This window comes from Pinus tabuliformis, chromosome 9 (assembly GCF_031772625.1).
Source record: "Pinus tabuliformis cultivar Carrire ecotype Pingquan chromosome 9, CPIR1, whole genome shotgun sequence".
NCBI classification, from domain to species: Eukaryota; Viridiplantae; Streptophyta; class Pinopsida; order Pinales; family Pinaceae; genus Pinus; species Pinus tabuliformis.
This window is the reverse complement of record NC_142307.1, coordinates 1,966,069,311-1,966,213,489: the sequence shown is the minus strand read 5'-3', so window position 1 is coordinate 1,966,213,489 and position 144,179 is coordinate 1,966,069,311. Positions and strand designations below refer to the sequence as shown.

Here is a 144,179-nt window from a genome sequence, read left to right as displayed (position 1 = left end):
ACTGTAAAAAATATAAAAAATTTGCTTTTTTTTAATGTAAGCTCCAAATATCACTGTATATCTCCCACATGGTAGCACCTGTGCATAAAACGAAGGATGTTTTTGGTATTTGGTATGTGGTGAACAAAAACCTCTTTCACTTTTGAAAAATTCCTTACCATTCTTTCAGAAACTGATTTTGTACTAAACTTGTCATTGTGTGCAACAACTGACCTCAAAACATGCATAACCAAGAATCACTCATTCATTTCTTCTAATCCAGGAACCAGTTACGGGAGTGTGATATACCATTGGAAATATTTTTCTGAGCTTCTTCTGATGGACACACTTGTGACATGTTTTGTGCTGAACATCATGTGCAAAACATCTAACAAAACCAGGCATAGTAAGAGCTCATGTTGATCCCTGGTGACAGGCTGCGAAGACTGGAACTAACAGTAGGATCCCGCAAAATTATGCCTGATACCAAGCGTATTCTACCAGACCAAATATATGAGAAAGGTTTACCAGTATCACATGGTGATGTGAGAATGTAGAATACTTTGAGGAGAGTTGGGTTTATCTATTCAACCTAGTTGTTTCAAGAGGCAAAGTCTTCAACTGGGCCGATATCCTCTCTCATGAAATGCTACTTCAAATACAGTAGGCCAAAATATCTTTACAAGCCAAACAAGCACCAGTTTCTACATATTCTCTTATCTGTTGGCTGGAATTTGTGCCCGTTATGAGTCCACAGGAATGAAGTGGAACTAGACCCCTCATGAGAAGTTGCATGTCTACTTCCACTGTAGATTGTTATCATAAATTAGTTTTCGAGGAGTACATACACAGTTGGCTTAACATTTCTTTGCAGTTGTCTATAAGATGATTTTTGAGATTGAACCTCCCTACGTGAGAGATCAGGTGAAGGAATCACTTTATGAGATTTCATATTGGTTTGCTTCACCGCAGGGCAAATACATAAGATGTTTTAGGTGTCAGACAACCCCTCACCTTATGCTGAGGTATGTGACCAATAAGGTGGTCTTGCGGGAGTTAGCTTATCAGTTGAACAATGGACTGTTTGCATAGATCCAGAGGAGAAAGAAGGCTCCTTGGCCTGATTTTCCTTTACAGATTGGACTTTACGAGCTCAAGAGTCTTAAGGTGACTGAAGCTAGAATTCAAGAACTTAGGCACCTTCATTTTGGAGCAATGAGCTTTCTGTTGACATGGTGAATTTTCATTATACCAACAAGGGGAACTAACCTGATCACAGACCCCAATTAGGCCTGATTTCATTTGGAATGGCTAGTTCCAACGGGTTTTAAGGGACCCCGTGAACTGTAATAGGTGTTGAAGGATTGCTTCTAGGAAGAAGACATCAATTAAATCAACAAAATAAAACAGCTAACCACTATGTATGAAATCCTATCTACACTACTTCTAACTACTCTGATCTAGTCCTAATTATCCTAATCTATCCTACGGGAGCAAAACATAAGAAGGTTAAACATCATATATAAATCCCAAGTCCAAATGAATCAATTATTGGTCCACATAAGAACAAGGCTGTATTAAATCCTAATCATAATGCAATTACTTATACATGAATATACATTCCTTTCCATACAAAGAACACTTGCAACTGATGTTTAACAAAGTCTGGAATCAACAACCTTTCATGAATTATCAATGCTATTGAATTACATTCAAATAACTAAGAACAACCATGAACTGGTGGTTAACAATATGCATAAAGCAAATCACATTTGTCTTTATACCAGCAACAACACACTGATTCTAAGCATATCATAGAAAAGGGAACAGATTTGAAACAACAGGCTCTTTCTTGAACCAAATAGTCCTCTTTATTCACAATAAATCAAAGTTGTTTTCTCAAAAAAAAGCCCTTCTCTCCTATCTGAAGGTAATACTTATGTAGCCCTGAATGACCCTCAGTCTTCCATGACCTTTCATTTCCCCTCTTTTCATTACACAGATCAGCATATACAGATGAGAACGGTTGGTGAAACTGCTGACACGCCGAGGTTACCTTTGGTGGAGCATTCTACTTCCTGGGGGAATGAATGGATGCCTTTGGAACAGAGAAGGACTGCGTATCATTTCTTTGCACCTGTGTGGAGTGGCTATCATTCTCTGTCATTTCCTGAAGGAAACTGAAGATGTTGTGCTCATCATCCCATGGTTGGGCCATATGGTCGGACTTGAAACATTATAGATAGGAACCTATATCATATCGGGTCCGCCATATGGGTTTTTACATTAAAAATTGCAACCATGACCTCTCACAGATAAACCTCTCAGCAAGGAAGTGTGGGAGCCTAGACAAGATTCAAAAATGGACATGCAGGTCTTTAAATTTGGCGGGGCACCTTGTGCTCACACAAGTTGTACTGCAGGCCATTCCCATATTGATGTTCTCAACTCTTCCTGCTCCTAAAGGAGTCAAACAGCAAATCAGGAGAATACAAAGGGACTTTCTATGGGGCAAAGGAGAGGTAAAAAAGAAATGGGATTTAGTAGCATGGGACAAGATCTATAAACCCAAGAGCCACGGTGGCTTGGGGCTTCATGATCCAGAAACCATCAGCAAGGTCTCAGGAGCCAAACTTTGGTGGAGATGGATCAAGGAATCAACTACTCCCTGGGCTAAGCTATGGAAGGAAAAATATGCAAAGAATTGGCAGGAGAAAGATCACATCAGAATGTCCGGGCACATAAAGGGCTCCCACATTTGGAACCTTGCCTGGGACAATAAAAGTATTGTTCAACAACATAGTTTCTGGGAAATTCGAGCTATGAACCTTGCATGATTTTGGGAGGGTAACTGGCAGCAAGAACCCAACTTGTACAAGGATGAATTAGCAACTCTCAAGAATGACATAGATAAAAAAGGTCTACTTATGGTAAAAGACTTCTGGGACCAAGAAAGGAACAATGGAAAATGGAGAACTTGGAAGGATCTAGGCCACAATGAAGAGAGTCCTATGAGGGCCCAGGTAGACTCTCTTACCCAGGATCTAGAGCATAGGATAATTTTGGTATCCTCCTTGCCTGACCAACTAATATGGGGAAAGACCAACGAAGGAAACTTTAATCTCAAAGAAGCTAAACAGGTAGTAACAGGATTTAACTATCCTAATCTTGATCAAGTTTGGAAGAATCTTTGGCAGAGCCCCCACTGGATGAAAATAAAATTATTTATTTGGCTAGTTCATCATAGGAAAATCTTAACTTGGGAGAATCTCATGAAAAAATGATTCATTGGACCTTCCAAATGCTACCTTTGTGACTCAAAAGAGGAGACGATGGATCACCTTCTTAACCTCTGCCCGTTCACCTCCATCGTGTCGGAATGGGTGGCCTCAATCTTTAAGAAAATTGATAGGGACAGACTCAGCATCTCTAATACTTTGAATAATTGGATGAAAAACTTCTCAAGGAATGAAATTATTAATAGAGCCTGGACCTTGGTTTCAGGCTTTGTCATCTAGAATGTCTGGAAAGAGCGCAAGAGTTGAATCTTCAAGAACAAAGCAAGCAAGCCACAACACATAATTGACCAAATTTTAAGGTAGTTCAAAGACACAGTCAATAACCTGTTGAGGACACTTCCTAAGGACCCTCCTTTGCCCCAAGATGCGAGTATTCTTCTACATTTGGGTCTTCAACCCATAAGCCCACAGGGCATTATTGAGGGAGTGAGCCAAATAAATTCAGATATAAACATTTGGAAGCATCCTCCATATGGTTTCTTAAAGGTCAATATAGATGGAGCATCTAAGGGCAACCCAAGGTTAGCTGGTTTTGGGGGTGTTATAAGAGATGAACAGGGTCAAATTAAGAAAATCTTTCATGGCCACTTGGGAAACGCAACTAATAACATGGCGAAACTCATGGCCCTAGAGCAGTGCTTGGAAATATTGGTGGATTCATATTCTCATAATGTCATCATTGAAGCAGATTCAGAACTGATTATAAGAGCAGCCAAGAAAATATGTAATGGTACATCACCGGATTTTTAGGATAGTCCGACACATAGGATATAGTTAAGTTCAACTTGGTCTAGTATAGAGTTAGGTTAGAGTTAGGTAAAGTGTGTTTCTTTACCGTTGTACATTTTGTAACTTACAATCCGACGGTCACGATATGTAGTGATCCGACGGTTCACTCTCACCTCGGTATTACCGACACTTGATCCGTGGCTTGACACCCGATTGGTCCATGAGTTCTATTTAAAGCGCATGGAGGGTCATTGTTCGGGTAATCCGTGCATGAGAGAAGCTTATGTAAATTTTCATTCTTTGATTAATAAATTGCCTGTAGTACCCACGTTGGGACAGGCCGTGGACTGTTTCCCTCCTTGCACTTTGAGGGTTTTAACCACGTCAAAAATACTGGTGTATTGATTTGAGATCTGGTTGTGAGCGGTGTCCTTTTGGTATTCTTTCTGAGGAACTTACCCTGTAAATTCCTACATGGTATCAGAGCTATTTGAGGGCCACGTCCGTTGGTGATCCAAATCTGAAGCCGGTAGAACTGCATGCGGCTGTCGTTTCCTAGATCTGCTGTTTCTGACTGCTTTCGGGCCGAGAGGACTGCTCTGTTGCGTTCGGAGCATCTGTTCCAGTGAGGAACCCCTTTCGTTTCACGCGAAAAGGTTTCCGGTAGCCCTAGCTGCGTCATTTTTCAGATCGGGAGGTATACAGTGTTTTTTGCAGTTTACTGTTATTTTCTCTCTGATTATTTCGGTCTCAGTTTATTTAGCCTTTTTTTTAACCGGATCTATACCTTTCATTTCTGCGTATGCTCTTTGCCCTGCGACTCTGTGCGATCTGGGCAAATCAGAAACAGAAAGGAAGGATTTTTCTCATGCGTATGCTCTTTTCCCTGCACCTTAGTGTGATCTCGGAAAATCAGAAACATTGAGAAAAATATTTAGTTTTTCGGCTAAAGCTAACCTTGAGATTTTTTTTTAAATTTCTAGTTTTTTGGCTAAAGCTAACTTCGAGCCGCAAGGTTCGTTTTTCTTTGCATATTCGTGTTGGGTTTTGTGTTTTGTGTTTTGTAGGGAAAAAGAGCTTTCTCAAAGCAAGCACGCAAACCAAGGCCTCCCCCCCTCTCCCTCTCTCTCTCTCTCTCTCTCTCTCAAATTTTTTGTATAGATCAATTGGTTCAAAGCTATTTTAAGAGAGTGGAGGTCTTGGGTTCAAGTCTCCATTTTGTGGGGGCGGATTTTTTTCATTCCCGCACATTCGCGCACTTTGCCGGCAACGTCAACAATTTTTTTTCAAAAAGCCATAACTTCTTCATCCGGAAGCCTTTTTCAGAGCCGTTTTTTTTAAAACCGCCTATTTTTTCGATATCTATCCATTGGAACACTTACTTTCAGCATCTTCAGCTTCAGTTTTTTTTTAAAATGGAAATTCCATGCCAAGTCATTCTTGACAGCACTAACTACTTCCAATGGGTAGCCTACATGGAAGATTTACTTAGAAGTAAAGGTCTCTTCAGAATAGCCACAGACCAAGAGAAGAAACCAAAAGATGAAGACAAGGCGGCAAAATGGGAAAATAGACAAGATCAAGCACGTGGTTTGATAGGGATGTCTATTTCTCCTGATCTTAGATTCCACATTGCAGGACTTGAGACTCCTCATGAAGCATTAGAAAAACTTGCTAAAGTTTTTGGGATTAAAAATGAAATTAGAGCCCATCAACTTGAAAATGAGCTGCTTACTTTGGATCCTAATAATTTTTCTTGCATTGAAGATTTCTTGTCCAAATTCAAGACCCTTAGATATCTCTTGGAAGGTGTTAAAGTTAAGAAAGAAGATGGTAACCTTATTTATTCCATCCTTACTAAGTTGGGACCAGCCTACTCTGTATTTGTTTCCACTTTCCATTCTACAAGGGAAGCTTTCATTTGTCAAGGACAAGACTACAAGGCCCCTTCCTTTGACTCCTTTTGTGATTCCTTAATAAGAGAACAAGGAAAACTCTTACACCTTGGTCTTCTTAATCTTGGAAACTCTTCCACGAAAGCGTTAGCCGCCCAGCAGCAACCAAATTCAAAGAATCCTAAGAAGTCATATCCTCAAAAGAATGGTCCTAAACCATCTCAGCCTCAAAATGAAAGATCATTTCAGCAAAATGATAAGACCAATAAAAACAAATGGAAGAAGACTGATAGACATTGTAACTTTTGTAATCGAGATGGCCACTTAGAATCTAAATGCTTTAAGAAGATGGAAGCCTTGGAAGTCGCAATGAAGAAACATAACATCCATGTGGATCCTACTTCAACTTCAACTTCCGGAATGGCACTTTCTGCATGTCATTGTCAATCATCTCAGTCTGGTTATGCATTAAATGTATCTTCTTCTTCTTCTCATTCTCATGAGTGGCTCATTGATTCTGGAGCCTCTTGTCACATGGCCAAAAACCAAGCCATGTTTTCTTCTTTAAATGATTGTAACACCAAAAATATATATATTGGTGATGATAGATCTCTTAATGTTGTAGGGACTGGAACTGTTCATCTAGACAATGGTCAGTTTAATGATGTATTATGTGTTCCAACCTTATCCTGCAACCTTCTATCTGTCTATCAGATAACTCATTCAGGTGAAGGTAAAATTGTTGAATTTTCACCTCATGATGTTGTAATCAAGGATCTAAAAGATCCTAAACAGATTCTAGCTACTGGTCTTGCTGATGATTCCAAAAGGTTGTATAAGTTTCACAACTTTGGGTCATCAAATCTTCCCTCAGTATTTGTTGCTCATAATGATGAAGTGAGCAAACTTTGGCATGAGCGATTTGGTCACTTAAACTATCGCTCCCTTCAGCATCTATGTAAAGAAAATATGGTGACAGTTCTTCCTATGGTATCTTGCAGAGATGGTGTTTGTTCCGGATGTGTACTCGGAAAACATCATCGGGACAGTTTTGACAAACGTGCCTCTTGGCACGCCTCAGCCCCTTTACAGCTTGTGCACAGTGATTTATGTGGTCCTCTTCCTGTTGCTTCATTCTCTGGCTGCAAGTACTTCTTAACTTTCATTGATGATTTCTCCAGACGCACTTGGGTATACTTCTTAAAACTCAAGAGCGAAGTATTTAACACTTTTTTGGCCTTCAAAGCCTTTGTTGAAAAACAATCTGGACATCAAATTCTTAAGCTAAGAACTGATAATGGTGGAGAATATGTTAAAAACACATTCATCAACTTTTGCACCGAAAATGGAATTCAAATGCAACATACTGTTCCATACACTCCACAACAAAATGGTGTAGCTGAAAGGAAAAATCGCACCTTAAAGGAAATGGCTAATTGTATGCTGCAATCTAAAGGACTCAGTCTTAGTTTTTGGGCCAAAGCAATTAATTGTGCAAATTATATAATCAATCGCACTCCTACTAAGGTTCTAGAGAATATCACTCCAGAAGAAGCTTGGAGTTCCATTAAACCAGATGTAAGTCACTTTCGTGTGTTTGGAAGTGAAGCATGGGCCCATATTCCAGATGAAAAGCATAAAGCTCTAGAACCTAAGAGTGAGAAATGTACTTTTGTTGGATATTCTGAAGATGTAAAAGGTTATAGACTTATTCCATTTAAGTCCAAAAATGTTATCATTAGAAGAGATGTAAAATTTGATGAAAATAAATCGGCCTGCGAGCCTAGTCCGGCGGATGTGCCACCTCTTCCTATCTCTTCTACTTTTGAAAACATTTCTTCTTCAGATGATGAAAGCGAGGATGATAATCCTCCCCCACCTTCTCAGGATCCTCAACTTCCAAGATGGGTTCGTGCTACTCGGGATGCAGCAGGTGATCTTGCCAGTGATCCTACAGATCAGCGACGTACACGTTCTCAGTTTGAAAGAGCCTCTTCTTTACTGGCTCAAGCTCCAGTAAATCATGATCCTGACACTTTTGCAGAAGCTTCAGGCCATCCACATTGGGAAGCAGCTATGAATGAAGAATATCATTCATTGATGACAAATGATACATGGGATCTTGTTCCTCTACCAAAGGGACGCAAACTTGTTAGATGTAAATGGGTTTACAGAACCAAGTATGGACCAGATGGGAAAGTTGATAAACATAAAGCTCGTCTCGTTGCTAAGGGCTTTTCATAGGTTGAAGGCATTGACTACACTGAAACCTTCTCCCCTGTTGCCAAAATGAACTCTATCCGCCTTGTTCTTTCCCTTGTTGCCTCTTTAAAATGGGAAGTCCATCAGATGGATGTTAAATCTGCCTTCTTGCATGGGGACTTGCAGGAAGAAATCTATATGGAACAACCCATTGGCTTCATACAAACAGACTCCAGCCTTGTTTGTCGACTTAAGAAATCCCTTTATGGCCTCAAGCAAGCTCCTCGGGCTTGGTATGCCAAAATGGATAGCTTTCTTTTAGAATCTGGCTTTTCTAGGTGTCATTCTGACAATACTGTCTACACCAAGAAAGTGGGCAACTCTCTTATCATCCTTGTTCTTTATGTTGATGATCTTATTCTTACTGGTAGTGATCCCAACCTTATAAACCATGTGAAGTCCAGCCTTAAAAAGAAATTTGAAATGACAGACTTAGGACACTTACATTATTTTCTCGGTCTTCAAGTCTTGCAATCCCAAGAGGGTATTTTCCTTTCCCAGTCCAAGTATGCTTGTGATATTCTTCGTCATTTTCACATGGAAGACTGTAAGCCAACCCCTTCTCCCTTTCAGTCTGGAGTCAAACTTTCAGTCTCTTGTACTTCTCCTGAAGTTGATGCTACCTTATACCGTCAACTTGTCGGAAAACTCTTGTATTTAACCCATACTCGTCCTGATCTTTCCTTTGTTGTTGGCCTTGTTGCTCGTTTTATGCAAAACCCCCGTGAAAGTCATTGGAAAGCAGCTAAAAGAATACTTCGTTATGTTCGAGGTACAATACAGTTTGGGATTCATTACAGTGCCAAAGCAGCTCCTCTGTTAGTTGGTTTCACTGATTCTGATTGGGCTGGTAACCCTGATGATCGGAAGTCTACTGCCGGTTATGTCTTCACTCTTGGTTCAGGACCTATTACATGGGCTTGTAAGAAACAGGCTGCCATTTCTCTTTCGTCAGCAGAAGCAGAGTATCGTGGTGCCGTGGAAGCTAGTAAGGAAGCCTTGTGGCTTCGTCAGATCCTATCAGAGTTTGGCTTTGAGCAGCAGCATCCAACCACACTTTGGTGTGATAATCAAAGTGCCATTCAGCTATGCAAAGATCCGATCCAGCATCAGCGCAGCAAACACATTGAACTACACATGCACTTCATCAGAAAGCTCATTCATGACCATGTTCTTGAAGTGCAATATTGTCCAACAGATGATCAGGTTGCAGACATCTTCACAAAGGCTCTCACAGAGGCGAAGTTCACTAAACTTCGATATATGCTTGGAGTTCAGGAAGTTGTCACTAAGGGGGGATAGGCTCTAGTGCCTCCTTCCTTCTCCTATTGTGTCATATTTGTAAATCCTTCAATCCTATCCCAAGTTGTTCTTAAGGGGGGATGTTAGGATAGTCCGACACATAGGATATAGTTAAGTTCAACTTGGTCTAGTATAGAGTTAGGTTAGAGTTAGGTAAAGTGTGTTTCTTTACCGTTGTACATTTTGTAACTTACAATCCGACGGTCACGATATGTAGTGATCCGACGGTTCACTCTCACCTCGGTATTACCGACACTTGATCCGTGGCTTGACACCCGATTGGTCCATGAGTTCTATTTAAAGCGCATGGAGGGTCATTGTTCGGGTAATCCGTGCATGAGAGAAGCTTATGTAAATTTTCATTCTTTGATTAATAAATTGCCTGTAGTACCCACGTTGGGACAGGCCGTGGACTGTTTCCCTCCTTGCACTTTGAGGGTTTTAACCACGTCAAAAATACTGGTGTATTGATTTGAGATCTGGTTGTGAGCGGTGTCCTTTTGGTATTCTTTCTGAGGAACTTACCCTGTAAATTCCTACACGGATAAAGTGTCGAAACACTGGAGGCTCTCGCAAAATATTTCACCGTATCTACTCCCACCTGCAAATCCTAAAAATTGTAAGCTTTGTCCATGTGAAAAGAAAAGTTAACATGGTAGCAGATAATTTGGCAAACGAAGGTGTGATTCAAAAGGAAAGGGACACCCGGTACATCTGGGAGATGATACCCCTAGGAAAACTGTTAGAGGACTGTCTAGGTCAGGCTGCCAAAGATATGGAACAATGGGAAAGGTTGATATCAGAGGAGGAAAACGAAGGAAGCAGGGGCGTAAGGACAAATTCTGGAAGTGTGGCAAGTTCGTCACAGTAATTCAATGGATCAATGGATACACAGTGATTCAACGAAAAGTAGAGAAAATGGGGTTTAAGCATAAATTCATCCAAGGAGTGGAAAGCGTCCGAAGGGTAGATCGACGGTCATCGCTCGGAGGTAAAGCGCGAAATTCCTTTCACGAGGAAGTGGTTTCTTATACCACGAGTGGTATTTCAGAAGGGGCATAAGCGGGAATTGGTATTCAAAGGATGGCTTCCGATTCCACTCGGCAAGCGACACGTAGCAGCGGGAAGGAAGAGGATACCGCTTTTTGGGCGGGTATTCCTCGAGCTACATGTCCACCCGAAATATATGTAGACCGTTGGATCCACGAAGGGATGATCAATGGTGGAGGGTCGGATGCACCGAGAATGCGGACCCACCTTTTTATGGTCGCGAATGTAATTATTTTGAATTCCGAACTTTTAGGTAGTGGGGTCGAATGTTTTTTTATATTATTTTACCTGGGATAGCCATATATATCAGTTGTGGGGTTGGTTCCAAGTGTTAAAGGTTCAAGTCAATTCTGCTTCAGTTAGGTCATGTGGGCCATTTTTTGGTAAACGCAAGGAAGTTTGGTTTACCTTGTAAAATATGTAATGTAATTGTTTAGGTTAATAGAAAGATCCACTCTTATTTGACCAAAAAAAAGAATACACAGGAATATACGTGAAAACCCGCAGCTGGGCCGTACAACTGAACTTCAAAATTTATGTACCAAAGCCTATAATCTATCGGGCCCGCCATATCGCATCGCATCGTGCCATGTGTTTGGGCTTAAAGCTATGTCGATTGCACCTTTCGATTGGCCGGACCTAACATACATATATGTCGTGGTTCATAATCCTTTCGGGTCCACCGCATAAGACTCCTTCTTTGAAAAACCCCGACCCCAACATATTATCAAAGAACACGGGAAAACACTGGAAAACCCGAGTTTGGCGTTGGGATGGACTTGAAAATTTAGATGCCCAGTTCTACAATCATCGATGGGTCCAAGTGATTACGGTGCGCCATATATATAGACCCCGGACCCCACCGATAGCGATAAGCGATGGGTCCCGACCCGAAACATATATATATCGTGTTTAATAAAACCATCGGGTCCGATAAACAGTGGCGCGCCTTTATATATATAAGAGTTGGGCCTAGCCGATAGCGATATGCGATATAGCTCCGGACCCGATATATATAGAATACAGTTAATAATGTCGTCGGGTCCGGAGGATAGTGGTGCGCCATATATATATAAACCCCAGGACCCCGCCGATTATGATATGCGATATGGCTTTTGGACCTGAAATATATGAATTTGGGTTAATACTGTCGTCAGGTCCGGAAGGTGACGGTGAACACTAAGTCTTAGTGTTGATTGCGATAGGCGGAAAAGGGGATTTACACATGTTTTTGAGCATTTCCACTATAAAGAGCTATGACAAGAATAATGATGCGATGGAAGGTTTTGTGGGTTAAATAAATCCTGATGAGCATATGAATGAAGGGCTTAAACAAGGTTATATGCGAGGGATTTATTAAGGGGGCTTTAACCATTTGTGAATTGAAGATTTGACTCTCCAGAGAGCTAAATCCCTCGAGTAAAATGGATCATTCGGGGAGATGCAAGATTAACTTCTAGGGGACCCATCCAAAAGCTTGCCAAGGCAAGTTTTGATAGGGTGGTGGTTGTGGCCACAACACTTTCATAGATATGATTCCAAGAATATTTGTAGGCAACATTGTAATAAGATATAATATACCTATTCCAAAAGATGAAAAGATCAATAATTGGTACAATGCACTAAGGAAGAATTGATCAAGAGATGAGGCAGGGCCCTCCCAGGTTCCACAGGTACCATATGTACAGATCGAGGAAATTTAGCATGAAGTAACTACACGAGTTGACACTGTATCACCTAGAAAGAGGATAAAGCAAGATCCAGTGGTAGAAAGTAGTAGAAAGTTCAAGGAAAATCCAATGTGCAAAGGTGTAATTGAGGCAGAGTAGCAATGGAAACAAAGGGAGGAAGAGAACATAATGTTAGAAGCAGAGAAGCATCTAGAAGAAGAACATAAGAAAGAGGAGGAGCGTAGACATAAAGAAGAACAAGAAAAGAATAAGCAGGAAGACTTGTTGAGGAAGATAGAAGAAATTAAGAAAATAAAAGCGGAGGAAATACAAAGGAAACGACAAGAACACTTGTAGAAGCAAAAAGCAGAGGAAAGGAGAATAGCAGAAGAACAATAGAAGTGGTCGCAGGACGAGGAGTTGAAAAATAAACAGGAAGAGGAACCTATGAAGGCAATGGAGGAAGAACAAATGGCCTGCAATATAGAATGGAAGAGGATGAAGACATCAAACCAACTACAAAAGAGCCAAGCAAACAACTATATCATGTTGCAAATCTCTTTCCAGATCCATCGCATTTGTTGTATTGGATGATTGACACTTCGAACCCCCAACTGTGCTTCATCTACAGGATGTAGAGTGAATGTGGAAAACTAATCGTACCAAGGTTAATAATAAATAGGAATATAAGGTTGAAAAGTGGCTGACAGTGCAAACCCTAAGAAAAAAAGATTTTATCCTCCTCTCACTGGTGGCCATCTCCCATTCAACGGAATGGGAATTGTTCCTCCACCTGACGACGGGGTTATGGATATATATAGTTTTTACCTTCGACTAGTTGAAGAAGAGAATTGTATAAGAGAGGAGAAGGTACTTTCCCAATGACCCTAATCATCCACTCTCCATAGCCACAGAACAAGTGATAACATCCATTACCACGAGGAATCCTCAAGTATTAGATATCATTTTGGGATTCAACTGCGTTAAGTAAGTCATTCACGTATGACCATTTCCATGGGAGGTAGTTGTAACTGACTAATTTCTCATGATTTTTGAATAGTTCACTTAGCACTCATTGCATCGGGTGATGCTCACAGGGGTGAAGAAGTGGGATTGAAACTAGTGAAATGAATCACATAGCATCAATTATCACTTCCGGGGCTTGCACCCGGTAACCAGGACTTCCCAGGAGGTCACCCATCCCAGAACTCCTCTGGCTCAAGCGCGCTTAACTGTGGAGTTTTCCCCACAATCAAGCCCACTTAGCTTGCTACCCCATACTTAAATCCTCAAGTAGTCATGGTAGTAAATGTGGCTTTTGTGACATTAGCACAAGACAATACAGAGCATCTTTTGAATGAGGATGCACAATTGTGAAAGGAACTGACTGTCGCAAAATAGTAGGTTGATCATATTGCTACAAAAAACTAGAGGTTGTCTTCTACCAACATAGCACAACAAAGCTACAGATGGCCATATTTGAAGAATTTGTAGAAATTCCCACTGTAGATCACCTAATAATGCAATATACTAAAGCAAAATACTTGATCTACTTCTACAAACAAACTTGCCGAAGCTTAATCGATTATGAGAAAGATCAAATAGAACACATATAACAGAGAATGAGAAAGCAATCGCACATGAACACAGAAGAATACTCTGGGGAAAGCCTCAGCTAAAAACCCTGATCTTTGTATTATCATAAAAGTGGAAATATGTCCAGATTACCAAAGATTTAGCTCACAAGCTATCCATCTCTCAGTGCAATCCCTCTGCTGCTCATAGACAGTCAAAGGCTTCTCACAAACCTTCTCCTCTGCCCTCCAAGCCTCCTATTTCCTTGCACAGTTTCTCCTGGGGTCCAATTCTGCCACCTATGTGAATTCACCTCTCACACAACACATTAAACTCAAAAGTAACTGCGCAATCCTAAAGGAGATAATTCCTTCTGCATGGATGAGTTTCCTTTATAGGAAAACTCCTCCAACTAATAGTACATTGTCTCTTCCTCTGATCTCAACTGGGTCTCTGACTGAACTGACATGCATGAGTTATTTATGAGAGAATATTCAATTATCTGAAGTGCAGCAGTTACATGCATGCATGCATTAACTAATTGAACTCACAATCAATTCCACAAACTGTTGGAACTAATCTAACTAGACTTAACTCAGATAACTCAGCTAACTAATTACAACTCAAAGTACAACTCATCCTAATCTCCTTTAATCAAGGGATAACTTCCTCAATAAATGAAGAAATTGTTGCATGTCTTCACATAGACTTCATGTTTGATTTCCTACAACTAATTAACTCAAGACGAATTAATTAATTATTTTACAAACAGTTGTTAAGATCAAATTCAAATTTTACTTTTCAATTTTAGTTCAAGGACTAACTAAAATTGGAATCTATCCAGAAATACTATTTTTAGCAATGCTATTTTTAGCATTTCCATTTTTTCATTCCTTGTTGCTATATCCAACACTGGTACCTGAGATGGTATTTATAGCAATGTTATTTATAGTATTTCTATTTTTAGCATTTCTTGTTGCTATTTCCTGTTGGAAATACTGAGAGGGGGGTGAATAAGTATTTCTTTTTCTCACTATTGTTTTACTAGTTAAAACATATATGTTCAGAACACAAAATGAACAGCAGGAATAAATGCTTTTATTAATATAACTGTGTAGTAAAATAAATACAATAAATAGATTGTCACAATTGGTTGCCAAGCTCCAACTTGGACTTTGGTGAGGCTCCAACCTCCTGAGCACCAACTCTATTTTGCCAAGACACCAATCTTGGACTTAGGAGCACCAACTCCCAAGGACTTCAATCTTGTTCAATTCTGAGGCTCCAACCTCTTTGGTATACACTGGTGTGCTGTTGCGCTCTTTTCAGCTTCCACTGCTTCTGCTGCCCCCTTTTCTTCTGCTGCTTTCACTATCTCATGCTCAGGTTATACCGTTCACGAACAACCACTACAGTTCTCTGTTTTTGCTGCTTTTATATGCTCCATGCCCCTGTCCATTCGTTTCCTCTTACATGCTGGCTCTTTGGCTTCCTCCTCACTTGATCGCTTGACACTTCGGCTTCCATTCCTTTGCTTCTTCTGTCTATACAAGTGTTCCAAAATCTGATTAGAAAAATCCAAACTCCCCTTTCTTAAATAAAACTCGGCCCTTGACATGTGGTTAATACCTTACAGGCTTTATCGGAGGTATTTAATCACCCATCGGAAGCCACCACCCGAGCGTTTTATCAACCATCGGAAGCCACCAACCGAGCCTTTAATCAACCATTACCGAGCGCTTTAATCAACCATCACCGAGCGCTTTAATCGACCATCGGAAGCCACCACCCGAGCCATTAATCAACCATCACACAGGCTTTATAAACCATCGCACAGGTTTTAATATATACCTTAACCCCGCGGCCATGTATCATAATATACATGGAAAACATTATAAACCCCCGCTCTAAGTCAAATGTCGGACTCCAATTATTATGCACCCGCCTTTACAATTATCGGCGGGTCTGGATTTCGGCGGTCGCAATAACTCTTAAGCCTAGACCTCCGACGAGGTGCGGACCCGATATGGCTTTAGACTCCCTTTAATATTGTTTCGGGTCCGATGAACATCGGCGTTCGCTGTAACCAATAGACCCATTCCTCCGATGTAACGCGGACCCGATGCATCCTTACATTTCTTCCTAAACTGAATTCGGATCCGTCATATCGGCGAGTCTTGATGGGTTGCGGACCCGATCTCCTTTAGGCTGCTCCAAATATAATTTCAGCTCCGGATGATTTCGGCGATCGCTACCTCCGCTGCTCCGATGCGATACAAGAGTTCTGCGGACCCGATATGATTTTACACTTCACTTGATAATAGTTTCAGCTCCGGATTTCGCTGATGCGATAAGGATTCTCTGCTCCGCGGACCTGATATGCTTTCTATTTTGCTTGATAAGAGTTTCGGCTCCGGATTTCGGAGCTTGCACCTTGAACAGTTCCGACATTCTGGATGCGACATATTATAGACTGTTTTTAATAAGTCCATCAGGTCCATGCCGCTATCGCAATCGGCAGATTATAGCGCCATCCCTTATGACTTGCGATCACTGCGGATGCGATATGATATTAAGCCACAGTCTATATTCCCGTCGGGTCCGCAGCCTTATCGCAATCGGCGATCGGGAGAGTGTCATGCCTTTGTGTGTTGTTGCGATGGGCGGATGCGATATAGCATTCAACCATAACATAATTCTGCATCGGGTCCACATTATTATCGCAATCGGAGGTTTCAGTGGTGGCACATAGCTGAACCGCCGATTAGCGATGTCGCCGATATATATATATATATATATATATATATATATATATATATATGCCTTTATATATAAACTTCTCCGCCGATAGTGTGTTTGTAATATGTGCCCGCCGATAGTTGTGAATGCATATATATATATATATATATATATATATGATTTTTAACCGTCGATAATGTTAAAGCATGCATACATGGGTTTTACAAGCCCGATAACATATCTATATGAGTTCTGCTCCCGATGGCTCCCGATAGGCTGTTATGTGCATGTTTATATGATTTCTGGCCGCCGATAGTGTTATCTGTGGCATATATGGCTCTGTTTGCTGCATTTGCTCCTCCGATGGCTCCTCTTGCTCCTCTTGTTCTGATAGCTCCTCTTCTTTGGCATATATATGGCATATATATATGTGGCTCCTCCTATAGCTCCTCTTTGCTCCAATGTGGCTCCTCTCGCTTGGTCTGCTCCTCTTGGCTCCATTTGCTCCTCTTGGCTCCGATATGCTCTGTCTCCTCCTCTTGAATATTGCCATATTGACATCAATGACAATCTGTGTCCAACAATCTCCCCCTTTGTTATTGATGGCAATATTCTTCTGCTCTCTCCCCCTTTGACATCAATGGCAAAGGAATGCATACGAACTCCCCCTGTCAAACTGCTCCCCCTGTCCTGCTGCGTCTTTATGAATGAACTTGAGTGATGATAGCGAAATAACCCCCATCTTTTGACGCAGATGTTCGAATGCTTCCTGAGGAAGAGGTTTTGTGAAAATATCAACTATCTGCTCCTTAGTACTAATATATTCCAGAGCGATGTTTTGTTCAGCTACTTGCTCACGGAGGAAATGATACTTGATTGGTATGTGTTTGGTTCTTGAGTGCATCACTGGATTTTTGCTGAGACTGATAGCACTAGTGTTGTCACAATAAACGGTAATTGGTTGATATGTACATATGTTGACATCTTTTAGCGCTTCCTTCATCCATAGTATCTGAGTACAACAGTCTGCTGCAGCAATATACTCGGCTTCGGTTGTTGATAATGATATGGATGACTGTTTTTTGCTGAGCCAGGATACCAAACAGTCTCCTAGGAAGAATGCATTTCCACTAGTACTTTTCCGATCATCTATATTTCCAGCCCAATCAGCATCGGTGTATGCAGTTACAGTCAGTGTTGAGCTCCTTGGGTACCAAAGACCGAAATCTGAAGTTCCCTTCAGATATCTGAGGATTCTTTTTATGGCTAATAAATGGGATTGTTTGGGAGCCGATTGAAATCTTCCCACCATTCCTACTGCTTGCATTATATCCGGTCGTGTAGCTGTTAAGTATAGGAGGGCTCCAATCATTGACCTGTAATGAGTTGCATCTACTAGAGTGGAGTCATCATCTTTGCTCAGTTTGCAGTTTGTGGTCATGGGAGTGCTCATGGGTGCACAGTCCTCCATTCCATATTTTTTGAGCATGTCTTTTAGATATTTGGCTTGAGATATACACAATCCTGCTCTGGTTTGAGATACTTGAAGTCCAAGGAAGTGGGACAGTTCTCCTATCATTTACATCTCAAATTCTTTTGCCATGTTTTGAGAAAATTCATGGCTCATTTCATCATTATTACTAGCAAAAATCAGATCATCAACATAAACAAGAGCAACTAGTAACTTACCTTGATCTGTCTTTATGAATAGATTGCTTCCAACCACTCCCTTTTTGAAGCCTTGTTGTTGGAGATAGTTATCCAGTCTTGCATACCAAGCTCTAGGAGCATGTTTCAACCCATACAAAGCCTTTTTCAACTTACAGACTAGGTCCTTTCCTGTTGTCAGATCAAAACCTTCTGGCTGCTCCATGTAGACTTCCTCCTTGAGTTCCCCATTTAGAAATGTTGATTTCACGTCCATTTGATAGATTTTGAATCCTTTCAAGCAAACAAATGCTAAAAACATCCTGATAGCTTCCATACGAGCCACTGGTGCAAACGTCTCTTCAAAGTCAACTCCTTCAATTTGTGAATAGCCTTTGCAGACAAGTCTTGCCTTGTTTCTGATAACCTGTCCTTCCTCATTCATTTTATTTTTGAACACCCATTTGGTTCCTATTATGTTTTTGTCCTTTGGACGAGGTACCAGCTCCCATGTCTTGTTCTTCTCAATTTGGGACATTTCTTCTTCCATTGCTTTTACCCAATGAGGATCCTTACTTTCTTCTATGAATGTTTCTGGTTCTATCATAGATAGGAGGGCAATGGCTTTTCTCTTGGGTGAGGTTGTTATCCTTCTTCTGGTCTGCACACCTTCATCTTTATTGCCAATGATCTGTTCTTCTGGATGATATCTTTCTACATACTTCATCTTTGAAGGGGTATGAGGTGGTTCTCTTTCATCTTCTTCTTCTTCATCATCGATCTCTTCTTCTTTAGATTCTTCTTCTTCAATGAGAAAGTCATCTTCTTGTTCTTCAATTTCCTTTTCTGGAAGATCTTCATCAACCTTTACATCGATGCTTTCCACTATTTTCTTCAGTCGAAAATTGTAGCACTTGTAAGCCTTGCTCCGTGGAGAATATCCAATAAATATCCCCTCATCAACCCGAGAATCAAATTTTCCAGGTGAACCATCGTTTATTTTTATGAAGCGCTTGCTTCCAAATATTTTGAAATACTTCACTGAAGCAGGTCTCCCTTTCCATAGCTCATAAAAAGTTTTGTCACAATTTGGTCTCAATTGAGTCTGATTCAATGTATAGACAGCTATCCCTACTGCTTCCCTTCAGAATTTAGGTTGTAGGTTTGCTGCTAACAGCATGGTTCTTGCCATTTCTTGGACAGTTCGGTTTCGTCTTTCAACTACCCCATTTTGCTGAGGTGTTCTGGCAACCGAGTATTCCCTTCTAATTCCATGAATATTGCAGAACTCTCTGAACTCGTTTGATGTGAATTCTCCTCCTCGGTCTGTTCTGAGACACTTAATTTTTGAATCTTTTTCATTTTCTACAAGGGCTTTTAGATTCTTAAAACACTCAAAAGTTTCAGATTTATACTTTATGAAATATATCCACATCATTCTAGTATAATCATCAACAAATAATACAAAGTACCTTTCTCCTTGGAGTGCTTGATTTCTAGTTGGCCCACACACATCAGCATGTATGATCTTCAAGGGCTTTGATGTATAGTGTTCCTTTGTCTTGTGGCTGGTTCTGGTCTGTTTTCCATGTTGACATGGACCACACACTGCTTGATTTGGTTTGGACAACCTTGGGATGTCTTGTACAACTTTGATCTTGCTGATATTGACCAGATTTTCGAAGCTGGTATGTCCAAGTCTCTTTTGCCACAACCAACTCTTATCTGCCTGACTCAAGTAGCATTTGTTTTCCTGAATCTTGTTCAGAACGTAAATGTTGTTTGGTGTTCTCACTCCTTTTGACACAAGTTTCCCTGAGGCAGAGTTCCTTATTTCACAGTCTTTGGTGCTGAAAACAACCTTATGTCCTTGATCACAAATTTGGTTGACACTCAGAAGGTTGTGTTTGAGTCCGTCAACCAGCAGAGCATCTTGAGCTTTTCCTTTTCCATTGATCAGAGTAATTGTTCCTCTTCCTGTAATTTTTCCAGTTCTGCTTCCAAAGGACACATTCCCTTCCTTTTTACTCAATGAGATAAATTTCCTTCTGTCTCCTGTCATGTGTCTGGAGCACCCACTATCCACAAACCACTGGTTTCCATTATTTTGTGCAAATAGAGCCAGGCCGCATTTGTCCATTGTAGAGATCTTGCTGCTCGTCTTTCTTCCTTTGAGTGGGCAGTTTTGTTCATAGTGTCCATTATTGTAGCAAAAAGAGCAAGTCAGATCAAATTTAGTCAAGGGATCGAATGAATTGAAGGTTTTGATTTGTCCCTGTCTTTTGGGAGCATATGAGTTGATTACTCGGTCCTTTTCCGTTGTCTTCTCACTTCTGTGAGCCATACAGTGTCTAGCTTGGTGACCGAAGTTTTTACAGTGAAAACAGTGTCCAAGAAATATGGTTTTGAAGTAACCACGGTTTAATTCGCTTTCCTTTCTAAGAATTACTCCTCCCTCGTCCTTTGGATTTTTGATGGGCCCTTGGTGGGGTACATATTTGTATTTGCTGTAGTGTCCATGATTCGACTCCACATTCTTCTTTGGAGTAACTCTTTCTTTATTCTTGGAATCTGGGATGCACTTTTGATAAGATACTTTTTCATCTTTTGGGTTGCAGGAAAGTGCATCGGCATAGCTTTTCGCACTATTCTTAGTGCTTGAGGATTCTCCCTTGAAACCTATTCCAGACTTATCATGTTGAGGTTTTTGATTTTTCATAATAGTATCAAGTATTTGAGAGCTTTTACAACCCTTTTTAATTTGCTCCAACTCCTTTCTCAGAGATACTACTTCGGCCTCACGTTCTTCACAAGTCTCTTCTTTTTCCTTAAGCTTTGTTTCCAAGAGATCTTCTCTCCTTCTTATTTCCTCGTTTTCCACTTTGAGAGAGATAATTTTGTTTCGCAGTTTCTCGTTCTCTTCAATGGCACTTATTAACAGTTCATCCACATTTCCTTCTGGCCCCGAGTCATCATCATCTGTGAGTGCCATGAATAATGCTTCATGATTTCTCATCATGGTTGCTGATCCTTCTTCAAGCTGTTAGGCTAGAATGAAGAAGCCGACTCTGATACCAATTGTTGGAAATACTGAGAGGGGGGTGAATCAATATTTCTTTTTCTCACTATTGTTTTACTAGTTAAAACATATATGTTCAGAACACAAAATGAACAGCAGGAATAAATGCTTTTATTATTATAACTGTGCAGTGAAATAAATACAATAAATAGATTGTCACAATTGGTTGCCAAGCTCCAACTTGGACTTTGGTGAGGCTCCAACAACCTGAGCACCAACTCTATTTTGCCAAGACACCAATCTTGGACTTAGGAGCACCAAATCCCAAGGACTTCAATCCTGTTCAATTCTGAGGCTCCAACCTCTTTGGTATACACTAGTGTGCTGCTGCGCTCTTTTCAGCTTCCACTGCTTCTGCTGCCCCCTTTTCTTCTGCTACTTTCACTATCTCATGGTCAGGTTATACCGTTCACGAACAACCACTACAGTTCTCTGTTTTTGCTGCTTTTATATGCTCCATGCCCCTGTCCATTCGTTTCCTCTTACATGCTGGCTCTTTGGCTTCTTCCTCACTTGATCGCTTGACACTTCGACTTCCATTCCTTTGCTTCTTCTGTCTATACAAGTGTTCCAAAATCTGAGTAGAAAAACCCAAACTGCCCTTTCTTAAATAAAACTCTGCCCTTGACCTGTGGTTAATACCTTACAGGCTTTATCGGAGGCGTTTATTCACCCATCGGAAGCCACCACCCGAGTGTTTTATCAACCATGGGAAGCCACCAACTGAGCCTTTAATCAACCATCACTAAGCGCTTTAATCAACCATCACCGAGCACTTTAATCGACCATCGGAAGCCACCTTTTATTCGGCGCTTTCTATCAATAATCAACCATCGGAAGCCACCACCCGAGCCATTAATCAACCACCACACAGGCTTTATCAACCATCGCACAGGTTTTAATATATACCTTAACCCCGCGGCCATGTATCATATAATACACGGAAAACATTATAAACCCCCGCTCTAATTCAAATGCCGGACTTCAATTATTATGCACCCGCCTTTACAATTATCGGCGGGTCTGGATTTCGGCGGTCGCAATAACTCTTAAGCCCAGACCTCCGACGAGGTGCGGACCCGATATGGCTTTAGACTCCCTTTAATATTGTTTCGGGTCCGATGAACATCGACGTTCGCTGTAACCAATAGACCCATTCCTCCGATGTAAGGCGGACCCGATGCCTCCTTACATTTCTTCCTAAACTGAATTCGGATCCGTCATATCGACAGATTCCTTATCGGAGAGTCTTGATGGGTTGCGGACCCGATCTCCTTTAGGCTGCTCCAAATATAATTTCAGCTCCGGATGATTTCGGCGATCGCTACCTCTGCTGCTCTGATGCGATACAAGAGTTCTGCGGACTCGATATGATTTTACACTTCACTTGATAATAGTTTCGGCTCCGGATTTCGCTGATGCGATAAGGATTCTCTTCTCCGCGGACCCGATATGCTTTCTATTTTGCTTGATAAGAGTTTCGGCTCCGGATTTCGGAGCTTGCACCTTGAACAGTTCCGACATTCTGGATGCGATATATTATAGACTATTTTTAATAAGTCCATCGGGTCCATGCCTCTATCGCAATCGGCAGATTATAGCGCCATCCCTTATGACTTGCGATCACTGCGGATGCGATATGATATTAAGCCACAGTCTATATTCCCGTCGGGTCCGCAGCCTTATCGCAATCGGCGATCGGGAGAGTGTCATGCCTTTGTGTGTTGTTGCGATGGACGGATGCGATATAGCATTCAACCATAACATAATTCTGCATCGGGTCCGCATTATTATCGCAATTGGAGGTTTCAGTGGTGGCACATAGCTGAACCGCCGATTAGCGATGTCGCCGATATATATATATATGCCTTTATATATAAACTTCTCCGCCGATAGTGTGTTTGTAATATGTGCCCGCCGATAGTTGTGAATGCATATATATATGATTTTTAACCGCCGATAATGTTAAAGCATGCATACATGGGTTTTACAAGCCCGATAACATATCTATATGAGTTCTGCTCCCGATGGCTCCCGATAGGCTGTTATGTGCATGTTTATATGATTTCTGGCCGCCGATAGTGTTATCTGTGGCATATATGGCTCTGTTTGTTGCATTTGCTCCTCCGATGGCTCCTCTTGCTCCTCTTGTTCCGATAGATCCTCTTCTTTGGCATATATATGGCATATATATATGTGGCTCCTCCTATAGCTCATCTTTGCTCCAATGTGGCTCCTCTGGCTTGGTCTGCTCCTCTTGGCTCCATTTGCTCCTCTTGGCTCCGATATGCTCTGTCTCCTCCTCTTGAATATTGCCATATTGACATCAATGACAATCTGTGTCCAACATTTCCAACACTCCCTCTCAAAAAGAAAGGTATTCAACTCGAACCCGATCCTGAACCTTTGGAATGTTCTGCATGCAACACTTCTCCCAAGTGTTGTTGCTCCAACAATTCTAGAAATAAAAAAATCTCCCAACTGACCTCCCTTTTGGGCTAGAAACATCCTCTGATGCTGAAGCTTCCTCTGTCGCTGACAAGTGCTCCCTCTGTGACCTCTGAGCTGCTGCAACACTCTATGCATATCGCACCGTTGCACACCTCTTTGTGCCATCCTGCACTGGTGCAACACTCATGTGCATCTCACATTGTTGCAGCCTGCTAGCTCTGCGTTGTCTTGGGATTCCTGCAATGTAGGTCTCTCTGCCACTCCATCCGCATCTGCCTCTACCCACTCAACTAGCCCTGCTACTCCTCGTCGGGCCTCCCATAGCAAGGTCTAACCAAAGAGGTTGGGTACCTCAATGATCATGCCCCTATTCCAGCCTTCCTGGGACTGTCACTCCACATTGCCCCACCTCCGACCTGGAGGTATGGATGCATGTGATCCCTCTGCCCACTTGGCTTGAAATTTCCCCCTACTGGAGGTCTCTACATGAGTGGATTCCTCCACTTGATCTCCTCTCGGCTTCTCAATTTGCGGCTGCTCCACAACCTCCAGAAGCTGCTTCACCAATTGTGGCTCCTCCACAATTGTCTGAGACTTCTTTTGGCGCTACATGTTGAGAGGTAATGTACTTTCCCTCTCAACCACCAAGTCTCCATCAGTTGCCTTCCTCCTCAAGGATTTGCATGCATCTTGAACCTCAAGAGCATACTGGTTCTTGACTCGTGAACTGATCTGCTTCACCTGTCTCACGGTGACGTGTCTAAGGAAAACCTTTCCCTTACTGAAGACTACATCATGGCCTTTATCTTCTAGCATAGCAATGGACACAAGATTCTTCTTCAGACCTAGTACATACTTTACATCAGTCAGGGTGAAGTGAGCTTCATGCTCCCTCTGAAACATAACCGTACCTTCACTTGAAACACGGTACTTTCCATCATCACCCGTCTCGATCCGCATCTGGAGATCCTTCTCCTCCAAGGTACTGAAAAGATTCTTGTCACCTGACATGTGGAATGAAGCTCCACTGTTCAGGTACCAAACACATCCCACCATGGATGAAACCATGCATGCGATAAGAGAGAAATCTAACTCAAACTGTGAGGCCAGTGCCTCACCATTAGATCCCTTCGAGGATCCCTTCTTGGATTTCTTCTTTGGACAATTCGTAGCATAATGGCCCACTTCATGACAATGAAAGCATTGCACTTTCGATTTGTGAAACTTCTTCCCACCATGGAAAGAACTGGATTTGGGATGAGACACCTTCCCTTTCCCTTTCCTTTCCTTACTCGCTAAGGCTAGATTTTCTTCATCATCTTGTTTTGATGAATATCCATCTCTGGTGCTTCTTCTTATCTCCTCCTGCATTAGGTCTGACCAAAGCCGTTCCCAATCTGGCAGTTTCTCTCTTTCATTTACCGAGTCTTGGTAGCTATGCCAGCTCTTACGAACACCGAGGAGAGCAAGACTCACCATGTCATCATCGATTGTTGTGATCCCCACACTTCCGAGCTCATCCCTGCAGGTGCTGAGCTTATTCACATATGTAGAGATCGTGTTGCCCTTTTGACACTTTATTTTCGGAAGCTTGTCTTTCAGCGCCAACTTCCTTTGATCGTTTTTGTTCTGATATATATCTTTCAATGTTTTCCACATCATAAATGGTGTCTCCTTCCCATGGAGACTCGAGACAATGTGGTCTCGAACTCCCTCCAAGAGGATTCTCCTCGCTCTAGCCATACATTTCTTCCTTTCCGCTAATTATGTAGCATTAGCTATTGCTAGCTTTAGAACTTCTTGATCAATGAAGTCTTTTAGACCATTTTCCTCTAATACTACTTCCATGCGATCCTTCCAGGCTATATAATTCGAGCTGCCATCAAGGGCATACTCGAGTCTTAAACCGTTGAACACCATTGGTGAAATTTGATATGTGATAAGAATTCAAATTCTATAATCAGGAACTTGAAACTTCGAACTTCTCCCTTCTTTGTATATTGTTCTTCGCTTTGATCACCTTTGCTATGATACCATGTAGAAATTCCCACTGTAGATCACCTGATAATGCAATATACTAAAGAAAAATACTTGATCTACTTCTACAAAAAAACTTGCGGAAGCTTAATCGATTATGAGCAAGATCAAATAGAACACATATAACAGAGAATGAGAAAGCAATCACACATGAACACAGAAGAATACTTTGGGGAAAGCCTCAACTAAAAACCTCGATCTCTGTATTATCATACAAGTGGAAATATGTTCGGATTACACAAAGGTTTAGCTCACAGGCTATCCAGCACTCAGTACAATCCCTCTGCTACTCATAGCCAGTCAAAGGCTTCTCACAAACCTTCTCCTCTGCCCTCCAAGCCTCCTATTTCCTTGCGCAGTTTCTCATGGGGTCCAATGTTGTCACCTATGTGGATTCACCTCTCACACAACACATTAAACTCAAAAGTAACTGCGCAATCCTAAAGGAGATAATTCCTTCTGCATGGATGAGTTTCCTTTATAGGAAAAATCCTCCAACTGATAGTATATTGTCCCTTCCTCTGATCTCAACTGGGTCTCTGACTAAACTGACATGCATGAGTTATGTATGAGATAATATTCAGTTATCTGAAGTGCAGCAGTTACATGCATGCATGCATTAACTAACTAAACTCACAATCAGTTCCACACACTGTTGGAAATAATCTAACTAGACTTAACTCGGATAACTGAGCTAACTAATTACAACTCAAAATACAACTCATCATGATCTCCTTTAATCAAGGGATAACTTCCTCAATCAATGGAGAAACTGTTGCAAGTCTTCACATAGACTTCATGTTTGATTTCCTACAATTAATTAACTCAAGATGAATTTATTAATTATTTTACAAACAGCTGCTAAGATCAAATTCGAATTTTACTTCTCAATTTCAGTTCAGTTTCTAACTAAAATTGGAATCTATCCCGAAATACTATTTATATCAATGCTATTTTTAGCATTTCCATTTTTTCATTCCTTGTTGTTATATCCAACACTGGTACCTGAGATGTTATTTATAGCATTTTTATTTTAAGCATTTCTTGTTGTTATTTCCAACACTCCCTCTCAACAAGAAAGGCATTCAACTCGAACCCAATCCTGAACCTTTTGAATGTTCTACATGCAACACTCCTCCCGAGTGTTGTTGCTCCAACAACTCTAGAAACAAAAGAATCTCCCAACTGACCTCCCTGTTGGGCTAGAAACATCCTCTAATGCTGAAGCTTCCTCTGCCGCTGACAAGTGCTCCCTCTGTGACCTCTGAGCTGCTGCAACACTCTATGCATCTCTCACTGTTGCACACCTCTTTGTGCCATCCTGCACTAATGCAACACTGTGCCTCTCGCATTGTTCCAGTCTACTAGCTCTGCACTGTCTTGGGATTCCTGCACTCTAGCTCTCTCTGCCGCTCCATCCGCATCTGCCTCTACCCACTCAGCTAGTCCTGCTACTCCTCCTCAGGGTTTTCGTAGCAAGGTCTAATCAAAGAGGTTGGGTACCTCAATGATCATGCCCCTATTCCAACCTTCTTGGGACTGTCACTCCACATCGCCCCACCTCCGAACTAGAGGTATGGATGCATGTGATCCCTCTGCCCACTTGGCTCGAAATTCCCCCCTACTAGAGTTCTCTGCATGAGTGGATGCCTCCACTCAATCTCCTCTCGACTTCACTAGTTGTGGCTGCTCCACAACTCCGGAAGCTGATTCACCAATTGTAGCTCCTCCACAATTGTCTGAGACTTCTTCTGGCACTGAATATTGAGAGGTAATGTACTTTCCCTCTCAACCACCAAGTCTCCATTAGTTTCCTTGCTCCTCATGGCTTTGCATGCATCTTCAACCTTAAGAGCATATAGGTTCTTGACTCGTGAATCGATCTACTTCACCTATCTCGCGGTGACGTGTCTAAGGAAAACCTTTCCCTTACTGAAGACTACATCATAGCCTTTATCTTCTAGCATAGCAATGGACACAATATTCTTCTTGAGACCTGGTACATACTTTAAATCAGTCGGGGTGAGGGGAGCTCCATGCTCCCTCTAAAACACAACCGTACCTTTACCTGAAACACGGTACTTTCCATCATCACCCATCTTGATCCACATCTGGAGATCCTTCTCCTCCAAGGTACTGAAAATATTCTTGTCACCTGACATGTGGAATGAAGCTCCACTATTCAGGTACTAAACACATCCCACCATGGATGAAACCATGCATGCGATAAGAGAGAAATCCAACTCAAACTGTGAGGCCAGTGCCTCACCATCAGATCCCTTCGAGGATCCCTTCTTGGATTTCTTCTGTGGACAATTCGTAGCATAATGGCCCACTTCATGACAATGAAAGCATCGCACTTTCGATTTGTGAAACTTCTTCCCACCATGGGAAGAATTGGATTTGGCATGGGACGCCTTCCCTTTCCCTTTCCTCGCCTTAGTCGCTAAGGCTAGATTTTCTTCATCATCTTGTTTTGATGAATATCCATCTTTGGTGCTTCTTCTTATCTCCTCCTGCATCAAGTCCGACCAAAGTTGTTCCCAATCTAGCAACTTCTCTCTTCCATTTACCAAGTCTTGGTAGCTACGCCAGCTCTTAGAAAGACCGAGGATAGCAAGACTCACCATATCATCATCGGTTGTCGTGATCCCCACACTTCCAAGCTCATCCCTGCAGGTAGTGAGCTTGTTCAGATATGTAGAGATCGTGTCGCCCTTTTCACACTTGATTTTCTGAATCTTGTCTTTCAGTGCCAGCTTACTCTTATCGTTGTTGTTCTAATATAGATCTTTCAATGTTTTCCACATCGAAAACGGTGTCTCCTTCCCATGAAGGCTCGAGACAATGTGGTCTCGAACTCCCTCCAGGAGGATTCTCCTCAGTCTAGCCACACATTTCTTCCATTCCTCTAATTCTGTAGCATTAGCTGTTGCTGGCTTGGGGACTTCTTGATCAATGAAGTCCTTTAGACCATTGTCCTCTAATACTGCTCCCATGTAATCCTTCCAGGCTATATAATTCGAGCTGCCATCAAGGGCATACTCGAGTCTTAAACCGTTGAACGCCATTAGTGAAATTTGAGATGTGATAAGAATTGGAATTCTATAATCAGGAACTTGAAACTTCGAACTTCTCCCTTCTTTGTATATTGTTCTTCGCTTTGATCATCTTTGCTCTCATACCATGTAGAAATTCCCACTGTACATCACCTGATGATGCAATATACTAAAGCAAAATACTTGATCTACTTCTACAAACAAACTTGTGGAAGCTTAATTGATTATGAGCAAGATCAAATAGAACACATATAACAGAGAATGAGAAAACAATCACACATGAACATAGAAGACTACAATAGGGAAAGCCTCAGCTAAAAACCTCGATCTCTGTATTATCATACAAGTGGAAATATGTCTGGATTACACAAAGCTTTAGCTCACAAGCTATCCAGCTGTCAGTACAATCCTTCTGTTGCTCATAGACAATCAAAGTCTTCTCACAAACCTTCTCCTCTGCCCTCCAAGCCTCCTATTTCCCTGTGCAGTTTCTCCTGGGGTCCAATGCTGCCACCTGTGTGAATTCACCTCTCACACAACACATTAAACTCAAAATTAACTACGCAATCCTAAAGGAGATAATTCCTTCTGCATGGATGAGTTTCCTTTATAGGAAAAATCATCCAATTGATAGTACACTGTCGCTTCCTCTGATCTCAACTGGGTCTCTGACTGAACTGACATGCATGAGTTATTTATGAGAGAATATCCAGTTATCTGAAGTGCAGCAGTTACATGCATGCATGCATTAACTAACTGAACTCACAATCAGTTCCACAAACTGTTGGAACTAATCTAACTAGACTTAACTCAGATAACTGAGCTAACTAATTACAACTCAAAGTACAACTCATCCTAATCTCCTTTAATCAAGGGATAACTTCCTCAATCAATGGAGAAACTGTTTCATGTCTTCACATAGACTTCATGTTTGATTTCCTACAACTAATTAACTCAAGGTGAATTAATTAATTATTTTACAAACAGCTGCTAAGATTAATTTCAAATTTTACTTCTCAATTTTAGTTCAGTTTCTAACTAAAATTGGAATCTATCCCGAAATACTATTTATAGAAATGTTATTTTAGCATTTCCATTTTTTCATTCCTTGTTGCTATATCCAACCCTGGTACTTGAGATGTTATTTATATCATTTCTATTTTTAGCATTTCTTGTTGTTATTTCCAACACTCCCTCTCAACAAGAAAGGCATTCAACTCAAACCTGATCTTGAACCTTTGGAATGTTTTGCATGCAACACTTCTCCCAAGTGTTGTTGCTTTAGCAACTCTAGAAACAAAAAACTCTCCCAGGTGACCTCCCTGTTGGGCTAGAAACATCCTCTATTGTTGAAGCTTCCTCTGTCGCTGACAAGTGCTCCCTCTGTAACCTCTAAGCTGCTGCAACACTATGCATCTCGCACAGTTTCACACCTCTCTGTGCCATCCTGCACTGGTGCAACACTCCTGTGCTTCACGCATTTTTGCAGCCTGTTAGATCTATGCTATCTTGGGATTCCTGCACTATAGCTCTCTCTGCCACTCCATCCGCATCTGCCTCTACCTACTCAGCCAGTCTTGCTACTCCTCGTCGGGGCTCCCGTAGCAAGGTCTAATCAAAGAGGTTGGGTACCTCAATGATCCTGCCCATATTGCAACCTTCTTGGGACTGTCACTCCACATTGCCCCACCTCCAACCTGGAGGTATGGATGCATGTGATCCCTCTGCCCACTTGGCTCGGAATTTCCCCTACTGAAGGTATCTGCATGAGAGGATGCCTCCACTCGATCTCCTCTCAGCTTCTCCAATTGTGGCCGCTCCACAACCTCTGGAAGCTGCTTCACCAATTGTGACTCCTCCACAATTGTCTAAGACTTCTTTTGGCGCTGCATGTTGAGAGGTAACGTACTCTCCCTCTCAACCACCAAGTCTCCATCAGTTGCCTTGCTCCTCAAGGATTTGCATGCATCTTGAACCTCAAGAGCATACAAATTCTTGACTTGTGAACCAATCTGCTTCACCTGTCTCACAGTGATGTGTCTAAGGAAAACCTTTCCCTTACTGAAGACTACATCATAGCCTTTATCCTCTAGCATAGCAACGGAAACAAGATTATTCTTCAGACCTGGTACATACTTTACATCAGTCAGGGTGAGGGGAGCTCCATGCTCCCTCTGAAACACAACTGTACCTTCACTTGAAACACGGTACTTTCCATCATCGCCCATCTCGATCCGCATTTGGAGATCCTTCTCCTCCAAGGTACTGAAAAGATTCTTGTCACCTGACATGTGGAATGAAGCTCCACTATTCAGGTACCAAACACATCCCACCATGGATGAAACCATGCATGCGATAAGAGAGAACTATGAGGCCAGTGCCTCACCATCAGATCCCTTCGAGGATCCCTTCTTGGATTTCTTTTGTGGACAATTCGTAGCATAATGGCTCACTTCATGATAATGAAAGCATCACACTTTCGATTTGTCAAACTTCTTCCCACCATGGGAAGAACTAGATTTGGGATGGGATGTCTTCCCTTTCCCTTTCCTCGCCTTACTTTCTAAGGTTAGATTTTATTCATCATCTTGTTTTGATGAAGATCCATCTCTGGTGCTTCTTCTTATCTCCTCCTGCATCAGATCCAACCAAAGTCGTTCCAAATCCAGCAGTTTCTCTCTTCCATTTACCGAGTCTTGGTAGCTGCCAACTCTTAGGAAGATCAAGGAGAGCAAGACTCGCCACGTCATCATCGGCTGTAATGATCCCCACACTTCCAAGCTCATCCCTGCAGGTGGTGAGCTTGTTCAGATATGTGGAGATCGTGTCGCCCTTTTCATACTTGATTTTCCGAAGCTTGTATTTCAACGCCAACTTCCTCTGATTACTGTTGTTCTGATATAGATATTTCAATGTTTTCCACATCGAAAACAGAGTCTCCTTCCCATGGAGGTTCGAGACAATGTGGTCTTGAACTCCCTCTAGGAGGATTCTCCTCGCTCTAGCCACACATTTCTTCCATTCCATTAATTTTGTAGCATTAGTTGTTGCTGGCTTGGGGAATTCTTGATCAATGAATTCCTTTAGACTGTTGTCCTCTAACACTACTTCCATGCGATCCTTCCAGGCTATATAATTCAAGCTGCCATCAAGGGCACACTCGAGTCTTAAACCTTTGAACGCCATTAGTGAAATTTGAGATGTGATAAGAATTCAAATTCTATAATCAGGAACTTGAAACTTCGAACTTCTCCCTTTTTTGTATATTGTTCTTCGCTTTGATCACCTTTTCTCTGATACCATGTAGAAATTCCCACTCTAGATCACCTGATAATGCAATATACTAAAGCAAAATACTTGATCTACTTCTACAAACGAACTTGCAGAAGCTTAATCGATTATGAGCAAGATCAAATAGAACACATATAACAGAGAATGAGAAAGCAATCACACATGAACACAGAAGAATACTCTGGGGAAAGCCTCTGCTAAAAACCCCGATCTATGTATTACCATACAAGTGTAAATATGTCCGGATTACACAAAGCTTTAGCTCACAAGATATCCAGCTCTCAATACACTCCTTTTGTTGCTCATAGATAGTCAAAGGCTTCTCACAAACCTTCTCCTCTACCCTCCAAGCCTCCTATTTCCTTGCGCGGTTTCTCCTGGGGTCCAATGCTGCCACCTGTGTGAATTCACCTCTGACACAACACATTAAACTCAAAAGTAATTGTGCAATCCTGAAGGAGATAATTCCTTCTGCATGGATGAGTTTCCTTTATATGAAAAATCGTCCAGCTGATAGTACATTGTCCTTTCCTCTGATCTCAACTGGGTCTCTGACTGAACTGACATGCATGAGTTATTTATGAGATAATATTCAGTTATCTGAAGTGCAACAGTTACATGCATGCATGCATTAACTAATTGAACTCACAATCAGTTCCACAAACTATTGGAACTAATCTAACTGGATTTAACTCAGATAACTAAGCTAACTAATTACAACTCAAAGTACAACTCATCATGATCTCCTTTAATCAAGGGATAACTTCCTCAATCAATGGAGAAACTATTGCATGTCTTCACATAGAATTCATGTTTGATTTCTTACAACTAATTAAATCAAGATGAATTAATTAATTATTTTACAAACAATTGCTAAGATCAAATTCGAATTTTACTTCTCAATTTTAGTTCAATTTCTAACTAAAATTGGAATCTATCCCGAAATACTATTTATAGCAATGTTATTTTTAGCATTTCCATTTTTTCATTCCTTGTTGCTATATCCAACACTAATAGTTGAGATGCTATTTAGAGCAATGCTATTTATAGCATTTCTATTTTTAGCATTTCTTGTTGCTATTTCCAACACTCCCTCTGAACAAGAAAGGCATTCAACTCGAACCCGATCCTGAACCTTTGGAATGTTTTGCATGCAACACTTCTCCCAAGTGTTGTTGCTCCAACAACTCTAGAAACAAAAAACTCTCCCAACTGACCTCCTTGTTGGGTTAGAAACATCCTCTGATGTTGAAGCTTTCTCTACCGCTGACAAGTTCTCCCTCTGTAACCTCTGAGCTGCTTCAACACTCTATGCATCTCGCAACATTGCACACCTCTCTATGCCATCCTGCATTGGTGCAACACTCCTGTGCCTCTCGCATTGTTGCAGCGTGCTAGCTTTGCGTTGTCTTGGGATTCCTACATTGTAGCTCTCTCTGGCGCTCCATCCACATCTGCCTCTACCCACTCAGCCAGTCCTGCTACTCCTCATTGGGGCTCCTGTAGCAAGGTCTAATCAAAGAGGTTGGGTACCTCAATGATCCTACCCCTATTCTAGCCTTTTTAGGACTGTCACTCCACATCACCCCACCTCCGACCTAGAGGTATGGATGCATGTGATCCCTCTACCCACTTGGCTCGAAATTTCCCACTACTAGAGGTCTCTGCATGAGTGGATGCCTCCACTTGATCTCCTCTCAACTTCTCCATTTGTGGCTGCTCCACAACCTCCGGAAGCTACTTCACCAATTGTGGCTCCTCCACAATTGTTTGAGACTTCTTCTGGCGCTGCATGTTGAGAGGTAATGTACTCTCCCTCTCAACCACCAAGTCTCCATCAGTTGCCTTTCTCCTCAAGGATTTGCATGCATCTTGAACATCAAGAGCACACAGGTTCTTGAATCGTGAACCGATCTGCTTCACCTGTCTCACGGTGACGTGTCTAAGGAAAACCTTTCCCTTACTGAAGACTACATCATAGCCTTTATCTTCTAGCATAGCAACAGACACAAGATTCTTCTTCAGACCTGGTACATACTTTACATCAGTCAAGGTGATGGGAGCTCCATGCTCCCTCTGAAACACAACCGTACCTTCACCTGAAACACGGTACTTTCCATCATCGCCCATCTCGATCCACATTTGGAGATCCTTCTCCTCCAAGGTACTGAAAAGATTCTTGTCACTTGACATGTGGAATGAAGCTCCACTATTCAGATACCAAACACATCCCACCATGGATAAAATCATGCATGCGATAAGAGAGATCCAACTCAAACTGTGAGGCCAGTGCCTCACCATTAGATCCCTTCGAGGATCCCTTCTTGGATTTCTTCTGTGGACAATTCGTAGCATAATGGCCCACTTCATGACAATAAAAGCATTGCACTTTCGATTTGTCAAACTTCTTCCCACCATGGGAAGAATTGGATTTGGGATGGGACGCCTTCCCTTTCTCTTTCCTCGCCTTACTCTCTAAGGCTAGATTTTCTTCATCATCTTGTTTTGATGAAGATCCATCTCTGGTGCTTCTTCTTATCTCCTCCTGCATCAGATCCGACCAAAGTCGTTCCCAATCTGGGAGTTTCTCTCTTCCATTCACCGAGTCTTGGTAGCTATGCCAACTCTTAGGAAGATCGAGGAGAGCAAGACTCGCCATGTCATCATCGACTGTCATGATCCCCACACTTCCAAGCTCATCCCTGCAGGTGCTGAGCTTGTTCAGATATGTAGAGATCGTATCGCCCTTTTCACACTTGATTTTCTGAAGCTTGTCTTTCAGCGCCAGCTTCCTCTGATCGCTGCTGTTCTGATATAGATCTTTCAATGTTTTCCACATCGAAAACGGTGTCTCCTTCCCATGGAGGTTCGAGACAATGTGGTCTCGAACTCCCTCCAGGAAGATTCTCCTCGCTCTAGCCACACATTTCTTCCATTCCACTAATTTTGTAGCATTAGTTGCTGTTGGCTTGGGGACTTCTTGATCAATGAAGTCCTTTAGACCATTTTCCTCTAATACTGCTTCCATGTGATCCTTCCAGGCTATATAATTCAAGCTGCCATCAAGGGCATACTCGAGTCTTAAACCGTTGAACGCCATTGGTGAAATTTGAGATGTGATAAGAATTCGAATTCTATAATCAGGAACTTGAAACTTGAAACTTCGAACTTCTCCCTTATTTGTATATTGTTCTTCGCTTTGATCACCTTTGCTTTGATACCATGTAGAAATTCCCACTGTAGATCACCTGATAATGCAATATACTAAAGCAAATACTTGATATACTTCTACAAACAAACTTGCAGAATTTTAATCGATTATGAGCAAAGATCAAATAGAACACATATAATAGAGAATTAGAAAGCAATCACACATGAACACAAAAGAATACTCTAGGGAAAGCCTCATCTAAAAACCCTGATCTTTGTATTATCATACAAGTGGAAATATCTCTGGATTACACAAAGGTTTAGCTCACAAGCTATCCAGCTCTCAATATGATCCCTCTGCTGCTCATAGACAGTCAAAGGCTTCTCACAAACCTTCTCCTCTGCCTTCCAAGCCTCATATTTCCTTGCGCAGTTTCTCCTGGGGTCCAATGCTGCCACCTGTGTGAATTCACCTCTCATACAACACATTAAACTCAAAAGTAATTGCGCAGTCCTAAAGGAGATAATTCATTTTGCATGGATGAGTTTCCTTTATAGGAAAAATCCTCCAACTGATAGCACATTGTCCCTTTATCTGATCTCAATTGGGTCTCTGACTGAACTGACATGCATGAGTTATTTATGAGAGAATATTCAGTTATCTGAAGTGCAGCAGTTACATGCATGCATGCATTAACTAACTGAACTCACAATCAGTTCCACAAACTGTTGGAACTAATCTAACTGGACTTAACTCAGATAATTGAGCTAACTAATTACAACTCAAAATACAACTCATCATGATCTCCTTTAATCAAGGGATAACTTCCTCAATCAATGGAGAAAATGTTGCATGTCTTCACATAGACTTCATGTTTGATTTCCTACAACTAATTAACTCAAGATGAATTAATTAATTATTTTACAAACAACTGCTAAGATCAAATTCGAATTTTACTTCTCAATTTTAGTTCAGGGACTAAATAAAATTTGAATCTATCCCGAAATACTATTTATAGAAATGTTATTTTTAGCATTTCCATTTTTTCATTCCTTGTTGCTATATCCAACACTGGTACCTAAAATGATATTTATAGCAATGCTATTTTTAGCATTTCTTGTTGCTATTTCCAACAGAATTGAAGCCAATGGAAGACACCATAAAGTAGCTATACAATGAGATGGTTCTCCTGCATGAAGTAGTGGTGCCCCTGGTCCAAATTCAGAGGGAATATCAAAAGATCCTAAAGGTTATAAAGGTTACAATCACAATTGTTGATTTGATGCAAGATTGGGGAATCAAGTATCTTAACATTCCTGAGTGGTTGGTCAGGAAAGACATAATAGCAGTCTAGGTGGAGAGAGTGTAGTTAAGGCTACATATTCAGAACAACAGACACCTTGGTGAACAAACAACCAACACCATAGTTGCTTATGCTCGACTACATAATAGTTTGGAGTCCCGGACACGAAAACAATAAATACCTTTCGTGGGTTCACTTGGGGAAATAAGGGGAAAGGATGTCGTCATGAAGGGGTTAAAAGAGTTCATTGAACAAATCAGGCAAGCAGTAAATCAAGAAGGCTTGGAGGTGACCAAGAATGTTGTTCTACAATATGTAATTGAGCCAGCTAAGATTCACATGAAGTTATCAATGTTGTGGAGTAGTGTATTGTCAAACTCCAAATCTATATTATCAAATGCATTGGAGGTAAATATCTAGTACATTGCAGAGCTAACAGTCAGAGTTAAAATTATTGCAGCAGAGTTCAGAGCATGGTACTCCTACATCACAGATGAACTCCATTCTCAATCCATTGATTTGTCCTTTTCTCCATGAGGAGTTTTGTCCTATACAGCCACCATTTTGATGTAATTTTTCTTTTATCAATAAGGTGTTAGAAAGTGTATCAAGAAAGGCTCAATTTGACTTTAGCCTTAGTCAAATTGAGTAAATCCAATTTCCACATCAACGAGACAACTTGGAAGCAGTGAACTAGTGTGACATGGCTCTTGTGACTCAGTTAAATCGAGAAAATTGAGTTAGTGGGCTTGGATTTTAGTCATGCATGTGTTTATTGCTAAATGTTAGCAATTTGGTTCAATTATTTTCAGTTGTACTCAGTTAACTGACCTATAATAATTAATAGAGTTAGTTGAAGGTCATTTGTGCAGTGAGACAACAATCTAACTCAAAGATTTGTCAGTTAACTAATCAATCATCCCAAAATAACTCATACATGCATGGAATTCGAATTTCCCAGCTGGAGTGGAGGAGACAAAGCTAGCGTAACATTAATTGTATACTAGTTTAGTGTACAATTTTTGTGTGTAGTCAGGAGATGATTTCCTTGGGAATTTCACATGGAAATAAGGACTTCTATAATTTAGGAGATTGAATTAGCTCATAATTGCGTAAGGAAATAGAAGGTTGGAGGAGGCAGAAAGTGGCTAAGTGTTGGCCATAGTTACTCATTTAGCAGAGAGAGCATTTTTTCTTTTGCAGGTGGTGCTCAAAGTTAGAGCATGCAATTGTAATAGTTTCTGCATTCAATTGATTAATGCAAAAAAACGGAAGGGGTTTCTACCAGTGGGGTTTCCCTGTAAATCATTGAGTACTTGTAGTTTTGATTGTTGCATGTTTATGCATGTTCTTCTAAACTGTGATTTCCATTCTGCGGATTAGTAGAGTAGAATTTGTGTCTCCTAATTTCAGTTTGATTTCTTGAGTAGTTGCAATTTCTATCAAATTTCTACATGGCATCAGAACCCAAAAATCACATTAGAACCAATGTTTTGATTTTGTCCCTCAAGAATTTCAAATTTGCAGCTTCATTGTAGCAGTTTTTCTTTAGATTCGGGAGAATGTCTTTCAATGGACTGAGATTAGTGTATGCCTTGTAGGGTAGCTTGAATTTCATAGTCTGGAAGGACCAAATGGAAACAGTGCTTGATGATAAGTGTGTCTTAGAATATGTTAAAACTAACATTGTGATACCCCAACAGTCTGATGCACAACAATTAGCCCAATGGAAAAAGGATGTTGCAAAGGCCAAGAGAATTCTTTTGGAAGGTGTGAGAGACCATATGGTCTCAAATCTCCATGGCAAAGAAACACCATTTGCTATGTGGAAGACATTGATTGTCTTATTCGAAAATAGAAGTGACCATACAAAATTGGCCCTGAAAGACAAACTTCGAAACATTAGGATGCAAAAGAATGAATCTGTGGTTTAATACCTGACAAGATTCACTCAAGTTCGATATGAGCTTGGAGTGGTTAGGGAGAATGTCGCAAAAGCTTATTTGGTGAACCTAACTCTTCTAGGCCTTCCAAAATCCTGGCACAACTACCAGGACTCTGTGAATGGAAGGGAAAAAATACCAAATTGGGAAAGGTTGTGGTCTGATTTGGTACAAGAAGAGATAAGGAGAAATACCAGAGATGGAGTGTCATCTAGAGTAGAGGAAGAAGAGAATTTTGCCTTAGTTGGGAAGGGGAAGAAAGGAAAAGGAATGAAGACCCAAAGCAAACTTGAATCCAACCAAAATAATGGAAAGAAGAAATATTTGAACAAGGTAAAATGTTTCCACCGCCACGAATACATGCACACTGCAAAAAAATGTTTGCACTAGAAGCCTTCAGGAGGAGCAGGAGGTGAAGCATTGGCTTCACAATTCAAATTAGACTTCACCCTAATAACATGCATAGCCAACACTGTTGTGGGGAGTGCGTGGTGCCTTGATTCTGGTGCCTCATTCCATATGACAGGGTGCAAGGAATTTTCCAGTAGCTTGGAGGAGAAGGATCTCCAAATTCATATTGAATTAGGGGAAGATGGGAGGTACAGTGCTACAGGAATTGGCATTGTCACCTTTGAGAGGGAGAAATCCTACCCTCTTCGCCTCAAAGAGGTTATGTTTGTACCTGGGATGAAGAAGAACCTGATATCTACAGCAGTATTGGAGGATATAGTCCATGATGTTATTTTTAGTAAGGAGAAAGTCTTTCTGAGACACATAGTTACCGAGCAAGTGAAGCAGATTGGAGTTCGAGTGAAGAACCTATACAAACTTGAGGTGGGAGATTGTGTTGCACTTAGAAGCAAGGCAGAAAAAGTGCAAAGTCAAGATGTTAGAGAACTTTGGCACAAGAGATTGGGTCATCTACACCATGGTGCCTTAAAAATCATGCAACAAATTACCATCGGTCTCCCTAAAGGCTCCCTTGACCAATAGGATGTCTACAAGGGTTGCACATTGGGGAAATATATCAAGTCCACCTTCCATGGCCGAGATAGCAGAGCAAACACTCTAATGTTTGTGGACCCTTCTCTACAACCTCCACAACAAAACATAAGTACTATGTAATTTTTATTGATGATTTCTCTAGAAAATGTTGGATTTTCTTCATGAGGAAAAAGGATGAAGTGTTTTCCAAATTTGTAGAATTTAAGGCATTAGTTGAGAAGGAGACTGGGAAGAAGGTGAAGGCTCTCAGGAGTGACAATGGAGGTGAATTTGTTTCAAATTCCTTCAAGGATTTTTGTGCCAAAGAGGTATTTGAAGATAACCGGTAGCACCCCATAACCCATAGCAGAATGGGGTAGCTGAGAGGAAGAACAAGATCATAGTTGGAGTTTCAAGAGCTATGCTACATGATCAGGGGTTGTCATTGCATCTATGGGAAGAAGCATGTAACACAACAATTTACTTGCAGAACCATAGTCCTCATGAAATACTTGGTATGATCACACTGGAGGAAGATTTCTCTGGGAGAAAGTCTGATGTGTCTCATTTTAGAATTTTTGGAGTTTCAATTTATTGTGGTGTCTCCAAGGATTTGAAGAAGAAACTTGAGCCTACAATAAAGTTGGGTGTTTTTGTAGGATACACAGAAGCTCCACACAATTACTGGGTGTATTTACCTTCATTGAGGATGACAGTGGTGAGGAGATATGTCAAGTTTGATGAAGAGAAGGCTATGAGACGCCCTCTGGAACGAGAGTTGAGTATCCCACCGGAGCAAGAGCTTCTATCTCCAAAGAAGGAACCTCAAGATGAGCTTCAAGAAGTTGTGGAGTAGCCACAAATGGAGGAGAAAACAGGAGGTCGAGTGGAGACACCCACTCAACCAGAAACATCCAAAGAAGGGAGAAAGAAAACCAAAAAAGTTGATTGATTGTTGTAGGATGTTAGGGAGAATGTGGGAGCCCCTACATCAATACACAGGCAGAGGAGGTCACCATAGATATGCATTGGTCACATGTCTCTCATGATAGAGCTCATTGAGTTAAGGCCTTCTTCATTTGAGGAAGCAGTTTCTCAACCTGTTTGGGTTGATGCCATGGTGGAAGAATATGAATCATCATGAAGAATAGTGTATGGGAAGTGGTGCCAAGACCATAATGGAAATAAGTGGTTGGTTCCAGATGGATCCACAAAGTGAAGCATGCAACTGATGGGAGCATCAAGAAGTATAAGGCAAAATTTGTGGCCAAAGGATTTTCTCAGGTAGAGGGAGTTGACTATGAGGAAACATTTGCCCCTGTGGCAAAGTATTCCTCCATTAGAGCAATTCTTGCATTAGCTATGCAGATGGGGTGGAAGATCCAACATATGGATGTGAATATTGTCTTTCTCAATGGTGTTGTTGAGGAGGAAATTTGCATAGAGCAAGCAAAATGATTTGAGACATACGATCAGGAGTCACATGTGTGTAGACTCAAGAGAGCATTGTATGGTCTCAAACAAGCGCCCTAAGCATGGTACACTCAAATCGACAGTTATCTCAATGGATTGGGCTTCACCAAAAGTGAAGCAGATGCGAACCTCTATCACATTGTGGTAGATGGTAAGTTTCTTATTCTTGTTTTGTATGTTGATGATTTAATATTGACAGGTGATGAGCAGTTGATCTACTCTTGCAAAGAGGATCTTGTAAGAGAATTTGAGATGAAAGACATGGGCTTAATGCATTACTTCCTTGGGTTGGAATTATGGCGAGGTGATGGTGAATTGTTTGTGTCCGGGGGAAGTATGCCTTTGAAATACTTCAGAGACTTCACATGGAGAATTGTAAGCTTATGGACACACCTCTAGCTGCAAACTGGAGGACGGAAAATGCCACTTTAGTTGAAGAGGTTGATTCTACCATTTACAGGTAGTTTGTGGGTTCTTTGATGTATCTTGTGAACACAAGTCCCAACATGTGGTATGCAGTAAACTAGCTTAGTCAAGCTATGGTGAGGCTTACCAAGTTGTATTGGAAGGCAACAAAATATTTGTTAAGGTACCTCAGAGGCACTACCGATTATGGAATATGATACAGGAAGATAAAGGGAGTGAATCTCAAAGGCTTCACGAATGCAAATTGGGAAGGGAGTCCATTAGACATGAAAACTACTTCAGGTGCTATCTTTAGTGTTGAGTCGGCAAGTATTTCCTGGTACAATAGGAAGCAAAAGTTTGTGGCGCTCAGATCATTAAAGGTTGAATACATGGTTGCAAGTCAAGTAGCATGTGAGGCCATATGGATGAAGAAAATACTTGTGGAGCTTTTCAATCAGGAGATGGATCCGACAATGATATATTGTGATAATCAGAGTTGCATTAAACTCTCTGAGAATTTGGTATTTCATTACAAGTCCAAGCACATTGATATTCGGTATCATCATTTGCGTGTGCAAAGGAGAATTATGTTGCTACAGTACATTCCAACTGAGGAACAAGATGCTGACATCTTGACAAAGGCATCGTCAAGAGGTAAATTCGAATTCCATAGGTGCAAGATAGGGGTGGTGAAAAATCCCTTTCTTTCTAAGAGGAAATGTTAGAAAGTGTAGCAAGAAAGACTCAATTTGACTTTAGCCTTAGTCAAATTGAGTAAATCGAATTTCCACATCAGCAGTACAACTTGGAGGCAATTAACTAGTGCGACATGGCTCTTGTCACTCAGTTAGATCAATGAATTTGAGTTAGTGGGCTTGGAGTTCAGTCATGCATGTGTTGATTACTAAATTTTAGCAATTTAGTTGAGTTATTATCAATTGTACTCAGTTAAATGACCTCTAACAATTAATAGAGTCAGTTGAAGTTCAGTTGTGTAGTGAGACAATAGAATAACTCGATCAGTCAGTTAACTGATCAATCAACCCAAAATAGCCCATATATGCATGGAATTCGAATTGCCCAACTAGAGTGGAGGAGACAAGGCTAGTGTAACATTAATTGTATATTAGTTGACTATACAATTTTTGCATGCAGTCAAGAGAGAAATTCCTTGGGAATTGCGCAAGGAAATAGGGACTTCCCTATTGTTTAGGAGGTCGAATTAGCTCAGAATTGCGCAAGGAAATAGGAGGCTAGAGGAGGCAAAAAGTGGCTAAGTGTTGGTCAAAGGTAGTCATTCAGCAGAGAGAACAATTTTTATTTTGCAGGTGGTCCTCAGAGTTGGAGCATGCAATTGTAATAATTTATCTATTCAACTGATTAATGTAAAAGATCAGAAGGGGTTTTTCCCAGTTGGGTTCCCCTGTAAATCATTGAGTACTTGTGGTTTTGATTGTTGCATGTTTATGCATGTTGTTCTAAACTATGATTTCCATTCCACAGAATAGTAGAGTAAAATGTGTCTCCCTATTTCAATTTGATTTCTTAAGTAGTTGCAATTTCTATCAAATTTCTACAAAAGTTTAATGTAAAAGAAGTCCAAGAGACACATGTGGAATATGAAGAGTCACATAGAATTCCATTGGTTGTAGAAGTCAAAGAGTCATGAGGAAGCTCAAAGGTCATTAGCATTGTTTATAAATAAAACCTCATAACTCAAGCAAAGGACTTGGACTTTTAGAGATTTGGTCTTGGCTTCTCTAGTGGTGCATAAGGGAGAAGATCATTCTTTTGGAGAAGCAAGTTGTAGCTTCATGTTCCACTATTGGAGCTAGTGTTTCATTAGTGTAACAGTCTTCTGGGATCTTTCATTAGTTATCAAAAGCTCTCAGAGCCGACACTCTTTCATGCATGTATCGTAAATGTTGTAAGACTATTTTTTAGATGTTTGTTGTATATGTTTTGTTACACATACTAAAGGAAATGAACTATTTCGTTGCTTTAGATATGAATCTTGTTGAATGGGTGTTGTTATGTGTATATGTGATCATCATTATGTTGTGAACTAATTTGCAGATTAATCAACAATTATTTCCCGCTTGCTCTTACATGAGTCTCTTGTGTATGTTTTGCAGCCAAGGCATTCCTTTAAAATCACTTACAATGGTGGAACAAAGTTACCAATCAAACGAGAAATATTACCTCAAAACGAGAAATCTAACCAAAAAACATGAAAAATTACGCTGAAAATGGAAAGCGTTGATACTGGAATAACATTTTTTTTCAAAGTAAATTTTCAACATTTTTTAAAATGGCAGTAAAAACCAACAAAAACCAATTTTTTTTTGTACAGAGGACACCCTGAAAACGATAAGTGTTGATGTTGGAATAACATATTTTTTTTCGAGTAAATTTTCAATATTTTTTTATAATGACGTTAAAGATAAAATATCATAACTCCGAAAAACTTTAAAGTTCCAATAATTTTCCAGCATTGCATTAAAGATAAAATATCACGTCTTTGAAAAGCCTTAAAATTCCAACAATTTTTAGGCATGACATTAAATATAAAATATCATGTTTTTAAAAAACCTTAAAATTCCAACAGTTTTTAGTCATTGTGCTAAAGAAAAAATACTTATAATTGTTTTCAACCATAGCATTAAAGAAAAAATATCATGACTTAGAAAAACATTAAAATCTTGATAATTTTTCAACCATGGAATTAAAATCAAAGATTATGACTACAAAAAAACCTTAAGTTTTCAAAATATTTCAAACATGACATTATAGAAAAAATCTATAACTAATTTTTTTTTTTAAATGAAATGAAAGAGCCATTATACCAAGATTAATTTCTTTTTTATCTTAGTTTATGACAACTTGACACATTGCAACAAAAATTTTAAAATCAACCATCGAATTGACATGTAGTGTAAGTGAACTCGGCCCATTGTAATGAAAACTTAAAGACCAACTATGAAATTGACACATTGTGGGGGCAGACTTGATTCATTATAACGAAAAAATTAAAATCAACTATCAAATTGGACATAATGGGATCGAGTTGTTAGTCGAGCATCGATACAAACCCTGTAAATATATATATATATATATATGAAAAATACAAAACAAAATATTCAAACATTGAAAAAAAAAAACAAACAAACAAAACAAATACACAAATTTTTAAGAAAAAAAACAACAACAACATGACCCAAAAATATATATAAAAACAAAAAAAACAAACAAATATAAAAATGTAACAAAAAACCAAAATTAACTTGTAAAAACTTTATATATATATATATATATATATATATATATTTCAAAAAACACATAATTGAAGAAAAAATTAAAAAAAAAAAAAACAAAAACAAAAACAAACATTAAGAATTTTTTTTAAGATCATTAAAAAAAACTAAAAAAAAAATTAAGAAAATTGGGCCTCGGTCGATTCTCGGAATCGACCTCGCTGCTAAAGGTTGCAGGCCCGCCCTAGGTTGATTCTGGGAATTCTGGTTGCAGCCCCACCCTGGGCAGCCAAGTCAATTCTGCCGAATCGACTAGCCGCTTAAGGTCGCGGGGCCTCGAGCCTGGGCGGGCCGGCACCCGAGGCCCTGGGCGACAGGTTGATTCCCGACCGCCAAGGGCCGCAAGGCCTCGAGCCTAGGTGGGATGGCACTGCCACAGGCCTGGGCAGGGCGACGATGCATAGCGCCACCCTGCCCAGGGCCGAGGCCCAAGGCAGCAAGTCGATTTCAGGAATCGACCTAAGTCACTAGGGACCTTATTTTATTTTATTTTTAAATTGTGTGGTTTTTTTTTTTTTTTAATAACTTAAAAAAATATTTTTAATGTCTTTGTTTTTTGGGTTAATTTTTAATTTTTTCTTAAATTATGTGTTTTTTTTGTCCTTTTTATATATATTTTTTATATTTGATTTTTTTTTGTCGTGATTTTTTGTTTATTTTTATGTTTTATTACCAACATGAAAATCACCAACATTTAAAAAAAATATCCACACTTAATACATTAAAAAATTTAAAGTGTAAAAAATAAGTCCTCTAAACAAAAAAAAAAATTGTTGCATGAACACTTTTCAAAATCAACGTGAAAATCACTAACATTTAAAAAAAATGTTCGTACTTTATACATTAAAAAAATAAATAAATAAAAATGTCAAAAATAAGTCTTCTAAAAAAATGAGTTAATGCTACATCAACACTTCAAAATCAGCATGAAAATCACTAGCATTTAAAAAAATTGTTGCACATAAGAAAATTTAAAGTGTCAAAAATATGCTAAAAAGATTGTGTATTCTGAAAAACCAATTTTCAAAATTGAATGATTTTTTTTCTACCTCAAAAAAATGAGTAATCGATAGAGTTGTCGTTCGATCGGTAACTAATTTGTAGTTGGACCTTATATCTCGATGGGGCTCCTACACCAAACAATGTGAGATTTAATTGGGACTTCATATCCTGGAGACCCCTTGTATGTTGGTAGTATCTGGCACCGTCAAAGACATTACTAAAATCAACAACTCATCAAAATGTAACATCCTACACGAAAATCTCCTTGAACACAAAGTCCGTACTTAAAAAACTTGAAGCAATAACAATTATTTCTTGTGAGTTTCCATATTGAAGAGACTCGGCCATCTAATGTTGTTGGTAAGCTTCGCAAGCTTTTCTAAGCAGATTAATTATATAGCCAAGATGCCTTCTAAGGATTGGAAAAAGGCCTTTGCACGTCCTTGAGAAATTCAATTTAAGGACATATTCTTAAAGCCGGTCTTGAGAAATTCAATTAAGGACATATTCTTAAAGCTAGAAGGTGCCTTGAAGACAGTGGATAACATAGCAGGAAATTGCTTGCGAGGACAATCCATGTAGTTTGGTTTATAGAAAAAACCTCATATAAGGTACAAATGAATTCGCAGCTTAGTTGCAGAATCAACACATCAAGATTCTTTCGACTCCTGTGAAAGAGAAAGGATTGATAAACATGATAAAACTAGTGGCCTGAATTTGAATCTCTGCGTCTCCAACTATTCGGGGAACATTGTAATGTCTATCTATTCATGTTCATCAATATTCCTAGATTTTGCCTCCTCTCCTCTAGTTCCCACTTGTTTATCTGAACTTGCAAGAAAACCTCATCTCTAGTGAGAAGATTACTAACTTGGTCCCATCATTACATTTTTCAATGCATCCAAAATTGTTTGTTGCTTTAGGCTTCCACTAGGATTTATATCTTGGGAAAACTTTGAGCTTGTACTCTGACTTTTAGCCATCTCTAATGCACTGCCAAAACCCACGGCTTTTGATTTTCTGCCAATTTTGACTAGTGTGTTTTTTAACTAGTAACACTCACTTTTCTCGCAGGTCCAAAGCTGTCAACTTGTGGATGCCCATTGATTGAAAGACTCGCAAATGTAACTCCACTGCCAAGTCCAATTGAAGGAGAAGGTCATGTTGCTACTACTTTAAAAATGGATTATCTATTATGAATGGTGCTCAATCCAGTGAATCGTCGAACATGACCACCTGTGCCAATGCCAGTAGTAGTGAGGTACATTTGTCGACCATCTGAAGCAACAACAACAAGATGTAGCCATTTTGACACAGTTGTAGCCAAGTTGTTCAATTGAGATTATAGACATCTTAGACATCCTAGATGTTTCTCTACCCCTTGTTGATTGACTGCCATCATAGGTTCATCCCTCTAATCACTCAAATTTCTTTGTTTAGCAACACTTTTAAGTGAGCCATTTCCATTTTTCCCAAAATCAAATATGTGACTCTTAGAATCCTAAGTCCATGCATACAAAATATACCTCTCATTATCCATGACCAACTCTACAATTGGACCGACAACCCTAAACTTCATCACATTAGGCAGTACCCACCTTCAAATTAGGTTGTTGAGCCGCCCCCCTTGCCCACCCTCACCCCCCCCTTTGAGATAAACTTTCGAACAAGGTTTGTACCAGCCTCATCGTGTTGAGCACTACAATTCATATATGTGCCTATTTCATCCAACAAACATTTGCTTCCAACCTTGTCTTTGAACAATGGTAACAAGACCATCCAATTTTCCTTTGAATTTGGGTTCCATTTGTCATCAAAAACATCCAAAGAATAAGTGAAGGTTTGACCCACCACAGATCCACAAACAAGGTTTGTTCGCATAGAATGTTCATGCTTCTTTGGAACACGTCTCTTCAACTCCTAATAGACATAAAACTCCAGGCCAACATATGGAAACATTCCATACAGTAAAGACCCACTCTCCCTATAAAACTTTGCAAACACATCCAGTATACCCCTGTAAGTTGGTTGGATACGAACACGCCTTGCACCCTTATCTGATTTTGTGGTATATGAACTAGTCACCTAATAAGCAAGCATGGTTCAGACTAGGTCCAAAGGATAAGTGCATACAACTGTTGTCCCTCTTATGAAAGGGTCTGCCACAAGATCAACCATCGAACTAGTCCCAAAACCAGGATAATGGTCTAAAATCCACCATCAATTTTCCTCATATGTAATGTAATGCAAATCTGCATAAGGAACAAGTCTAGCAACACTAACTCGATTTCCAACAAGAAAAAGGTGACCATTGATTGTATATGCCACACAAGCCATGGTTACACCATTAGATGGTATGGTATTGTATACTCTGGTAATTGTTGCAAAGACAATTCAACATAGGAATCAATTCCATCACCACTACTACTGCAACATATGCCCAACAAGATCAACTAGACAAAAGTAGTTAGGACCAAAATATATTGTATGGCTTCCACAAAAATTCCAGGCTTAGCACAAATGGGTTGCTCCTTACCAGTATACACTAGGAACTGTTCATCCCTATTGGCGAATGTCAAACCAAGTAGCCCCAAGCGAGAAAACTCCCTAGAATCTATGTATCAAACTAATACTACGTGTAGAGAATTCTAAAATGAATGTCGGATCATAGCAGACGATATTTGAATTCCTTGAAGATGGCATCATTTTCTGTAATTTCCAATCTTCGCCTTCCATTCCAGGTGTATCTTTACTCAACTCAATAAAAAAAAGTAGTTGTCAAAAGTCTTATGTGCTTCCTCTGTGCTTCATTTGATTAAGTTGTTCAACCAAGAAATGAGAGACCTTCTAAAAACAACAAAAAAACCTCTTGTACCTTGATCACGGGGAACAATCATCATAAGAAGGCTAGATACATTTGCCCCTACTTCAACATCATTCCCCCTTAATGGTACTTCTGAAAATATGAAACATTGTTTCCATTACTGCTATGTTGCCTTGTGTAGCCACAAGCCTTTAACCACCTCAATAATACCCATGCTCTCACTTGCTCGATTACCTTTGTGAGGTTTTTGTTATAATCTTCAAATTTCTAAGAGAGTTTTGCTAAATCCTAAAAGAGTTCTGCAAATAGTTTTTTTTACTGCAATTAGTTCTGAAATATTTTTTTCAAATAAACCGTTAAAGGCTAACAGGAAAACAAGCATTGATACCATTATAATATTGTTGGGTCCCTATAATACTAGTGATTACCCCGTTACTATTGTAGTTGTACCCCTTATTAATATTGGTGTGCCCCTATTGTCCCCATATTGTTATTACTGTGCCCCATAGAATCCCTCTATTGTTATTTTTGTGGCTTTATATTATTATTGTTAGGTCGGTTGGGTTATATTGCGACTCTTTAGACTCCTATATATAGAAAGGAGGTTTTGTCATTTGAATCATCCAAGAATTGTTCATTTATGTAATGTAAAGGAGGTTACCCTCTCGAAGAGGCTGAATTTTAAGGCACTGATCTATCTTTTCTATCTTTTTTTTGAGCTGGTTTCATAACATTTGGTATCAGAGCTTTGGATTCTAGGGTTTCGCTGCTCCAAACAGGTCTTCGTGGCATTTTCGCTATAACTTTTTTTCTGCAACGTTTCAGAAACTAAAAAAAAACCCCATTTGAGAAGACATCGTGCTGAAGCTCGGGTCCGAATTTCAGAGTTTTTCGCGCTATATTTGCGGAGATATGATCTAAAGAAGTTGGTCTTTTTGCAGACTCCTGAATTACATTCCAAACAGGGGACCTGGGGAAAATCATCATAACTTTCTCTCTGAGCATCGGATTGAAATTTTGTAAGAAGGTACAGAAAGAGGACGGACTGTAGTTTCTTGTATATATTTTTCAAAGCCAAAGGTCAAAACAGGGACACGTGGCACCTCGTACAAGTTCGCTATACTGAATTAGTCTATAATCAGGTCACTGTGGGAGATTTGGCATAACTCTTCATTGGAGAATCCAATTGGGGTCAGACTGGTAGCATTGGAAAGAGGACATAGAGGGCTACCACAGGTCGCAATTTCATTATTGGATGATCCAAAATTACAAAGATACATCAGAGGCAATATCGAGCTCCTACAAAGTGAAAAAAAGTGTGTAGATTTTTTAAATTTTTGCTTAAACTTGGTTTGAAAAATTATTTTGAAGGAATTCAAAGGGCATAGTAGAGCATTAGTATCCATAACTGATGCCCTGAGAAAAGAAAATGCAAACACCTAGTAAGCAATCTGAAAGCTCTAGCATGACTCATGAAGAAGAGGAAGAAATGCTACATGATATATCAAAATTACAAGACCAAGTGCAACAAATTTCACTCTCACAAAAGCTAACAGAAGCTAAGATAAATGGAGTGGAATTTAAGATAAAGGGCGTGGAAGCCAAGATTGACGATTTGAAGATAGATTTGAAGGCAGATTTGACAAATTTTCTACAAGAAATACTTACTAATGGTGAAAGGGGAGGAAAGGAAACTCATGATGCAAACAAAGGAAATTTTAATCATGATTTCATAGACTCTAATGTTGGATCGAAGACGCACCATATTCCAAAAATCGATATGAGGAAGTTTGATGGCAAGGATTCCGCAACATGGATATTACAGATGGAGCAATTTTTCGATCTCAATAATGTGCAAAACACACAAAAGGTACGTATTGCAACTTTATATTTGGAACCAAATCAGTTTGTATGGTATCAATGGCTTTGCTCTCGTAAACAATTTATCACTTGGGCAATTTTCATGGAAGAATTGATATCACATTATGAGGATACAAAAAGAAACATTTTTTTTAGCCAATTGATAAGTCTCAAACAAAAGGGTTCAATAATGGAGCACATTGAGGAGTTCCAAAAATTGAACATAAGGGTAAAAAATATTCCAGAGGAGCATAGGATTGATGTGTTCATAGGGTCTTTAAAGGATAATATCCAACATGATGTTCGCCTTTGGGAACCTAATTCATTAGAGAAGGCATTCAGGTTAGCAAGAAAAATGGAAAGCAAAATTATGGCAACCAGGAAGCATACCACTCACAACTATAAAGACGGAAGTGTTGTTGCCGCTAGTCTTCCACAACCTATAAGGTTGACACCACAACAATTGGAAGAAAAAAGAGCAAAAGGGCTTTGTTACAGTTGTGATAGCAAATACACTAAAGGTCATAAGTGTGCTGAGAAGAAATTGTTCTACATAGGTTGTGAAGAGGAAGAAGAAAATGAGCAAGAAAGGTCAAAAGAAGAGGATATACTCCAGGAACAAAGCCTAGATGAAGAACAAATGAATCTGACCATATCTTGTAATGCATTGGTGGGAATTACCAATCCTCAAACCATCAAGATAGAAGGACAAATCAAGAAGAAAAAGGTAATAGTGTTGATTGATTCAAGAAGTACCCACAATTTTATTCATTATAAGGTAGCAAAAGAATTGAATTGCTTCTTATATCCAGCACCAGAGTGTCAAGTGATGGTTGCAAATGGAGGAACAATAAATTGCTCTGGAAAGTGCCATAATATCAAGCTATCCATGGGAGAATATGTATTGACTAGCCCAATGCTTTCCATTCCAATGGGAGGTGTTGATGTTGTATTAGGAGTCCAATGGCTACAATCCTAGGGTACAATAACTTTTAATTTTCAAAAACTTTTCATGAAATTTTCTGTGGAAGGAAAGAAATTTGAATTAAGGGGTATTGTAGGGAAACCGGGAAAGATAATCAGCTCTAACGGTATGACAAAGCTTCTAAAAAATGAACGAAAAGGTGTAATTGCACAATTATGTTCGCTAGATATTTCCACATTGGAATCATCTATTTCTCCAGATCTCCAAAAAGTCTTGGACAATCATTCCAAGGTATTTGAGACTCCCAAAGGTCTCCCACCTATTCGTGATCATGATCATGTTATTCATCTGATTCCAGGAAGTGTTCCTCCAAACATCAGGCTATACAGATATCCCTATGCCCAAAAGAGTGAAATTGAACGTATGGTTGCAGAAATGCTAGAGGCTGGTATAATTCAACCGAGTCAAAGTTCTTTCTCTGCTCCAATATTATTGGTGCACAAGAAGGATGGATCATGGCGCATGTGTCCGGATTATAGGGAGCTCAACAAGCTCACTATTAAAGATAAGTTTCCCATTCCTGTCATTGATGAATTATTGGATGAATTGCATAGATCAATTTACTTCACCAAGTTGGATCTTCGTTCAGGATATCATTAAATCAGAATGAAAACTGAAGACATTCCGAAAACAGCATTTAGAACTCATGAGGGTCATTATGAATTTTTGGTCATGCCTTTTGGCCTTACCAATGCACCCTCAACATTTCAAGGTTTGATGAATTCAATTTTCAAACCATTCATTAGAAAAATTGTGTTAGTATTTTTTGATGATATACTAATCTACAGCAAGTATTGGAAGGATCATGTTGAACATGTTGAGAGGGTGCTACAACTATTAAAGGAGAAACAATTATATGAAAAAAGATCCAAATGTTTCTTTGGAGTACAAGAGGTGGAATATCTGGGTCATATTGTATCTCATGGAGGAGTTAAGGTACACCCTAGCAAAATTAAAGCCATTAAGGAATGGAAAATCCCCACATCCATAAAGCATCTGCGAGGATTTCTCGGGTTGACAGGGTATTATCGCAAGTTTGTTAAGAATTATGGGAGAATAGCAGCACCTCTAACAACACTATTGAAGACAGATGCATTTTCATGGACTCCAGAAGCAACAAAGGCCTTTGAACATCTTAAAGAGGCAATGTGCCAAGCACCTGTCTTAGTTACATCGAACTTCACAAAAACCTTTATTGTGGAATGTGATGCTTCAGGAAATGGAATTGGTGTTGTTTTAATGCAAGATGAAAAACCCATTGCTTTTGAAAGTTGTCCAATCAAGGGAAAGTTTTTACATAAAGCTATTTATCAGAAGGAAATGTTGGCAATACTCCATGCACTTAAGAAATGGCGACCCTACCTAATGGGAAGACACTTCAAAGTAAAAACGGATCATGATAGCCTTAAATACTTTTTAGAACAAAGATCATCCTCTGAAGAGCAACAAAAGTGGGTCACAAAGATGTTGGGTTATGACTTTGAAATCATCTACAAAAAAGGGAAGCAAAATGTGGTGGCAAATGCACTCTCAAGAAAGAATGAGGATGTGGAAGCATTGTTGTGCGCCATTTCTATTATCCAACCAGATTGGATAAACGAAGCAAGGGAGGAACGGAAGAATGACGAAGAAGTGTGGGCACTTATTCGAAAGTTACAACAAGATTCTAGTACGTCGGATACATTTAGCTGGAAAAATGATTCGTTATGGTACAAAGGTCGCTTATACCTCTGTAAGAATTCCCAGCTAAAACAAAAGATTCTTATGGAATTGCACACTTCTCCCTTAGGAGGGCACTCGGGATTTTTAAAAACTTACCACAAGGTTAAGAAGGAATTTTTTTGGGATAGCCTTAAATCAGATATTCAAAAGTTTGTGGCGGAATGTTTGGTTTGCCAACAAAATAAAGTTGAAACAATTAAGACACCGGGTCTATTACAACCTTTATCCATTCCAAGCCAACGTTGGGAGGAGGTTTCAATGGATTTTATCACAGGTTTACCCAAGTCTGAGGGAAAGAGTGTCATCATGGTGGTAATTGACAGACTTACCAAGTATGCACACTTTTGTGCATTATCACATCCATTTTAAGCCAGTGCAGTTTCTACTGCATTTATGGAAACAATTCAAACGCTACATGGAAACCCAAAGATTATTGTAAGTGACAGAGATCCCATTTTCACTGGAAATTTTTGGACAGAATTATTTTCTTGTCTTGGTACTCAGTTAGCTCATAGCTCATCTTATCATCCTCAATCCGATGGGAAAACTGAGATAGTAAACAAATGTTTGGAAGGATATCTTCGTTGCTTTGTATCTGATAAACAGACACAATGGGTCAAATGGTTGCCTCTGGCTGAATGGTGGTATAACACTTCCTTCCATACAGCAACAAAAATGACCCCATTTATGGCACTTTATGGGTATCATCCACCATCCATCACATCATATTTAAAAGAAAATTCTAAGGTTCAAGCAGTGGAACATCACATCGAACATCAACAACAAGTCCTCCAACTCTTAAAGGATAACCTCGTGTTGGCACAGAATAGAATGAAACAACAGGCAGATCAACATCGCAGCGAAAGAAGTTTTGATGTAGGTGATTGGGTATTCCTACAGCTACAACCATATAAGAAAATGTCCCTCAAGCAAGCTAAGAAGGATAATAAATTATCACCAAAGTATTATGGTCCGTTCAAGGTGTTGTAAAAGATTGGTACTATGGCATACAAATTGGAGCCTCCTGCAGCTTCTCGATTGCACCCAGTTTTCCATGTTTCATGTTTAAAGAAGGTTATAGGCGATAAGCTCCTAGTTCAAACAATATTGCCAGAACTTGACGAGGAAGGAAAAATTATATTGGAACCAGAAGCAGTCACAGAAACAAGAACTCGACAGCGACGAAATCGATCAATTTCAGAGTATCTTATCAAGTGGAAGAACTTATCTGCTGAAGATTCCACATGGGAGGATGAGAATTTTATACAGAAGCATCCATAACTACTCAAGCGTTGAGGACAACACTTTTTTGAAGGAGAGGGGCATGTTGGGTCCCTATAATACTAGTGATTACCCCATTACTATTGTAGTTGTACCCCTTATTAATATTGTTGTGCCCCTATTGTCCCCATATTGTAATTACTGTGCCCCATAGAATCCCTCTATTGTTATTTTTGTGGCTTTATATTATTATTATTAGGTCGGTTGGGTTATATTGTGACTCCTTAGACTCCTATATATAGAAAGGAGGTTTTGTCATTTGAATCATCCAAGAATTGTTCATTTATGTAATGTAAAGGAGGTTGTCCCCTCGAAGAGGCTGAATTTTAAGGCATAATTTTAAGGCATTGGTCTATCTTTTCTATCTTTTTCTTGAGCTGGTTTCATAACAAATATCCCAGTTTTATTTATTTGGCTAAATTTTCCAAAAATTTACTTCAGAAAAATAGACCATTGAAATTTTCATTTGATTGCACAGTAAGAATTGTCAGCGCTTTAAATAAATTGCAAGACCCAAAAATTGGAGAGAAAACACTCCAAACCGGAAAACCTGGTAAATGAATTAATTGGAAATTCTCGACTTGTTATTTTTGCAACTTGACGACTCCAACGAATTTGTAATGGGTTTAAGCTCTTTTGAAACCAATTCAGCCCTCCTAGATTATTAAATTTGGTCTCCTTGAATAATCAATTTGACCTCTTGTGCAAAAGCAAATTATTAGCTAGGGTCTCTTTACAACAATTGAAACCAATCACCACCAGCTAGGGTGTATATTTCAACATAAAAGCTAGGAAATATCAAGAGTTTCTTCTTCACTTAGTAAGCTACTAGAGCTCCAATATCAATTTATCAAATATCCAATCATATCCCTAATGAATTTTCATCTTTCTTTTCCATAATTGTTCCTATCCAAATACCATAGGTCATTTTTAATAATAAAGTGACTTTATAACTTTTATTTTTTAATTAATTCAAAAGTCAATTATAATTCCCTTTGAAATATCAAGAGTTTTTTCTTCACTTAGTAAGCTACTAGAGCTCCAATATCAATTTATCAAATATCCAATCATATCTCTAATGAATTTTCATCTTTCTTTTCTATAATTGTTCCTATCCAAATACCATAGGTCACTTTTAATAATAAAGTGACTTTATAACTTTTATTTTTTAATTAAATCAAAAGTCAATTATAATTCCCTTTTTAATTTAATTACTCACTATCACCTTTAAGATGACATTAAATAATAAATTAATTGTCTCATGTTCTCGAAAAGGGACATTATAATATCATTCTATTAACATTATCCAAAGTCTTAAATGTCACTTAATATAAGCTTCCAATAGAATCTTGGACATCTTATCTTTTCAAACATCCACTTGAATTTTGGTGTTTGCGCACTTGTTTATCCTTATCAAAATTCAGTGTAAATGTGTGGTTCAATGACATTTTTGAAGATGACACAACAAACATGGTACTAAACCCAAGGAAATGAATTCATCTCTCTTGTTGCATGTTCATATAGTGCATTTACCTAAAAACATACAAGTGAACAAATCTAGAATGGTTATAGAAGTGGTATTTATTATTAATATTATTATTTGAAAACATTCCTCACTTTTTGAACCATTTAGTATATTGTTCAAAACATCCTTATTATACAAAGATACGTTCAAAACATCCTTATTATACAAAGATACTTAGAAGAAAAAACACATAATAAACACTTGATTCCAAATATCTCAACAATTCACTAATTTGTGTATGTTTTTCAAGCTTATTGAAAACATAACACATTTTTGCTTTGTTTCACAAACAATTATGTTAATATTTTTTGACATAAATAAATTAAATTATTAATTATTAAAAAACCAAACAAGTAAACAAACTCCATTAAGACTAATAATAACTTGTATGTACTTCATTAAGTTTATATATGAGCCCAAACAAATAGACATGTCAATATCTCAATATGTAAATCAATGTTGATAACTTGTATGTACTTCATTAAGTTTATATATGAGCCAAAACAAATAGACATGTCAATATCTCAATATGTAAATCATATTTAACAATGAGAATTGTGATCATGTTCTTTCAAATTTCTATATCATCAATTCTTTACTCCTCTAATCATTTCACTTTCTCCAATTTTATTATCATTATCCATAACGCTCCTTGTTTTTGGAAACATTGGCATTAATCTTTCCCTTTGCTTCGTAGCAAGCCTAAAATCAATGGGATTATTATACTTTATTTACAACCTTAATGTTTGGAGTAACATTTTTGATGCCTGGGTGGAATGCTTGAGTAACATAGGGAAAATGTATCATAATTCATGTTATTTTTAGATATGTAGGGAGTATGCTCTAACATCTTTGGAGCAACATTTTTTATGCCTAGGTGGGATGCTTAAGTAACATAGGGAAAATGTATCATAATTCATGTTATTTTTAGATATGTAGGGAGTATGCTCTAACATCCACTCTGTCAAATACTTTTTGTACGTGTTGAGAAGTAAAGTGAACAGTCTAAATTCTCAATAAAAATCACATTTTTGGTCGTATTGATGAAAAAATTCCTTAAGCTTTGTGTTTTATCAACCTTAGGACTCTCCAAATTATAAACATCTTAGCCTACCTAGTAAGCAATTGATCCAATTATGGTAGATTGTTAAAATTGGCAACTAGGGCCAAACTCCACATGGGTCATCTTATTTATGACAACTGATATTTTTCTTGGATTCCTCTCTCCGAGGTGTAGGATTGATCTAAAGATCATTCGATTCTGACATGTACAAATGAAGTTATGAATTTATTTAGATTATGGTCAAATTGTCAAGGTCGGCCAGCAAACTTATGTAGGCTCAGAAGCCCAACAGTCATGTCTATTCATCTTCAACGTTGCATATAAATAGAAGGTGACTTAGCCTCATTTGGACACACTCATCTTCACACCTCTCTCTCTCTCCTCATTGATTGGGTACAGATTTTTGGGCCTTTCTCTCTCCACATGTCTGAAATTTTAGGAGAGCGAAATTTCAGGAGACAATTTCTAGACAGTTTGACCAAGCATTGACCAGCGTGCATTGACCTCCTTTGACTGTGTTCTTGTGAGGGCTATCTCTGTTTGGGCAGGCCGCATTTCTAGGCACAGAAATCGAGGCTAAATGTTGATTGTTGACCAATGTTGATTGCAGCTGAGGCTAATCGCAGGTGGGTTGTTTGACCAGACTTTGACTAGCCTGAATTTGATTGTTTTGAGGGTTGTTTTATCTTGTTGTTTGGAGGCCGAAGTTGACTGAAGTTGACCGATTTGCTGAGGGTCAAATCTGCCTTGTTGACCAACGTTGACTTTTCTGGTTAGGGCTCTTTTGTTGTTGTTATAAATTATCAGATTTGTAAATTGTACTATCTCTCTCTGTTTAACTATTGAAGACTAAAGAAGATTTGATCAAGGGTTTCCCCACATTGGGGTTTGTCCCTGGTTGGTGCCACATCTTGTGTCCTCTTGTCTTAGCTTGTCTTCTACTGTTTATGTTTATGTTCTATCTGCGTTTTACTATCATGTTGATGTGATTGCTAATCTGAATATTGATACTGGGCTAATAAAGAAATTGAAGTAAAATTGCTCTAAAGCATAGAACATACCATTTTTGCTTAAAATTAACATGGTATCAGCGTTGAGGTGAAGACAAAGTCCAAGCAAGAGTGAAAGAACAATCACCAAAGACAGTTGGACAATGACAAAAGGTTCAATGGGTTCCTCATCCTACTTCCCCTCTGAAGACAAGCTCCATGATAAATATGACTATCATGGATAGAAGATGTCTCTTGATATGACCTTGGAAGAAAAAGAAGTGATGGACTATGTGCAAGGTAAAATCCCTGAACCTCCTTCAAATGCACCGGCTGCTGCGAAGACCAAGTACAATAGGGCTGAAGTCAAAGCAAAGAAGATTATCAAGGATTCCACTGACAAGCATTTGGTGGCCTACATCTCCGAATTAAAGACCTCCAAGGAGATCTATGATAGGTTGGTCAACATGTCCAAGGTTAGTAATGATAATCAAATTCTATTTCTCAAGAATAAGTTGAAGGATATTAAGAAGGGCAAGGACGAGGATATTCAATCCTATTTCTTGAGGATCACTGAGATCAAGAATGATATACTCTCGATTGGAGAAGTCATTCCTAACAGGGAACTTACTCTCACCACCCTTGGAGGACTCCCACCTGAGTGGTATGTATTTAGAACCACCGTCCTCTACAATGATCGAATTCCAGGGTTTGAAGAATTGATGTCGAGATGTATTCAAGAAGAAACAAGAATGGTGGAGCAAGAAATGCCTTCTAATAGAAGCAACCCCATTGCATTCTCCGCTCATGCTAAAAGGAGAAATAATGGAGGGTCTAAAGGTCACTTCAGTCGAAAGCCTGGATCTAAGGGAGGAAGGAAGGGCAAGTGCTTTGTTTGCAATAAGTTTGGCCACTATGCAAGGGAGTATCCAAATAGAAGGGAAACATCACATGATGATGATCACAATCATTCCAGGGGCAACTTCAACAACAACGATCAAAGGAATGGTGGGTCCAATGGCAAAGGAAAAAGGAATGTGGGACACCAAGGAAATGATCGACCCTTCAAGAAATCAAGGAACTTCAGGTATGAAGTATGAAATGTTGTTAACAATAAGCAAAAAGAGTAATATCTTATATCAGCCCTCTCCACTGCCTCTCCTCCAGACACTTTGGGAAATTGGTTGATTGATAGTGGTGCCTCAAGGCACTTCACCGGATACAAGGAAGCCCTCTCTAATCTGATAGAAAAGGAAACAAACTTGGAGATCATCCTTGGAGACGATGCCACCTATCCCGTGAAAGGAGTAGGGAATGTTACCCTTCAATTGAATCAAGATAACACTATTCATTTGCAAGAAGTACTATATGTACCTGATCTCAAGAAGAACTTGGTGTCCATTTCAGCCATGGAGGACAAAGGATTCAAGGTGGCATTCATCAATGGAAAGGTACGTGTTTGGAAAAGAAATTTTAAAGATGTTTTTACTCTTGGGTTCAAGGTTGACACTTTGTATCAAGTTGGAGGAAGTCCATTAGGAGCCATGTCTTGCGACACATCTCTACAATCTGAACTATGGCACCGGAGGTTTGCCCATCTTCATTATAAGGCCCTACCTGATGTGAGACAGATGGTGACAGGTATGTCCGAGTTCAAAATAGTATATGAAGGTGTATGTTCGGGATGTGCCGAAGGAAAACTTACAAGGGGACCATTCCCCTCAAGTAATAGCAATACCACAAATATATTGCAATTGATCCACTCTGACATATCTGGTATGATGCCCGTAAACTCGTTGGAAGGATACTTATATTATCTCACCTTTACGAATGATTATTCTCGCAAGACCTGGATCTACTTCTTGAAGAAGAAGGATGAAGTGTTCACCTGGTTCTGACACTTCAAAGCCTTGATCAAAAACCAATCTGAGAAGAAAATCAAGATATTGAGGACTGATAATGGGACCGAGTACGAATCCAATGAATTCCAAGATTATTGCAGAGAAGTTGGCATTAAGAGGGAGACTACAACACCATACACTCATAAGCATAATGGTGTGGCTGAAAGGAAGAATCGCTCTATTGTAGAAGCAGTTTGTGCCATGCTTCATGATCAAGGCCTTCTAAAGTTCCTATGGGTTGAAGTTGCAAATACTGCCATGTATGTTCAAAACCGATGCTCTCATCAAGCATTGGACTCCAAGACTCCCAAAGAAATGTTTACTGGTAAGAAACCTGATGTCTCTCATTTTAGAATTTTTGGAAGTCTCGTATATTTTCATGTGCCGAAAGAGAAAAGAAGCAAATTGGGTGCATCTAGAAAGAAAGAAATCTTTGTGGGCTATAGTGAAAATTCTAAGGGATATAGAATTTATGTGGTTGGTCAAAAGGAAGTTGAGATAAGTCATGATGTCACCTTCGACAAAAATATGGCCCTCGGGAAGATCAACAACCTTCCTATCCTAAGGAATGACAAAGAAGCTAACACCAAAAATCAGGGTGCAAAAGAAGACGAAACGATCCCTCATGTTGATGAACCTATGGATCCTATTAATCCTCCTCCTCATGAGCCCTCCTCCTCCAAAAGGAGGCCCTCGTGGCTTAGGGAGACTCTTGAAGATGCCGATAGACACATTGCACCAAGGGGGACTTTCCGTGAAAGCAAGAAGTCGAACAGGTATCAAGGATATTTGACCGCCATGAGCACTATCATTCAAAATGACACTTCATCATTCGAAGAAGACATGAAGCATCAAGTATGGAAGGATGCTATGAATGAAGAATACGAGTCAAATATGAAGAATGATGTCTGGGATGTGGTCCCTAGACCCCAGGACAAATTGGTTGTCACCTCTAAGTGGCTCTACAAAATCAAGCATGGAGCTGATGGAAGTGCAGACCCTCTCATTCACAAATGTAAGAGGGAGTTGGCTTCTAAATTTGAGATGAAGGACCAGAACCGATGCACTATTTCCTAGGGTTGGAGGTCTGGCAAAAGCCAGGTGAAATTTTCCTCTCTCAAGGAAAATATGTTGTGAAGATCTTGGAAAGATTTGGGATGGCGGATTGCAAGCTTGTGACTACTCTGATGGAACTTAACTTTAAGAAGTTATGTGGTAGTGTTGTTGAACTTGAATTGGGAAATGCTTCCGAGTATCGTCAACTCATAGGAGCATTGATGTTCTTAGTGAACTCCCATCTAGACATATGTTTTGCAGGTAACACATTGAGCCAATATATGGTTGAGCCTCATCATATACATTGGATTGGTGCCACTGAGATATCTTCGGGGCACAATGACTCATGGATTGAGATACACTGTCAGAGATGTGAGGTTGCATGGTTATTCTGATGTTGATTGGGCTGGCAGTGTGGTGGATCGCAAGAGCACATCTAGATGTTTTTCTTTGGGTTCTGCTTCGATATCCTAGATGAGCAAATCGATTGCCTTGAGCACTGCCAGGCCAAATACATAGCTGCTAGTATGGCCTCCTTTGACGTTGTCTGGTTGGGGAAGCTCTTCAATGAGATGTTTGGACATGTGTTGGATACCACCGTGACCCTCTGCAACAACCAGAGTGGGATCCGATTATCAGAGAATCCTGTGTTTCATGATCGCTCCAAGCATATATATATCAGGTACCACTTTCTCTGAGATATGGTACAACGAGGAGCAATACAGCTCCATCACATTGGCACTGATGAGCAGGTCGTCGATATTCTGACAAAGCCCCTAGGGAAGGTCAAGTTCTTGGCCTTCCAAGAACAACTTGGATTTTTGGAGAGACCCTCTTATGAGGGTCCTGTATGAGATGGACATTGAGCTCTAGGAGCTCCGAAGGGCTTGGGGTACTTCTTGGAGTGATGAGAAACCATAGGGTGAGTGGCTCAGCCTTCCCCTAATGGTTTGATGTGTACAGGGTGCGTGGTTCAGCCTTCCCCTACGATACCCCTTGGCGACATGTAGGCAGGATGAGTGGTTCATCCTTCTCCTACTGAGACATCTTACCCATGCAGTCTGGGACTCATGGGAAGTACCTCTCATCTGGCCAAAGAGTAGGGAAATGAGTATAGGGACCATAGTACTATCGATGGACGCATCGTGTACTACCATACTCCCTATGCTAGGATGACCAATATTGATCTGGGATCAATTGGAACTGACTTCGGGTTAGTAAGAGTGGTATGAGACACTCTCTTTTGATTAGAACTGACTTCGGGTCAGTAAGAATAGTATGACACACTCTCCTTTGATTGGGAATGACTTCGGGTCAGTAGAGAATGATATGATACATTCTCGATCACTTCTTCTTCTTCATAGTTCAGCAAAGCAGAGCAGTGCAGAGTAGTGCATTGATGGCAGAGATAGTACAGATTGGTAGATGGATTAGCAGATGGAGTTCTCTCTAGTTGAGAGGGAGTGTTGAAATTGGCAACTAGGGCCAAACTCCACATGGGTCATCTTATTTATGACGGCTGATATTTTTCTTGGATTCCTTTCTCCGAGGGGTGTAACATTGATTTAAAGATCATCCGATTCTGACATGTACAAATGAAGTTATGAATTTATTTTGATTATGGTCAAATTGTCAAGGTTGGCCAGCAAAATTATGTACGCTCAGAAGCCCAACAGTCACATCTATTCATCCTCAACGTTGCATATAAATAGAAGATGACTTAGCCTCATTTGGACACACTCATCTTCACACTTCTCTCTCTCTCTCTCCTCATTGATTGGGTATGGATTTTTGGGCCTCTCTCTCTCCACACGTCCAAAATTTTAGGAGAGCGAAATTTCAAGAGGCTGAAATTTCAGGAGACTGAATTTCTAGACAGTTTGACCAAGCGTTGACTAGCATGTGTTGACCTCCTTTGACTGTATTTTTGTGAGGGCTATCTCTGTTTGGGCAGGCCGCATTTTCGAGCACAGAAATCGAGGCTAAACATTGATTGTTGACCACCATTGACTGCAGCGACGGATGACCGCATGATGCCGGAGCATTCAGCTCAGAAGAATCATTGTATTTTAGTAGACATAGGGGGGTCTTATGTTTTAAGGAAGTTGGTTTCCTAAGTGTTGAATTAATGTAAATACTTAGGTTTTGAGTGATTTTAATGAAAATAGGAATTAATTAAGTATTGTGAAGCATATTATAGATGTTCTCGAATGAAGGGGAACATGAGAGAATCATGATAGTTGAGAGTTCATAGGAATTGATAGCTTTGGAAATTAATTGTAGATGTTGAATAGGAATTAGTTCATGATTTATAGGATTGAGAGGATTCTTAGGTTTCAGTTGAAATTATTAAGGATCTGAACCAGAAATTGGTTATGAACTCCTTTTGTATAAATGTAAGCCTAAAAGGCATAGTCAAGGGTTAGCTAGTTAGTCAAGTCAAATTAGTAGTTAGAGGTTTGATTGTAAGCCTACGGGCAGATTATGAAACAGATACCACTGATATTGGAAATCAGGCCCGAGAGAAGAAACTGTGTAAATACATGTTTATTAATACAAACAACTTGATTCTGAGTTTATGTGTGTGTATAGAGTAATTTAATTGTAATCTATGTGTGAACTAGAAGTAAGTTCTATGTAACAGAAGTTGCATGTGCAAAATCATAGGCGAAATACAGAGAAGAGTAACAAAGAGGTGTTACGGCTTTGTACACATCGTCAGTACAGGAGGAAGCCTTTAGTGTTACACTGAAGGTGGAGGAGCATAAAGGCGTGAGTGGAGTTAAGTTAAGGAGAGAGTTGTGGCAGAACAGCGAAGGACCAGAAGCCTGAAGGACGTCGAAACCACAGAAAGACATTGAAGAAACAACGTAAACCCAAAGTCAAGAGCAGCAGGGGTATGAGAGAACATATTCCCTTGATCGTGGTTGACATCCCACAGTAAACCTAACCCATCGATCCCACAGTCAACGCTTACGTCACAGTCAACTACGGGGTTAAGTTGGTTGATAACCCGCGTGCTAGTTGAAGGGCTGTAGACCATAGGATTTGATGACCTCCGTCATCCAACAGATATCGGTTGTAAAGAGATCGAACTTTAACCTCAAGGACGGACCCGAACATTTATAGATTAAGGTTGTATAATCCTTATCGGCTCCGTAAGGCGGTTAAACGTCGTGCAAGTGGTCTGTGCGATATCATTGTGGACCGTCGGATCAAATGGGTTTTGATCTACGGCGCAGGATCACCCAACAGCTTTGTTGATCGGAAAAGACATCAACCGTCAGATTCAAGGTAAGATCGACAGTGGAGATTGAGCGATAAGGCTTGGGCCAGAGCGGACTCGAGAAGGTTATAGGCGTGATTTTGATTCATTTGAAGTCCAGTGGTGTTATCGCATATCGCATGCGAGAGGAGAGGAATGCAATGAAGTCACATGTAAATACGATGCGAGATTGCGACAGTCGTTGATCTGGTAGACGAAATCAACGGTGGAAAAGGGCAATCACATGTCACGAGTCAGGAGTTCTGAATGCACATTCTATGGAGTCCTTTGAACTCCGCGATTGCCATAAAGGACGAGCTGGCATGTAGAGCGGGGTTTGGTTAAAATGCGTGGTTAAAGAATTAACCATAGTTATTATAAAGGATGAAGGGCTGAGATATAAGGTTTCGCACTAACGAATTAACTAAGGATCAAACTAGGGGTAGTTGTTGAATCGTTCTGCATGAGATTTAGTTAAGGGCCTTAACCTTAATGTTTTGAAGGTTTGACTAGGCAGGTCATTGAAATTCCTGGGATCAATCAGATTATGCATTTTATATGCATACTGTGGGTGAAGCAGGATTTCCCTGTGTCACCGCAAGTGGGCTGTTTGGCTAGACTTTGACTGGATTGAATTTGACTATTTTGAGAGTTGTTTTATCTTGTTGTTTGGATGCCGAAGTTGACTGAAGTTGACCAATTCGCTGAGGGTCAAATCTATCCTGTTGACTAGCATTGACTTTTTTGGTTAGGGCTCTTTTGTTGCTGTTATAAATTATCAGATTTGTAAATTGTACTATCTCTCTCTGTTGAACTATTGAAGACTAAAAGAAGATTTGTTCAAAGGTTTCCCCAAATTTGGTGTTTGTCCCTGGTTGGTGCCACATCTTGTGTCCTCTTGTCTTGGCTTGTTTTCTATTGTTTATGTTTATGTTCTATCTACATTTTACTATCATGTTGATGTGATTGCTAATCTGAATATTGATACTAGGCTAATAAAGAAATTGAAGTAAAATTGCTCTAAAGCATAGAACATACCATTGTTGCCTAAAATTAACATAGATTTACCTGCTCCTAAAGCCCTTATAAAGCAAGTAAACTTCATGATTTTTATAGTGTTTTGATAGAATTGCCCTCTTTCAACATAGGCCTCAAGGTGTACGACAATTTATTTTTTCTAATGAAGTCCACAACAAACATGATTCTCATGGTCCAAAGTGATTGTGATATGCTTGAAATATGAATTTAAGTTGTAATGCTCACTTATCATATGGATACATAGAACAAATCTTCTCGTATATGGGTGTATACAAAGAGATATGATTTAGATATTGTGTCTAAAGCTTTACATTGTCATTTAAAACACTTTGAAACTCTAAAGAAAAGAAGTATGGGTTGGTGTTTCTGATTTTTGTTTTTATTTGTAATATAGATAAGCCCATAAGAAAGTTACATTTAAAAATACCAAGCGTGATTATTATTATTTCTATTGAAATTACAACTTATTTATTTCGTGGTTTGTTAACCTTTTAACATTTTTATATATTGAAAGGGCAATATTTTCTTTAACATATCTTTTATTTTGAAATGTAGTAAAACTATTACAACTTTTCATCATGGAAGGGTTGGATGAAAATTATACCCTTTAACCAGAAATGAACTTTCAAATTCGATCACTGGTCTCCACCATCATCTCTATTGCTGGTGGTGAATTCTTGGTATTGTCTTTTTTCTTTTCTTGGTAAGTAAATTGGGAAGATGCTCCCTGTGAATTAATATGGGAAGGTGCACTTTCAAACTCAGATTAGCTTTCCGCTAAGCAACCACATGAGAAAGCATCTATGGCAACAGAAATCAACCAGGGCTTACACCTGGTCTCGTCCAGTCAACCTTGGAGCATTCCCAGCAGGGTTTGAATTTGGATCATCATCAAGATAAAAGTGATCCACCTTGACACTAAACCATGGCCGATTAGACTTCGTTTTCTTCACCGATCATCTCATGGTCTCACAATCTTCATCCTTTTGAAATTCTGATTCTCCTTTATAGATATATCCATCATGATAGATGTTTCCATGCTGTTTGGTTATCTCATTGCAATAACTATATTTTTTGTAAAATCACAAGATAAACAATTATTTGATGGGAGCAAAAGCACAATCCTGAACAGAAATCTTCAAAGATAAAGCCAAACACCGATACAAGAATTGTCTTTAAAACCTGAAAGGAACTGTTGCTTCGTGCCATAAGACTAAGCATAAAGAAGAGATCCATATTTTTCAAACACAACTCGAGACCAGACCATATAAAAAATAAGATTGAATACGTTAACCAGCAATGCTTACCAGACTCTGACAGGGTTGGCCTATATTGTAAACATAAATCTAGATTGGGTGGAAGTGAACCCTTTGTTGAAGAGTGTAACTTGGTTTGGTCTTCATAATGTCTATTGTAATCGTGATTTTATGTATTTGATGAAAAGAGAAAAAGAAATTTATTATTCTTGATGCATGGGTTTCATGCTCAAGGTAAATTAATTTGTAGGTCAAGTACCCATTGAGTGCTTCTAGGTTTGTCATATAATTATGAAGTCAAAAGAGTCATTGTCATACATGTAAGACCCCTTTGGGCATGTTGTATCTTGTAAAGAAATTTTCTGTAAAGTCAAAAGTGTCATAAAGACCCTCCAAGACCTTGTCAAACTAGTCGGCCTACATGAAAGATCAAGTCGGCCTCATGGAAGCAATTCGTACCCTAGAAAGCCTATACATAAGAAGGAACTCAACCTCATTTGGGCACACAAGAAGCAAGTTCTATCTCCTCAAGAAAGAAGTTGGAAAATGATGAAAATCAAGGATAAGAAGAAGAAAAGCAAGATCGAAGTTTTTGGGCCTCTCTCTCTGTTGTGTTAGGGTTTCTAAAGTTGTTGGGGAAGTCGAGTTGCTGGAAAGTTGCTGGGCAAGTCGAAGTTGCTGGAAAATTGTTGGGCAAGTCGAAGTACTGGAAAATTGCTGGGCAAGTCGAAGTTGTTGGGCAAGTCAAAGTTGCTGGCAAGTTGTTGGGAATCGAAGTTGCTGGAAGTTGCAGGGTCTAAGTAGCTGGAAATTGCCGAAGTAGCTGGAAATTGCCGAAGTTGCTGGAAGCTGCTAGGTCAAAAGTCGCTGAAAGAAAAGGTCATTAAGAAGAAGTTTGACTTGGTCTTGGAGAGGTCTTTGACAAGGGTCTTAGGCCCTGGAATTCATCATTTGAAGTCCTATAATAAAAGAAGAGTTCTTGTGGGTTCTCCTCTCAAGAGGAGAGGTTTTGGCCCTGCTGACAGCCTACATTTTGTGTCTCCTTGTCGCATTGATCTTCATTGTTTGGTAGCTATTTGATGATAGAGAACACTAATAATAATTAAGTGAAAGAAGAAGCTAATCAAGTTTAAGTAAAAATAAGAGAAATCACCTAATCTAGCTACCCCTAGATTTCTCAACACCCTTGACCCAAACCAAGGTCAGAGATTTAGTCATCTTCTAATCCTATTTAAACATTTCATGATCACAACAGGCTTAAGAACCCAAAAGAACTGATGGATATTTTTCAGGGATGACGACAGAAATAAGTATGTGCAGCTATTTCAGTTGACAACAATAAATTCTAGCACAATAAACATGCTGTGTCTAGATTCCAATTAAATGATCTTGAATTGAATATCATGACAAAAAATTATCTGAGACAAACAGGCTGTACATCAAATCTCTGCTTTAGGCAATCTTCATACAGCAATCAACCTGCATGCATGCAAGGGAAAGTACTAAAGCAGGATTACCTTTAAACTCGTAGTTCAAGTTCATGTGAGCATGTTCCAGAATCCAAACTTCCTAGAGCATATTTCATCATCCAGACAATAAACTGACATAGTCAGGTGTACTAGCTCTGCTTGCCAGAAGTCAGCATATGTCATTGATTCTTCATACCACATTCACTCTCATGGGCTTTCCTTCCAGCACCTTGACCAAATTAAGAAGACAAAGCATCATATTTAGTAAATTAAAATCAATAGTTCACCTGAATAATAATACTGAAAGATCAACAGTCAAATTACAGCTTTCCAAAATCTATCTCATCATCCAAATTCCAGAATAATTACGAAGCAACAAAGCAGCAAACGACAAGCCAATAGATTTACCATAAAATGTTTTCCTAGTGACAATTAAATGTGTTAAATTTCAGAACTGTAATGTTTCAGGACAAGAAACTTCTAGGAAGATTCATGCCATACTTTCCTTATTTGATATTTTCTTGTTAAGCCTTTTGCCAAGAAATTGGATCAAGGCGACCCTCCTGCCCCCTCCCCTTCAACTCATGCTGTGTTTTCCTTAAATTGATAGTTTCCCGTTAAGCCTTTTACTAAGATATTGGATCATCCACCCATTTGCTTCCAACCCCAACCCTCCCCCCAACCCCACCCAGGTCAATCCTAGATCCGGAGAATTTATGGTGCAGATCAGTATGGGATTCTAGATATGCTTGGGACCATGTCCCATAAAATAAAAAAACTAACTAGCTGAGTGAGAAGTAACTTTTAATATTACATTATTTCATCAATTTTGGATAGTCATTTCTTGAACTGAGCATGATAACTATATCTCTTGTTTTGCATATATATTTTTTCTGTCTTTATGTATGCCATATACAGTCATGACTCATATCCTATATGAAATTTTTCCTACAAAAGGGTGTATGTGATTTTTATAAAAACGTTTTATTCTGCAGTCTACAATTTCCGAATTTCTATGTAAATTATCATTTTAAAGTACAAACCTATCATATGCATCTAAAAGTAGTACAAATTTTCAACATAAACCTATTAAGTTTAAGACGGTGCAATTTCCAGCATCAAACTAACAGGATTTTGCATCCACTCATAAGAAACACTTTAACTTTTCAGGAAACTTGTGTAACTATGAACGGTGACTAAGTTGAAACTTGAATATTCATCTCTTGCATATTTATGGTAAAGTGTGATCAGTATTTTGAATATAATCATTGTTACAGGGCTATACTCTGCAAACTGCTAAGTTGCATCATACGCTTTTCTGCTTCAAAGTATTTGCTATTAATATAACATATTCTGATTCAAATAAAAAATATTTCCTATGCATGAAATAACACTTCAGATTCCTCTCTTTTCATTTGATTCTGCAAATTCAGAAGGGTGTGTAATTACCACATTATTGAATGCAGAAATAGCTGCTTCGACATCTGCCTCTGACGAGAAAGAAACAAATCCATAGCCACCAGACTTTCCTGTTTCAGGTATTCGTGTGACTTTAGCATCCAAAACGTTTCCCTTCTCAGCAAATTTCTTTTTCAGTGTCTCAGTGGTTACTGTCTTTGCGAGATTACCCACATATACTTTATATGGGCTGTCAATAAATTCGGCTTCTTCTGTCAGACGATTTAAACCAGATACATCCAAAGGTTTTTCTGTAATGTTAACCTTAATCACACGACCACCTATTTCCTGGATTTTCAAAATACATTTGGATTCAAGTCAACAAAACAATACAAAATTAGCAAGAACAACCTGAAATATCAGTTTTCTCACCAAAAGGCCTTAATTGACTTACAGTGCCATTCATCTTTTCAATGGCCGTTTGAGCATCCTCAACAGTGCTCATTGTAACAAAAGCAAAACGTCGACTTCTCTTAGTATACTTGTCATACATAACCTGTACAAAGAGGTAATTTGACAGAATTCTCAAATGAGGCCTAGAGTGTGACATTTCAACACTACTATAATTAAAGCAACATATTTCCTTAGATTTATAGGAATTACAAGATATAGCATTATCGCCTGGTTGTGGTCAGGACCTAGTATCAAACAATGGACCAGTCGCAGCTTGTAAAACTTGGCTACCATTGTAATTGTACTGTAAGCACTTAGGATTATCTTCGTTCAAAACAAGGATAAATTAAAGATAAATATTATTACAACCACGGCCGCCTTTGCAAACCCTCATTACCCTGAAAATATCAGCTAATATATAAGACTCTATAAGTTTGTTACGTTTCCATGTCTTGTGGGAAAGCACATAAGAGGGAGGAAAGAACAAGACAAATTGCAAATATTAACCACTAAATATTCAGTCATACAAGATATTTAACAAGCAATACCGGATAGGAACTCATTTATTGTAATATCTGTAGACTGTAACTATAACACAACTAGAATTACAGTTGTTTGGAAGACCTGCAACTTGATGTATGTTTAGGAATCAAATATGAGATGCAGGAAATTTCTTTTCCTGGTCTGATAAAATCTTTGTTATGGTTAATCTGTTCTAACTTCTCATAGATTCAGGCCCAAGTTGATCATTGCTTGCTGAATATTGAAACATTTATGGCTACTGTTTGGTTCAGTGTTAATAACATTGCCAAAAAATCATAATTGTTTCCTCAAGCTTAACATCACAACCTTCCAGGAAAAAATCTCGCTGTGGCCCAAAAAATCAGCTGCCAGCAGAACCTGTGAGGCTTAAAGCAATTTTTGGTTTTTATTTCTTCATTTGTGTTTCTTGGCCGTTGGAGAAGGAAGGAGAAGGGCTTGTGATTATCATCACTCTGTAGAGATAGCTAAACAGCTATCATCATCACCATCAAGGATTTTTTAGTGGATCAAGGGTTCAAACTTCAATTTCATTTGCTAATTGGTGATGAATCTTCCATTCATAGGTATGCATTTATTTTATTTTTTTTGTAAGCTTCGGTAGGACCCTCTCATTTTCGAATTTTTACAACCTCCGCAGGATTCGAACTTGACTGGGCGGTGTGAAAGCCATCCGCCCCAGCCATTACATCATGCACGTCATGTGCCATTCATAGGTATGCATTTAAATCCTACCAAGTTAATGCTATTTTTTTCATGGATTTATGCAGGTTTGCTTGCCTCTCTGCTTGCCTAAATTTTGCTTCTTTTCTTGTCATTTTGCCATGATTTTCATGCCCATAAAACAATCTAAGTGTTTTTTTTTTTTTATGGGACAACAAACATGATTTTAATTTTTTATCCACTCTCATATTGTCATTTTTCATTACTAATAATCTAGTCCAGAGGTCAGATTTTTTAGACCAATAGGCTGTTATTTTTTTCTACTGAGGGTTTAATGCTATTTTCTTATGTTTTTGGTACCTTAGGTTTGAATTTTGAAGTTGTCCATTTCCACACCAAATATACTGAAGCCTTTGGACCCATTTTGGCAGTATGGGGAACCTGAATATGGGTCAAACCAACAATGATTGAATTGCAAATTGTGTAGGCAGCATATGATTGGAGGGTTTAGCTGGTTCATTAGACATGATGTTGGGATGTGTTCTGAAGTTGGCTCAGAGGTTACGAGAGCTATGCATGATTCAATTCATGCAAAAGATAGAAAAAAAAGAAGAGGCAGCCACAAACAAGGCTGAACATGTAGTTAGAAGTTCAAGGCTATCCACCATTGAGGGTAGCGAGAGGAGCTCCAGAGATTCACCTACCACAAGGCTCTCATCTTTTTTGTTCCACAAACTGGAGTTGGAACACAACCTTCCATCATGTCAGTGTTAAAAAAGGAGAAGGGAGAACTAGATAGGGTTAGGGAGAAGTGTCTTTTCTGGAGCGAATTACTCTCAACATCACCAAAAACAATCTATTTTGGAAGTTGATGTGTGATGCCATTGCTGTTGTTGGCCCATGGTATAAAAGCACTACCTATGATGAGTTGTGGGGACCAAGTCTTCAAGTAGAAAAGAAGGACATCAGCTCTAAATTTGTGGAGTTGAAGCAATCATGGGAGGTTTCTATATGTACAATGGTGTCTGATGGTTGGACAGATAGAAAGGGTGGGACGCTTCTAAATTTTTTGGTACATTGTCCTAAGATACCATGTTTGTCGAATCACTAAATGCATGGGCACATGCAAAAGATGTAGCATTGATATGTGAGTTGATGGATGGGTACCTGTAGGAGATCAATTTGCATAATGCGGTGCAAATCATAACTGATAATGCAACTAATTATATGGCTGCTGGTAGGATGCTTATGGAGAGGCCTAGGTCATTGTTCTCAACACTGTGCACTACACATTGTATTGATATGATGTTCAAGGACATGGGGAAAGCTTCCTTCATCAAGGAGGTGATTGATCAGGCTAGGAGCTGTAGAAAATTATGCAAGTTCTGTAGCCCACCCAGTTTCAAGTTTTTACATAGTTTAATGCCCAAAACCCATCATAAACATATGACTGATATAACATGTAACTTTTGCATTTAACTTGAAACAAAAGCTATTCTTCTTCGTTTCACAGCTGATATAAGAGAAAATATGCAAGCACACACACAAGAATTTACACACTTGTCTTTGGCCTAATGACTCTGGAAAAACCGACAAGGGAAAACCAATCTTCAAAGAGGATTTTATTTGCTTCTTTAGAAATTTCTTACAACAATAAATTCCAACTTATCTCTTCCCTTGAAGAAGTGCCTCATAGGTCCTCATTCAACTGAGTTTTGAACTGATATTTTTAACTCACAGTCTGCTCTCCTCCAACTGAAATTTCAGCCTCTTATCTGCTTCTTCAACGCTGGAAATGGACCACTGGACAGTCAATGTTCTGCTCTGAAACTTGTGTTTGCACAACAGGAAATGCTCACACCTGTAGCAGGCTTCTCTTCCCTGAACAACACACTGAACCACACTCAAAACTGGCCCGAGAAACTCGCTGAAATACACTCAGGACTGGACCAAAAATTGCACTGAACAGGCCCAAGAAACTTGGACTTTGTGTAGCTGTCTGAAGGAGAGTTATCAGATGCCTGTACGCTGGTTTTTCAGACCTGAAGATAACTCGACCTGTGTCAGATGTTTACAGTCGCTGCCCCCAAGAGATTCGAGCCCTCCTCAAGACTTAAACTCAGCCCTCAGGTGAGATTCAAACTTCTGGTGGTGGTCCTCTTCTGTAATGTACCTCACACACACTCAAATTTTTTTTGAAGTAATAAACAGTAATTTTTGTTTTGCTAAATGAAATCTTCTTTTCTTAATAACTCCTCTTTGTTATTGATGGAGCAGAGCATTCCAGATCTCTCATAATATTATTGTTTTATTTCCGTTTGAGCTATATAGAACATGCATTACCCCTTATTTTTCATGTTCCATATAGGTGACTCTTCTTCAATCTAACATTTAACCTTTATCCTCTTTCAAAAGGACTTGTATGTATTTTCCACTATTTACATAGGATTGAAACAATCCACTATATAGTTTGTGACTCATTACACTAGCCTATTACTAAACCAATGTATATACCCTAATGTCTTGACTCTTTTCAATAAAATATGGTTCTTGTTCCATTTCATAATCGATATTTGCATATAAATCTCTTTCCCGCCATTATTACCATTGCTATTAAATATTAACGGGACTATAGTGATGAACTTATATTATAACAAAATCTCATTTACAATAATGTGGATCATATTACGCCCATTACATTAGTTGCATCGGATAAGCAATGCTTTACCATATAAATGGTTCGCCCCGTTCTCTTGTTTTGAATGTGGTATTAAATTTGAGGTTTGGCTCATCATTTGAGGTAAAGTCTATGAGATTAATTGTGAACCCTCCAGATTATTCTACAGTTATATGTGGCGCTTGCCGGTGTATCCATGTGTAGTACGTTTGACCCACCAACTCAACGTTTGAGATTGAATCTCGCGTAATCAATGGTGCAAAACAACTTAGGGTTTTTCGAAATCTAAATGACTATGTTTGCGTTTACCAAACTCCATTCATTTCCCTTGTTTCTTTTGTCGCTTATGCTGATCTGCAACTAGTGCTTCCAGGGTTAGTTTTCTTTGGTGTCCTGACACAAATCACTTATATTGCTTGTATGAGAGTCTAAATTTAACATCATGGTGCTTTGTCCCTTGACGATCGAGTGGAGGAACTCTTTCCAGCTTCTCAGCGACTTCAACAAAGGTAAATGGGGTTGAAACCCCCTTTTTTGTTTCACCTGACACTTACATTACATTATTTACAATTTATATGTTATGCCGCTTGGGCATCTTTGACATTTTCTCCATTTGTTCTCGCAGGGTAGCAAAGACTTCTCTCTACTTCGAAGGTTCTGTTCAATGTTACTCCTCAAAAACCCTAGCAGTAGGTTTATGTTTTGGATAATGTTCTACTCTAATTCGAGCGGAAGTTGGCTACAAGAGTTACAATACTCTTTAATCCCCATGCACCAACAATCTGCAGGTAAACTTCCACTCATTAGCTAGTTTTATCGTTGATACAGCTCAGTCTTGATGTTTCGAGGTAATGGTGGTATAAAGCCATTTCAAAGTTCACTGTTTTAAACGGGGTTTCGTAACCCTCAGTGGTATATCTTCTTTGTTACTTATTTGAGTTATTTTGAACCCATTTGGGACTTTTATCGGTTTATGTTATGTGAAGAAAGCCCTATTGACTTCATGGTCCTTGGATTTAACTACGACCCAAAATTTTCAGTTTTTTAAATATGAATTTCTTTTGGTCTTTGCAATTCTCAACCGAGTAATGTTATGTGAAAGTAGTCTTGGTGGCGTGTTTTGTAGCTTTATTTTTTCAGTCACTTTACTAGGGTTTATACCCTTTAATCTCGTTTGTCGTTCTTTTGATACAAATTCTTGTGTGGACATAGATGGTTGTAAGAAGCCACCTTTCCGTCTAATTTAGCTTAGTTACATTATTTTTTAAAGACTTACGACAGGGTTTCAGTACTCTCCGACCATTATTTCTTGGATTTCTTTCATACCCTAACTGGGTTTTTGTCTGGCGTTTAACTTATAAAATGGCATTGTTGTAACTTGCTACAAGTTGGGGTTCTCCTTTTAAACCCTAAGTGTCAAGTATTAATGGCAGCTCTTTTCGGCATATCACATATTTCTAAGTAATATCACATGTATATAGATTCGTTATAATGTTCATATCTAAGTATAAACAGTTGAGATTATTCCTATGTAGTACACTTGCATACATATTCTAAATGTTGAGATTTGGGGTATCATTTTGTTTTTATGATCCCAACATTGATATCGTGAGACACGCATATTTAATTTTTATTATTTTTTTTATGGTTTTACTTGTTTATTGCTCATAGAAAAGATCAGGGATTTACCTTGTTAAACTTCTGTGTAGTTTAAAGGATTATAATGTGGACCGTAATCTATCTAAGTTAAATTTTATTTTAAAACCCTCTTTCTGTTTACTTTGTTTAATGCTGGCATTTCCTTCATGACCACTAAAACATTTGATATGAGTATTTTTCAGGTACTGTAGTCTCACAGGATCAAAGAAATTTTTCCTTTGTTGTTCTCTATGTTCAACCCGATTTTGAATCAACCGGTTCGTTTTACACCAGGTCGGAGATTTCCACCTTTTTGGCTCACTGTTCTTCCTGGCATGGTTGTTGTGCTCAAAACAACTTTTCCAAACTTAATTGACTCTGCTGCTACCTCATGATTGTTATGATGTTATATTTTATTTTTGTTCTCCAGATTTAACTTCCTTAAATATGGAAGAGACATTTTAAGGCTTTGAGCCTCTGTTGTAATTCTAATTTCCTGTGAAAACACAGTTTTCCATATACTATATATTTTGTTGTATAATTACTTACTAATTCAATTATAAAATTTCTAAGGGTTTACTTTAACCCTCGGCAAGTTGTTTCCATATAAATTCTCTTTGACTGTAACATACTTGTAGTGATTTTCGAGAATATATATATATATGAACTACAAACTCTGTAACAGTAAAATGAATATTATTTGGTTTCCTCATTGTTATTTCTTTCAGGGATTTTTTTCCTGTCTTCACTGATTCCAGACTAATACAGTCATGAAGAATAACTCTTCTTACAAATTGTACGATCTGCTCTATTATTTATATTTTGAAATATATATAAGACTATTACTTTTTATACAACAAATAACTATATATTATATATATGGAAAAACTTTATCACTGCTCTTTGGATTTTCAGGTATTCTTTGCATGCATATGCTTATGTTTGTTAACAAAACATATAGTTTATATTGTAAAGATGTTCTATTCTAGTTCAGAGATTTATTTCCTCTTCATATGCATTTATATTTATATATCTCCACAACCTCATTTAGGAATGAGCTCATGCATTCTAAACTATTATGCATCATAGATAATCTTTGTTCTTCCAATAATTAGAATATAAAAATGGAAACATAATTAGCACTCTACATTTTTTTTCTTTTCTGTACAAAATTTAGAGTTTAAAACAAATACAACTAGCACATTTTCCTTTCATACTTCCAAAAACTAGAATTAAACATATGACTGATTTTCTTCTTTCTTTTTCCACTAGATAAAAACCTGAGGAACAAAACAGAATTCAAATCTTTCTTTTTCCACTAGATAAAAACCTGAGGAACAAAACAGAATTCAAATCTTTCTTTTTTTCAAAAATAAATGTTGAAGGTAGAGATACCAACTTGAAGTATTTATCTGGAAAATTAGTAGTCAAGTACTTGGCTTCTCCCAACCTTGACACTGCAAAACAACTAGTGTCCCCTCGAGCATAATAGGCCTGCAATTTATTTCTCTCTCTATTTCTTGCTTCTCCAGTCCCTTCTACTCTCAGAATGAGACAAAAGCAAGTAAAACATAAGATTTTATCTATCTCCATCTACCACTTTTTTGGTGGTTCATAACTGTCTCTGACTCACCAACAGGTGGCAGGTAGTTATCAGCTCATTTATGAGCTTTTGTTTCCCACTCCTGAAGGCAACTCTCTATTTTCTAAGGAAACAGTTAATTCCTCAATTAAATCTAATCATCCAGATTAGATGCCTAGGACTTATTGATGGGTAATAAATTAATAATTATTCCACAATAATTTGCAGCCTCCTCTCTTTTAGCCATTATCCGAGTATATCGCAGTTGGTCTCAGACTCTCGGGCTCTCAGCCTCTAACCAAATAATCCATGTAGCATCTTGCGAAGCCACGGTGCCAGGCAACCTGCTTGACTAGCTACCATACACTCTACCTCTACACTACTCAATGCCATTGACCTCTATTTCTTGCTAAACCATGACACAACTGCTGATCCCAATGAGAAACAACACCCGAAAGTACTATTCTTGTCACTAGCACTGCCAGTGCAACCAATTAATTTGACTCCATCTCCCCTGACATAGTCTAGAAAATAGTCCATTGTGCCTTGTCGGTACCTCAATACATGTTTCACAGCCACCCAGTGCACTCTCCTGGGTTCCATCATAAACTGACTCAATTGATTGACTATGAAACAAATATTTGGCCTAGTGTCGACCAAATACATCAAAGAACCAATCAATTGACAATACAATGTGGGGTTCACCAACTCGGAATCTGAAGCATGCAACTTCTTCCAGTTGGTGATCATAGGAGTAGCCATAGGCCTACAACCCTCCATACAGAATCTCCTCAAGATATCACCTGCATACCTACCCTGGCCAATGAAGATATGTCCATCCTCCTGCCAAACCTCCAACCCCAAAAAGTAATGCATCAGTCCCATATCAGTCATATCAAACTCTAAAGCAAGATCTCTCTTGTAGTGTTGGATGAGTCTGTCCTCTCTTGTAATAAACAAATCATCCACATACAGAACCAGAATGAGTGGATCATCACCAACCATAATGAAATAGAGGTTTGGATCTGCATCACTCTTCTGGAAACCCATCTGCTGCAAGTAGGCATCTATCCTCTCGTACCATGCCCTCAGTGCCTGCTTCAGTCCATATAAGGCTTTCTTAAGCCTACACACATGAGACTCCCTCCCATGCACCTCAAAGCCCTGTGGTTGTTCAATGTACACCTCCTATTGTATAACACCATTGCGAAAGGCAGTCTTCACATCCATCTGGTGAATCCTCCAACCCATCTCCTGCTATAGATATGACTGCTCTAATGGAAGTATAACGAGCAACAAGTGTGAAGGTCTCCTCATAGTCGATTCCCTCTACTTGTGAGAACCCCGTGCCACAAAATGAGCCTTGAACTTCTCCACACTGCCATCTGCAGCATATTTGATCTTGTAGAGCCACTTGGAAGTCACCATTGACTTCCCCTCAGGTCTCGGCACTACCTCCCAGACATCATTCTTCATGATGGAGGCATACTCCTCCACCATGGCATCCCTCCAGATCTGCTGACTAGCGACCTCCTCATAACTAGCTGGCTCTGTCTCCACAACATTTGCCACAAAGCCACCCAACCTCTCTGGTGGTCTGCTCTCCCTCATTGACCACTTGGGTTTCCCCACTACCTCCTGGGCTTCCTTCAGGGTGTCACGAAGCCATCTTGGCTTCCTCTTCCCTGTAGTAGCCTCCTCTGCTAGTATGGAAAAATCCTCAACTGGAGCCTCTCCTCCTGATGAAGAAGGCTCTACTATGGTCAAAAGTGATCCTGGACTCTGAGATCCTGCACCAAGTGATCCTGCACTCTATGAACCTGTCACCCCTAAAGAGGGTGATCCTCTTGATCCTGGTGTACCACCTAAAGATCCTGAAACCTGTGGTGTGGCCCCCTGCTAAGGAGCCTACTACTCTACATAATAAACCTCCCAAGACCTCCTCAAGGCCCTCTCCTCCTCAAATCTAACATCCCGCCTCTGGACAACTTTCCTCTGTGCAGGAATATATATGTGGTAGGCCTTGCTGATCTCACTATAACGCACTAGAATACCCTTCTTCGCAATGGGTTCCAACTTTTCCCTCTTCTCCTCAGGGACACGTGAGTATGTAAGGCATCCAAAGATCATGATGTGTCCAACCTCCTACTTCTTGTCAGTAAACACCTCCTCAGGAGTCTTGCTCCCCAAGACTCTATGTGGCCTCATGTTCTATAAATACACGGTAATGTTACATGCCCCAGCCCACAAAAAGAAAGGTAATCTTTGATCATGCAACATGGCTCTAACTACACCCACTATGGCCTTGTTTTTCCTCTCCGCCACCCCATTATGTTGGGGGTTATAAGGCACTTTGTGCTCCCGCTTGATGTCCGCACTCCTACAAAACTCCTTCATCTCTGTGGAGGTATACTCACCCCCATTATCTGACCTCAACACCTTGATCTTCCTCCCTGTTTGGTTCTCCACAAGAGCCTTGAACTCTTGGAACCTCTTGAAGACCTCATCCTTGGTCTTCAGAAAGACAATCCAGGTCTTCCTAGAGTGGTCATCAATGAAAGTCACATAGTACTAACATCCACTCAGTGATACATGAGACATTGGACCACAAACTGTTGAGATATCTAGGGCAGCGAGATTAGGGTGATTTCTCTTTACTTTGATCACTGCTTGTGATGTTCTTTTACTTAACTTGATGTACTTGTAATTAGCTTCTTCTTCACTTGATTATTATTGTGTTCTAACTTCTTATCATCAAACAACAACCGAAATATGCAGATCAATAGAACAAGAGGACACAAGATATAGGTTGCTAGTCAGGGCCAAAACCTCTCCTAGAGAGGAAAACCCACAAGAATCCTTCTCTTCTTATAGAATCTTCGAATGATGAATTCCAAGACCTATTAGACCCAAGCCAAAGACCCCTCCAAGACCAAGTCAACTTCTCCTTTGATGAGATTATCCTTCACAAAGTCAACCCAAATCAAGTGAACCCAAATTTTCAGATCTCAGCCTTCTCTTCAAATTTTCGACGTCTGCTTCAAGACTTACTTTTTCGGCCCTCCTGCAATCTCTGCAATTTCGCACATGTGAGTGGTTTAGGGCAGAATAGTGGTCATTTTCTCCTTCGCTTGGCTTGATCTTCTTTCCTTGGCAACTCAGCTTGCAAACTTCATCCTTTAGCTTCAAACTTTGGTCTTTTTAGTGCATTGCATTTTGTGGTATGGTTGTTGTTGTACCTTGGAAGACAACCTTTGGCTGAGGAGAGATCAAAGCCCAAGAAATTTATTTAAAACTGTGATTAAATAAGTTGGTTGTCCCATTGTTTTAAAACCCCATAAATTATAATTATAAAGACAGTGTCTCTTAATCTTCTATGGGAAAAACAATTATTCAAAGTGGCCTTCTGATGATGAATACAATTTTAATGAAAGAGCAGTGAGAAAGGATAGTGGAAAGTCTTCAACACAGGCTGCTTAATGCAGAATCTTTGTTTTCAACTTTAGAGGAAACATGAAATTAGCATGGAATGACATATAGAAAAGAGGAGCGCATAATTAAGGTACTTTTAACTTTAACTCATAGGAATCTGAGTTTGCAAAACTATAAAATTAAAGGCCAACAGCTTCATTACTCTTTTCTATGAAGAAAAACATAAAATGAAAATAACAGGAAACACATTTTGTACTCAACAAGTGTCTGGAATCACTTTGAACTCTTTATTCAAATCCACATGAAGATTGAGAATACAAGTATTTTTTGCTTCTGAGGTCCAAAACTCGGAACCCTCACTTCTCTTTTTGAATTCATTTTATACAAAATTTCAAAAAGACAGTTAAGGAACTATCAACTGCCAAAACTGCTAACTTCCTAAACTACTTTGGAATTAATAGTTCTTTTGAACATTACATTTTGAAAAGAGAAAAACTAAATACATCATTTCAAAAATATCTAAAAAGAAAATTGTTGCATGACAGGTGGCATTGCTTCATTTGGTAATCTGAGACTCTGGTGCAGATGAAGGTCCAACTTTTGCACTTGCTGTTGTCGGTGACATCCATTCCCTGCATTTTTTCCAGATGGTTGTATCTGAACTAGGACTCTTGACAAACCTAGTGTGTGCCATTCTGAAGTTGGTGATTCTGTTGTATGTTGGTTTGTCCACAAAAAGAGTTCTCATTAACCATAAAAGCTGGAAATCCTTGTGCAAGTAATTGACAATTGTTGCTCCCTTCAACACTGTTGTTCTTTCATGAGTTGAACTGATTTTGCTTTTAGCCTCCACCAACAAAGTTTCATAAGTCTCCCAGGGTAATAGATTTCCTTGTTGGTCCCAACATGAAGGCAACCTTTTATCAAAATCGGTATTGAATTTCATTACAGCTTGTTTTACCTCTGTTAATTTTGCCTCTATTGTCTTCCTGTACAGGTTCTTCACAATCATTTTATTAATCTCTAAAACATACTCAATCATGTCTTCAACTCCTAATTCCCTTAACTGCTGTGAAGATCTTGAGTTAAGGAAATCAATCATTTTCTTTGCAAACTGAGCTCGTTGTTGTAATTTTTGCTTATTAGCAGTGATGAAGTTTTCCAGGTCTTTGATAATGATCTTCTCCTCTTCTACTATAGACAATGATTCCCAGATGTTCCTCACAGTATGGATGATATCATTCCATAAAATTTCTCTGGCCTGAATAAGGGACATATTTCCCTTCACCTTCTCCTTTAGCTCTTTAATTTCTTGAGAAGCAACTTGAAAATCATTTCTGTACTTTTCAGCATTCTCCTTGGACATTGCCAAGTCTCTTTCAATGGCTTTTATAATCTTCAAGGCACTTTCATAATCCCTTTGAATTTTCTTCATCTCATTCTCAGAAATCTGCAACTCAGTCATGACTCTAGTTAACTTATCAGTTGGGTCTTCAGAATCTGCTTGTACTACAATAGTACAAACATGAGAATCAATTTTCTGTTGCAAAACAGAATTCATTTCCTTCAGCTTGGTGATTTCATCATTCCTCTGTACAAGTTCATCAGTCAATGCTTCTTTTTCTTTTTCCACCTGTGCTACTTCTGAAGCCATTGGATGCTCTATGGAGGGCATCTTCAATTTCTTCCTCAACACCTGGATTTCTATCTCAGCTCCCTGCAACAACTTTTGAACAACACTTCTATCCTCTGGATTGACCCCAATTTTAACAATCAATTTCTTTAACTCTTCATTTTGAGTGGTTAAAGCTCTTGAATTTGCTTTTTCTAATTTTAATTGATTAACTACTTTTTCTAATAAAGTTTCAGCTCTGCTAGCAGCCAAGGAAGTCTTTTTCAAATCACTGTAAATTAGTTCACCAATCTGCCTATGTAGGTTGATTTTATCAGGCAGTGGGATCTCTCTAGCATCTACTGTCAAGTTGATAGTCTTGAAACCTGATGAAGAAGACATAGTCAAAGTAGAAGGGTGAGAGAAAGCTAGTTTGAGCTGATTTCTCTCCAAATCCATAGCAGAAAGTAGTCTAGTCTAGTAATCTAAAATAAACTGAGCCTCCAATTGGGACTCCATGCTTTCTTTAACCTTCCTGTTCTTTTCTTCAATCTGAGAATACAATTGTTTTATCATTGAAACAAAGCTCTGGTCAGTCTCTTCTGGAACAGGAGAAGATGGTGTACAAATAACTTCTCCTAACTGTAATTGAAAACCTGAAGCAAATGATGAACTGCCCCCCTCAGATAGTTTAACTCTTTTAGTACTTTTGTCTATTTCCTCCTCCAAGTCAATGACATCTTCACTGCCTCTCTTTAAATTCTTCTCACTTTAATGAGGAGTTTCAATCTTCACCCCTCCTGACAAACTAGTTTGTCCTCCATTTGCTAGCTTCTCGACATCTGGTTGAGCTTCATGTACATGAGGAGCATAAGCATTTTCCACTCCCCTGTTTGAAATGATATGGTGAAGGTCATATGCCCCTTTCTCAACCAGCTACAAATGCGTACCTTCAAGAACTTTTTGCACTTCCCCTATAGCTTCTCTGTTATTAACAACAAAAGGTCCCACTGTCCTTGGTAATTTAAATAGGTGCCCCTTCTTTGCTAGAACAAAATGTACTTGGTCCACATTCAAACTCTGCCTAATGAATTCCAATGAAAACAGTCTCATAGGCACAAATGTAGGCAGCCTGTAGGGGGCAACTTCTGCTCCATATAATCTAATTTTTGCATAATCTTCAAATAGAAACCAATCACCTACTTTAACATCTTTGTTGAGCTGAAGAAAAGACTGAGCCTTTGGTAATATGCAAGGTGGAGGAGAACTGTTTATGATTGAATAAGAAACTGATAAAAAAGAAGTAACAAAGTGCATCAAGCCCTCATTATTTGCAGTACTTCTTACCACATCAGTCCAAAATATCATTGATTGTTTGTTCTTGTGAGGATCCATGATATTCAATCCCAAGTGCATGAATCTTTCAACATGAGTATACAAGAAGAGATAAGTAATTAAAGAAGGAAATCTGAAACATCCAGTGAGGGAAAGATCTGTCAATTGAGAATTAACCATCTTCTCCCAGAAAGCAGGTATGTCAAAAACTGTTTCAGGGCTCATCATCAGACTGAACATCCCTAGGATAGCTTTGTCAATAATATTTGTATCTTCCCTTCCTAAGATCTTGGCCAGAATTTGAAGAATAGGTCTAACCTCCTCGGCAAAAGTATCCAAAGGAAAATGAGTAGGCTCCATGGGAAAATGCTTCCCAGCAGGCATTAAAAAGAAAGTCAATTGAGCATAATTAGACGCAGATAAGTCTTGAAAGGTAGAAAACAGAGTTTCTTTTGAGAAAGGAGTGTAAGAACTTGAGGAAGGAAAACATAATGCTTGTTGAATCAAAAGGGAAGACACTTGAAAAATATTTTCACCTAATTTGTTCATGACAAAACATTTTTGAGGATAGAGGGCAGAGACCAACCAATATATGAATTTTGGGAACACATGGGTTTGAGGAATCATGGCAGCTAAAACACCTGACCTTACAGTAGCAGCATATACAGGAGACTCAGCTTGGTTAAGAAGAACATGCTGGTAAATTTCTATGTAATTAATTGAGCAAACTAGGTCAAATATATCTGCTTCAGTGTCCATCAATGGAATATGGGAAGAAGAACCTGCTAAAATGGCTTTCTTCGACATTTTGATAATCTTGGATGTTCAGAGATTTCGCACAAATACCTGAGTAGTGGCGGGTAATGCTGACTAGAGCTGCAACTTGTACAATTGGATCCACGAAAGCAAGAGCAGAGGACAATGGTAAATGAAATGAGTAAAGAAATGAGATTTTATAGAGGAAATGAAACAACGGGTGGGAAAAAACAGAATTAAATGCGAACGTGGGAAATTTGAACAATGACATGGTCAAAAGATGGTTGATGAGCTGGCGAATGACGTGGACGATGAGGTGGCAGAGGGGTATGATGACAAGTGGTGACAGAGCAGTGGCCAAACGGCTAGATGTCGCTCGTGCTCACTTGCCAACGTAATACGGGGGCAGAGTCTTGTACAGAGAAAATCCGATGGAGTCCCCCTGTAACCATTGCAAGTCGTTGATCTACGGTCAACCAAGATCTAGAAAAGTCTTTATGGAGGCACTCAGAGAGCTAACCGTCGGGCATGTAGTGTTGTCGGGTTTGCTCCATCCAATGGGCCCCGCCTATATCTTCCATCGTGCCCAAAAACTTGAACGACATTTAAGCATTGCCGACATTTAAGGACCCACCTGGTTTTAACCTTAAGTCTGCATAAGATTTAATTAGTGTAGCTTAATCCACCTTTAAAACTAAATCAAAATTATGCCGTTTGATTTTCTTTTTCTTTTGGATTTTTTTTATATATATACATTTTTCTTTTGAACACAGAGAAAACTAAAACGAGCTGCAACAATGGATGCCCTAATTCTTTCGCACATGTGAGAGGATGTAGCCCAAAAACAATCTTCAAAACTTCGCTCTTTCTTCCTTTAGTTCTACTCCTCTTCGCTCACATTTTTTTATCTCTTTCTTGTCTTTGTGATCGAACTTCTTGGATACTCTTCTAATGAAGTCAAGTGCCTTTTATATATAGGCTTTTCATGGAGCTCGAACATCCCTAATGAGGCCAACTTGGTCTTGGAGAGAGACTTTTGACTCATAATAAATTCTTTTGACTTGAGACATGATGCCCAATAGGGCCATTTACATATGATAATGACTCTTTGACTTCTTTGACTTTATGACAAAGCCCTAGAAGCACACAATAGGTGCTTGACCTATAAATAAAATGACTTTGAGCATGAAACTCATGCTAAAAATAACAATAATAGATTTTTCTTTCTCTTTACATCAAATACATAAAATCAATAGTACACATGACATTATGAATACCAAACCTAGTTACATATTTCAACACTCCCTCTTAACTAGGGAGGTATTCATAATACATACAAAGTACATGGACATTCCCATAATAAAGAATTCTCATAAGAAGAGTCAGATTGGTAAGCCATCTCATAAGCTATCTTCCTAGCTTATATCAATGCATCTCATCATATCAACTAGCATTGTCATATAACAAGGCCTTGACTAACATCTCTATCTCTCCACTAGATTAGAGCACAATGCTGGGGAGACAATGATTTATAGACACCTTCATCATTGTCTCTCAAGACACATACACCCCATCCGGATGTTCACAAGGTATGTCCTTTTAGGACCATTCCTGTCTTGGATTTTCGCATCTTCAAGGAATTTCCTCTTCGACTACTCTTACCTATTGGATGCCCTACCTCATCCTCAAAGAGTATTGAAATTCAGATGCTTACCCAATCCTCCATTCTTTCTTCATGATATGAAGACAAGAATGATGTGTCTATCTCTCCCTCTCAACTAGGGAAGATCTACTCGTTCCTACAAAAGGAATACACCCAAGCTCCCTCTTACTAGGGACTTGCTTCCAACAGCAGCTAGTCGCTCTTCGGTGGAGACCATGGTACTATCAGTTGCTTGTAGGGTTCCTCCTTTCTGCATCATCTTGAATAGACTTCAAACTTTTTCACCGTGGAGCCATTTTCTATCAAAACTTCTTCGTAGGGCATCAACCATCTTCTACATCACTACCTTTCAACGAAACATAGTGTTGAACCAATAGTCATGTCATCCTTCTCTTCATCGGGAAGTGACCTTCTTCGTCATCATTTGGTTATCCTTCATACTGCTACCTCTTCCAAGTCATGTTCCTTCCAGGATTTTCCATCCAAGTCTATGTGTTCTAGTTGTAGGTGAATTTCTACAACCCTCTTCTGGTAGCCCTGTTTCAACCTAACCAAATGATTGCTTTCAAAAATAAAAATAAAAGTGAACTTCAAAAATACTATTACCTCTTTATGATGGCCTTTCGTCATAATATCAGCTTCTACAACATCAACATCCTACATACTATTTGAACCCATCTCCATTTACTACCAAGATTCTCTTTCTACTTCATACTTATCAAGGTCTTCATAACTTCTCCATGGGGATGTCATAGTTAATCCTTCTAATTGTTATCAGATGTTGATTACTCATCTTATCTCAAGTGACTACATATTTACAAACTCTTCTTCCAGCTTTATCACATATTTGCTTCTTTGGGATCTCGACACATAGTTCCTTCATTATAAGAACAATTATTGCCAACCACCTTGTATTCTTCATGAGGTCATATAGTCTTGATTCCATCATGTTATCATATAGAAGAGTTCAAGGCACACTGTATTTATTCCTTCATGTATCATTCATAAGGAAGAGTCCCTTCTTCTTCAATCACACTCATGAGATAGAGCATTCTAACCATTTTATCTGCAATGGGTTAATCCATCTATCAAAGTTAACAAATATATGCATGCCTCTTCCTTCATGTGATCATTTAGGCTTCCTTCAGCAGCTTCACTTTCCTTGCTTGAAGATGAAGAAATACTTCAACTAAATTGCCATGCTAGACTTCTCTGTCATCATACCTTCATTCTTCTAAATTGTGGATTCCACACTAGGTGGAATGTAGACTATCTCTATGACACTTGCTTCTTCTAAGTAGAGGTGAATCTTCTAACAAAGATTCCAATGGAGGATCTTGATGATCCTTATTCTGCAAATGCTTCTTTCTAATGATGATGAGGTGTGATGATAGTCTTCTCTTTCTTTCTTGCTAGATAGTTTGCTTTAACCATACAAACTGCTACTTCGGCTATCCTTTCATACTTATAATATGATGTCATCTCAATTATGTTATAATGCATCTTATCATGATTGTAATGCATCCTACCATGACTTGCTAACTTCTATATATCGAAAAATAAATTAAATGTATGTGAGGGACTTTTTAATAGTAAAGTTCTTTTATTTCTTCCTTCTTTGACTTCTTCTCTTTCGGTTCTTCTACTTCTTCAATCACATGGGCTTCACTTATTTCCTTTCTTTTCTTGTTGCCCTTCCTGAATTTAGGACAATTCCTTTTGAAGTGCCCATTACATTCATAGAAGTGACCATTACATTCATAGCACTTGTTGACACCTAATCCGAAACGGATGAGGTGAAGCCGGACAGTCATCTAGAAGATGAACTGATCCGTTTTTGTATATGTATAAATAATAATAGTTGAATGAATAATATCACTCAGTTGTTTTGCGCTCATTAATTTCTGAGCTAACCTGGCCTGACATGGTATCAGAGCACAGGTCCCAGGTTCCAGAAATAGCGTAACTCCTCTGCTGCCTCTGCTCCCTGGCACACCAGCGCTGCATACGCTCTCTGACATCGCTGCATACGCTGCGTTGAGGTCCGTTCAAGGAAGAAAAGTGATATATGAACAGTTGTAAGCGGTGAGCGCCATCATTAAACAGTGACATATATGTGAGCAGTAATATATATATACTGTTGGAATGTTAGAAGGAAAATATATAATGCATAAGGCAATCATATAAGGATATTTTTACAGAAGTTTTTGGCAGAGATATTTTTTCAGAAGGATTTTGTTTACAGAAGTTTTTTGGCAGAGATATTTTGTTACAGTATGCATTCAAGAGAAAGAAGAAGATACTTCAGACGCAGGGGGGGCAGACACCCTCAAGAAGAAAAGGCAGACTTACATTGCATTCGCTGCAAACAAAAAGGATCTCATGATGCTTCTACATGCAAGCTACCATGGGAAAAGATTGAGCAGAGAAGAAATCAGCAGAAAGGTAAAACTGATGACACAGACAAAGGTAAAGCACCTGAATCCGCTCACTATATTGAGGCACAATGTAACATTGGAGTAAATGAAGATCTGTTTAATGCTTCACTTACTTCTTCGAAAAATGACTGGTTGCTTGATTCAGGAGCAACCTGTCATATGACTCATAGGAAAGATTTTTTTGAAGATTTCACTGATAATGTTGATGGAGCAGTATACTTTGCAGATCAGTCAAAAATCAAGCCATCAGGGCTTGGCACAGTCAGGCTTAAACTGCCTGGTCTTCCAGACTTTCTTCTGGATCATGTTCTATATCTCCCACAGCTCAAGAGAAACTTGTTGTCCCTGGTCCACATCCGCCAGCAAGGTCACTCCATTCATATGTTTGATGGAAAGCTTGAGGTAAGAAAGGCATCTGACCATTCACTTGTCATGAGGGGTATAGAAGAAGAAAGACTTCTTAAACTGCAAGGAACCTCTGCTCATGCACAGCATTTTTCATATATTTCTCATCATGATGAAGGTACACTTCCATCAAGTTTATTATGGCATGCTAGATTTAGACATCTAAACTATGATAGTCTCCGCTTGTTGAAGAAAAATGGTGTCGCTGGTTTGCCTACAATTCCTAGAAAACATAAACAATGTGATGCTTGCATTCTAGGAAAGCATAGCAAACAGTCTTTTCATGATTCACATTCAAGAGCACATAGGAAGCTTGAACTTATTCATTCAGATTTATGTGGTCCAATGCCTGTTCCTTCTGCAAATGGAAATAAGTATATCATGACATTTATTGATGATTACACCAGAATGTGTTGGGTTTATTTTTTGAAGAACAAATCTGATGCTTTTCAAACATTCAAGAATTTTCATAAGTGGATTGAAAATGATGCACAATCTCATATTGGGTCTATTCGCACTGATAATGGAAAAGAATATACATCAAATGAATTTGAACACTATCTTCGCCAACATGGGATTAAACATCAAACAACTGTGCCTTATAATCCTCAACAGAATGGTGTAGCTGAAAGAATGAACAGAACAATTTTGAATATGGTACGATCCATGCTTTTCTTCAAAAATGTAAAGACAATGTTTTGGGCTGATGCTGTTCTATGTGCTGCATATATAAAGAATAGATGTCCATCTAGTGCTATAAGAAACAAGACTCCTTATGAATTGTGGTATGGACATGTTCCTTCGGTAAAACATCTCAGGATATTTGGTTCCACCTGTTATGCTTTAATACCAAAGGTACATAGAAACAAACTTGGTGCTAGAAGTCGTAAGTGTATCTTCCTGGGGTATTCAAACACATCTAAAGCATACCGCCTTTATGATGAAGTAAATAAAAAGTTTGTTTTATCTAGAGATGTCATTTTTCTTGAATCATCCAAATCTGACAGTGTTGTTGAGCGGCAACTTGATCGCTTGGATAGATTCACAAAACCAAAATCATTTCAAGAGTTTGATAATCAGATTCCACATCTTGAAGGGGGGATTCCTATACTAGATCAACATGTGGAATCTTCTTCTGAAGAACAATCTCCCCTGCATGACACTCCAACAACGGATGATGCTTTAAGTGATGTAATTGATAGAATTGGGAGACTCAATCTTGATTCAGACCCAACTCCATCAACAGAACAGCCTGGACCATCTCAGAAAGGTCCCCCAAAGTGGCTGACAAAGACACTTGAAAGTGTTCATCCTGATGAAATTGGAAAAACAGGAACCAGAAATTCAAACCGACAAGATGGAGGTGATGTAGATAACTCTAATTCACCTGTTGATATGGATGTTACTTATGATTGTGAATTGAACTTGTCTACAGATTTTGAACCAACTTCCTTCAAAGAAGCTGCTTCTCATGATGAATGGAAAGAAGCGATGCAGAAGGAGTATGATGCCCTCATAAAGAATGGCACTTGGAAGCTGGTTGATCCTCCATTTGGAACCAAACCAATTGGCTGCAAGTGGGTCTACAAGAACAAGTACAAAGCTGATGGCTCACTTGACAAGCACAAAGCTAGGCTTGTGGCAAAAGGTTTTGCACAAAAGGAAGGGGTCGATTATGAGGAAATTTTTGCTCCCACAGCAAAATGGGCCACCATCCGGACACTCTTTGCACTAGCTGCTCAGAACGGTTGGAAAGTCCATCAAATGGATGTAAAAACTGCATTCTTGAATGGAGATCTAAAAGAGAATGTTTTTATGTCCCAGCCTGAAGGATTTGTTGTGAAAGGACATGAACACAAAGTATGCAAACTTGTGAAGTCCTTGTATGGCCTCAAACAAGCACCACGAGCCTGGTATGAAAAACTAACTGAGCATCTTCTGAAACTCAACTTCAAACATTTTGATCTTGATGATGCAACTTTATTTGTCAAGAAAGTTGGCAAAACAGTTGTATATCTTGTGGTATATGTAGATGATCTTTTAATGACAGGGAACAATGAAAGTTATATTGCATCCATAAAGAAAGAATTAGGAAAATTTTTTGAAATGACTGATTTGGGCTATGTTCATTACTATCTTGGCATTGAAGTAACCCAACATCCAAAGTCCATATTTCTTTCTCAAAAGAAATACATTGGAGATTTGTTAAACAGATTTGGCATGACAGAGTGCAATCCCCTTTCTACTCCAATGGAACAAAACTTGAAGCTCACATCTATTGAAGGAAAAGAATTTGAGGATGCAACAAAGTATAGACAGCTTGTAGGAAGTCTCATCTACCTCACTACTACCAGACCAAACATTTCATTTGCTGTTGGAATCCTCTCAAGGTTTATGCAAAAGCCTTGTGAAGGACATTGGTCTGCTGCAAAAAGAGTTCTAAGGTACTTGAAGGGAACTCAAGACCTTGGAATCAAGTATACACAGGTGGACGACTTCAACTTGATTGGATACTCTGATTCAGACTTCGATGGAGACAAAGAAACTGGGGTATCTACTTCAGGATATGCTATGAGTCTTGGATCAGGAGCTGTCTCCTGGAGATCACGCAAACAATCAGTACCAGCAGATTCCACAACAGAAGCAGAATATGTGGCAGCAGCTGAAGCAACGAAAGAAATTGTGTGGCTCAGGAAAATTCTTGAAGATTTGCAAGTAAAACAAATACAATCTACTCCACTCATGATTGATAACACATCTGCAATAAAGTTGGCCAAGAATCCAAAGTTCCATGATCGTACTAAGCACATCAATACTAAATATCATCTGATCCGACATCATGTTGAGGCCAAAACAATCCATCTCCGTCATTGTTCCACAAACGAGCAAATTGCAGACATCTTCACCAAAGCGCTTGGAAGAGAAAAGCTTGAAAGATTCAGAACGATGCTTGGACTCACCAACATCCCTTCAGATTAAGGGGGGGAATGTTGACACCTAATCCGAAACGGATGAGGTGAAGCCGGACAGTCATCTAGAAGATGAACTAATCCGTTTTTGTATATGTATAAATAATAATAGTTGAATGAATAATATCACTCAGTTGTTTTGCACTCATTAATTTCTGAGCTAACCTGGCCTGACAGCACTGAATCTTAGACATGTCAATTTTCTTTTAAAATTTCTTTCAAGGCTCAAACTTTCCAAACTTCCCTTTCCCCCTTGTCATAGCTGCAGAGATTGTGGCTCTGATGACTGCAAGCTCACCGTGTTAACCACTAAAGAGGTGTTAGGCTCCTCAAGCTAGGTGAGAAAGGTGGTCCTATTATCTCTATCAACCAAGCTTATGCTTGGAGGTAAGTTATTAATGCAATACTAATCTTAGGATGCTTAATGCAAAATTATTGAGTGTGTTGACCACTACGTGTCAACGACCCATAGCAGTACACCCCCTTTTTCGCAAAAGGGATAGCTCCTGATCGACGCGTTCCTGCCATCCAACTATCATCGTCAGCCCGAGGATCATCTTATAATGTAAACCCAGTCTGCATGTGTATAATGTAAATAATCTTAGCAGATCCGTGTCATGTATGTAATCACCTAGGTAAACCTAGTTTTCTGGTAACGATCTACATCCCGGGAGGTTTTCTGTCTCACTGATCCATTCTCGGATGGTCGGCAAAGATTTCCTTCAGCCTACCCCAAAGTCGGAATGGATTTTGACACTGGAATCTTAGGGGAGTCCCAGTGTTCTAGATCGAGTCTATGTAAAAGTGATTTGGGAATATTCCTAACTATTTGGTTAGGTTATTTTATCACAAATTGCTTGATATGCTAGATTATATTTGTGTCGCAAAACTAGGTAGTCTGTGAGGGTCTTTTGCAAATGGGTTTTCCCCCTTGAGATGTAAAAATGTAAAAAATCATGATATAAAATGTCTTGAGAGTTAGAAAAATAATTTATCCCCTCATAGGTCCTAGGTCCTAGGTAAATTTAAGTTTTCCATAGGTAAAATTCGTGGATCCTTTAAAAAATTAAATCTTAACAAATCCAGGGACTAAGGTTAATTGATTATTTTGCTAGATTTTATGCCTTGGGTTCCTGGGGTTAAGTCAAAGTCAAAATTTTGAGGAAATAAATGCAAAATTTTAACTTTTGAATTTATTAAAATGCATTTAATTGAAAATTTTGAAATTTCCTCAATATTTAAAATTTCGACGGATGAGATTAAAAGAAATTTTGATCCTCATCAACAGTCAAGATCACTTAGACAAGGATCACTCAAACTAGCCATTGGAGGATTTATCTTTAAATAGGAGGTCATTTGTCAGTCAGTGTGATCCGATCTTTTGATCGTGTACTAGGCGAAAAGCTCTCTCTTGTAATCCTTTTCTGAGCAATAAAGAAAGAATTTGGGGTTAAATTTTTGCTGGTGTTGCTCTTCATGGAAATGTTGTAAAATGTATTATTTTCATGCGTAATTTCTTTTATTGCCACTAATAATAGCTTATGAAGAGCGATTTGAGTACAGGTATCTTGCTCAGTCGCTAGGGTTTGAATGATAATTTAAGTTTTGAATATAATAGCAGGTATCTCTACTAGATCTTAATTTTATTATTGTTCTCTCGCTCTATGTTGACGGCTGAATTGAGTTTTGCGGGAAATCCTGGATTATTAGATCATCGGCCATTCGGAGAAGTTCTCGGCTAAACCAGCCAAATCTCGATCCGTGTTTTCTGAAGAGCCCAGTTTGAATTTGATCCCGGGCTTATCATAAGATTTTTTTTTATGGGTGATGCATGAAGGGTTTTGAGCTTAGTACCTCCTCTAAAATTCAAAAAAAAAAAAAAAAAAAAAAAAAAAAACCTGTGCTAAATTGTTAGATCTAGTTGTTGAGAGCCACAGATCATCAGATCTGGGAAAGGAGTCGGACTCACACTCCCTAGATCTGATAGATCTGCCATTTATGTACATAGATTTGTAATTAATTTTAGTTTTATGATTTTGGTTTTCAGGGTTTTAGTGTTTTTTGGGTCATTGTGTATATCATTTGGGTGTTTCTGGTTGTATTGCAGCTATAGATCTAAAGCTGAAAGCTGTGCAGAGTCCAGATCTAAGCCCTGGAGGGTAAGATCCGGATCTCTGAGGGTCCATCAACATCATTTTGGTAGGGATCATAACCAGATTTCTCAGACCAAGGATTTAAATTTATTTTCAGATCTGGAAATCTTCGTGAGGGTTTCATTCAGAAATCTGAGGCAAAGCGATTTAAAAAATTTAATTAAGATTTATGGAAAAAAAAATTTAGAGTTTCAGGTGGAAGTTCCGAGCCACCATTTTGCAGATTGATTGGTTTTTGGGGTTTACTGTGCAATTTCGAAATTTTTTTTACAAGACCCTCGCTGCCACCAAACCCTGTATTTTCTCATCCTCTGGCATCAAATTCGTTGCTGCCATTTCTGCCTACAATCCGAGTTTTCTTTCCCAACCTGCATCCTCCCTTCTGCCATCGATTTTTTACATCTTTACGCTGCTTATCATCGTTGTCTGGTGGTCTGCATTTCCCAAAGCTGCTAATCTCCACGCAGCGTCCTCGACTGCTGCCAAGCCTACACGCAGATCTCTTCATCAACCCTCAACATATGTTCCTTTCCTTGCTCCAGCTTCTCCATCACTTGCTTGCCTAGAGTCTCCATGCTATCCTTTCCTCATCCACGCAGCTCCAACGCTGCCATACCCCTCGCTCTGCATCCTCGTTGCAGCTACAGCCTACACAATTTCTCTTCCCTTTAGCGTGCTATCTCCTCCGCAGACCTATAACCATTAAATCGCAGCTCAAACCCTGTCTCCCACTGCCAGCGCTGCTCAGCTCCTCCCCCATCTGCTATTTGCTCCCTCTCAACCTGCGTCGAACTCTCTCCACACTGTCGTTGACCCTCCTGCAAAACCTGCAAACCACAACAGCAACAAAACAACGAAAAAACACTTCAATATTTTATTCATGGGTTAGGGTTAGCATTCGTTATTTTTTTATTTCATTTACATAGTCTTTAGTTAGATTATTTTTTTTATTCTTGACTTTTATTCTAATTTTGTAATTTGATTCGATTTTTCTCACTTTTTCATTTTTTTTTTATTTATGATTTTCATTAAAAATTTCCAAATAAAAAATTCTAAAATCTAAAACAAATAAAAAAAATTGGGATTCGATTTTTGTGTCATTTTGTTTAGATTGTATTTTTGTTTTATGTTGATTTTGATTTTTTATTTTTAGATTTAAAATTAAAGCATAAAAAAAAAGTTAGAAAATCCAAAAAAAACATTAAAAAAGGTCCTAAAAATCTAATAAATTTAAAAAGAGTCTTAAAATCCTAAAAATTTTAAAAATTTCAAAAAAATTAAAAAATCTAAAAATTTCTAAAAATCCTAAACATTAAAAGATTTTGAATCTAAAAATATAAAATTTCAAAAGTCTAAAAACACCTAAAATATTTAAAATCCAAAAGCATTTAAAATATATATATATATATATATATATATATATAATTAGAAAAATTTTAAAACATTAAAAATTTCTTAAAGATTAAGAAAATCTCGGAATATTTTGTGATTGAAAATAAAATAAACTAAGGAGATTTGCGCTTTTACATTTAATATTTTAATGTGGTCTATGGCCCATTAAAATTTTGATTTTTTAACCCTTCAATTAAATTAAATTCCTAAGGAATAATTTAAAAAAATTAACCTAAAGTTCCTTAGTGTCATTTGGTCATTAAATGCAATTTTTATGATTTTCCTATGGTCAAGGTGCGATAAACATTTTAATAATATTTGGCTGTTGAAAAAAATTTATTAAATCTAGATTTGGGCAGTCAGCGAAAATAATTTTAAATCTAGAATTTCTTGCATATGGATTATTTATGATCATCGCTTTTCGTCGTTCTGGATAGCTTGGTTTATTGATCATTAATTCAAATATCGAAGGCACTGGTCTATAATTGTTTCTATCTTGTGGTCGTGTCTTGTTTACGTTGGTGTTTTATCTATCAATCTGATTTAATCGTTTAGATTCATCAAGTTGTCCATCTTTAAAATCTCCTAGAGCCCGTGATCCATAGGCTTTCTCATCCATTTACCTTAAGGACTACCCCCCCCTTGACTTGCCTAGGAGAGAGTCTAAACGGAGTAAGGATTAAGAGTGACAGCCCTTACTCTGAGCGTTGCCGCGCTGCCTAGACACCTTGTGCGACAACAGAGTGCTTCTTGAATTAATATTGTTTATGTTAAGTAATTTGGTTATGATTTGATCTTAAGTTATATCAACAAGTACTTATCAAGAGAATTTCAACCACAAGAGTATGTGCCAATTTAACAAGTGTTGACAATAAACAACAGATATCCACGATACAATTGCTCAAGTGCTCAAGATAAAATTATCATCCACGAAGATACTAACCAATAAATGATGAAAATGATAACAATTAAAAGAACTAGAGCACTTATCCACTTAGATAATTAGCTAATGAGACAATATGTAAATGTTCTTAGCCAATATTTCTCAACAATTAGCCTCTATAATGTTAACAAGACAATTATTAAGAGATATGCAATTAGATTCACCAATCCTCAAGTTAAAAACACTTAGATCTTGGATGCAAATGTCAAAATGATTGCCAATTAGATTTTCAATTTGCCAAGATCACAAATTGCTCAAGAGATATTCTTTTGAAATAAGAAGTCTTCAAGTCAAGAATTCTTAGATCTTAAGTGCCAATGTAAAGTTATCATTCACAAATAGATAATGACAATGAAACAAGAATGACAACAATGAAAGAAATATTCACCAAGGTTCTTAATAATAATATCCATTTTTAAGGTCACAGCCAAGCCAGACACCAAATTGGTGTATGAGACCCCCTTGTTTGTGGGACAAGGGACACACCTCCGTGCAGGGATTTGACTGCTAAGTCTACAAAGGCATACATACTCTACCTCCCTCTGGTTTTGAACCTGGTTATGATATAGACAATAGATACCAATATCCAACGAGCTCTTAGATTTATTTACTTTAGGCAACCAAAATTATTAGATCATGTGCTTTAGGGAGTGAGTTACAAAGATTGTGAACTTCGATCAATGCTAGCAATGAACAACATAAGCCAATCTTTTACGCCGTGAGCAATAAACAAGAGCAAACTTATGTTACATATATTCCAATCACATCTAATGAGCAATAAATGAACCTTTGTGACAGCGGTGAATTAATTAGTGACAAAATGACAAAACAATGCTAGAGTTACCACTTCTTCTTGAGCTAGATTAGAGTACTTGATAGAAAATGCAAACAATGAAAATTTTGTTTATGCCACTGGTGTATTTCAGACCTTATTATGCAGTGTGACAGTCATCAATAAATCATGAAGTAAGCCAAATGAAAGATGCCCAAATCATGCAATTCATTCCTTAATGTGTCAAGCAACTTATGTATAATTTCTAGGGCACCTTGAATGAATATTTATCTCTGTTAGGAAGGGACAAGAATGTTGTAACAAAACAATGAGAAATCCAAGGGTTGGAGAGTGCAAACCAGTGAGCCCTTTGGGCTTGGAGATGACTAGTGAAACTGCTCAGAACTTCTCCAAAGCCAAGGTCATCTGCAATCACAAATTTCAACTCCAAATCTTTGCAATGCATACAATATTAGCTTCAAAAATCAAGAGATCGCCAATAGTGAGGGAACGAGGGCAAATGAGGGAAGGAGAAAGGCTACGGGAAGGGCGGCAAGGCCTTTTATGTGAAAAATCGGTGACCCGATTCCTATTGCAGCGAACTGATGATATTTTTCCTATTTGTTAAATTCCTTTAAACAAATTACTTGCAATTTTCTACAACAAATATCGAAATACATACATTGCAGCCTACACAAAATAAATATTACGGAAACTAAATACCACACTGGAGAGAAATAAAGTTAATAAACACACACATTTACACAGTTGTTTTTGGACAATGTCCCCGGAAAAACCCAACTTGGGAAAACCGATGCAGCAGCTGAGGGTTTTATTATTATGCAGTAGTTTCTGAGTACAAATCGTTAGATGCCCAAACTGGCAATCTGATATAGAGAATAAACTGGCAAAGAGTTAGTGAGAAAAATCTCACACTGTTTCTGGAGATCCGACACTGATCAGGCTCTAGAAGGCTAGCCCCATGCTGCCTCTGCGTCAACCTACGCAGATCTACGTCACAATCTTTGGGCTTTGCGTCACCTCCTCCTTTGATCTCCTGTTGTCTGGAAATTCGACCCTCTGGCCCTCCGGTCTCACACCCCGGCTTCTGGCACTAGATCTCGACTTTCGAACTCCCTCTGAAGCTCTGCACTGTCTCTCTGAATCTCTTTATGCCTTCTCTGCCTTGTACTCTCTGAATATGGAAAACTCTCCTCCGGACTACTATCCCTGCCCCTCACTGCAGGAAGATCACTCGATGCTACTCAGGCAACTCAATGCTGCTACTCTTGAGAAATTTGATCTCTTGATCTCTTGGAGTAGCATGATTCGAATTATCCACAGTATCATGTTTAATTTGTCGACGTTTCAAACCCCAAAGGGGGTCCATCATCAAAGGCTAAGATTAATTGGGAGTTGATACTCGTCTTCTTCTAGAAACTTCACACTAGATTTAACTAATACCCTTTAATTAACCAGATTTCCTAAGTTTAGACTTAGGGAACCATTTAAAAAAAAAGTTAATTATTTTAATCAAATCATCTCTAGGTGGAATTTTTCCAAATGATTTCTGGGTATTAGGGAATGCATGTGTCTTAGCCTCTATATAAAATCTTGAGGCTAGAGCACACCTCATGCTACAGAAATCAACATTTTAGGCTTGCAGCTTAAGGAAGAGAGCCAAAGAGGCTTACGGCAAGCCCTAAAAGGGTTGCCGCTTCGCTAAGGGAGGGACCGAGAGGCCCTAGAAGGCTGTTGCAAGCCCTCAAGAGGTTGTGGCTTAGGAAGGAGGGAAGAAAAGGGTAGGAAAAGGAGGGTCAGAGAGGAAGAGAGGGCTAATAGAGGGATAAGGAGGCAGCAGAAGGAGAAGGAGGGAGGCCGAGAGGGGGAAGGGAGGATGGAAGGTAGGTCGAGGCCTAAGAGGTCTGCAGCAGGCCTAAGGGAGGAAGATGGAGGGTTGAAAGAGGCTAGAAAAGGGAGGGAAAGGGGGTCGGGGGGAGAGAAAAGCCCTTAGGGCTTGATGGCTAGGGCAACAAGGCCCACGGCTAAGGGAAAAGGCCAAAATGGACCTGCAGCTAGGCTTAGAAGGGTAGTAGCTAGGGCTGAAGGTGGACGCTGAGCCTTGAGGCACTAAAATTTTTTTAAACCCTTACCAAAATTCAAATTTGCTTCAAATCTTCAATTTCACTGCCAAATTCCTTGATGTTGGCCCTACAAAAATTCTAGAGACTAGATCTTACCCTCAAGGGCCTAGATCTAGCTCCAACCCAACAAATCTTCTTGAATCTCGCCTGCACAAATGAAATTACAAGTGCCCAAAACCCCAACATATACAAAAACTTCAAAATAAACCCCAAACCCCAAATAGCTGCAAAACAAGGGTTAGAAAAAATTATTCTACAAAAAATTATTTCACAAAAAATTATTTACAAGATATATACAAATATACAATGCTTGAAAGATTTTTGGAAGAATAATTTTTATAATAATGACAATGGCTTGATGTATTTCGAAAGATAGATATTAACCACAGTCTTAGCGAAGTAAGAAAATCACATAAATTTCTCGAAGTCCAAACAAGGTCAGTCTGTGCCCACAGTCTGTGAACTTGGAGCCCAAGGGTTAGGGAACTTGCAAACTCTATATATTTTCTTCAAGAAAGCTTGTTAGACATATGGTAAATCAGATCTCCTAAGATAGACCCAAAATCTTCCAATAGAATATTCTTATCACCATCTAATGAATAAACAATCTGATAAAAAATTTAAGCACAATATACAAAAGCACATACCCAGCACATGCCACATATCAATGAGACAAAGACACCATGAACTGTACCCCAAATTCATTTATTATGAATTTCAAGCATTCCCAACATAACAGTGGCTTCACACTAGTATTTACTAAATTAGATCAGCGAAAGATGATGAATAGAAGCAAAATGCCTTCTATTTATAGAGAAATCCCTCCAAGTGGAAAATAACAGCTAGTTGGCTTGATTCCCGTCAAAGTAATCTCGACCGTTGATAAATACTTGATCATCTTTTAATCTTTGTCGTCGAAAATATTTATTTTTGAGGAATTTTCGAATTTCTCATTAAAACCATTTTTTATTAATCCAAAAATAATTATTTTGGATTAATTTCCTCAAAATTTTGACTTTGACTTAACCACCAAGGTCCAAGGGCTTAATTTTTCTTAAAATATCCATTTTTGCCTTGGTGGGGACCTCCAAAAATTAACTTCTTTTTGACCCACGAATTTTTTGGTCATTTTCCACTTGGAGAAATTAATTTCTCTAGAATTTATTTTTTGACTCTAAATTAATTAATTTTCTAGCTTAGGATTTAATTTTATTTTTGCCAGAAAAATTAATTAATTGACACAAGAGGGGATTAATTATTTTTCCACCCTCAAATACTTTAGCCATGGTGTCTAATTGCGAGGGACCATGCACTAAAATATTTTTACATTAGATAATTACACATTCAACCCTCAAAGGGGGAATACCTGTTCGTTATAGACCCTCATAATATTTACCCAATTCTGCGACTCAATATGATCTAGTAGACCAAGTGATCTATAATAAAATAATTTAGCCAAATAGCTTAAATTATTCCCAAATCACTTTTACAATAGACTCGACTAAGAACACTAGGACTCACCTAAGACTTCGACAATAAATTCCACCCTAGCTTTGGGGTTTAAGCTGGAGGGAAAAACTCTACCGATTATTCGTGTTTAGAAACACACATAATTCGGTGAGACGAAAAACCTCCTAGGATGAAATTCATCACCAAAATCATAGGCTTACCTAGGTTGTTACATAATTAAACGGTCGTACTAGCATCATTTACATTACAATTTGCAGAAATTGGGTTTATAAAGACATGATAATGGCTAGCTGATGATTCTGAACTTTTGAAAAAATTTGGCACAACTACTTCCTTGGAACTATGACAAAATGGGTGCAATGGAGCCCTTTTTTCTCCTTTCATACACTTTGATAATGCTTGAGATTGCTCTTGTGGAGGTTTGGAGATTGAGCCCTTGACATATTCAATAACTTCATTTTCTATGAGGATCAAATCTATTATCTTCTTCCATGCAAGGTAGTTCGATGTCCCAACATTGTTCTTCTTGCAAAAAGAAGATATTTGGTTCGTAGATTGAGATATAAAACATAAAGTACTTGTCAAATGAAGCTACCTCCTTGATGGTGTCTTCCACTAGATGCTTTCTTGATAATGATCTTCCTTCTTCAAGAATGACAACACTTCTTCTTCAATATAAGGAAAGATGTTCCTCTTCCTTCAAAGAAGTTTGAGATGTGATCCTTTCTTCAATGTGAGGGAGATCACTTTGATTTTGATTGATGATTGTAGAATCTGGAGGCTTCCAAGAATACTTCAAGTGTAGAGTCCTTTCTTTGAATGGAGGTAAAGTCCTTGAGGTTTTCTTCTTCTTCCAAGATTTCTTCCTTCAAGATGACGATGTGTTGACTAGTCCTCCTTGATGTTCTTCTTCTTGTATTTGGCCCTTATGTATCCTTCTTTAATTGAGTGATATTCAAGTTGCCTCTTCTTGTCACCTTAGCTCTGATACCATGTTGAGAAATCCCGGGCAACTAGATGAGGGTGATTTCTCTTTACTTTTGATAACTGCTTGTGATGTTATTTTACTTAACTTGATGTACTTATAATTATCTTCTTCTTCATTTGATTATTATTGTGCTCTTATCATCAAATAGCTACCAAACTATGAAGATCAATAGAAAAAGAGGACACAAGATATAGGTTGCTAGCCAAGGCCAAACCCTCTCCTAGAGAGGAAAACCCACAAGAATTCTTCTCTTCTTATAGAATCTTCAAATGACGAATTCCAGGACCTATTAGACCCAAGACAAAGACCCCTCCAAGACCAAGTCGACTTCTCCTTTGATGAGTGAAGTGAAAAACTTCTGATACGCAAAAGAATATATATATAAATGTTTATTAATAATTAATTGACAAATGATGATTGTTTACATTGGGGTTCCTGGCTTATATATCGCCATGGGCACCCTTTGGGGAAAGGGCATGATCTTATGATCGTGCCCTTTCATCTACTTTAACCTAAAATTAAATAATAAACCTAAAACTAACTAATTTTTTTACATAACATTGCCTTCCTCTCGAAAAAATGCTTTGTCCTCATAGCATACGTAACGACGGATGTTGTTGACAAAATGCTTCATTTTCCCAAGAAGCATCTTCTTCGAGTAAGTCCTTCCACTTGATCAGATATTCCAAGATAATCAAGGTCCCACACTTTAAAAGGTCTTGGATTAATCTCTCAATTTCTGTTTTTTGGTGATGTGGATATCGGTATGGCTTGATGTTGACGGGGTTTGGCCCTGCCTTGACTTCTATTGTATGCTCAATTTCCCTATTAGGCGGCATCTTCATAAGTAGGTCTTGAAATACTTTTTCATGCTTCCGAATTAGATCTTGTATCTCTTGTGACTCTTCACCGGTCATATTTGCAGATAACATTTCTAATTGGTGACATTGTACTACATAAGCGGGTGCTCCTTTTCGAATCATCTTCATCATCTGAGATGATGATACAATTTGATTCTCTGGTGCTTGGAATTCGTGTAATTTGTACTTCTGACCTCCCCATTTGAATTTTATAAATTGTACTTGATGGTTGGCAGCATAAGTACCTAAAGTTTGTAACCATTGGATACCTAAGACTACATCTACTCCTCCTAACGGTACCGTGAAGAACGAAGACTCTAAATTAAAGTCTTGAATCTGCAATTTGACCTTATGGCATTTCCCCACCTTTTCAATCTTCTTACCGTTAGCTACCATCACTTTCATGTTTGGTAAGGGAAATGAAAAAATATTGAGTCTTTTTGCCACAGTTGCATCTAAAAAATTGTGTGCTGCCAGAGTCGATGCGAACCACCACGTTGTTCTTCTTTATGTGTCCTTTTAACTTTAAAGTCTGAGGTTGTGATCTACTTGTCATCGCTGATAATGACACTTGCGGAATACTTTCGTCATCTAATTCTGGTGAGCATTCTGGGGCATCTTCTGTTTCTTCTATGTCAGAATCTTCACTGTTTGAATCATTGGTTGCTTCACAATTATATAGGTTCTTTGGTTTTTCCCTTTAGCACACCTATGTTTGGGGTCCCACTTCTCACCACAGCGTTTTCATTTACCCTCTTTTATCCTTTGCATTTCCACATTAGGTTTTTCATCTTCACGACGATGTGGTGGAAAATATCTTGTATTATTTGAGTCCACATACTGGGGTATTCTTCATCTTGAATATGTTTTTTCTGCTTTTGACCAAAATATTGGTTCGAATTTCTTTTCGGTTGTTTTTGCTTTTCGTCTTGTTGCTTCTATTGATGTAATGTCATGCATCTCAAGTTCTACTTGTAAATGGGTTTTGAGCCCCGAGACGTATGATTGAATTAGACGAGATTCTAATAACCCAGGTACTCGTGTTACTAAGGTCTCCCATTGTTGAGTGTATTCGTCCACACTCCCTTTTTGTCGTAATTTGATGAGTTTTGAAAAGAACTCTTCTTCCTTTACACCTTGGAATCTTTTAAAGAATGCATCCTTAAATTTTCTCCAGCTAATGACGTGTGTTGTCTTTTTCCACCACATATACCAATTATATGCTTCCCCTTCCATTTTCATGGATGTGTGCCTGAGCTTCGTCATCATCATTGATGTCATATATCTCAAAGTATTCTTCTGCTTTATTTATCCATGCAACATTGTTTTTTTCGTTTCCGTCGAATTTAGGCATCTCGACTTTTGCCCTTCGCTGGTATGTTGCTAATGGTTGAGCGAAAAAGGGGTGTTGATTGGTAAAGGTATCCCAGAGTTGCTTGTTTGTAAGAGTTGCGTTACTCACTTCTTGGTGGGGTGTCGCTGATTTTTTTGGGGATTCAACTTTTTCATAAGAGTCTGTTGACTTTGTTGAATCTGATGAGATGTGCTCTTGATTCTCTTCATTTTCTTGTAGTAGTTGTGCGGGTGTATAATTCATCTTTTTCCACAGAAGTTTCAGCAATGTTAAGGTCTGTTTGAGATTTACTTCTGTTTGTACATGTTGATTTTCCATCTTTATTTCTATTCGATTTGTTGTATCCTGAAGATTTTTGATATTGTTAGCCTGATTTTTGATACTGTCAACCTGCTCCTTAAGCTTGCTCTCGAAATCATCTAATCTTTTATTGACCTCATCGTGGTTGTTATTTATCCTATGCTCCGCATCCAATAATTTTTTTTGGAAATCTGCCATTGTCATTGTTGACATTGGGCGAGTTTGCGGGGGTGTGTATTTATCTGCCAGCTTAATTTTTTTAAAATAATTAAATTTAATTAATTAATTTAATTATATGACATAAGTTTTTTTTAATTAATTAAAATAAATTTAATTAATTAAATTAACTTATATATATATATATATATATATATATATATATATATATATATATATATATATATATATATATATATACCTTTTAATTAATTTATATATATATATATATAACTTTAAATTAATTAAAATAAATTAATGTCACCCGTTTGACCAATGGACACAACGTTTAATAGCGGAAGAACAAAATCTTTTTAACAATGTGTAATCATTTATTTAATTAACACGCAGGGACAGTTCTGAACCGTCACGTTTGACCGTCGAGAGCAGATACACCGTCAAGCTCACCGTAGGTTACACAGAACTACCGCAGGTTATTATAAAAAATGATCGATTGCCGCAGTATTATTATTAGTTTTTGCGAAGTTACTAAACGGGACATGCTGTATTTATGGGGGTCGTTGTTTGATAATTCTACCACGTCAGTGGAGTTAGCAAAGATTTAACCTTAAAAGGCCCCTAAGTTACGCACAACTCAACGCCCTCCGATGTTCTTATTATCCGCGTAACAAGGGTTCAATTGCCAAGAAATGGCCCACTTATAATCGGACAAATTCTGGGATTTGAGCTTAATGACAACCGCAGTCTTCCGCGGCGGTCTCAAGCCTCTAACAACACACTCCAGGCAGACACGAATAATCCACATGCACTGCTATTTTCTGAAAAAAGCCCATAGGCCTGATGGCCAACAGAACTTGTGGTTGTCACCAATTTGTATTGGCTCTAATACCAGATGAAGTGAGAAACTTCTGATACGCAGAAGAATATATATATAAATGTTTATTAATAATTAATTGACAGATGATGACATTGGGGTTCCTGGCTTATATATCGCCATGGGCACACCCTTTGGGGAAGGGCATGATCTTATGATCGTGCCCTTTCGTCTACTTTAACCTAAAATTAAATAATAAACCTAAAACTAACTAATTTTTTACATAACAATAAGCTTATCCTTCACAAAGTCAACGCAAGTCAAACAAACCCAAATTTTCAGATCTCTGCCTTCTCTTCAGATCTTCGACTTCTGCTTTAGGTCTGTACTTTTTCATCCCTCCTGCAATCTTTGCAATTTCGCATGTGTGAGTGGTTTAGGGCAGAATAATGGCCCTTTCCTCCTTCACTTGGCTTGATCTTCTTTCCTTGGTAACTCGACTTGCAAACTTGATCCTTTAGCTTCAAACCTCGATCTTTTTAGTGGACTGCAATTTGTGGTATGGTTGCAACAATGGATGCCCTGATTCTTTCGCATGTGTGAGAGGATGTAGCCCAAAAACAATCTTCAAAACTTCGCTCTTTCTTCCTTTAGCTCCTCTTCACTCACCTTTCTTTTATCTCTTTCTTGTCGTTGAGATCGAACTTCTTGGATACTCTTCTAATGAGGTTGAGTGCCTTGTATATATAGGATTTTCATGGAGCTCGAACAACCCTAATGAGGTGGACTTGTTTTCTTGCAGGTCAACTTCGTCTTCGAGGGAGAGTTTTGACTCTTTTGACTCATAAGAAATTCTTTTGACTCAATACATGATGCCCAATACAATCTTTTACATATGATAATGACTCTTTGACTTCTTTGACTCTATCACAAATCCCTAGAAGCACACAATGGGTGCTTGACCTATAAATAAAATGACCTTGAGCATGAAACTCGTGCTAAAAATAACAATAACAAATTTTTCTCTCTCTTTACTTCAGATACATAAAATAAATAGTACATAAGACATTATGAAGACCGAACCTAGTTACATATTTCAACACAAACATCAGGGTGTACCAAATCTAAGATAGTTACAGCTTTGTTGTCACTGCTCGGGAAAGGTGTCTTGGTGTACTTTCCCAAAGCACACCCCTGCACACATCATGATGCTCAGTATTGAACTCCAGTAAACCAGTGACCATCTCCCTCAGCATCCTGAAAGCTCCACGGTACAAGTGGGCCATCCTCCTATGCCATAACTCGTTGTTGTTGGTCTGTGCCACCAAGGCTCTAATAGGTTGAAACATAAACCTATATAGCCTCCCACTCTGAACTCCAACAGGTCTAGCATGCTCAACACTAGATCTCCTGGGATATATCAGCACCTATCCTCCATGAAACACAACATCATACCCCTTTTCCTCCAAGCTGGAAACTCTGATATCAAGTTCTTCTTCAGCCCTAGAACATAAAGAACATCTGCCACTTTTAAAGGAGGTAATAACTCCCTCTGAAATGATATTGCCCCCACTCTTGTTGCTCTGACCTTGGAGTTATCTCCAAGCACAACCTCCAAGTCAATATCATCCTTTGAGAGACTCGTGAAGTGCTCTCTCACTCCAGTCATATGGCAGGATGCTCCACTGTCAACAAACCACACACGAGAAGATGTAACATGAGTGGCTAAACTCACCACCAAGGCAAACTCATCCACCTCTGCTGATAAGGCAAACTTTGTGTCAAATCTAGAAGTGAACTCGTCCACCTCTGCTGAAGCTGCAACTCCCTGCTTCTTCTTACCCTTCTTGTTGGGACACTAAACAGCATAGTGACCCATCTTCCCACAAGCAAAGCATTTCACTTTGCTCATGTCCTTCTCCTTTGCCTTCTGCTTCCCCTTCTCCTTCTTTGCTCCACTAGAAGACCCCTTCTTGGCCTTCATCTTGCCATTTGCTGCAAGGGCAACATTCTCCTCCTCACCTCCTCCACCACTTTCGCTGCCCACCTTGGCACTCCGCCTGGCCTCCTCCTGAGTGAAATTGTCCCACATCCTCCTCCAGTCTGGACAGTGCTCTCTGGCCACAATGCCATGTATGAAACCATCTAATGCAAACTTGACCGAGTAGTTCTCTAGGATAAACTCTCCTATGACAGCCAATGCATCCTTCATTTGAGAGATCTCGGTGAGGTATGAAGTCGCATTGTTGGTCTTGGTCATCTTGGTGTTTCTTAGCTTTTGCTTCAACACCATCTTCTTGTTCTCATTGGAACTCTGGTGTAATGTGACTAGAGACTCCCACATCTCGTAGGCAAACCTCTTCCCGATCACATGAGGGAATAAGTGGTCTTTGATGGCATCAAGGATGATTATCCTTGCCTTCACATTCCTCTTTTCAAAGTCCACTAACTGAGTTGGATCAGTAGGTGGTTTCCCATGAGCGTCAACAATGTCCCACACTTCAACTTCCTCAAGTAAAAGCATCATCATCTCCTTCCAAGGGCCAAAATTATCAGCCCCTCTAAATCTGTCCTCTACCCTCAAACTAGTAGCCATGACCCTCACAACCAACAAATAGGAGTAAAATTTGTTACTAGGCAATCTCCTCCCTCTCAACCAACACTTCTTTGGGTTTGTGACTGAAGCTTAGTGATCGTTGTTCACTGAGATGGCAAAACTTTTGCTTGATGGTCTTTGTATCAGCGGACGCAAAACAAAGATCTGATTGCTCTTAGGCTCTAATACCATGTAGAAAAATATGCAAGTGTTGTAGCCCAACTAGTTTCAAGTTTTTGCATGGTTTAATGCCCAAAACCCATCATAAACATATGATTGATATAACATGTAATTTTTGTATTTAAGTTGAAACAAGAGCTACACTTCTTCGTTTCACAACTGATATAAAAGAAAATATGCAAGCACACACACAAGAATTTACACACTTGGTTTTGGTCTAATGACCCTAGAAAAATCCACAAGGGGAAACCAGTCTTCAAGGAAGATTTTGTTTGCTTCTTTAGAAATTTCTAACAACAAGAAATTCCAACTTATCTCTTCCCTTGAAGAAGTGCCTCAGATGTCCTCATTCAACTGAGTTTTGAACTGATATTTTTAACTCACAATCTGCTCTCCTCTAGCTGAAATTCCGGCCTCTTATTTACTCCTTCAACGCTGGAAATGCAACCACTAGACAATCAATGTTCTGCTCTTAAACTTGAGTTTGCACAACAGGAAATACTCACACCTATAGCAGGCTTCTCCTCCTTGAATGACACGCTGAACCACACTCAAAACTGGTCCGAGAAACTCGGACTTCGTGTAGTTGTTTGAAGGAGAGCTATCAGCTGCCTGTATGTTGGTTTTTCAAACCTAAAGATAACTCGACCTGTGTGCAGATGTTTACAGTCGCTGGCCCCAAGAGATTCGAGCCCTCCTCAAAACTTAAACTCGGCCCTTAGGTGAGATTCGAACTGTTGCTGGTGGTCCTCTTCCTTGTTCTTTGTTGTAGAATTTCACACAGAAATTCTCTTCCTCCTCTCAAGCTCTTAGCTCTCCTTTCTCTCTTCTCAATGGCTCTCATGAGAATAATGAATGAGAAATTTTCTCATTTTCCCTCTTGTCTCTCCAAAGTGAGGAGAACCCTAACCCTTAGATCTAATGGATGAGATTAAATGTTAGCTCATTAGAACAAGGGTGGAGATCATTCCCTCTCTTGACCCCCTCCCTCATGTCGTCCCCCTCATTTAATGAGCCTCCTAGTACTCTTTAATGTTTTAGTACCATGGTCACTTTTGAAATATAAAAGTCACTTTAATAATATAAAGTGTACTTAGTACTTTTCACATAAAGTAGCTTTTAAAAACACATGCAACTTTAATAACTTAAAGTACATAGTACAAGTCTCGTAAAAAATACTTTAGCTTCTTGATATTAATAAACTCATAATATCACTTAGACAAAAAGGTCATTAATGTGTCTCCCTAGGCCAAAAAGATAAATGCCTAGGAAACACCTCCTTGGTACCCTATTTCAACAGGAGCATCCCCAAGTTCATATATAACCATGCATTAGTTCTTAGCCTCATGAGGAAATGCACCAGAAACAAGGAGTTGCAACATCTTGTAATCACATGTTTTCCACCAACTTCACTACTATTCAGTCTTTGCTTCAATGTCAGATTGAGTTTAAGAAATGTTTTTTTATGATAAGTGGCGTGATTGTACATATAGCATGAGAGAGAATGGGAGAGCCATTAGTACATTGGTGTACATCAACTCCTTCTGGGAAGAAGTGGAAAAGTGTGCTCAGTTAGTGAACTTTTGTTAAAGATTATGAGATTGCTTGATAGTGATAAGCCCCCAATGGCCTATTTGTATGAGGCCATGGATACGACCAAAGAAACTATCCAAGCTTATTATGTGAACAAGGGTACCCTTGGGTTTAGTAGACATATGATGTTATGGGATTTGATCAATAGTCGATGGACTGAGATGCTCCATCGACCCATTCACGTAGTAGTTTCCTCAACCCCGCATTTTCCTACAAATGCAATTTTGATCTTAATGGCGAGATGATGGAAGGGCTCCATATTTGCCTTTTCATAGGATGGTACTTGATGTGGAGATTTGCAACACAATTCATTGCGAGATAGAGAAGTATCATGATGGCACTGGACTATTTGGCTTTGATGATGTTGTTCATCAAAGGACCACTTTGATGCCACCTTAGCCATTAGAACTTAGAACTTTGGGTTTTTAAATTTAGTTATGTGTTTTATTTAGAAGTTTAATTATGTTTTTTTTTCTATTTTCCATTATAATGAAATGTAATTTAGTTCTCTTTCTTTCTTATTTGTTGTAGATGTTAGATGGTGAAACTATGGTGCAAGGGCACCAAATTTACATAAATTTTCCATCAAAATCCTCATTCAAACCTATAGTGCTTCAGGATGTGGACACAATTACATGTATTTGAAAAAATACACTTTAAGAAACACAACAGGATAAAACTTGAAACCCAAACAGAGAAATTACATTTATGGCAATTTATGATCCTCTAATATATTATGATCCTCAAGATTCATTAAATTTTTTATGACATGCTTACAGGTTGGAGTTCTCATGTCTTAATGACTAGGTGTGTGTCCATTACAATCTCTGATTATGAATGAGGCAAATGACGAGAACATTAGATGTGGATGCCAATTCCTTAGACAATATTGATGTACTGTCTAAGCAGCGGGAGGACTCTGAAGTGCCTATCATGGAGGAGGCACCTACATCGTTAGAAGAGGAACAACAGCAAGAGGAGCAGGAGGGGAAGGACCAACTTGAAAATAATATGGATGGCTATACGCTAGCATCAGCACCACCTTGTAATGTCCTCTCCCAATTGATTGGCTAAGGAAGGATGAAATAGCCTATCCAACCCCATACGCTATAGTCTTGATAAAGGGATAAAACCCAATTTTTCAATGTTGAGGCAACATTGTGTAAATGTTGGGTCGGCTGGGGCAAAAAACCCAAAATTGGGGGTTACATCCAGAAGCTCTCACATTTGGAAGCCCATGAAGAAATCTATAAATAGAGGAGAGTTGAATCAAATGATCATCATTGAATTGGATCAGATACATTTGTTTTCTTGAGCTGTGGCTCTGAGAGTTTTAAGACCACTTTTCCTCTACTAAGTTCGGTGGTGAAAGATTCCACTCTAGTTAGTAAAATTTTCATTTACCTTCTGTTCTAATCTGGAAATTGTGGGATTCATCTATCTGGAAAAGCAACAGGAATTTGTGGCATTTCTGAGGCAGAATTCGTGGCATCTGTAAGGCAAAAATTCACTGGCATTCTGAGGCAACCCACAGACATCCGCTGGCCACAGGTGCCACAGAGATCACAGTCTGGCCGCAGACTGGCCACAGGGCCGAATTTGAGGCAGAGTTCGGGATTCTTTTCTGTGACAGTTCAGCTTCCCTGAGGCAGTTCAGTCAATTTCTGAGGCAGTTTGGTCCTTTTCCTGAGGGAGATTTTGGAGGTTTTAGACCACTCCTGTAGCAGAATTTAAGTGCTTTCCTAAGGCTGTTCGAGACAGAATTCGTTGGGTTCTCTGTGGCATTTTGTGGCATCCGTGAGGCAACAAGATCAGGCTGTATGGTAGACTAGTCATAGGCTCATTGAATTTTATAGTACTGTTTTACTGTAGTGGTTTGAGTTTCTGGTTGATTATAAATTCAGTACAGTGGGCAGAAGGCCCTAGAACAGAGTGATTTTGTTGGAGGATTATATTGACATTATATCTTATACTTGTCTATTTATTGGGGGTTTAAGGACCATATTGTTTATTCATGTATTAGTATGTTTTGTTGAATGAACTGTTTATTTCATTATTGAATAAATGAAGGAATTCTCTTGGAAACCCTAGTTTCTAAGAAACCCTAATGGCAAAATTAACCTAGGACACTACACACCTCTACATAGATTGAAGAACATAGTTCTACACCCATCAGTCACCGTAGAACATTTACTGCAGGGCTAGGGCCTTCTACTACTATTGGGGGCAGGCCTAACAAACGGCCCATGATCTTTTCTCATAAAAGGGGGAGAAGGCATTGATATCAGATAGTTAGCTGCTAATTTTGTTTCTTTTGTCATTGTACATCTACCTCACAAATTTAAGTAAATTTATACATGTCATGTCATTTTCTATTAGCTTTCCAATTTTGAGTCCTTGATTAGACAATTGTCAAGGTTCAAGATTCAGTATTGACTTTCATGTACAATTTTTTATTTGGCAGCCATCCACTACATCATATGTATCAAAGTGTTCTCCATATTTACGTGTCAATGTCTTTATATGATGTTGTTGTTGCTTTATATGTTTAAAATTATAAAAAAAATGAATATATTTTGTAATTTTTTAATGTTTATCGCAGTTTGTTGATTTTTTCACCGATATTTTTGAGAAGATGTTTTCTGGACCCTCAAACCTATGTTGCAGGAAATGCCTCCCCAAGCAACGTACCAATACTGGAAATGCTCCAAAACAGCAAAACAGCCCTGAAATGTTGACGCCCATACTGTATGTGTTTCATGATTTGGAAACACCATACGATACATCCGGCAGCATTCTGGGGCCGTTTTGTTCAATTCCCATTGAATTTTGTAGGTTTTACTATTCTCCTAGGCAGGTGGAAACCCTTAGCTAGCTGTGAAATAAACTAATCTACGGCAAATTACCTGGGTTTGCACATAGGAAAGTGCAATACCACTCTTCCCCCTGTTGAAACAAGCAACGATATGCTATCTCCAAATATGAAAAAAGAAACACACAAGACCCACACACAACTAAAGATAAATAAATGAAGGCAGGTATGTATGACCCCTCAGTGAAGAGGGTTACTTCCTCACTAACAAACTGGCACTGAAACTTCCTTTGAGTTGGGGATCCAGGTTGACTGAAGTGTGACTAGAAATGCCATAAAAAACCATAAACACAACAAGATGCAACTGACTGATCCAACAAAGAAAATGCCAATGAAGAGGAAAGTAACAACAGTAGCAGCCTCTAATAGTTGCAGGTTTACAGGAGACAGAATATACAAGTAAGCCCAAGAATATGGCAGGTGGAAGGGGTTCGCTAGCTTGCAACAGAAATAGAAACTGGGAATAGTTTTGATATGCAAGAGAGATCCAGAGAAGCCTTTAACAATGAGCAGGGAAGTAGCATAGACAGAAGAAGGAATGCCTAAGTGATGTAGCTAGCTGTTACACTTGCAGTTGAAAGGGTATTTTATTTCTAACGGACAACCCATGGGTTTTAAGTTTTAGCCATCTCCACTGCAGGGCTCAGGACCATACTGCAGGTAAAACCAGATAAAAGTAAAACAGACCTTTGTTTTGCAAGTTAGTGTGAATCATGAGCTACACATAGTAGAGGTTCCTGAGTGCAACCAATGATGGCTCAAGGATAATGAAAGTTTGAATAACTGAACTCCTCAAAGAGAGTGCCCTAATGGATTAGAGAGAATTGGGGACTCAAATAAGGCTCCTCAACTAACCAACCCTTCAGTACACAAAGCCAAACATCAGTCCTGTCAACAAGGGAGTAACCCAAATGAGTAGGCCAAATAATCTACTAGAGCCGAACATGTGACCAAAGGGCAAACAGACGAATGTCTAGGCGATGGGTACCCTACCATGGTAATAAACATCAAATCAGATAGCACAATCACACGCTTAGACCATAGTAAGGGAACTCGAAGGGGGAACTTTGGTGTATGTGATTCATCGCTAGGATGAGTTGGAGGACCTTGATGTCATCATAAAGCAAGTCAGACATAACTAATGCATGGCAGAAACTTCACATGGATATCCGGGGGAATATGTGTATGCCATATGGTCAGTATAAAGCGCAAAAAACCATACACCACAGTGCCTAAATTAACATTGACCATGTTTTTGGCTACTACATCCATTGGGGCGGACTTTATTGATCTTTATGTGCTAGTATTTTTGGTTTCTTCTGTTAAATTGCATGGTAAATTGTTTAATGATACCTGGCTTAATTTTATGGAGTTTTTATTTTCTAGAAGACAATTATAATTGCCTCTTTATGACCTGATGGTGGTGGCTTGTTTAATCTGTCATATTTTCTTAAATGCACTCTGTAAAAAGATAAGTTAGGGCTGCCATAGCTTGTTAGGTTGAACCAAGACTTATTAAAATGCAACAGTTAAATAGTTCCTTGTACTAGTGTCATTCAAATTTCACTAATTTGATAACTACTAACAGTTAATACATTAGAGTTATTGAATTTACAGTGTTCTGGGGTTCAAACTTCAAACCCTGCCACGGTCAATGATAGGAACCCATTTCCTCTAATATCTGTGGTTACCCACAACTGAAATCACGGTTGTTATAGCTAGCTAGCTAGGTTAAACTGAAACTTATCTAAAATGTATCACATGGTTCATTCCCTGCACCGTCACTCAAATTTGACCCTTTTATTACTGCCAACAACTAAAACAGCAGAGTTATTGAACTTTATAAAGAATAGCCTGGGTTTTGTACAACCCATTTCTTCTAATATCTCTATCCACCCCTAACTCAAATTAGGATTGTCCAAACTGATTAGGTTAAACTGATTACTTGTCAATTGGGTCTAACTCAGGTGGTTGAGAGGAGGAATTGTTATCATTCCCACCTGGGTCAAACTTTGCTTGTGACATGTTGTACCCTCTGTGTGGACTAATTAGAGCCGACAAGGTACCAACAACCACATCCTTGCTTAAATTTGTGAAAGTAAGATTTTAAGTCCACAGAGCCGACAAGGTACCAACAACCTCATTCTTGCTTAAATTTGTGAAAGTAAGATTTTTGCTTAAATGTGTTAAAGTAAGACGAGATGTTGCTTGTAAACAAAACAAAACAAAAAGAATGGCTTAGATTGAAGCTTATTTAAAATGTATCAAATGGCTGCTGATCCCATGTACTGTCGTTTAAATTTGAATTATTTTATGAAAACGCCACAGTTAAAATAGCAAAATGAATGAATTTTAGAAAGACTGGTCTGGGCTATAACCCTGACATAGTCCATGTTAATGACCCGTTTGTTTTAATAATTGCAAATACCACAATTGAAATTAGGGTTGTCGTCGCTGGTTAGGTTGAACCAAAGCTTAACTAAAATGCAACGAAAGGCCCATTCCTTGTACTCTTCTTGAAATTTGACTTATTTATTATTCCCAACAGTGAAAACAGCAAAATTGTAAAACTTTAGAAACAATGGTCTGGGTAAAAACTTGCCACAGTTAATAATAAGAACCCGTTTCCTATAATATCTGTAACTACACACAACTAAGATTAGAGTATCATCCACATGAAATTTTATATGTGTAAATCTAGCATTTAACCAAATGAATGTGTAAGAATGTGGCTACCTCTGCTTTCTCCACAGTTCCACATTCACCAAAGATCTTTGCAAGCTCTTCATTGTTACATGTCCTGGGGATGTTGCCCACATACAGTCTCCTTTCAATCTCTTTCTGCTTGCCACCTTGCACTGCCTCTTGGACTTGGACTTGTGCTTTGGTGCTGAAGACCCTCCTCTTCTGTCTTAATGCAGAAACAGGATGCAGGTATGACAAGGACATTGAGATACTTGACAGACGAGATGGAGGAAGCTTTGGTGAAGAGGTTGGCTTAGACATAGGAGTGGCACTGGCTATGGATAACCAAGATGCAGTTGCCATGTTTATCAATGAATGGGAAACACTAGTTACAACAGTCTCTATATATTATCAATAATTCCGAAGCAAGTAAATGCTTAAGATTGGCTGTTGGGTGATTTGGGTTTATTGCCGTTTTTCAACACTTCGAGATGACGCATATAGATTGTAGTTGGGAACCACACGAGAACGGAAAAGAAGATAAGGAATGGCTGAGATAATTAAATCCATTAAGTTTAAATATCTGACATTGATTAATAAAATGCTTTCCAAACAAAAATTGGTCGCATGGTTTTCATTTTTTTTTATCGCATCTTTTGAAGTAAGCCTAACCCAACCCTTTCAAAATATCACGATGGTAATTACTACAAGCGAAAGAGGATCATCATTGCATACCCAACCCTTTCAAAATATCACGATGGTAATTACTACAAGCGAAAGAGGATCATCATTGCATTCTCGTGACATGAAACCCTTTGGGACACTTGGTTTCTCATAATTGTTGAAATGGTTGGTGAAACACAAAAACAAAGAAATTATTTTTAAATTCTATGGGGTTAAAGATAAGTGTATGAGATATATGGTTTCATCATATGATTCATGTATTTAGTTTTTTCTTTGTGAAGTTTCATAATAAACGCTCTAAGTTTCTTGACAAATCTTTTATTGAATAAATTATCCCAAGAGCCAGTGGCCAAAATATCTGCATAATTTTTTTTGTGGTCTTTGAAGGCCTTGCATTTTAAAATGAAATGCTTTTATGTTTCCACTTTTCCAGAAGAGCAAAAAATACATACTCTTTCTTCCCACACTTATTTTGGTATTTTCCAACGCCTTGTTTCACAACGGAGTTTATGAGAATTAGTCCTTAACTGAGCAATAAGAATTTTGGTTCTCCAAGAAATATTGGCCCCTATGTACGCTTTTTGTTGATGATTATGAGTGGGATTAAACTCTTCAATATAGTACTTTTTCTTTCTCCCTAGCTCCTTACCCCGAGGATGCTTGTGGAACTTATCTATAACAAAAGCTTTTATCTTTTGACTCTTTGTGGGACACATGTTCAAACAAATACCCCATTTACTAAACCATTTGTTATTTTGCTTCATCCAAGTCTTCTTTCTTTTGCACAATATGTCATTAAAGACAACCTTAGTCCATCTACCCTCCTCCATTTACTCAATTTTTTTTAAATATCTTATGACTTGCACCATAGTGATTGCTTCAATAGGAGCAGCCCCCATTTCACTTAACAAGATATCATAAGGAACTGCACTTTTAATTTTGAACTTGTTTGTAATCAAGCGCTTTTGAATTTTCTCAATTTGTTTCCATAGCATGTCGAATGTATTGTTGGCCCACAATTCACAACCATAGAGAATCATTGGAATCACTAAAAGCCCAAAAAGAGTTTGAATGGTCCTTTAGTCCCATAACTTTTCCTCTCTACACCTATTTTGAAAAGCATAAAATGTTTTCCAACCCCCCAAAATTATGTTCTTTCTACAACAGTCCCGACTTAGATTTCTGTTGAAGTCAATTTTGAGGTATTTGTAATCACAACTTCTTCCAGATTGTTGCCTTCAAAGTAGAACTTATGCTAGTTATGTTTTCTTTTGCTAGAGAAAACCACTATTTTCATTTTGCTAATATTGACTTGCATCCCCACCCTTCTACAAAAATGTGCAAGGGAAAGTAAGTGCTCTTGTAAACCACGAGCAGATTTAGTAATCAGAATAAGGTCATCCGCATATAAAAGAAGCCTTATAACAAAGTCACCCAAATGGACACTGTCATCCCCTTGCGAATTTAGTCACTCTTCAAGTTTGTCAATATATAAACCAAAAAGGGTAGGAGGCAATTGGAAACCTTGCTTGACCCCAATATCACTTCTAAAACTTTCAAAGATGCATGTGGAAGTTCTAATTTTGATGTCCACCTCTTCATACAACCTATGCACAACTGCTCTAAAATGCCTAGGAACCCCAAGTTCCTCCATTTTGTGCCGAAGTTTATCCCTAAGGACCACGTCAAAGGATTTTCTGAAATCAACAAAGCAACAAAAGGTTTCTTCCTTTTTCTCCCAAACTTTTTCAATGATGTGCCTTAAAGTTATACCATGATCAATTGTGGAATGTTTAGGTCTAAAACATGCTTGCCCTTTAGCACATTTATCTCTTTCTTCTGCTCACTTGCTGGTTTTATTTTCTAGCATACTTCCAAATAACTTTGCAAACCAGAGTTTATCATTAAGGTCCTATAATTGGAGGGATTATTGACGTTGCCACTCTTGAAAAGAAGTATTGTCAGATTAGTTGTCCAATTTGTGGGGAACCCTTGTTGTATGATGTTGTTGAAAAACTTTGTAATGTGAAGTGCAAGAATTTTTAAGCTCCACATTAGATACTCTACTTGGAGTTCAGCTAAGTCTTTTGCTTTTCCAACACCCAACTTCTTGATACCCATCTCTACCTCTTGCACTGTGAAGAGCTCAATAGCAATGTTGACCAAGGGAGGAGGGTCAACCTTGGGATCCTGCTCATAAAGTTGTATTGCATAATCAAACCATTTAGAAGTTGTAATACTATTTTCAGTTTGCATCTTTCTTGGTTGTAGCTCCTTCCAAAATAATCTAGGGTTATTTTTCCCAAGGAAGATTAGTTTTTCCGTCCTTTGAAACCATGAAATTAGTGTTTTTATTTCTTAATAACTGCTTGTAAGCTTCGAGGTTTATGTTATCCTTGTTTGACTGTTTCAACATTCTCCTTTCCTTTTTGCATTCCTCATCAAACCAAGCATTAACCGAAAAGCAATTTGTTTCAAACTTCTTATTTTTTGCTCTTTTGCACTCTGCAAGTGTTGTTTGAATTAAATGTGTTAATTCGTGGCTATGAAGGTCATGGATTAGAATTGTCTCCTTCTCAAAGAGCCTCTCTAGTGTTATTTTGAAGGTATTACAATTTCCTAGAGTTAAAAGAATTCTACCCTTTGGGAGATTTTGTTGAACACACTGAGTTTTTAACCCTAACTGCTTCTTTCCAATCCAACAGAAACTTAAATAAATTGGCTTGTGATCTTATTTTAAATCCCAAGGTTGTTCTCCAATCAAAACTTCCTCCATTTTCTCACACAAACCATGCGAGCAAATTACATAATCTACTACACTTGGTCCATTGTAAGTAATGCAAGTGAAATTACCAAACTTCGCCCATCTAGTCAAACCATTACAAATGACTAAATCGAAAGCCGCACATAGAGTAAGCAATTGTTCACCAAAGAGATTGCAGCCCTTATCCTTTGGAATTCTTTCTCACTAATGATTGCTCTCTTCTGTAAGCCAGATAGGGTCGCAATCTTCTTTTCAACAAAGAATGCTAGCGTGCTCACTTGCAGTCCTAGCATTGAAATCACCCACTATAAGGACTTCACCTAGCTGATAATATGTTGCAATATCCACTTTTAAGGCTGCAAAGGGGTCTTTGTGGTCAAGCCCTCTACTTTTGTAAGTTTTTGAAACTTGAAACGCAAAATAGCGTGCTACAATTCTAATGTGATTTCCATTTTCTAATATTTTAAACCAAATGAAGTGTTTATTTGAGTCATTTTTTCTAACTAAATGAAACGACCTTCTTTTTCCCTCATTAATACCATGATAACCTTATGTCCTTTGTGATTCTTTGCTTCCTTGTTCCACATTGTCGTCTTCCAGTACCTTTCAAACAAAGGTGTATTGCACCTTTCATGCTCATGTGTTTCTATTAGACAAATTATGTCTCTATCTTCTACAATAGGCCCTAACCCAAGTCCTCGTCTCCATGAGTAACCTCTGCAGTTCCAACAAACTAAACTTAATGAAACCTGGGTATGACTTTATTGCTATTTGTTTTGACACACAAGACTCAAAGTTGAGTTTTTGTCCCTACTTGCCCATACTGACCTTGTTGCATGGTTTCCTGCTAAATAATTTGTTGCCTCTTCTTTGTTACCATCTTGTTGCTCTGTTTTGGAATGAGGTTCAAAACGTACTATCACAACTTTACCTTTATAATTCCATGCTCTCTTGCCCTCGTCCCTTGTTGTCCTAACCTTTGGCATTTCCTCCCTCCTTTCCTCTTGTTGTCTTATAGTTAAACCTTCTTCTATAAAAAAGTGAAAACCCCTCAAGGGTTGCTTCTTGCTTAGAATGATATGTTTATGACGCATGCTAGGCATGATGACTTTTATGGGCCTTGCTCTCTCACTTCAAGTCTTACCCACCCTCCATGCTTGGCATCTTGTCCTTGCCAAAGCAGCTTGTCTTTTAAGAAGTCCCTCGCAAGATCAAGAGCACATTCATTTTTCCCATAGTCTTTCACCCCTTTAATAATTATGTTTGTTGCTCTATCTTGTCTTTCCTTGCTTTCTCTATCTTGCATGTTGTCAACCCGAATGTTTGCTTCTTCTTCCTTATTAGAAGAATTGCTAATAGCTTGAGCCCACGTTTTGGAAACTTTTGTGAAACCTCCTTTCCTTTCTTCTCTTGCTTTCACTTCATGGTTCTCTATTTGGGCAACTGCTTTCCCTTTCTCTTGGGATGGTTTCAAATTCACCACCTCTTTACTTTCCACTACAAATGTCTTCATATTTTGCACATCCATCTTCATGTGTTGTCATTTTGTCTTCCCTATCAATAAAGCTTCTTGTAGCAATGTCACTTGCTCCTTCAAAACTTTATTGCTTTATGCTAAAGACTAATGTTATTATTTAAGAAGGGAAATTGTTATTTTCAAAAAGAAAAAATTGTTATGATTTGATATATCTTTTTTTAATATTTAAAATAAAGAAATAATAATTAAATTAAATCTCATAAATAATAATCACTATGGCAATTTGATTTAGTATTAATTATGTTTTGATTATAAAAAATTACCTATTTTCAATGTAAAATATTATTGTAGATAATTGCATATTTAAGATTTTTGTGAGAAGGATTGTTAATTTTTTTCTATTAAATCTGGTACATTGTTTTTCATGTATAGGATCCTCCAAGGGGGGACTGACAAGTGTTTCAAAAAGATCTAAATGAAAACCAACTGTAGAAATTCCCATTGTAGATCAACAGATTATGCAATGTAACTAAAGCAAAATACTTGATCTACTTCTACTATCAAACTTGCGAAAGCGTAATCGATTTTGAGCAAGATCAAATAGAACACATATAACAGAGAAGAAGATCCAATCACACATGAAACACAAAAGAATACTCTGGGGAAAGCCTCAGCTAAAAACCCCGATCTCTGTATTATCATACAAGTGGAAATATGTCTGGATTACACAAAGCATTAGCTCACAAGCTATCTTGCTCTCAGTACAATCCCTATGTTGTTCATAGATAGTCTAAGGCTTCTCATAGACCTTCTCCTCTGCCCTCCAAGCCTCCTATTTCCTTGCGCAGTTTCTCCTGGGGTCCAATGCTGCCACCTGTGTGAGTTCACCTCTCACACTGCTCACTAAACTCAAAAGTAACTGCGCAGTCCTGAAGGAGATAATTCCTTCTGCATGGATGAGTTTCCTATATAGGAAAAATCCTCCAACTGATAGTACACTATCCCTTCCTCTGATCTCAACTAGGTCTCTGACTGAACTGACATGCATGAGTTATTTATGAGAGAATATTCAATTATCTAAAGTGCAGCAGTTACATGCATGCATGCATTAACTAACTGAACTCACAATTAATTCCACAAACTGTTGGAACTAATCTAACTGGACTTAACTCAGTTAACTGAGCTAACTAATTACGACTCAAAGTACAACTCGACCTGATCTCCTTTAATCAAGGGATAACTTCCTCAATCAATGGAGAAACTGTTGCATGTCTTCACATAGACTTCATGTTTGATTTCCTACAACTAATTAACTCAAGATGAAATAATTGACTATTTTACAAACAACTGCCAAGATCAAATTTGAATTTTACTTCTCAGTTTTAGTTCAGGGACTAACTAAAATTGGAATCTATCCCGAAATGCTATTTATAGCAATGCTATTTTTAGCACTTCCATTTTTCATTCCTTGTTGCTATGTCCAACATTGGTACCTGAAATGTTATTTATAGCAATGCTATTTATAGCATTTCTTGTTGCCATTTTTAACACTCCCTCTCAACAAGAAAGGCATTCAATTTGAACCTGATCCTGAACCTTTGGAATGTTCTGCATGCAACACTTCTCACAAGTGTTGTTGCTCCAGCAACTCTAGAAACAAAAAAATCTCCCAACTGACCTCCCTGTTGGGCTAGAAACACCCTCTGATGCTGAAGCTCCCTCTGCCGCTGACAAGTGCTCCCTCTATGACCTCTGAGCTGCTGCAACACTCCATGCATCTCGCACTGTTACACACCTCTCTATGCCATCCTTCATTGGTGCAACACTCTTGTGCCTCTCGCATTGTTGCAGCCTACTAGCCCTGCACTGTCTTGGGATTCCTGCATTGTAGCTCTCTCTGCCGCTACATCCGCATCTGCCTCTACCCACTCAGCCAGTCCTACTACTCCTCGTTGGGGCTCCCGTAGCAAGGTCTAATCAAAGAGGTTGGGTACCTCAATGATCCTGCCCCTATTTTAGCTTTCTTTTGACTGTCACTCCACATCGCCCCACCTCTGACCTGAAGGTATGGATGCATGTGATCCCTCTGCCCACTTGGCTCGCAATTTCCCCCTATTGGAGGTCTCTGCATGAGTGGATGCCTCCACTCGATCTCCTCTCGGCTTCTCTAGTTGTGGTTGCTCCACAACCTCCTGAAGTTGCTTCACCAATTGTGACTCCTCCACAATTGTTTGAGACTTCTTCTGGCGCTGCATGTTGAGGGGTAATGTACTCTCCCTCTCAACCACCAAGTCTGCAACAGTTGCCTTGCTCCTCAAGAATTTACATGCATCTTGAACCTCAAGAGCATACAGGTTCTTGACTCATGAACTGATCTGCTTCACCTGTCTCGTGGTGACGTGTCGAAGGAAAACCTTTCCCTTACTGAAGACTACATCATAGCCTTTGTCTTCTAGCATCGTGATCGATACCAAGCTTTTCTTCAGTCCTGGCACATACTTCACATTTATCAAAGTAATGCGAGCTCCATGCTCCCTCTAAAAAACAATTGTGCCTACTCCAAGGTACTGAACAAACTCTTATCGTCGGCCATGTGGAATGAAGCTCCATTGTCAAGAAACCAACCACATCCCACCATGGATGAAACCATGCATGCGAAGAGGGTGAAATCCAACTTGAACTGTGAGGCCAGTGCCTCACCTTCTGATCCTTCCTTGGATCCCTTCTTGGATTTCTTCAGTGGACAATTTGTAGCAAAATGGCCCACCTCATGACAATGAAAACATCGCACTTTCGATTTGTCAAACTTCTTCCCACCATAGGAAGAACTTGATTTTGGATGAGAATCCTTCTCCTTCCCTTTCTTTGCCTTACTCGCTAAGGCGCAATTTTCTTCATCCTCCTTGGATGAAGAACCATCTCTGGTGCTTCTCCTTATCTCCTCCTACATCAGATCCAACCAAATTCATTCCCAATCTGGCAGTTTCTCTCTTCCATTTACCGAGTCTTGGTAGCTATGCCAACTCTTAGGAAGACCGAGGAGAGCAAGACTCACCATGTCATCATCGGTTGTCATGATCCCTACACTTCCAAGCTCATCCCTGCAGGTGGTGAGCTTGTTCAAATATGTAGAGATCGTGTTGCCCTTTTCACACTTGATTTTATGAAGCTTGTCTTTTAGCTCCAGCTTCCTTAGATCTTTGTTGTTCTGATATAGATCTTTCAATGTTTTCCACATTGAAAACGATGTCTCCTTCCCATGGAGGCTCGAGATAATGTGGTCTCGAACTCCCTCCAGGAGGATTCTCCTCGCTCTAGCCACACATTTCTTCCATTCTGCCAATTCTGTAGCATTAGCTGCTACCGGCTTGGGGAATTCTTGATCAATGAAGTCCTTTAGACCATTGTCCTCTAATACTGCTTCCATGCGATCCTTCCAGGCTATATAATTCGAGTTGCCATCAAGGGCATACTCGAGTCTTAAACCGTTGAATGCCATTGGGGAAATTTGAGATGTGATAAGAATTCGAATTCTATAATCAGGAACTTGAAACTTCGAACTTCTCCCTTCTTTGTATATTGTTCTCCGTTTTGATCACCTTTGCTCTGATACCATGTAGAAATTCCCACTGTAGATCAATAGATTATGCAACGTAACTAAAGAAAAATACTTGATCTACTTCTACTATCAAACTTGCGGAAGCTTAATCGATTTTGAGCAAGATCAAACAACACACATATAATAGAGAAGAAGATTCAATCACACATGAAACACAGAAGAATACTTTGGGGAAAGCCTCAGCGAAAAACCCCGATCTTTGTATTATCATACAAGTGGAAATATGTCCAGATTATACAAAGCATTAGCTCACAAGCTATCCTACTCTCAGTACAATCTCTCTGCTGCTCATAACAGTCTAAGGCTTCTCACAAACCTTCTCCTCTGCCCTCCAAGCCTCCTATTTCCTTGCGCAGTTTCTCCTGGGGTCCAATGCTACCACCTGTGTGAATTCACCTCTCACGCTACTCACTAAACTCAGTAGTAACTTTTCAATCCTGAAGGAGATAATTCCTTCTGCATGGATGAGTTTCCTATATAGGAAAAATCCTCCAACTGATAGTACATTGTCCCTTCCTCTGATCTCAACTAGGTCTCTGATTAAACTGACATGCATAAGTTATTTATGAGAGAATATTCAGTTATCTGAAGTGCAGCAGTTACATGCATGCATGCATTAACTAACTGAACTCACAATTAATTCCACAAACTATTGGAACTAATCTAATTGGACTTAACTCAGTTAATTGAGCTAACTAATTACAACTCAAAGTACAACTCATCCCGATCTCCTTTAATCAAGGGATAACTTCCTCAATCAATGGAGAAACTGTTGCATGTCTTCACATAGACTTCATGTTTGATTTCCTACAACTAATTAACTCAAGATGAATTAATTAATTATTTTACAAACAACTGCTAAGATCAAATTCGAATTTTACTTCTCAATTTTAGTTTAGGGACTAACTAAAATTGGAATCTATCCCGAAATGCCATTTATAGCAATGTTATTTTTAACACTTCCATTTTTCATTCCTTGTTGCTATGTCCAACACTAGTACCTGAAATGCTATTTATAGCATTTCTATTTTTAGCATTTCTTGTTGCCATTTTCAACACCAACTACTATAAAAGGTCGACATAGAAAATCCTTACAAATTTGGCTGAGAAAAAAGACACATTTACAATAGGATATCATCAACAAAAGGGAGAGAGAGCTTCTTTCGAGGGCCTGTTTAGATCAAGATGCATATTGCCTTTAGGTCAGCTAAGTATTGTGCTTGTAGAGCTCTGATTTTCTTTTGTCTTCATCTGCAACTATAATTCATTCAACTACCTACGTAGTGCATCAATTTCATCATCTTGAGGAGTGATTTTATTTTTGAGTGATTGAATTTCATCCATAAGAAAGATGAATGTGTTCATTTGCTAGTGAACTTTCCAATTCAGGTCCATTTGTTTTAGATGAAAGTCTTCAATTTGTTGTGAACACACTTTACATTCTCTATTATTAGCTACTACTACAAAATTTCCTTTCTGAATAAACAGTGGACAAATGCGAAGAAAAGGGAGCCAATTTCCAAAGAGGGCTAGATACAAAGGGGTCTAGGGTTTAGTGAAAAGGTTGCAAGGAGTAACTGGAAGGCCAATGATGGGCTAGAGGCATGAAATAACACCAAGGGAGTTTGAGAGTGGCGGCTTCAAATCATAGGGAGGAATAGGAGGGGAACCAAAGATGAACTGGCTCGGATCGCACAAGCAACAAAGGAGAGGATAACAAGGGGGTTTCCAATTAAGGGGATAGAGCTTCAAAAAACTACAAGAAGCATAAAGAATTGGGAATTCCTCATTAATGACAAAGGAATACATGAGTGCATGAGGACCATGTCTAAGGAAGTCGATATGCCTGAAGAAACATAACCAAGAAGTCAATTTCATTACCACGAACATGATTGAAAAGAATTGTGGCTTAACGATCCAACAGGGAGACCTGAGACGCACCAGAAATAATGGGACTGCTCAATTTACCTCTGTCAGCACAATATAAGCTATGCTCTCCACTAGTTGTGAATATAATAGAAAATTTAACCATGATAATTCCCAATATATGAAAAATGACACAATCAACTTCTAAAACAACCCAGCTCAGAGGAGTAGTTTCCAAGCACCATTGGGGATTGAGCCACCATGAAGGGCTATGACAAGATGACCAGACATAACCCATGGATTTAATCTCAGAGCTTGAGATCCCATATGTAGCACGAATCCTGTCGCCATCAATTTCCATAATAACCCACATCCTTAGAACCATCAATGCTCTGGGTATGAAATTTGTTCAAGAATAGCAGTGTCGTTCAGATGCAGCTCTTAGTGCATGCGAGGGTATTGGAAAGAATTCCCATGCATGACTAGCATGTTCTCGGCAAGCCAAACCAACCCTTATAATATACCATCCATATAGGCCTTGAGCTCTATAGTTGTTTTCAATGAATTATAGATATTTGGAGAATTTGAAAAATTATTAACACACGCATACACACATCTATTTATAATATTTTAAATAGATAAAGAATAATAAATTTATTAGTCCCCACGAAAAGCAAGGATCATAATAATCAATTCATTGTTGATTTAGTATTAATTATGTTTTGACTATAAAAATTTACCTATTTGCTAATGTAAAACAATCAAAATATTTGTGTGGGAAGGGTTGTTAGATTCCAAGTCTTTCAAGAATTTGCCAAAGTGTTCATCTTTCTAGAGAAGTCATATTAAGTTTAGATAATTTACACAAGGTAGATAATTTTTTTTCTTTTTGTAATATATTAAATTTATTTTTGCATCATTTTATTGATGAAAAGAATTGAAGTCTTAGTGCAAAAAGAAATTGAAAAAAAAAAAAAAAAAAAAGACACACATACACAAGTGGGACTACTACAAATCAATTCCAAACACCAAAACTCCAGAGGTTGAAGTTGGTGATGGGACTTTCTTTTATATTACTTGTATCCTCCTACACTACGAGCATATGGGTGACGCCTCCAAAGATTTGAGCACGGGTGGGACTATTGCAAATCGATTCCAAACACCAAAACTCCAGAGGTCGGAGTTGGTGATGGGACTTGTTTCTATATTACTTGTATCCTCCTACACTACAGGTGTATGGGTGATGCCTCCAAAGATTTGAAGATGGGTGGGACTACTGAAAATTGATTCCAAACACAAAAACTCCAAAGGTCGGGATTGGTGATGGGACTTTCTTTTATATTACTTGTATCATCCTACACTATGGGCGTATGGGTGACGCCTCCAAAGATTTGAGCATGGGTGGGACTAATGCAAGTCGATTCCAAACACCAAAACTACAGAGTTCAGAGTTGGTGATGGGAATTGCTTTTATATTACTTGTATCCTCCTACACTACAGGCGTATGGGAATTGATTTTATAGTACTTGTATCCTCCTACACTACAGGCGTATGGGTGACGCCTCCAGATATTTGAACATGGGTGGGACTATTGCAAATCGATTCCAAACACCAAAACTCCAAAGGCTAGAGTTAGTGATGGGACTTTATTTTATATTACTTGTATCCTCCTACACTACGGGCATATGGGTGACGCCTATAGAGATTTGAACATGGGTGGGGCTACTATAAATTGATTCCAAATACCAAAACTCTAGAGGTCGTAGTTCGTGATGGGGCTTGCTTTTATATTAATTGTATCCTCCTACACTACGGGAGTATGGGTGACACCTCCAGAGATTTGAACACGGGTGGGACTACTCCAAACCGATTCCAAACACCAAAACTCCACATGGCGGAGTTGGTGATGGGAATTAATTTTATAATACTTGTATCCTCCTACACTACAGTTGTATGGGTGATGCCTCCAGAGATTTGAACACAAGTGGGACTACTGCAAATCAATTCCAAACACCAAAACTCCAAAGGTCGGAGTTGGTGATGGGACTTGTTTTTATATTACTTATATCCTCATACACTACGAGCGTATGGGTGACGCCTCCAGAGATTTGAACATGGGTGGGACTACTCCAAATCAATTCCAAACACCAAAACTCCAAAGGTCGAGGTTGGTGATGAGACTTTCTTTTATATTACTTGTATCCTCCTACACCACGGGCATATGGGTAACACCTCCAGAGATTTGAACACGGGTGGGACTACTACAAATTGATTCCAAATGCCAAAACTCCATAGGTCGGAGTTGGTTATGGGACTTGCTTTTATATTACTTGTATCCTCCTACACTACGGGTGTATGGGTGATGCCTCCAAAGATTTGAACACGGGTGGAACTATTGCAAATCGATTCCAAACACCGAAACTCTAGAGGTTGGAGTTAGTGATGGGACTTACTTTTATATTACATGTATCCTCCTACACTACGGGTGTATGGGTGACGCCTCCATAGATTTGAACATGGGTGGGGCTACTACAAATTGATTCCAAACACCAAAACTCCAGAGGCCAGAGTTAGTGATGAGACTTGCTTTTATATTACTTGTATCCTCCTACACTATGGGCGTATGGGTGACGCCTCCCAAGATTTGAACACGGGTGGGACTATTGCAAATTGATTCCAAACACCAAAACTCCAGAGGCCGGAGTTGGTGATGGGACTTTCTTTTATATTACTTGTATCCTCCTACACTATGGTCATATGGGTGATGCCTCCAGAGATTTGAACACTGGTGGGACTATTGCAAATCGATTCCAAACACCAAAACTCCAGAGGCCAGAGTTGGTGATGGGACTTAATTTTATATTAATTGTATCCTCCTACACTACAGGAATATGGGTGACACCTCCAGAGTTTTGAACACTAGTGGGACTACTGCAAATTGAAAAGGCCCCAAAAAATTAGAAAAATCAAAATTAAAAGATAATACACTAAAGTAAAATAAAAACAAGAAAAAAAAAGTATGACTGATAGAAAAAATTAAAAATTTGGAAGTAAAAGACCTGTGTTTTGCTTGAAACTCTTAATTTTGTTAATATATTTGTTAAGACATGATCTTTGGGATGGTGAGTGAAAGAGCCTTGTTCGCAGATTGCTATAGGCGAAGAGGGAGATCTATGGAACTGGGTTGTGGTGATTGTCTTTTGCCACGATAACTGAAGATACTTGCTACTAAATTTTCCTTCGGAGACACATCGATCTTCTTGCATACATACAATTAAAACTCATAAAGGAAAGCATGGGTATGGATTTTTGGTAATCTCTTTCCACAAGGAATTATGTGAAACTGGATATCCGGATCATCTTCTCAACAAGCCTCTCTAAGTCTACGACACAGATAGATTTATGGTGGGCATGTGGTTGGTTGGCCTTTCTCCTGTAGACCAGGATGCGGATAGGGCCCAAACATCCTCGTTGCTTGTGGAGGTTGTAGACTTCGCCATGAGGGACGCACAACTAGTCATTCTCCGTTTGCAGAAGCTCATTTTTCAAGATTGGTGCTTTTCGAAGGAGAAGATCTTTGTAGATTTGTTTCACAATGGGGAGCCACCCTCTGATGGGTTCCATCTCTATATTTTACCAATAGATCTAGATAAAAGAAAAACAGAGAATATAAAATACCAAATCTTCCTCAAAAGCTTTAATGGGAAGACCTCCATTCTTTGGATCCGGGGCTATGATATTGTGGAAAACCTAAAACAAATCATGTAGAACAACTAGGGAATACCAACAACGCTATAGAATTCACTCTAGCTAAAAACTATGGCGTGACTAGGAATTCTACCATAATATTAAATTTGAGGGGTGGAGCTTTAGGTATCAGAAACGCCAATGGAATTACATCATTCAAGGATGTAGTGAAAGGGAAGGTTGTAGCTCTTGATGACCAGATCCAAAATATACCAAGACCTTACATAGTTGAACAAGCGAAAAAAGTACCAGCAATGGACATTAAACCCCTAAAGGTAAAATCGCTTTTTGTTAACCTACAATCTACGACATTAATATGTAGATTTAATGGTTTCTCGCTTAGAACTAAAGATCTATATCATTGGGTATATTCTTCTTGGACACCTAATTGTGAACTTATGTTCCAAGGGTTTCTTCATAGTTCAATTTAACACACAAAAAGCTAGGGAGGAAGTCTTAAAAGATGGGTCATGATTTTGGGATAGGGTTGGGCTCTTTATTACCCCATGGTTCCCAAAATTTGATGCTACAAGCATGGTGGTCACTACAATTCCGGTTTGGGTGAGATTACCAAATCTCCCTCTCCCTTTTTGGCACCATCAAGTCCTGGAAGATATTGGGAATACTCTTGGAAAATTCAAAAAAATTGACACTGACATAATAGAAAAAGGTCTCTTTACATTTGTCAGAATTTGTGTGGAGATAGACCTTAGTAAAGGTCTACTTGATCGTATCCATTTAAAACATGAAAACTTTTAGTGGATCCAGCTTCTAGATTATGAGAATACAAAATTTAGATGTTGAATTTACTTTCAAATGGGACGTTTGTAGAACACAATCACATAGGCAAAAAATATCCCAAAAAAGGAAAAGAGGCAGGCCTGTAAGCCAAAGGGATGGCAGGTACCTGACAGTTTTGAGGATGAAGAAGAAGAGCTCATGGAAAACACTTCAAATATGGATGCTTAGGAATAACATGGTAGCAAGGTAGGCGAAGGAGCTAGGGACCAGTTAGGAATTGCGACTCATATTCAAAAGGGTACATAATTAGCAGAAATCAAAGCACGAAAGTAATAGAAAGAGGATACACTCATTAGAAAGGGATCGAAGGGTATGAAGAAAAATCTGAGAATTCAGATTCATACAAAGACGTCCATGTGCAGGAAGATGGAAATCAATTGGCAATAGTAACAGTTGATCCCAACCATGGGGTTCGGCAAAAAGTTCAAAAAAAAGGAAGGAAAAAAGAGGAATTTAAGTTTTTATTATCACACTTAGCCCCCGAAAAAATTATGTATTTTTTATAGTTTTTCTTTTATTGTGCATTAGTAGAAAGGTTGGCATGATCAAATGACTAATGACATCTACAAAATGTAGTTTTGTTCCTTGTTTATAGGTTGAAACAAATTAGGATTTTTTCTTCGAAAAAAACAACATTATATCCATTACTATATATAACATAAATATAATATATTATATATACTTATTATTAAGATAGCATATGATATATATTTATTTTACGACATGCACAATATTAATAACTAAAATATATGAGATCGTATGAATATATTATGTTAAAATAGTGTCAATATGATTCAAGATCTTTTGCTTATAGATGTATTACAGAATTACATGCATAAATTGAAGCTTAAACATAGAAATTTAATGTGCACATGAGAGAAGAGGAGAAACACATAAAAGCATGAAAGAAGACAAGAGACTTGATAACAGAGTTCGTCCGATTTGGACTACATCTCCGGGACTTGCTTAATCAATGGGGAGGCCTTCATTCATTAAGTGGCATGAGAAATAAGAGTACAATCATCATTTACAAAAAAGGAGTCTTATACCTCCATTATGGAAAATGGCCGAAAAATGGAGAACTCTGTTGGAGAAACGTACAACACCATTGAGTTCGTGGCGTCGAGAAATGCTGAAAAAATATAAAATTTGTCGAAATCTGACAAAGTGAAAATCTGGCCCCCTGGAGAAATTGCTCAGATCATGGTTCCGCCCTCTCTCTGCACTATTCATCGTTCCGCCACCTGCAAATTGATCCACCTCGAATTGCGTGCGTGCTCTCCTCCCCCCCGGCACACTGTGTAAAAAGGTTTAAATAATGTTTTGATGGGTGGACTTAACAAGAAATTGGTTTGGTGCAATGGCAAAGTTGGAAGTTCATTGAGGAGGGGTCGGGGGATCAAATCCCGCCCCTCCCCATTTTAACATATGGTTATTGCAATATATATATTTTTGGGAGGCAGGTCCGCCAGTCCCAATGGTCCGCTCCCCCCATATCCGCTGGCACTGTTATGTTTAAGTGAGGTGGAGGGGCAGTGGGGTTGACAGTCCGCACCCCCATTATATTTACATGGCCGTTAGGTATGGTTCCGGGTTGGCGGGGTCATGGCCACCCACCCCACTTAATTTATATTGTGGTTCCGGTGGGTACCAGGGGCGGCGAGGTCATGGCCGCCCACCCCACTAATTTTTAAATATTGTTATGTGGTAGTTCCGGGGGCGGCGGGGTCATGGCTGCCCACCCCATTTTTTTATTAATATTTTTATAACCACTGCCCTTTTTGGGGATTTTCCAGAACATTAGGCATTATGAGACAAATTAACGGACCCACAAATTCGCTCGCAAAATTGGCTGGATTCCGGTGCTAGGTTCTTGCCAAATTGCGCCCTCCTTAAGCCTGCCACATGGGTAAGTCAACCCACAACTTTGACTGCCTCTATCTTCCTCATCCAGACTCGGATTGGAGTGTCATTTGCACCATTGGAATTAGGGCAACGAGCACTTCGATCTGATGTTAAGTTAATCGACTTTTTCGCCGCTTTGAGTTTTGAGCCTTTTCCATGCCACTGGTGTCTGGAGATCCACCTGGATCAATCCTCCCCATTGAGGATCTTTTGGACCGCCAAAAGATTTATCAGTCAATTGGCAAGTGACGGAATTGTTCCCTCACTCTTTCCTTTTCCAGCCATTTTGCCTTTGCTAGGGTGCATCACTTTGAAACCAACTCGAAGGTATTCCACATCTCCCCGTCGTGAAGTCCTGGTTCTTCTGTCTAGGATGATATCTTCAAGCAACTCATCGAGATACTCTGGTGCAAAATAATCAACTGTACAAACTGATCCCACCTCTTAAGTGTCCATAATCAATGGTGGCTCATAAAGCTTTAAGTTTTCCACATTCATTATCGAGTACATTTGCATATATGTTGGCAAATCGAGATGAAAGGCATTGTTTCCAATCTTCTCCAAGATGGTGAATGGACCATACCAGATTGATTGCAACTTCTTCTCTTCTCCTTTCATCCTAACCTTGCTGATATGAAGCCACACTTTTTCGCCCACTTGAAATTGATGGTCGACTTGGTGTTTGTCATGTCGAGCCTTGTATCGGGCTTTACTTTTCTCCAACTGCTCTTGTACTGCTTGGTGAATCAACTGTATCCGTTGAATGAACCGTTGTGCTTTGTCCCTGTCATCACGTCCACTAGAGTCATCTTCCCTTCAAATGACCATATCAAAAGGATTGTTGGGCAGGTAGCCAAAACATGTCTCAAATGGTGAACGATGTGTAGATGAGTGCACTGCTCGATTGTAGGAATGTTGCACATATGGAAGATGCTCATCCCACAACATAGGATGTTTTTCACAATAGCCTCGCAACAAGTGTACCATGGTGCGGTTGACAACCTCTGTCTATCCATCAGTCTGTGGATGAAATGTCGCGCTTCTTTCAACTTGGTGTCCATCATCTTGAACAAGCTGGTCCAAAACACTCTGAGAAAGCGAGAGTCTCGATCTGACACAATCGATGTGGGTAACCCAAAATGGACCCAAACATGCTGAAAGAAAAGATAAGCCGTCTGCTCTACACTAATCTTCTTTTTACAAGGCATTAAAATACACATCTTACTAAAACGATCAATGACGACATACAAATAGTCGTGACTTTTCCTAGACAAAGGCAAACCACCTACCAAATCCATCGACACACTTTCCCATGGACAACTCGGAATAGGGAGTGGTGTGTAGAGCCCGAGTTTTCTATTAGAGGGCTTTGAAACAGAAAACATCACACATCCCTTTACATAGCGAGTCACAATGTTCTTCATATGAGGCCAGAAACAAAATCTTTGTACATGACACAAAGTTTTTTCAACACCAAAATGACAAGACACAAGGGAGGTGTGAGCCTCCCGGATTACATGTACCCTTTCCCCCGTGGGTATGCACAATTTGCCAAGGTGATACAACAGTTTCCCCTACAAGTGATAGTTGTCCACCTGTGAACCATGGGTTAGTTTTGCACAAATCTCCTTAAAGTCATCATCATTAGCATATTGTTCAGCATAACTTTCAAAAGATAACGAAGCATTATGCAGAATAACAGAAGCAAAGATAGGAGGCTGAGATAACATATCGTCCAATTTGTTACTAATGCCATTCTTATACTTTATTACCAGATGAAACTGCTGAAGAAAACCCATCCACCTGAAATGACGAGATTGCTGCAACTTGGTTTGTGACTGAAGATACTGCAAGGGCTGATGATCCGTATGGATGATGGTCTCCTTGCCGATCAGGTAGTGTTTCCATTTTTTCACACTTTGGACCAAGGCATATAACTCCTTGTCATAAGTAGGATAGTTTATCATAGCCTGAGAGAATTTCTCTGAATGGTAACATATCGGCTTCTTTTGTTGCATCAGTACAGCCCCCATGTCATATCCACTGGCGTCTGTATCGATCTCGAACGGCTGCTGGAGATCTGATAAGGCCAAGACCAGTGCAGTGCTGATGTTTTCTTTCAATGCTTTGAAGGACTTCTAGTGCTTTCCTCCCAATTGAAAGATTTGATTTACACTTGTCAGTGTGTGTAAAGGTGCTGCAATAATAGAGAAATTGGCAATAAATCTCCTCCAATACTTTACTGCACCCAAAAATATGCGAAACTCGGTTACACTACTGCAATAATAGAAAAATTGGCAATAAATCTCGTCCAATACTGTACTGCACCCAAAAAGCTGTGAACCTCAGTTACACTAGTAGGCTTAGGCCAATTTACAATTGCTTGAACTTTAGAAGGATAAATTTTTAACTGACCATGACCAACAATATGACCTAGGTAAACCAAAGAGGTTTTCCCAAACTTACACTTTGACAATTTTACATAGAGTTTTTCTTTTTTCAATACATCAAGTACTTTCTTCACATGGCATACATGTTCATTCCAACTTTTACTAAAGACAAGAATATCATCTAGCTATACAAGAAAAAATTCATCAATGAAAGGCCTAAAGAGATTATTCATGACCCTCATGAAAGTGGTTGGAGCGTTGCAAAGTCCGAATGGCATGACCATCCAATCAAACAACCCCTATTTGGTCTTGAAGGCGGTTTTCCACACATCCTGCTCTGCAATTCGGAACTGGTGATAACCACTACACAAATCCAATCTGGTGAAATAGATAGCATTCTTTAACTGATCTAGTAAATCATCAATGTGTGGGAGAGGGTAATGATTTTTCACCGTGATTTTGTTTAGTGCTCGGTAATCCACGCACATCTTCCATGTGTCATCTTTCTTTAGCACTAAGACAATCGGTGAGCCTCATGGAGAAGTGCTCGGTCTGATGACCCCTTGGTTCAATAGTTCGTGCACCTGCTTTTCAATCTCCTCCATCTCAATGGTCGACATCCTGTACATGTCAATATTTGGTAAAGGAGCGTCATGCTGCAAATGGATCTCATGTTGGATTTCCCTCTTCGGAGGTAATCCCCTTGGTTCCTGAAACATCTCATCATAGTTAGAAATTAATTCACATAATTCCTTTTTATGCACATGATCACAACCATGGAAAGCATTAGATAATTCTGCATCTTTCCCCCTTACAAGCATAAGCATGCAACCCTTACTGGAATTCACCAACCTCTTTATTTGTCCTGCACTTACAAGGCTAGCATTGATTTTAGTTTGATGAGCCATAACAATATATTCTACCCCATCTTTTGTTATTTGGTATTTGTTTTCATGACGAAAGAAGATTGCTTTTCTATCATATAGATATGGACTACCTAACACCATGCCACAGATATCGAATGGTATCACATCAAGTTTTACCTCATCCACTAACTTAGAAGCGATCACAAATTTAACCTTGCACTGCTTAGTTACATTCAATTTTGCTTTATCATGTATCCATCCAAGTGGGTAAGGTTTTGGATGTGGTTTGGTTTCTAAGCCTAGCTTCTTTACCAAGGACTCTGAAATTAAATTTGCTTGGGATCCGGTATCAAATAGAGTTTCCACTTTTGTATGATTTATGACAACTCTAATATGAAATAACTCAATTATCTTTCATTCATTAGGAAGAGACTCATTTATTGAACTAGTGCCTTCATGTGATTTAGAATTAACATGAGGTGTAAGAGTACCTTTTGTTCTTGCTGCTGTGATCAATGCTTCATCTTCGGAATTGGATCCAAGGTCTTGTTGCACAGTGGCCACTGTCTTTTGCTTGACTTTTCCTCCATACTTCTTTGGTCTCTTTTCCGGGTACAGTTTCCAACAATAATCATCGTCATGACCTTCCTTTTTGCAGTGAGTGCAATAAGGCCTTTCTCCTTCATCTTTCTTGGTTGATGTCGTCCTCTTCTCCTTTCCTTTTCCTTTCACTTTGGGTTTGCCATTTGGAGGTTTGAAAGGTGGTTTCTTGAAATGATCATCTCTTTCATTTTTGCCCCTTTTCCCAAGATGGATGGCCTTTACATTGGCCGAGTCAATGGTAGTTGCTTCAAACAACAATAATGAATATCTAATGTAACTATGTAATGATCCAATATACTTAGTTACTACTTCAGGTGAGTCAAGTGCAATGCCCAAATTAAGTGCTTGTTTTCTAAAATCCTCTGTAAATCTTTGAACATCTTGACCTATGCCTTGCCTTAAGTATTGCCAATCCATTAAGGCTTTTTGATTATAACCCAAGGGATAAAATTGTTCCTTTAATGGAGAAATGAAACTAGGCCATGAGGAAAGAAGATTACCGACACTCTTACTGCTTCACAATTTTCTCTCCCACCAGAAGAGAGCGGTGCTACTCAGTTGAAGAGAGGCCAGCTGAATCTTTGCCTCGTCCTCTTCGATCTGCTGAATCCTGTAGTAGATTTCAATATGCCTAGTCCAGTTATTAAGATTTTTTGCATTATTTTCACCGTTAAACATGGGAAGATCAAATTTGACATCTAATTTAAAGAAGGTTTTCTTAGATGCATCCCTTGAATTTCTATGATGATGGCGATGAGACGAAGAAGAACTTTCAATTGTGGAAGAAGAAGGAGGGGGTTCTTCTTCACCATTTCCATGCACTGAACCTTGTTCTCCTGCCTTTTTCCCTTCTTCTTTCTCCTGCCTTGAAAGCAACTGACCGACATTTTCTGACATTGTATAGAAGGTTTTGCGGAAATTGAGCTCCTCTTCATAACGAGTCTCTTCATCTGCCATGTTTCTCCTTTGATGTGCACGCCCCGCTTCGGGATCGAAAGAATTTAGTTTCCCTTCACCTCTTCAGAGCCTGTTTCTTCTTAGCATACAAACATGCAATTCACATCTACATAGACATGCTCTGATACCACTTGATCCAATATCTTTTGCTTATAGATGTATTAAAGAATTACATGCATAAATTGTATCTTAAACATAGAAATTTAATGTGCACATGATAGAAGAGGAGAAGCACTTAAAAGCATGAAAGAAGACAAGAGACTTGATATCAGAGTTCATCCGATTTGGACTACGTCTCTGGGCCCCGCTCAATCAATGGGGAGGCCTTCATTCATTAAGTGGCATAAGAAAGAAAAGTATAATCATCATTTACAAAAAAGGAGTCTTATACCTCCTTTCTAGAAAATGGCTAAAAAATGGAGAACTCTATTGGATAAACGGACAACACCATTGAGTTTGTGGTGTCGAGGAATGCTAAAACCATATAAAATTTGTCGAAATCTGACAAGTGAAAATCTGGCTCCCTCGATAAATTGCTTAGATCATGGTTTCGCACCCCCTCTCTGCACTGCTCATGGTTCCGCCATCTGCAAATTCATCTGCCTCGAACTACGTGTGCGCTCTCCTCCCCCCCCCCCCCCCCCCAGTGCACTGTGTAAAAAGGTTTAAATAATGTTTTGATGGACAAACTTAACAAGAAATTGGTTTGGTGCAATGGCAAAGTTGGAATTTCGTTGAGGAGGGGTCAGGGGATCAAATCCCACCCCTCCCCATTTTAACATATGGTTATTGCATATATATATATATATATATTTTGGAGGTGGGTCCACCGGTTCCGGTGGCCCGCTCCCCCCATCTCTGCTGGCATTGTTATGTTTAAGTGAGGTGGAGGGGTGGCGGGGTTGACAACCCATGCCCCCCACTATATTTACATGGTCGTTAGGTATGGTTCTGGGGTGGCGGGGTCATGGATGCCCACCCCACTTAATTTATATTGTGGTTTCGGTGGGTACTGGGGGCGGCGGGGTCATGGCTGCCCGCCCCACTAATTTTTTAATATTGTTATGTGGTAGTTCCGGGGGTGGCGGGGTCATGGCCGCTTGCCCCATTTTTTATTAATATTTTTATAACCACCGCCCTTTTTGGGGATTTTGTAGAACCTTAGGCATTACGAGACAAATTAACAGATCCACAAATTTTCCCAGAAAACTGGCTGCATTCTGGTGCTAGGTTCTTCCCAAACTGTGCCCTCCTTAAGCCTGCCACATGGGTAAGTCAACCCACAACTTTGATTGCCTTTATCTTCCTCATCCAGACTCAGATTGGAGTGTCGTTCGCACCTTCAGAATCCACGCGATGAGCACTTCGATCTGATGTCAAGTTAATGGATTTTCCGCCACTTTTAATTTTGAGCCTTTTCCATGCCACTAGTGTCTGGAGATCCACTTGGATCAATCCTCCCCATTGAGGAGCTTTTGGACTGCCAAAAGCTTTATCAGTCAATTGGAATGTGATGGAATTGTTCCCTCACTCTTTCCTTTTCCAGCCATTTTGCTTTGCTAGGGTGCATTGCTTTGAAACCAACTCGAAGGTATTCCACATCTCCCCGTCGTGAAGTCCTGGTTCTTCTGTCAAGGATGATATCTTCAGGCAAGTCATCGAGATACTCTGGTGCAAAATCATTAATTGTAGGAACTGATCCCACCTCTTTGGTGTCCATAATCAATGGTGGCTCATAAAGCTTAAGTTTTCCACATTCACTATGGAGTACATTTGCATATATGTCGGCAAATCGAGACGAAAGGCATTGTTTCCAATCTTCTCCAAGATGGTGAATGGACGAAACCAGATTGGCTGCAACTTCTTCCCTTCTCCTTTCATCTTGTCCTTGTTGAAATGGAACGACACTTTTTCGCCCACTTGAAATTGATGGTCAACTCGGTGTTTGTCATGTCGAGCCTTGTACCGGGCTTGATTTTTCTCCAACTGCTCCTGTACTGCTTGGTGAATCAATTATATTTGCTGAATGAACCACTGTGCTTTGTCCCTGTCATCACTTCCACTAGAGTCATCTTCCCTTCCAAAGACCATATCAAAAGGATCTTTGGGCAGGTAGCCAAAACATGTCTCAAATGGTGAACGGTGTGTAGATGAGTGCACTGCTCGGTCTCGAATGGCTGCTGGAGATCTTGTAACACCAAGACTGGTAAGGTGCTGATGTTTTCTTTCAATGCTTCGAAGGACTTCTGTTGCTTTCCTCCCCATTGAAAGACTTGCTTTACACTTGTCAGTGTGTAAAGGTGATGCATAATAGAGAAATTGGCAATAAATCTCCTCCAATATTGTACTGCACCCAAAAAGCTGTGAACCTCAGTTACACTAGTAGGCTTAGGCCAATTTACAATTGCTTGAACTTTATAAGGATAAATTTTTAACTAACCATGACCAACAATATGACCTAGGTAAACCAAAGAGGTTTTCCCAAACTCATACTTTGACAATTTTACATCGAGTTTTTCTTTTTTCAATACATCAAGAACTTTCTTCAGATGGCATACATGTTCATTCCAACTTTTACTAAAGACAAGAATATCATCTAGTTATACAAGAACAAATTCATCAATGAAAGGCCTAAAGAGATCATTCATGACCCTCATGAAAGTGGCTGGAGCGTTGCAAAGTCCGAATGGCATCACCATCCATTTGAAGAACCCCTATTTGGTCTTGAAGGCGGTTTTCCACACATCCTGCTCTGCAACTCGAACCTCGTGATAACCACTACGCAAATCCAATTTGGTGAAATAGATAACATTCTTTAACTGATCTAGTAAATCATCCATGCATGGGAGAGGGTAATGATTTTTCACAGTGATTTTTTTTAGTGCTCAGTAATCCACACACATCCTCCATGTGCCATCATTCTTCGGCACTAAGACAATCGACAAGCCACATGGAGAAGTGCTCGGTTTGATGACCCCTTGGTTCAATAGTTCCTGCATCTTCTTTTTGATCTCCTCCATCTCAATGGTCGACATCCTGTACATGCCAATATTTGGTAAAGGAGCGTCATGCTGCAAATGGATCTCATGTTGGATTTCCCTCTTCAGAGGTAATCCCCTTGGTTCCTGAAACATCTCATCATAGTTAGAAATTAATTCACATAATTCCTTTTTATGCACATGATCACAACCATAGAAAGCATAAGATAATTCTGCATCTTTCCCCCTTACAACCATAAGCATGCAACCCTTACTGGAATTCACCAACCTCTTTATTTGTCCTGCACTTACAAGGCTGGCATTGGTTTTACTTTGATGAGCCCTTACAATATATTCTACCCCATATTTTGTGATTTGGTATTAGTTTTCATGATGGAAGAAGATTTCTTTTCTATCATATAGATATGGACTCCCTAACACCATGTCACAAATATCCAATGGTATCACATCAAGTTTTACCTCATCCACTAACTTAGAAGCGATCACAAATTTAACCTTGCACTGCTTAGTTACATTCAATTTTGCTTTATCATGTATCCATCCAAGTGGGTAAGGTTTTGGATGTAGTTTGGTTTCTAAGCCTAGCTTCTTTACCAAGGACTCTGAAATTAAATTTGTTTGGGGTCCGGTATCAAATAGAGTTTCCACTTTTGTATGATTTATGACAACTCTAATTTGAAATAACTTAATTCTCTTTTGTTCATTAGGAAGAGACTCATCTATTGAACTAGTGCCTTCATGTGATTCATAATTAACATGAGGTGTAAGAGTACCTTTTGTTCCTGCTGCTGTGTTCAATGCTTCATCTCCAGAATTGGATCTGTTATGTTCCTATACAAATAGGAGTCATAATTTTTTAATAGCTGAGGTCATATCTATAATATGTACATACCTTTGCTTCCTGCAAATGTTTTCCATATTCAAAAAATAAAAATAAAAAATAAAAAATAAAAAATGTAAAGGGGGTATGTCCTAAAAGAAAAATCAAAGGACAAAAAGAATAAAAAGGTCAAAAAATATGAAAAAATGAACCCCAAGAAAGAAAAAAAACATGAAAGTGTGCAAATCAAAATGCCACTACCATTTACTTTTTTGCATAACAATTTCCACAATCCATGGTAATCAAACAGTTTAATCTTGGTTATTCCATGTTTTGAATTTCATGTATATATATAGAGAATAAAATCTGACCAAACTATTTAATCTTGGCAAATAAGTAGATAGGTAGAGTAAATAAAAAGGAGCTCAGCTATTTAATCTGAGCCCTTGGATGTAATAAGGTTAGACTCAGATAGATTACTTTTGTAAAAGAAAAGAAAATGTTTTGATAAGGGTTTGCCAGCTTAAGTGCACCCTAATAAAGAGAAGAAAAAATGGTAGGATGAGTAGATGGGTAAGTAGTTGAATGGTTGTAGAATTGTGATGATTGATTAGATAAAATCATATCATTTGCCTTCATCATGAAATTTCTAAAGTATGGATGAAAATTGAGCATTTACCAAGGTATACAAAGTCAATTGATTAACCTCCCTCATTCATTACATTTTTCACTTAACTAATTTCCAAGGAAAGTCTTAGAGTACCTAAAATCTTAAGTTAAAGGGGCTCAGAGCATTTCTATGACTTCTAGAGGGACCGGACCCTCGACCCAATAACTTATAGGTCCTAAGTACTAAAAGTCCCCTCACAAGCATTCACCCGCTCCATAATTCACTCATTTCCCTAATAAACCGCTTTTCCCTAAGGATAAAACCTTAGAAAAGTGATCACCCCACTAAGCAAACCCCTTTTCCGAAAAAACCCACAAAAATAACACTAAGCCTAGGCTATAATGTGTTTATAAAAGCAAATAAATTATAAATACACATTTGACTTTGCGCTATGTTATTTTCCGCTTTCAATTCATATTAACTTTAACTTTATATATTAAAATCCTGAAAAAGGAATACAACCCTTCCAGTATATAATTATAAATAAAACCCCTATATTAATATCCCGCCCCATAGTTTGAAACATAAACTATATTTTTATTGTGAATGATTAAAAGGGTTAATTGGTCGATCAACGACTAATTAATAACCAAAACCCTCTGTCTAAAAAAAAAAGATTAATTAATCAATATGTGGTTAATTAATAATCTATCTCCGCCAATGAAATCACCCACGACGCCCTTAATACGCCATAATTCGTGATTAATTAATCCTACCACGCTTAAACCTCTGCCAGGCCCCTCCATTAAACTTCATGTCAAATCCCCGCCCCGATCACCGTACGATCAGGTCCCATTTGATCCGATGGTTGACGATCATATCGGGCGGCCTCCGAAGGCCAACCTTTACCCGCCCGATATGGGTGGTTTCACTATTCACCCCGCTGCTATGTGGCACCTGATGAGTGGCATCGGGCGGCCTCCCCCCGAAACCACTCCAGCCCAAAAGCTGTGCGAAATAAACCCGCTTACTATTGGAAATAATACTGAGAGGGGGGGGGGGTGAATCAGTATTAGCAAATCAGACACTTTTCATTTTCATACTCAGATGTATATACGCTACTTCCGTTAAGGATATCCACGTATATATGCAACTGTGATAAATGCAACTAGCGTACATCCAGTAAACTTATGATTCAGTTAATTGATCTTCAATGATTGCATCAGAACATTATTAGCCATATTAACAGTAAACAGGTGCAGTAAAATAGAACAGATCATCACACATAAAGATCACATATGAACACCATGATATAAGGTGGAAACCCAATGTGGGTGAAAACCACCTGCTGCAATTCGTCTCTATCTTCTTTCAATTAGAAACTTCTTTTTACAATGATTAAGTACTGGTGCAGTCTTATACCAGTACGCAGGCTTCTACCTGCAGAAGGCTACAACCTTCTCTCATTCTCCAGACTCTCCTGGAAGGGAGCTACAACCCCCTTAGCTCTTGTACTAGCTGAGGTACTAGTACGTAGGTGCTGACCTACAGAAGGCTACAAACTTCTCTTTTCTTCAAGGGACCACGTTTCATAAATTTTCAGACTGGATCCATAAATACAAAGTAATCACCACTGCAATACAATCATCAACTTATACCTGCATCATCAATCTCTGAATCACCCAATACTGAATCAATGAAACCCTGTCATCAAAATACAGTTACCTGAACACAGACCAGAGCCCAAAACTCTGCAACAACCACTAGAACTAGCAGCAACCTGAAACATCAAACCTCATAATGTATACGCTACTTGACTGTGTCAAGACCGCGTGTACACGCGCTTTCTCCAGAGAGAACCCGCGTACAGATCTAAAGATAATTACTTATACCTTCGCTGCCATTTCCAACTTGATTCAGATCGAGCCAAGCATCACAAACCCATAACCAGCATACTAGATCTTCACACTTCATCAGACATTCATTACTTGCTCATCCTCCCTTGGCCTAATGATCTTCTCCTTATATAGGTTTAGGCTTCTCTCAATACCATGGTCCAAAACCATGTAGAAACAATACCTTGGACCCAATACCTGGGGTCAACACTTCGGACCAAATACCACAGACCAATACCAAAATACCATGGATCAAATACCGCGGACCAAAACTTAGTTTTCCAACATGTACGCACCTTTCCTTCTGTGAACCTGCGTGTGTACATATGCGCGCCTTTTGTTCTTATCACCCGCGTGTATACGCACTTTCATCAAGGTTAACCTGCATATATCTCTCTCTTGACCTGCTGTACTAAGATCTGTCCTCTGATTGAGTTGCCATCACCTGTATCATACCTCTGAGTGAGTTGCCATCAAGGACAACACTTGTATCATAATGCCAACAATCTCCCCCTTTGGACTTGATGGCAACCACCACACCAAGTCACTCTCCCCCTTTGACATCAAGGGAAAAGGGCAGACCAAGAAGTTCTCTCCCTCTGTTGTCCATACTCCCCCTGAGTACCTACTGAAATCTCTGATTGGGCTCCCCCTTTGTATATGCCAAGATGTACCAATCCGTCCATGCTCCCCCTGAGCACATGCAAGTTCTTTATAACAAAGACCAGCAATCCATTCAAGACCATGATAGTCATTAGCCACTATCATACACTAAATATGATCTGCACCATAAGCATCAGCATCCAGTTCTGTAACCTGCAATAACATTCTTTTGATCAAACAACAAGATGTATCATTTAGCCACATAAGCATCATCACCAAAGACTTCTAACCATAATGCCAACAATGCATTATTTGAAGTATATGCTCCCCCTGAGCCTGTGCCAACCATCATATACCATGTCCGAACCATTTCCTGAGTCTGTTCTGCTGCCTTTTTCTTCTGAGCTTCATATACGCGACTCTGCAGCCTCTAGATCGCATATATACGCGACTTATCTCTATTATATCAGCGTATGCAAGATGGAATACTGAAGGTCTACACTTTCAGTTTCCCCTGTGTCTGTTATGTCAGCTGACTGAGTTATGTCACACCTTTCTGTCTCTAATTCTGTCTTCTTTAATACCTGGAATTGTGATGATGTATAATCCTCTTGCTTTGGAGTTTGAATTTTGCTCTTGCATTCCCTTGCTTTATGTCCAAACTTGTTACATGCATAACATCTTACATGTTTTATGTTCCTTCTATTGCAATCAATTGCTTTGTGACCAAACATATTGCAAGCAAAACAATATCCTTTGAAGTACCTGGAATGTGATGATCTTATGTGACGGTCTTGAACCATTCTACTTCTGCATCTGGCTGCAACATGTCCAAGATTATGA

At 38.9% G+C, this 144,179-nt stretch overlaps 1 protein-coding gene, 1 long non-coding RNA gene and 1 pseudogene across 2 annotated transcripts; 1 reads left to right on the top strand and 2 right to left on the bottom strand.

Annotated features, from left to right (window-relative positions):
- Positions 1-47,365: 47,365 nt before the first annotated feature.
- LOC149156863 (mitochondrial carrier protein CoAc1 pseudogene) lies at positions 47,366-47,979 on the bottom strand (annotated as a pseudogene).
- Positions 47,980-67,776: 19,797 nt separating this feature from the next.
- LOC149156861 (small ribosomal subunit protein cS22-like) lies at positions 67,777-115,254 on the bottom strand. The gene is made up of 4 exons (XM_089438703.1): positions 114,782-115,254; positions 69,729-69,830; positions 69,326-69,622; positions 67,777-68,105 (listed from the first exon to the last, which is right to left on the bottom strand). Exons 1-4 carry the CDS (start codon positions 115,091-115,093, stop codon positions 68,067-68,069), a joined length of 750 nt encoding a protein of 249 aa, XP_089294829.1. The 5' UTR covers positions 115,094-115,254; the 3' UTR covers positions 67,777-68,066.
- Positions 69,844-80,267, top strand: LOC149156862 (uncharacterized). The gene is made up of 3 exons (XR_016262376.1): positions 69,844-74,116; positions 74,233-74,395; positions 75,449-80,267. It is a non-coding gene; the product is annotated as an uncharacterized LOC149156862 (long non-coding RNA).
- Positions 115,255-144,179: the final 28,925 nt, after the last annotated feature.

Bases quoted from the DNA above. Each gene is read 5' to 3' on its own strand.
- LOC149156861 (XM_089438703.1), bottom strand. From the start codon at position 115,093: ATGGCAACTGCATCTTGGTTATCCATAGCCAGTGCCACTCCTATGTCT. The intron at 69,831-114,781 runs GTAGCCACATTC...CTCTTTGTACAG, and splicing joins GAACTGTGGAGAAAGCAGAG to GTTATGTATGACAAGTATAC. The intron at 68,106-69,325 runs GTAATTACACAC...AATTTGGTCAAG, and splicing joins TTTCTGCATTCAATAATGTG to GTGCTGGAAGGAAAGCCCAT.